This window comes from Ornithodoros turicata, chromosome 10 (assembly GCF_037126465.1).
Source record: "Ornithodoros turicata isolate Travis chromosome 10, ASM3712646v1, whole genome shotgun sequence".
Classification (NCBI taxonomy): Eukaryota; Metazoa; Arthropoda; class Arachnida; order Ixodida; family Argasidae; genus Ornithodoros; species Ornithodoros turicata.
The window spans coordinates 26,476,284-26,620,462 of NC_088210.1; the positions used below are offsets into that span (position 1 = coordinate 26,476,284).

Here is a 144,179-nt window from a genome sequence, read left to right on the forward strand (position 1 = left end):
TCCACACTTTAGCGCACGATGCAATCTATCGTACGCGGGTCTCCCTTGGACCTCAGTGTCGATACTCTGAAGCGAAGCTTATTTAGTGACTTTAATTCTAGCCTCGCGGCAAACTAAATGCATTAAACGGAATGGCAGTAACTTCACCTCCTAACCAACCATAATCTCCAATGACATCGTTCTCCGCCCTGATTTGTTGAAAACAGAAGGCGTACGCCTTTTTTGTGACAGCATAATTGTAACAGAAAGGGCGTACGCCTCCTTTGTTTTCGACAAATTTTGTGACAATTATGCGGGACATAATTTAACAGAAAAGGCGTACGCCTCCTGTTTTCAACAACTAACTAAATTCTGCGCCCAAAACCCCGCGGACTTCTCCAACTGAGAAGCCCTCCTCATTTTCTTTTTCTTTTTCCCTGCGAGGGCACTCAGGGTACTGCGAAGATAAGCACGATGTTGATCTGCGGGGAGCGTGGAAACAAGGAGACTCGCGATAATAATTCGGGGTGCGCGACAATTGTGACTAAGACATGCGAGTACAGCAGTTTGTACTCCTGTACTCACTACACGAGGTTCACTACTTAATTAATATTAATTAATTAATCGCCTTGACGTACCTGCTCAGGACGTGGTCTGTTTGCCGTTCAAATCTCATAACGGCGTCTCTCCGTTTCTTGAAAAACGCACACTGAATCCGAGTCACACTTCATCGCACAACCATCTCAAACCACTACACCACACAACGAGGGAGACAAAGCTCACTGTAAACTCCCCGATATCTGTCTCACCACACTTCACTTCGTACCACAAAAACTGACGCGTCGTGAAGACCCGCTGAGAAATAATCACTATCACTAGCCTATCGCGCCACTGGCTTACACGCGCAACGTCACGCGTGGCTGCACTGAGCATCGGCACCTATCAGCCAGCACCACGAGATAGTAAGGAGATAAGAAGCAGCCGGCCGGAACATTTTCTTCGATGACAAAAAGTATGGCATGAGGGAATTGCTGGGACGCCGTCAGCGCGACAGCGTCTGAAAGCAACGGCATCGAAACAGCGCATAGCGGGGTTGTTTTCTTTTTAATGTAGGTTACATTCTTCGTCTTGCCATGCTTTAGCGTTCATGCCGATATGTACAACCGCAAACTCGTTAATGCGATAAACTTTGCAGTTTGACGTAGGCGCACGAAAATGTATACATTTAATTCCTTGGTACACTGATTGTAAATGACGCTCCCGCGTGTTTGGCACCCATCGATATTCGGTTATTGATAATCGGTGGCTTTTCGTCGCGAGACAACGAATGACGAATTCGGGCGGCCATTTCCGGGCAACTTTTTTTGCCAGATCCCGCCTGTTCTCGCCAGTGTCGCCAGATCTCGCATGTCCGCGTGGCGCTTTCAGAGCGGCAGGAACTTGCCAGCTAGCACTTTTTTCGCCCGGCCTCTATACAAACGGGCAGCGGGTTGCCCTACTATATCCGGTGTCGTCACATCCGCACTGTGACGGTGGCGAGGGCCCGCATTGCCCCGCGCACGTCGAAGTTCACAGCAGACGACGAAACCCGAAGACGAGTGACTGCGATGATCCACGCGGCTAAAACCGCTAGATTCTTGGCACTCGTGTTCGTGGGCATCGGTCACGTGATCCAGCGCGTCCGAGCGCTAGGCCTTGTTGCCATGAAATGACCACCCGAATTCGCCATAAGATCGTCAAGGACGCCATAGTGGATTAATGGCGAATTCGGGTGGTCATTTCATGGCAACACGGCCTAGCGCTCGGAAATTGCTAGGTCGGCGTCCGTGCTGGATCACGTGACCGTTGCCACACGAGCATGAGTGTCAGGATCACGCTAGGGGCATCGCGGTCGCCCGTCTTCGGGTTCCGTCGTCTGCTAAACCACGTGAACTTCGACGTGCGGGCCAATGAGAGCATTCGTCACCGTTGCAGCGCGGATGTGACACCGGATATAGTTGGACAACCCGCTGCTCGGTCGTTTCGAGACCGGGCGAAAAAAGTGCTCGTCTATTGTGAAGCGCAACGTTAAAGGTCCAGTAAAGTCCGAAAATTTGTATGCTTTCCTTTTCCCTCTCTTTCTGAAGAGGTGCTTCACAATGCGGAGAGGCCTCTGATTGGTCTCCTCTAACCATCTCTAGCGATGATTGGACAAAATCGTTTCAGGAGACCAATGAGAGCCCGCTCCACATTGATCACCCTCTTGAGAAGGAGAGGGAGATTGTAAATTGCTATTTACTTCGCTCATTCACAAATCACCAACGTAATTTTTGTACTTTGACGCCCCATTACTGTTTCTATTCACTTTTATTTTTTTATTTTTAGTGTGTGTGTACTTCTGTGGCATCCCGAAAGTTACAACCACGGGAATAGGGAAAGAATGGGTCAGCTGCCGCTAGGCGTAAACTGCGACACCAGAATCCCTATAAAGCATATGGCAGAATGCCAATGAATTTTTTCGTCATCGAGTTTCTCCACCAGCTATCCCGCACTTATGTCATTTTGTCACCACGTCGCAACGCACGCTACGAAACAACCCGTGCGTATCATTAGGAAACAGCTTCGGTGAGCAGTTTCACTCCACTGACAATGAAATGCGTTCACGGTGTAGTTCCTCTCAAAAGCGTCGATAAAAAGCAACACATATCGCCGTCTAGCTCTGAAACATGTGTGTCCATCGCTACAACAGTGTCTCCCAACATAGCAATTACCACGTACGGTGCATCAACGCGCCTCCATAGTAATTAGTAAGACTACATGTACTTACGTCGAGCACTCGACGCAACCATTGCTGATCACATGCGGAACACTATACGCACTTCGCCCGTAACATTTTGCCAGCCCTTCCTGACAAATGCAATCGATAAGTTTGCGTCTTTGCGTAAATGAACATCGCGATGCGGCACGACGATAATTGTCTTTGGCACGACAAAATGTGCCGCTGTTAGTTGGTCCCGGGCAGTTATCGAACAGTTTTAATTGCATTATTGGTTGTGGAGGAGAGTCGATCTCGCTTGTTGCCCGCACCGCAAGTGTGTTTTATTTAATTTTGCTCACATGGGATGCTTCGTAAAGGAATAGCTCTCTCTCTCTCCAAGCATTAATTGGTAGGTTTTTCTTTGCAGGCCTATGCAAAAGTCAGCGGCGTAGTCAGAAAAATATTTCGGGAGGGGTTCCATAGGGACAGTACATGGGAGAGGAGGATTCCCCTCGTTTCCCTCTCCCAATGCACCACTTCGAGGGGCTGAACACCCAGTACCTGCCCCCCCCCCCCCTTCTGACTACATCAGTGGCCTAAGTTATCACTTTTCGCCGATATGGGCGGTACCGTTTATTATGTGCAATCGCACGCGGTTCGGAATTCCCGCGCGGAGATACGTATGCGCGACGTCATTTTGACGTCATTGTGACGACACGAGGGTGTTGCTTTCTAGTCATTTTCGCGTGACATCAAGTGTGCGGTGCGGATGATTTGCTTTGGATAACACGTGAGGAGGTGTGAGAGCGACATTTCACACGTGACCATCTCGGCAGAACGTCACGCGAGCTGCTGAGGAGATTCTCCCGCGTGCCCTTCCCCATGGGTGCGGATCCGCTGCCAGTTCTCAAATAATAATAATAATAACAAAAGTAATAAACGTAGAACTCCGAAGATACGTCGATTTGGAACGAAGGGACTCACAGGCGAGTTGTTTGGACGCAAACGCTCCTGCCAGACATATTTATTTCAATAACGTATTGCCTTTAAGATCTCCCTCTGCGTAACGTTCCTTGCGGAAGGAGGAGCGCTTACGCAATTAGTCTGGAGTTGAACCCGCAACATTGAGGTCGGTCCGACGTTAGCGCGCTAACTATTGAGCGCGCGTTTGCTTTCGCGCGCGTTTTGCGAGTGCTTCCACTTCTCCGGTTCCCTTGGCGACGCCCGACGCAGCGTCGTGAGCGGGCGGCGGAAGTAGAGGCGCATTTCCGCCGCCCCGTCACGGCGCGCACGATTTTCATGTTCCCACCACAATGGCATTCCGTCGTCCAAAGAAGACGAAAAGTCAGGAAGCGTGGCCTTTCTGTGTCACCTAATTGGTCGCCAGCTGTCGTTCTCGGCAGCTCTCGCCGACGTCGTGAAAGAAGTTCGGTATGGCAGTTTTTTTTGCTCGACGTCTCTCCTCTCCAGACTCCGGAAATGCGCGTCTATTTCCGCCGCACGCTCACGACGCCGCCAAGTGAGAACTGGCGCTAGCTTTGTGCTTTACCCAATGATTCCTGTATTCATTTTGTATGAATGAGCAGGAACAGTGAGCAAGATTTGAATTATGCCAGCTGTCATTTCTATATTTCTTGGAACACACTACATCACATACTGAATGGTGATGCAGGGGCAGCCCACCTTGTGCTCATGCTTTCTCCAAAAGTTTTCCTTTCAGTTCAAATAAAATTCAATGTTGAACACCACACATCTGCAAACAATTTATATTTTATTCACTATTCTCTTTCACATTCACTCCTGTACAAGCACCTTTAAAAACATTTTGCTTTATCTACAGTTGGAATAAATTCCAGAGACAAAAAGTATAAAAGTACTTTGGAAAGCTGCTTTGTGGAAGCAGATCACATTTTTCTCCCAGACACTTCAAATCAGACCACACAGTGCAGCATAGGGATGGAAACAGGTTACGCGGAGGAGTGTTCTTCGAAACGTTGCCCTCTCAGCAGGACACGTACAAGGACTGGTATGCAATTTTTTTCTACAATACAAGCAGTGCGTAATGATGCCGCAAGATTGACTGGTACATCCCCCTGCAACGTTAACTTGAACGCCACGGCGACGACTGACGGAGCGATTGGAGAGCCACCCTATCTCTGCTATGTAGAACTACAGGGAGAGAGCGTTGTGGGCTATCCCACTCATGTTTGGGGGGTACTTGTTGAGAAGCCTCCTCCGCGCATTCGGAGCAGAGCGTCTGCATCTCGACAAACACCCCCCAAAGCACGAGTGGGATAGCCCACATCGCTCTTTCCCCGTATCTCTACGTAGCGCCGACAGGGTGGCTCTCCAACTGCTCCGCCAGTCGTAACAGTATTCAAGTTAATGTTGCAGGGAGCTGTACATTTGTGTATTTGGTCGCGCATCACCCATGTCGAGCTTTCCCTCGCAAGACCCACATTCAGCAGGTGCTATAATAAAGTCTGTTCACAGATGCAGTCCCAATAAGCCTTTGTAATAAATATATCAACACCAATGCAAGCCTTCCTGAGGGGGTGGGGGGTGGGGTGGGGGGTACTAGACAATTTCACTTCCATAGAGACACATTTTGAGACACAAAGTTTTAGCAACGACTCCTGTTGTGCACAAGTGTCCTGCTTCCTTGGAAACTTGAAAACATGAACAAATGGCATACAGAACAATTACTTCACAAATTGATGCATGATGTATCACAGAAGGAATGAGTTCTTATGTACAAAAAGGCATATGGGTTCATACATATTCAGACTATGCTGTGGCATCCTTGTCGCCGACCACAATCGCAAGAACCAAGTCAAAACAAGCTGGCTTAACCTCTGCAATTAATGATCGTGTGTCGTGAGTTTCTCCTGTTCCTCCTCAACGTGCCATTAAAAAATAAGATGAGTTTAATGTGGTAAATTTGTGACTATAATCCTTCAATGACTACTTACTACTGCACATTTCCATCAGACATTCTACAGAGTACCCTACACAAAGTACCGGTATCATGGGGTGACACACTCTCTAGCTCCACACATTCTATTACACTTCTATCATACCAGTATACATCCACAGGCACACAAATAAAATAGTAACAAGCACAACACTACAAATGCATTCTATGAAATGTCAGGACAACAGTTGGAGAGCTTTGGGCTTGCTTGTTCTTCTCCAGCAATGACGGAAGACAGACAAGTGCTAAGTACAAATCAGAGAGTGCGCTTCACAGCTAAGTGCCCATTTTCTATGTGTGGTAGCAGGGGGTGGTGCGCTGCATTTGGAACGTGCCCCAAGTTCATGTTGATGCTAGACCTGTAATAAGGCAGCAACACAGACCAACATCAGACACACAGGACAACAAAGCAACAAGGCAAAGCACACTTGCGAGAAAATGTCTGCCAGCAGTGAAAATCGGTTTTGTGAAACTGATAGAAGCAAGAATTATTGTGTGTTCACAGAGGACTGGCTGACCAAACTGGCCATCTTGCAAGATGGGCAGTATCTACTAATGAATTTAAGCTTGCAAAGGAGGCAATAACGGACATATCAGCCATTGTGCTCAGAAAAAACGGTGAAGCATTGATGTTTTGTTCCATTCAGCAACGTTTGACCACGGTTACTTTCTCCTCGGATCACTGCAAGTTTTTTGTGGTCTGTCACAGACGTGTTTGCATCCTGTACCCCTAACTACAGCTGTCTCAAGATATCCCGTTTCTTTGTCTTCTAGATGCAAATGGAGCCAGATGTATTTTATACAACACATTAACAAAGCCAATACATCATAAATCATATGTCATATGACCATTACAACCAATTTTCACTGCATGATCACATGGCACAACAGTGGCTGACATTTTCACAGCATTTCACACTTAGCTACAGGCACTGACTAATGACAACAAACTACACAAACACATTATCTACAATGTAGTTAAGCATGCAATACGGGGACATACTGTAAAAGTAGAAACTTTCGCGAGGGCTTAATTTTCGCGAATTTTGCTACAAACCTTTTTTTGCGGAATTAAGGTTCCAATATAAGTAGCGGGGTTGAAAAAGTATGAAGATATAAGCTCCACAATCTCCCGATCTCCCCGATCCCGCGATTTCCACTTCCGTCGACTTCCACACAAATTCGCAAATTATTAAGACCGCAAAATTAACCACTTTTACGGTAACAAAAAAGTAGGGGAGTGATGCTGAAGTGAGTGCACTTTCAATTAAAAAAAAAATAGGAGTCTGTAACAGCCCATCAACTCAGAAGAAATATGCAAGTACTACACGCAAATGAAGGACAAGCACATTCCTGTGAACAGCAAAAAGGACAAATGGGCTGTCTTGTGGCAGTCAGACTGGATTCAGAGAGTGGTTGGTGTGGGTGCGTATGTCCCAGCCAATTCAATTTCGGAGATCTACGCATGGGTCATTGTGGGGAGGCATATGCACTGTAACTAGAGCATGAAGTTTTCTGGAAAATTTTTTTCCCCCATATTCGGGGGGTAAAAATCGGGGAAATAAACATATGCTCTAAATTCGTGTGAATTTGGGTGGGAGAACTTCCAGTGTGCTAAATTTGGGGAGAAATCAGGCTCCATTGCTTTAATGAACTGTTCGGGTTTGGTAAAAATGGTGATGTAATTGCTTGTTTGCTGCCAAACAAGCCAGTGTGTGTTGCTACAGACGTTAATTGGGTTTCACCCTAAAGAGGCAAGCTTCAATTCGAGGTACAAATTTGGGGAAGAATAGGGGTAAACCCTAAAACTTCAGGCTCTAATTGTAACTAACTGGGTGCTGCACACCCCGACAAAGTGCACTCGCAGCATTTACTCATCGGCATTCTTGTCTTAAGCTTTCTTGTCAGCGAGATGTCCCTACGGCTGCATATGGTGGGAAGTGCGTTACGAATTTCTCTAGCACGAAGCAGGGCAAGTGCGCAAAGAAAAGGTCCTGTGTTGCAGCGTGGCTCACATGAACCAGTGTTCACTTTCATGATATAGGAAGTCTTAAGTCACCCAAGATGAAAGTTGACAGCACGTGATGCTGCAAAAACATTCTCTATGATGGATTTTTTGGCAAATGTAGCAGAGACAATTCCTTGTGGCCAGCTATGCAGCACGTCCCACACGATGTGGCAAATTTTGTAATCTACTAACGTGAAAGACAAGGAAAATGGCCAGTGAGCTTGCCGGAATGACGCTTTCGCAAATCTGCGGCAGCCTATGACTGTGCAACTAAGGCCATATCAGTATTTTGACCAATGGGAAAGTTAACTAGTACAAAAACGTGTTCCCTCATGTGCACCACAGAGATTACATAAAATGCATCGACCAGGTGTTTCTTCTTAAGAACAAGAATGCCGAGTGGATTCGTTCTCAAGCAATGGCTACGGCTACGGCTACGACTACAGGATAATTTAGCACTGCCGACATACGTACCCCCTGAGATACTCCCAGACAGTGCAAGCATGGCAAAATGAGTGTCACAAAAGTATCTTCAATCGCATATCACTTTCTCTAAGCTTCAAAGCAAAGAGCTGAAATGCTCAATATGTACACACTGAATTAAGAAACAGAGATCAGCATGGCAAACTGATACTGCTGTAGCTAACCACATGCGTCCCATGCACCGCAGAGCAAAGCAGCTTAAAAGAACTGACGGCTTCATTATTATCTGCGAAATAGTGCTATTTCTCTCACTATACTCAGCTGCTGAGCAGATATGACATTGGTGATATCCTAGCAGTGTTGTTATGATCACAGGGTCTCTGTCAGCAAGTCAGAAGAGGTGACATTGGGCTGGTATATTTGAAATAAATACGACCAACACATGTAAGGAGCCCAGGGTAAAAATAGGAGAGGCAACATGCAAGAGCACAGCTTTCTTTTTGCATGGGCCTTGATAGGAATATTGTGTACCGTAACTTCAAAGAAGCGGGAAATTCAACTGAGACCTTGTGAGACACATGTGATATTGTTCACAGTTTGATCGTAAATATACTTGCAGAAGTTTACAATCATCTTGCCATAAGTGAGCCTTAAGCTGCATTAACGGGTATTGGTATGGGATTTGAAGTGCTATAATTTATTTTTTCTACAGATTCAGTAACCACACATTTTTCGAAACTGTTTCCAAACTGTGGACATGCAGTGCTTTTTACTATGGCATGGATCCCCTGTAACATGAAAGCAGATACTCCCAGTTATATATCGTACAAATTCTGCCATTAAAGGGACTGTCGCATCCGTAAACCTATCTATTAAACAGATACCACTATGTTCCGTACCACACAGCAAAATCATTCCATAGTGCCATAATCCGTACAATCCACTACAATGTTGCCACTATAAATTTTGCCATTAAAGGGACTGTTGCATCCTGAAACCTATCCGTAAAACCGACACCGACACCTTTCACACCGACGATCTACCTGGCTAATTTTCTCGTTCGAAAAGTGCTTAGATATTAAATAAACAAATTTTAAAGATCAGTGTTGCTTCCGCAGCTGCGGGGGCTCAGGTGGCATGACGTCGCTCCCTAAGCAGAGGAGTTAGAGGGCGGCACTCGGAAGAGAAAGGCGCCGTCCATCCAGATGCTCCGTAACTCTACGGCCGTGGCATTCCTTTTCTCAAGGTCGTGCCCTCATTAGTTCTTAGGGAGTGACGTTTTCTCGTTTTTCCAGAGAGGGAATTCCGGCATACTCACAACATCCGACGTCTGCTTCTTGTTGTGCATTCCATCAAATGACACACAAACTACGCTGCTCTTTCGCGTGGGATTGGGATAAAATGACACTACAGTTTCGAAATCGACTGGAACGGACACGACCGTCCCTTTAAGAGCCGTGCTGATCACGAGCGCAGATTCAAGCTTCCTACACCAACCTGTTGTGCCTCATGTGAGACTTGACTAGATGTCCAGCAGCCAATGCAGAAAGCAAGGAAAGTTCACCAGCTAGCACTGTGCCACATACGACACGTGCCAAAGTGCATGCATTGTTGCCAGGCTTTTCCGTTGATGCACCTTTCACACCAAGGAGCTGCATAAAACGAAAAAAAAAAGATAAGTCCAGTTGTGATTCCTAAAGGAACACACAAAAACTTTTGGACAAATGATCAAAGCAACATCTGCTTCATTCTACATGCACCGAATTGCTACATGTCCCACTCGTTTGATGGACCGAACGAAAATGACAATGCTGCAACAAATGACGATACTGCACAATAGCAGTATGCCAATATTAGCAATTTGAAATACATACTGTAAAACCCATATTGTTCACATGGCTATAATTCTGGTGAATTTCGAAAAATTTTCAATTTGCAAAATTCATGCAAAAATTTTGAGCAAACACTGACAGTTCCAAAACAGTGGTACACTTGGTTGGTAGTAAGCATTTGAACTGCTTTACAGCACAAGCATGCGCAATACCACCTTAATTAAATATGATAAGGGCAATCTAAGGTGTACCACAAAGTTAGGGAACCAAGCCACAAGCTTCAGCACCTAGATCTTGTGAAAGTTAGTAGCCGCAAATATCTGCCCTGTGCCCGATTCGCGAAAAATTTGTGTAGCGAAATTAAAGGGCTTTACAGTACCGGGTGAATATTTCTGCTATCTTACTCATATTCAGTTCCAATTTCACTTTTTCATGAGGTATTTCTCCAGTTTCTTCAGTGCCACCACACAGCAGTTGTTACTCTCTTTTCCATCTTTGCGTGTTACTTTAAGCCACCTCAAGTTTCACAGACTTTTATTATTTTGTTCTTACTGTGCTAATCAACACAAATCAAACGTTGTAGGCAGTTAATGCCAGTTCCACCAACCACTTAAACATACTCTTCTCACGTCACATGTGGAAATCGATGTGGAAGAGGTAGCATATGGCAAAATGTCTGTTGCACTAACTACTTCCTAAGTAATTGACCAGCTGATGGATGACCTTTCGGTATATTGATGTCACAAAAAGTGGGAAGCAGAACGTTGGATTTTGGATGTCAATCTAAAAATCTCCAAAATAAATCTATTGCTCACATCAAGCATGGAGCCCTGTGGCTGAAGAACGGTACCACCGCCCACAGTGCCAATCTCGATCGATGGCATAGTGCAACTGATGTAGAGGTCTTCTCCAGTCTCCCCTGCTGCCTCAACTATCGTCAGGCAGTTGGAGCTTGTCACATTCTGAGCGGGATCCTGTTCATAGTTCATGACATAGTCTCAGTACATAGTAAAATAACAATAGAGTACTACTTGCTTAGTCTGCCACAAGCTAAATAATGACATAACAAGACAATATAACACGTTGCATATAACATAAGGCATAACATATGACATAATAAGGCAAGCTTCGACGTCCAAAGGGTAACGTTACACTCACCTGCCCAGTTGCAATGAATATGGCAGTGACGATGTTTGCTGCTTGTGCATTGAAGCCTCCCACGCTACCTGCCATTGCTGAGCCAATCAGGTTTTTACTGATGTTCACATCGACCAGAGACTGGACATCAGTCTTCAGCACCTGAAAACGTTTACGAAGTTTTTTACATTTACACCTTTGACTGACATTTATGAAATTTCACATTTGCATCTTTGAATTTACATCTCTGACACAAGCTGCCACGCTCGCACAATTGCTAAAGACTGCCATTAAAAAGATGCTTCAAGATTTCCAAGCCACAGAAGTGACAGCAATGGCAATGTCACCATTTACACTAAAGGTGCGTATCACATAAGCGATAATGCTACAGCACTACTAAGCAACAGTATACTACACAGTAGTCCAGGAAATGTTTGCGAAAAATGCAAAATAGCTATTAATACTGCTTCAACTCATCCTACCTCTCTAACAACCTTGGCTGATATTGTGGCTTCACAGACAACAGACTTTCCACGGCCTTCAATCCTGTACAGAACAAACTTATGATCCTATAACAGCTCAAAAGACGCAATACTAAACTAAATTTACGCTAAGGCACAATAGTAGCATGCACAAGCTGCATGACACAAGCTTCATTTTGATCGCTAACAGTTAGCATGCAAGATTCTCACTAGATGGACAAAGTGGCGTGAATTTTTTGTTATGCCACTGCAGCTAGCGTTCAAACAAGTCAAAAGACAGGTGTATCCCCACACAGCGGGAGAGAGTAAAATATGGCCTTGTACAATTGGGTAAAAATTGGGTAAATAAACATGTGCTCTAAATTCATGCGAGTACGGATAGAAAAAGCTTCCAGTACGATAAATTCTGAGAAAAAACTCAAACTAACTGTACTTGTTTGGTACAAACCCTGATGTAACTGCTTTGGCTGCCAAACAAGCTAGTGTGCCTTCCTACAGACATCTCAGTGAGTGCAATTTGCGGGTAAGAATCCGGTTTAACCCGAAAGAAGCATACTTCAATTCGGGGTGCAAATTCGGAGAAGAATAGGGTTAAACCCTAAAACTTCTGGCTCTATGTATGATAAATAAAGTAAAAATATTTCCCAATTTGTACTCCCGAATTGGAAAAAGACATGAGACCTGAAAACACAAGGGTACAAGTGGAAACTGGTGATGGCAAGTCTGACAGAATTCAAGAAGGGCAAGTTCTAGCACTTACCAGTTTATTGCTGCTGGTTTCTTGTCTGTGCAGTAATTTCCACTTACACTCACAACCTCCAAGGCTGGGAACACTTCCTGTAGTTTCTTTAGTGCAATCTCAGCACCCTAGAGAAGGCAATCGAAAGAAAGGAACCTGATGTCATCTGTCCCATATGATGTGGCACTAATTTGTGCTCGAAGAACAGAAAGAAATGATGAGGATGACGCTAAGACGCGACTCACTTTTGAAAGCATGTTCATGCCCATTGCATCCCCTGTGACAGAGACAAAACGGATGAAGAGGTACTTTGCTGCTATTGTTGTGTGCAATTTCTGCAATCTTGCGAACCGACTCGTTGCATCAAATGCTGCCTTGATAATTGCAAAGTTGTCATCGTCTTGTAGCCACACCATGACCTCTCTGTTAGAAGGAAGAAACCAACTGTGAGAAACAGGCTGGAGGGAACATCAGGATTTTAGAGCTAAATAATAATTCAACTCTCTCAACCATTTCAAAACTTTGCCACGTCAGCATGCTATTCGTGACGTGCTTCATAACAAAGCCATATGTGTACCAGTGATCAGATGTACTTGAGGTACCAAGTACGCAAGTACTACTTTAGGTACATTTCTGTGTACTTGTACTTTATGTTAAGTACATTTGCCGTCAAGTACCCAACTTGATATGCAATGGCAAGAAACGGAAGATATGTAGTTCGTTTTGTGTCTAGAAGCTGTATTTGTGAGCAAGAAAATGGGATTGCTGTCTGTTTTCATAGAAAACCAAGAGACGCACGGATGAATAAATCGAGAAATAAAAACATTTTCCTCCAGCACAGAGATGTAAATGGGAGTTATGCCATCTGTTATACTACTATATATTCGTGAGTAAGCACTAACTAGCTGGGCTTCAGACCTAGTATTTGATAATACTGGTTTTACTTTTAATTGTAATGGTAATGTAATGGTAATTTAAATTGTAATGGTAATGGTAATTATAATTTAAATGTAATGGTAATTTGGTAATACTGCATAGCTATTCGAAATAACATAAAAAAAACACTCGAGTATTCCGACAAGTCCGCTCAGCAATAAGAAATGCTCAGCATGTACGGGAAAACAATACGTTAAAATGTGAGATTTGAGAGTACGGCTATCGAACAATGCATAATAAAATCACTTACGCTGCTTGTTGAGCCGTGGGAAGCCGAACTACAGGGCCCCGTGTCATTCCGTCATGCACCACGCTACTGAATGCACCTCCTGACATCTGCAAATGATGAAAAATATTAAGACAAAATCCTATTAGTACATACGAACCGCGCGTTCGTTTATATACACTCATACATATTTGTGCCGAGAGACGCCCGGCGTTAGAGGAAAGGAGACTTACAGCAATTGCTCTACAGCCCCTATTCGTGCTGGCTACCAGACAGCCCTCCGTGGTTGCCATCGGGACGTGGTAGTTTTGGCTGTCCAGGAGAAGTGGACCGGCCACACCAACAGGGACGGGAAGGTAGCCAATGACGTTCTCGCAGCACGCTCCCATTACCTAGAAGAAAGAGGACAATGCGCACGGGTAAGCACCGCACACCCTTCGCCCTCGAAGGAAGCCGCGGGAGAGACTCACGGTGCCGTAGTCGTAACCCATGTATGGAAGTCCACTGAAGTTTCTGCCAGACTGCTTCGTGAGGAGTTTCCTTCGCACTGCTACACCCCTCTCGGGGTCGCCAAGCACAGCCTCCAGCTTGTAGGACTGGACGCGTCTAGTCTCCACAAGCTGAACGACCTCTTCGTCCGTTAATTGCAGAGGCCCTCCCTGGATACGTGAAACACATCCCTAACATTAGCATACCAGAAGAAAGTTTCAAATCCTGACACAACTCTAGCCGAGAAAAGAGAAGTCTCACCTCAGTGTTAAGTATTGCCGCGCATTCCTCTACGCTACGAGGCTCAGCAGCTGCCGCGTCTAATGCCTGTGGCCCCGCGGAGTACTTCGCAGGTTCTATCTTTGCAGGAGCAAATTCCACTGGATCAGTCTGAACTTCCTTGTCGGCAGACTCCCAGTCGTCTGCTCCGAGCATAAATTCGACATGCTCATCCGTTGGGCACAGTGACACAGGGGCGGTAGACGGAGTGCTGGGTCGCGAGTGGTCATCTAAACATAGATATTGTGCACCTCGTCAGCCCTTTACAAAAGACATGCAATCTTTTTTTTTTTTAATGCGTTAGCATTAGGAGTGCCAAAACGGAAAAGGCTGTATGTATGTGTGTGTGTGTGTGTGTGTGTCCGTGTGTGAGATGGTAAAGCCTCACCGAGGCAGAGGTATAAGTCGACATATAGGGGGGATATATGAGGGTAAATGTAAATGGAGGTAAATCATTTCAAATTGAAGTAGTCGAAGGTAAATAAGAGTAAGAGGTAAGAGTAACTGAAGGTAATTAGATGTAATTAAAGGTAATTAAAGCAAGAAAGTTGAGTTTGAAGGTAATGAATGTAAGCTATTATGTAATTAAGAGAAAGATTAAATGAAATTAAGGACTACTGAAGGTAACCGCAGGTTATCGGAGGTGATTAAATGTAATTAAAGGTAAATTAATTCAATTAAAGGAGAACTGGGAATGATTAAAGCAAGTAAACGTAATTAAAGGGAATTATAAATGATATTCAAGATTACCTCAGGTAACCTGCAGTTACCTTCGGAATTACAGGGTAATTACAGGCTAATTGAAAGTAATTGTGGCTAATTAAAGGTTAATCAAATGGACTTGCATATAGCAACTGAAAGTGTTGAACCCGAAGTCAAGTATAGACTGGGGGTAGAAAACCGGAAGTCTGGTTTAGCCGGAAGTGGACAACCAGCAATTGGCAATACCTCTAAGCTCCTCCTCTGCCTGCATGATGCTAATGCTTGGAACAGCGGCAGTGTCCAGCTTGAGTTGATGGGGCTTCTGCATTTTTTCTTCCGCGATGTTCTCCTTGTTGGCAAGGTCTGCCGCGTGTGATGCTGCAACACTAGCCAAGTGCTGTCTGAGCTCTTCTCGATTTTCAAAGAAGATGTACTTTACTGCAAGCGCACACGCCAGCACTAGCATAACCAGCTGTTCCGGGCTTACGGCAAACCACCTAAAGGTAACACATATCATGGTGTTAGTCATTTTTACGCTAAACCTCGTAGTTACGAGCCTTGACCCTGTATAGAACGGGTTCTCAAACTGTGTTCTGCGAAGTCTCACTAGGTGTTTCTGTTGCAGGTCATTCAACATTGTACGGAATGCATATGTTAACCGTATAATGCACCTTCATACTCAAGCGATCGCAAACACGGCCATGTGACGGAAGCTCCGTACCGCCACCGGGCGGTCACATCCAACTTCAGAGTAGGGAAACAGTTTGGAATTGTTTGGGAAAACTGCTCGGGAAAGAATGCTTTTCCTTTCTCTGTTTCCTGTCACATGCTGTACAAGGCACACTTTAACATGATGTATCGTCATGTGTCTTACCGTTTACACTGCGAAGAGTACATTAGATACATTAGATACGGACTTATGCTTCATGCAAAGAACCCACAATGCACTGTTTCCAGTGAAGTTTTAGCAAATAGCTGTAGAAATATGTGCAGAACCCTTCATTTTGCAAAATGTTCAATGGAGTACAAGTTTTAGCATGTTGTCCTCTGCGAGTACAATGAAGGTTGGGGAGGAGGGGGTTCCTTGACATCACAGAGTTTGAAAAACCCTGGTATAAAGGATATGTTGCTTTTATTTACACAGCTTATTCAATCCTAGGTGAAAAATATCTACAACAACTTTACTGCGAGATGATGAATGGGGAGTTTCATCGCCAGGGGCGATACGACAATTCCAAAGGGGCGATATAGCAATTTCCTTACAAAAAGGTTCAAAGTGACTTCGAGTAGAAATCGTTTTTTAAAAAAAACTTGCAATTGCGAACATTTTTCACCCGAGATCGGAATATTTGACAAATAAATATTTGAACTTTAGGAAACTAACCTCACTGACCTCTCAAAGTAATGCCCCCAGGCAGATCCGTTAGATGTGGTATATATCCTAGACGTTGGGTTAAGAGGATTACCACGACTGCCGGCAAGGTTGCTGCTCTCTTGCGTTCCGGGCCACCGACTGTGGGTGTGGACCACCATAAGACCGGCTGACTGGAAGGGATAAAGTTGGTTCACACACACACGGCACTGTGACATTCAACCTGGGTTGCAGAAGTCCCGAAACATTCTCAGAGCATACCATAATCATTTTGACCCTCTGTAACACCGGATTAGGCTTCTGTTCCTCTTCTTGCTGCAGCACTTTAGTGAGCGAACTGAGCTGCCAGACAGGCCGCCCTTCCTCGCGGTCACGTGACAACTGCGAGGGTAATGACCAATGCTATGACTGTTGCAGAGATGTCTTGTACAGATGCAAGGTTATTGAGCAAGCTAGCAAGCTGCCATATAATGGCAGTCAAAATGCACTTCATACATTCAAACATTACAGTGTGGGACCAGGGACACATGTAGCAGCAATATGGGTACCTTGGAACGTCCCTGTTGAGACATGTTTGCCACGAGGTATCACACGTCAAACTACTGGGGGGGGCAGCTTAAACTTTTGAACCACTGCAAAGTTAAGTGCTACGGTTATTCGGAACCACTAATCTGCTCCGCTGCCCCAGGAAAAAGACTTGCCTCCAATCATTCAAGAAACTGAAGATTAATCTTTATGAGTTGCTCGATGATATACTACTCACATATTCCAACGTATAACTCGTAGCAAACAAGTTAACAAATACCCCTCCCCCTTTTTTTTGCAGAGAGAGAAAGAGACGGTACGTTACCTCAAGCACTAAGGAAAGGCAGGCAGGAAAGAATGTCATGAACACAACATAGTTGACCATTGCTGACATGCAGGCAAAGCAGCACAGCTCTTCTAGTCGCTTCACCCCTGCGAGAATACAAAGTAATTGTAAGCTGACATGTTTACTATACAGACATGGTAGATGACAGAAAGAACAGATGTAAATAAAATTTTCAGGATTCCATACCTGAAAGAGTTCCAACGCCTATGACAAGTGTCTCAACAATAGTGTCTAGAGTGATAGTGGGACCTAAGATTGCCATACCACGTGCTATATTTTCTCGTACTTCGTTCTGAAACAAAAGGGCATCAACTGTAGGAGAGTGCCTCCAGGTTCAGGACAAACAGCACACCGCGTCGAACAAACGGCTGCACAGCACAATAACACATAGCAGGACACACACAACAATACAGAGTGGGAGAGCAAACACGCCACTATTTACCTGAGATGATGAGCTAAGGGCAAACTGTGCTAAGAGGCCGGCCTTGGATAGGTCAATTAGAAGTAAGAAAAATGGCAGAGCTTCCCTGAAATTAAGCAATACACTTGTGAGTTTCTTCATTCAATCCTTAGTTTTTCACAACAGCAAAAGTCATCAACACCAAAAGCTCGATGCGTTCTAAGAAACATGTTCAACAAATTAGAGCTTATGCTTACTTCGGTATCAGCTATTCATACTCTAAAGTATATTGACAGCACTGTAAGCACACAACTCTGCTGGAAGATGGAGAATGAACTTACTTAAGCTCAGAGAAATTTCCTTCCAGGAGATTTAAAACACTGCTGCTGAAGACGAAACTAGAAAATATGGTGAAGATGATAGCAATACCTGCGAGGAAAGAAAATGCATTAGGTGACACATGTTTCTTGCAATCTATGGTCAAACTGCTCTTACCTATTAAATACTTTGACCCTAGTTTGTACAGCATACGAAATTGATGGTAGATGTACAGGAGTGCCATGCAGCGCGTCACCGTCATGACAACAATGTCCATGCCTTTGTCTTCCTATAGAACGAAAGAAGGTTTATTATAAAAAAAATTGTGATACAGTCGCAGTCACTCTAGCAAAATCCCACTTTTCCAGCGGCCCAATAAAAATCGGACGTGCAACTCCTAGGTATGCCTAGTATGCTCATACAGCATACTTCTTAGTTGTGTATTTGAAAACTTCGTGGAGAACATGTTTCAGGAACGAATAATGAAAATATTTTTATTAAAAAAAGGTGAACCAGAACGACAACACTCAAGGTATACTGGTACAGCCTTATGCAGCCACAAATTTTACCTGTCACTCTATCCCACCAGTTCCACTTGCTTAGTTCCACCCAGTTCCACCTCATGTTCATTTGTTTGTACACCTTCTATTAGCATGAATCTGAATTTTAATTTTTTTTATTTTGAATTTTAATATTTGAATTTTTTAAGTGCAACGGCGATGCCATAGAGCGTTCCTTTCCTTCCTTTCAAAACAATTTTTTTTTTCTTATAAGTGTACACTCAACCCTTTAACACTGAGGAGAGGCACTACCCTTGAGCTGCATGACACTTACATTCAAGCACAAACAGTTTTAACCTCGTACCGCTTACAGTGCTTACTTATAGTGTAAAACAAAGATGCCAGCTCACCTCTCGCATCTGGCACTGGTAACTCCATCCGCAGAGCCTGCTGCTCCCCAGGAAAGTTGCCCCCATGGAAAGCATGCAGATGGTGAGGGTGAGGAAGCCGACGATCACTTCCCATGGGTGGGAGGCACAAACCTTCCCGTGTGCGTAGAACAGCTTTGGCAACATACGGCCTGGGTAGTGGCGTGCCCTGCAAACCACAAGAGGGAAACCAAAACTGAGCACACACTGTATATTCCTCTGTCACACCTGTTTCGAACCAAACTGTACAATACATGGTAGAATAGCAAGATACACGATTTGCATTATGCGAGGTCCAAACAAAAGGCTATGATGATGTCCACATGATGGGCAAAAACGACATCAATAAGGTGACAGTACTGAGGACCTAAGTGCGACAGAGAGACAAGGTCATATCTCACATTGAAATGGTTTCGGAGATTCCGCTTCCTTTAGATAGCGTAACAAACAGTGTTATTCTATATGCAATACCATACATGCCATCTTTTCCCGATATAAATGTACAGCTTATGATCTCTGGAAGTCCCCCTTCTCAGTTGTCTTGCAACATAAACCCCCAATTATAATTATATGGAAGTCCCCCCAAATATTGTGTAAAGGGTCCCAAGACCTCTGTGGTCTCACATAATCTCAAACCCTTACCCGGGGCAGCTGATATGTAGTTCAACCAGACCGGGCATCAGCTTAACAACAAAGATACCCAGAAGCCAAGGCAACCAGGGATGTTTGCTCTCATGCACCTCACAGGACCTCTGTTTTGGCATTTGTACCCATGTGCTACTCAACTCAAACTAGTCCCCAGAGTTTGTGCTGCATAGGTGCAGCTGAAGCACAGAAAGGTAAGCAACATTGGCAGCGACATTTTTCACGTACACACATACCTACAGAAAAATGGATATACACTGTGTGGGCCTGATCACGACCACAAAAAAGATGCCAAAGATAAGCGCTAGTTTCTACTGCCTTCGCGATATTTTCGCAGTCCAACAGAACGACCTTTTGGCTCCAAGTCAACACTATCACGTCTCCAACACCGCCTCCCAGTGCCGCCGATTTCTCAGCGACAATCCGCCGCTCCTTTCATTATTCTCAAGCGCTATGGCACAATCGTCCTGATATTCTCATGGCGCAATATTCCAAACAGAAGTCAATTAGGTTGGTGTATCGTTTTGCGCAAAAGCTTGACACTCAAAAATCTATCGTTCGCCGAATGACGACCCCCCACTTCGAAAACTTCATTCACGACACCCATCACCCCTGTGCCATCTACAGGTCAACGCGCTTCATGACGTGCTTCTGAATCGTGCTTATCTATTATCGTAAGGACGACCACGACGACGCGGTGGTCTGTCTGTGAATTAATCTTATCCGCTTCAGGGATCTTTAAAGTGCGCTGAAATCTCAGGAGGCGGTACCCCGTATTTAATGTCCCTGGCGTGATATGGCGCTTAGTGGCTTGAGCGAATGTAAAAAGAAAAGAAAATAAAGGAAAAAACGACGGGAAAAAAGACAACGCAGAGACCGCGTTCAGTACAACGCCGCAGCTGACACTGCGGAGAAAATGGGATCAAAAGAGCATTGCCACAGGTGAATGAAGGCGGGGGCGTTGGAAGCAAGGAAAATGTGCATCGCAGCAGCAAAGCAATATGTACAACAGTTGCAGCGTAATATGTGTATATCCACCAGCTAGCCCGCATTTACGCCATTCTGGCAATATGTGTAGGCATCGTAAACACCGACATTTACGTCAATTAAACGTATATATATTCAAACTTAGACTCATCAATTAAGAAAAGAGAGAATGCAAAACATCACCGCAAACAGCATCAACGCCACAGCTCAAATACGTATATGTGACGTCGCAGAATATTCGCTTTTATTGCGCTCATAGCAACAATTAGAAGGACGAATGCAAACAGAGAGTGAGAAAACAGAACAATAGTCCTTAATACTTTTCGTGTGTTCGCAAAGGACTATATATACGCGGTCACATTCTGGCCTTCCTACGCCTTTTGAAACATCACTCCATGCCCTCGACAACTCCACAACAAGAATGGACTCTCCTTGCTCCAGTTGAAAACTACCAAATCCATATAACACAGGGCAGCCAGAGAGTATGCTAAGCCATAATGACAACGCTAAATGGGTCCCCTAGCAATGAGACCATCGAAGCACCCCATGCTTCAGAGCCTCCCAGAGTGTGGTTCACCAGGATTTTACCATTCACGCAAGCGGGGCAAGATCTCAGAAGAACGTTTATATCTCTAAAGATTGCAATCATTATTCTCGGTTTAGATCCTATTTATAGGCTGAGAACAACGTTCTCCCCGAAGCAACAATGCGGAAAGTGGGTCAGACGTTCCTTATCACCGGGGGACCGTGAATCAGTCTGGGAACAGCACCATTCCACACACGACGAGAGATTCTTCCAACGTCGCACGTTTAGCGGGACGAACAACCAACAGGGTCAAGGACACCCCTGCACTTCGAACTTTGTTCGACTTCACACAGATTACTTAGATTACTGTACTCGCACGTGCATTCCTCGTATGTGCCGCGGAGAGAGAACTTCGCGGATAACGAAGGATTTCATAATATTGACCCCAACAATGCCGAATATCCTCTGGATGTCCGAATAACGTCCTAACTGTTTCGTACGTCCGGAAGGATATCTGAGGGATATCCAACGAATTCGTTAGGACATTATTCGAACATTCAGAGGATATTCGGTGTTGTCGGGGGAGTTTTGGCTTCCGTGGTAAAATATCTTGGGAACAGTGACGGCATGTGGTACATAGAGTACTTCCCTGTAAGAATAGTTAGCGCTGCTGCGAACGGTTATCGTGAATCATTGCCTTAGCATACAGTAAGAAATGTCCCAAGGAGATCGATTCGAACAAACGCATCGCAATTGTGCTTTGAACGACGGCTTTGGAAAGCTGTCATCATCAAAGTCAACAAGTACTTACTAGAGTAATTTAATGACTCTAGTGGTTACAACAAGCCCAGCTTAAGTTTAATATCACCCGATTGCACACATGCATCTATAGAATTCACGCAATCATCTGTCACGATTCATCAACGTAACACCTGGTCAGTGGAAGTGATGAATGAATTATGGGAGCAGTGCAGTAATTCCACACGATCACTTCGCAGAGTAATCTTTGATAACGATAACACAGGACCATTTTTGCACTACGATGATTACGATTTCTAACGACCATTGTTACGTGTTGGATACTGTGGTCGCCTTTGACCTAATAGCGGCATCTCAGGAGATGAATGAGAACCTTGTAATATATTGTTTTTAACATTGAACTACGAACATAACTTGCCAAACGTAAGTACGACCTGAAGAAATTGTACACTCAACGTTTCAAACACTGTGCTGTCCTCTCGTGGTGAAATATAAGGGGAAAAAAGGGGCACTGCAATGCCGTCTATAACTCCTCCTGTATTAATCGGCAAAGTTCCTCTCAAGAAGTGCGAGCTCTTCCTTCAGAGAGGACCACGTTTCCGGGGGCAACCTTGCCGACTGCAATCATACGGGAACGATATTTTTTGAAACCCATTCTTCTCGTATCAGATATGATTGTCCGGTCACTCTCAGAGCACTAGGGCGGCACCTGTCTTGATTGACTCGTATCATCAAGCTGCGGACCGGAGCAACGGGCATCGTAACGTTATCGTGCGAACGATGAGCAACATCCTTGGCAGAAGTGTAACTATACGTACGATAAGATACCGACGAGGGCACGCGGTGCACTATCATCGGAACGCAATACATGCTAATCAAACACTCATGATTCTCGTTTTAGCTCATCGTAACAACCTTGGCTCGGTGCTTCCACTAAGCCCTCCAAGTCCGTCCCACCTGTAATACCGCAGTGCCTCATCCAATAAGAGCTGGCCGATTTTCTCGAATTTCTCCAGGTACGTCGACGGAGGCGGCGGAGGGTCGTCACTCCTCTTCGTCTCTTCCATTATGCAACACATGTGGACACCCGGACGATATCTGGACGAGTAATCCACTGGCGGCGAAAATCCTTCGGACTCACAAGCACACGACAGACACTCTTGACTCGCAGCAGGCACAACAACACCGAGTCCGACAGCCTTGTATATACCGACTTCCTTCAGAACAGCCACTGACGGAAAAACGTACGAGTCCACACCGAGGAGTCCATGCCTGGATGATCGGCGAAGGATATGCGCGTCAGCGGCCCCTTATTGCGACAGGTAGAGACAGCACACGAGGAGGACGTAGAACAGAAAGATGAATGAGAAGAGAGAAGAGAACAGGAAGAAGGCTAGTATCGGCGAAATGACTGAGCTGACCAGATTTAGTTCCCCGGGAGTGATTAAAAAAGAGCGCGAACTGGACACTTTCTACGGGTTACGTAGAAGGAACAGTCACACCTCACTTGGCTGCGTCTACGAATAAAAACGGCGCAATCAACTACTTCGGATATACCCCGAGTATATCGGTAAAGAATGCTATGCACAGGTAGAAGGAAGGGTGGGGTGGGGAAAAGAGAACGGTGGTGGAGATGAAGCGGTAGGAGAGGAAGGCTTTACCGTGGACCCACGGCGGACGTCGGAGAGGCGGAAGCGGACAGCATGGGGCGAGTACGGAGAGGGGGGCGCACACGCTGGTAGTGAGGCAGCGGCAGCCACGTGCGGTAGCGCTCCAAACAACACTCGCGTACAACTGAACGACAACGCGCTGTTTTCGCTTCCTTCTCGCGCTCCTTTCTTTGCTTTTCGTCGTCGTCTTTTCTTTTTTCGGCACTTCCCGAGAGCCGGAGGGAGAAGAGAAGCTTCCTATCTCTCCTCCTTTCCGATGGTAGAAAGGGAGAGGAGGAAAGGGCCAGGACGATCGACCGACAGACCCAAAGAAGAAACCGGTCATCGGCAAATGTTTACTGGCCAGCACACTCCCGTTGTACAATTTTTGTCCAAACACCTCCTCCTCCTCGCACTTCCTCGCATTCCTGTCATTCTATTGAAAAACCCGAAAGTTCCTTCACGAGGAAGAAAGAAGAAGAATTGGGGCAAGTTCGGGGAATTTTCAAATTCTTTGAACAGTTCGGTCGGGATAACTTAGATGGCTGCCGGCCCACCCGAGCAGCAAAGTGGACGGAAAGCCAGTAACGAGGACAGATGGACATAGTTTTCTCAATCCCAACCCTGCACTTTATATTTCTTTATTTTATTTATTTATTTATTTATTGTACGGCACGTTGCTAGAAAGAGAGCGCTCTTCCCGTGTTTTACAGAGCCTGCCCAAGCAGCCCAATCTTGGGCCGACATTGCCAATATTGGGCAAATATGTTGCGCTGCTTGGGTGCAAAGATAACATGCGGCTCACATAACGTGGAATCGTGAGACGGTTGTCATATGTGCATGTGTCGGAATGCCGGCGGTACACAGCCAAGTAGAGAGCTCATCCGTCTACATTAGACATCAGGGCTGACTCATTTGTGTTTTCTCTTTTAACGGAGTGCTTTTTTTTTTTCGTGTTCTTCTTCAGCAGCATGTGTAAAAAAAAAAACACACACACGTGGTGCAGCATGTGCAGACCACTTATCTACAAGTACGCAAATGTGAGTACGGGTTCAATTCCCGTTGTTGCCCAGAAGTCTATTGGGAAATCGAAATCACTTTCCGTAAAACAAATCTGGTCGACGCGTAGTCAGTAGTATTTCCTCAGAAATCGACCTCAGAGGGGTACCGAGCTTCCAAGGGGGTATATATGTATTGGTAGCCGAGATGTATCGAGGAATCTCAGAAATCTAAGGAGGAGGGTATTGTAAGAAACCAGGGGGATGTAGGGAAATCGTGGTGAAACGACAACAAGAAGTAAGACAACTATGTAGATGAGACCGCCGCCTAGCAGACAACCAAATTAACTAATTAACAAAGAAAAAAAAAGGAAGTCAACCAAACAATTAAGTGAAATTTCAGCAGATAGCCTATCGATCTTATATGAGACATATAATTGATACATAAATTGCTTGACTGATTTTAAAATAATATATTAATAATCAGATATATATATAGTGAAACCTCCCTATGTTGGACACCCGCGGTGCAGCCGAGGGTGTCCGAGTTACAGAATATGAGGGAAACAAAAAGTTGAAAAGATCACAGCTGTGTTGCCAGAAATGTCCCCCTTCTTCAATTCATGGTCTTTAGTGGTACCTGGTGGTGGTGCCTGGTGGTAGTGGTACTTCTACCCACTCTTCACTGATAATTATTACTGATTTTGGTAGATTCAATTCTGTTCAGATTCCACTCAATGGCATTATCTCTGGAGCTTTTCGAGCGGCGAGGACTTGTCTATGAAGCGTCAGCCCGCTTTTCATTGCTTTGGTGCAGTGCGCATTCAAAGGCTATAGACAAAACGAAGACAAGTGCTCACACAGAGAATTACAATGTAAACTGACAGCACTTGTTTTTGGACTCGAAAAACTAAAACAACAAAGTGCTGAGACCAGTATAGGGGGGAAAAGGTGGGCGAAAGTCAAGGGCACTGGCTCACTTTGGGTCTTTTTGGTGCAAAGATGGGCCGAGACTGAGGTAATTTGGCCAGGGTTGTATCCGACATAGCAGGGAAAACCCTGTCCTACTTCCGGGATAGGGAGGTGTCCGACATAGAGAATTTCGTCCCCATGTAGTTTCAGTGGGAGCCTGCCGGTGCAATGAAATCTTGTCCGACATGGGGAGTTGTCCGAGGTAGGGAGGTGCCCGACTTTGGAGGTTTTACTGTATATACTATGTTACTGTCGAGCATGACGCTAGCACTACTCACTGGTGTTTAAACTGCAATTATACTTACAGTCACCTAACCTTTGTACAGAACATGAAATATGCATTTAGATTATAGATCCTGTACTTTTGCTAATTAATCATAATTGCACGTGCACTATATTCCTTCGGTGTTGTAAGTATTGTACCACTGCATGTTTGAGTGAAACTAAATTCATGTTGATCGTGTCTCGTTTGTATCTGGCTCCTCCACGTGAAACGCCTCACTGGGGCCCTTGAGGTACCTCCATAAATGAATGAATGAATAAATATCAGAGAGGCCCTGGCATTGATTACCGAAACAGCGATAAAAACGACGCATTCCCTACTTTCCGGCTTCACGGCGAAACAATGCAACTGCAATCATCGGAAAAACGCTACCGTTCGCCGACTTATCGCCGCAAACCTCTCAGCGAAGAAATGAGCCGCGTGCAATCAGGAAAAAAAAAAAAAAGAAAAAGAAGCTCTTTGCTCCCCCTCGTATAAAAAAAAAAGCGGGCCAATCAACCGTATCAAAAAGCGAAGGTAAAGACAACCAGTTTTTCGTCGGCGATCTTGAAAGGCGACGCCGTATCCGTTCTTCTTTAGAACGCAAAAAAATGTCCGGGCAGGCAGCAGAGACAGCTTCACGCGAATCTCATCAACCCCCATACGTCTCTCTGGGGGGATGAAGTGAACGAGAATAGTCGGCGGCAGTGGGTGTACGCGCTCGGCGAAATACGGAAGACAAAAACGTCGGAGCCAACCACCCGCCGGAGCCCATCACGGCGGCTGCGGTGGAGGCAGAGTGAACGACCTTTCTTTCAGGATCAAGGAAAGAAGAAATATCTAGGCCATGGTTGCCAGCCCTGACATTCCGTCTCCTTTCCCTCCTCCTCCTCCTCTGCACGTGAAGGAAAATAATAAAGCAAAAGGAAGCGAAAAAAAGAATGGAGAGATGTTTGGCGTTCCCGTGTCGGTCACGGGGTCTTTGGGTCGAGTGGCGCGTGGTCGTGGTGTGGATAGCAGATTGCGTCGAGTTGCCTTGCTCAGCCTTCCACTCGTTTTGGTGCGCTTTGAGTTTTGGGGGAACGTGCTCGGGATGGCGTCCACAACAAACGCTCGGAGAATGCATTAATCGCGGCGTCCTCTGCTCTCTACCAATGACATCTTTCTTTTTTTTTTCTTTTTTTACGCGTGGTCGCATCATTTTTCGCGCTACGCGAAATATAGGCCAAGACCTGGAGAAGCCAAAGTACGACAACCCACGAATTAAACCGCATATTATAACATCCGTTAAAATGTCATAAATGCGGGCCAGTTGGTGGGTCAAACGTGGAAAAGTACCAACACGACACGGACGACTCAAACCAACAACAAAGAAACAAAATTTAAAAAATAGTCGTCCGTGTTCTCCGTGTTTTTCGTGCGCTCACACGCATGCTCTTTTTATTGTAGATCATAACATCCGTATTCGTGTGACTGCCATGTACAGCTGTACGCACATAATTACCTTAGTCAGAAAAACAATAACGTACGTTCTCTCTCTCCCTCTCTTTTCTATTTTGAGTTAAATGCGTTCTATCTCAGAATCGCAGCTGTTCTTTGTTCTGTTTCTCGCAGTCACAAAAATCAATTACCGCCAGCAGTAAAAGAAAAGTCAACGTTCCGAAAAGTGCTGTGTGTCGACGTCAGCTGTAATATATATCGTTTTCAATTTCGCAAAATATGTTTCTTTCATTTTCTTTTTTTTTTTTTAACGCGTACCGCAATCTGAGAGGCCGTACCGACGAGTGAAATATGCCCCACCCCAAATGAACTGCACTTTCACGTTCATTACAAGCAACGACAACGAAGCACGCGAGAGCTCGTGAAAAAGAACTTTATTCGCAAAGCAGCCCTCGACGAACGCAGCATTACGCGCCAGAACATTTGCTGAGATGCAAATGTCTGTAGTTACCGCTTTCTCTCACTGTTCCGAGCATCTTGTGATGAATGACCACAACGTCGGCATGCAACCGGAAAGGCGACACTAGCACGAGGAAGTAGTGAACATTTTCCTCTTAGTGATGTACACGCGCTGCGCAGGAGGTATTATTCGTTTTTCCGAGCTTTTCTTTACGCTTGTGTACAGACCGCAAGACGAACCTAAAAGTCACTATGACGCACTTCGAGTCACCAAATAAGCTTATTTAGTGGCTCTAGACGCACTAAATGTGTGCCGTAAATTTTCGTGCTTGCGTATCGCGCGTCCGAAACCAGCTTCGATGTAGATTTAAACGAAGCTGATATTTGGTAAAATAACTTTCCGACCACGTGCACGCTATTTTGTGCGCACTTCCTCCGAGGGTAAATTTAGCGGTCAAGAGTAAGAAAAGCGTTCTGTCAAGCTCAAGGGGACAGGCAAGACGATTATGCGTCGCGACTCGATACGTGCCATAGGCTTCAGAGCGTACCTGGCCAAGCAGCACTACATCTTGAACCAATATTGGGCTGGCATTGCCAATGTTGGGCCGATATTGGACCGGTATTGCCAAAGTTGGACCAATATTGGGCCGGTATTGCCAAAGTTGGACCAATATTGGGCCGGTATTGCCAAAGTTGGACCAATATTGGGCCGGTATTGCCAAAGTTGGACCAATATTGGGCCGGTATTGCCAATGTTTGACCAATATTGGGCCGGTATTGCCAATGTTTGACCAATATTGGGCCGGTATTGCCAATATTGGACGAACATTGGGCCAAGATGTTGTGCTGCTTGGGTGTACCCGACTTCCACATAAGAACGACATGAAATGTAGTCTGTCAACACTAACACTGTAGTGTAACAGAGCTACTACACAGCAGAAAGTATACCGCGGCGTCATCACGTTCCGCCTATGGTGTCTCCATAGTTTCCTATTGCCCTATGTCCTGAAGTCCTATTCCCATATACTTTCGGTGCAGCCTATTGGGTGGTCCACTGACAACTATCAAAAGTAATGGAACCCCCATAGGCCGCGCACGTGGAGGTATAGCCAAGGCCGTGCTGAAGACTGGGAGGTGGTGAGTTCGAATCCTACCACCGGCTGTGATGTATGAGGCTTTCCTTGGGTTTTCCGAAGACTCTCCAGGCGAACGTCGGCATAGTTCCCCCTGAAGTCGGCCCGGGACGCGTACTAACCCTGCTGCTACTCCTTCCTGCTATTCTCCCTCCATCTGTCCCCGTCTGTAGGCCGCTTATAGCCACAGTTGCTTCGCGGCGCAGACACGTGGTGGCGCTGCAGTATAATTTCTCCGGACGGACTACACCTCGGTGGCTATAGGTTGAATGCAACTACAGAGTTTATTCCCTGACCTCATCCCTCCAGAGGGCGCTAACCTCGAAAAGGCGAAGTCGCCGCTATCATGCATAGGTCACTCGAAATTTGGTTTGGGTTTTCGTTCGCTGCCATATTTTACGTAGAGGAATTATTAACGTTGAAAACACGGAAATTACATGGATTGTGGTACAAATAATATTCACACAGTACGGTAACTCCAAATGTATACTGTGAATGCGATGTGGGTGAAGGTTTGGACCTGTCAGAACCCTGAGGACGCCTATATCATGGCGGCAAATCTGCAAGCGACAGTGGCGCACTCCTGCGGATGACGTCATGCGAATAAACGCTATACGAAAGCGGGGAATCCGACGGCTCTTACGGTTTCACTCGTACGGCAAACTAATGCGAACGTTTGGCTCGCTCGGAATCTTCGCTTTAGCGACGGGCCGCACGAGTCGAACAAAGGATATCGATTGCGCGCATTCTCTTTGAGAAAAAAAGAAAAAGAAAGAAACAGAAAGCGCTGGCGTGCGGTTTGGTACAGGAAGAAGTATGCCTGTGCCATGCCATTTGAACGACCATTTGTTCGATAGACGTATAGGCTCACATTCCCGATGTGCGATTCTAAATTAAAGTGTCCGCGTGCCCTACTATTTCCTTTGTTCTTTTTCAGGCACATACAAGAGAGGTATGTGAGTAAGGGACCATGAAAGGGGCAATCTTCCAGAGCGTAGTAGCGTGGTCGAGCTCGGAGCTCGAAGATTGAAAAGCAAGTAGCATAAAGTATACTTGGCGGGTCAAGTATAAAAAGTGTCGTATTCTAAAGTAAAGTAAAGTATCAAGTATTCTGTCGAACGTTTAGACATTGTTAAATGAGGAAGCGTTTTAATCAGGGCCATATTCAGATCGACGGTCAGATAGCACGAACGTTAAGAGGAGATACCTCAGTGGTTTCTTCAGTAGTCCTCAGTAGTCTTTCGTGCACGCCCCAAATACAGTCCTCGACGTTGCAGTAAAGCGTTGGCAAAGCTACTGAGGACGTCACTGAGAACTTTCCTCAATGTTCATGCAAGTGGACCTCAACGCTGCACGTGAGTGAAAAGCTTTTGAAAGCTTTTGAGAAGCGGACACTGGGTCCGCTTGCAAGAAATCAGTTATCAACCCCCCAACAACACCGAATATCCTCTGGATGTACGAATAATGTCCTAAGGGATTCGTATGTCCTATGGATATTCTGAGGATATCCATAGGACATACGGATTCGTTATGACATTATTCGTACATCCAGAGGATATTCGGTGTTGATGGGGCCCCTCAGATATCCTCAGTAGCTTCGGTAACTTCCTCTACGTTCGTGCAAGCGGACTATGACTTTCGGGCGTCCGCACTCGCTTCGGTGCCATTGGAACTTCTTCCTTCATCTCTCTCCACAGCTGTTACTGACGGACCTACACGGGGGCTGTCGATGTTGGTTGGCCCCATAAGGATGTCGCTTCAACAAAACGTCTACACATTTGACGCGACTGCTTCCTCTATACACCTGACCCGAAGGAACTATACCAGATTCCACGCCACCTTTTGCCAACCTTCCTCCACAATAGCGCATACGTTATCGTTACCAACAGAGCACGGAAGCTATCCAGCGTGAACCCAACGCGGGCTGCAACACAGTATCACATGAAACGCCCACCGTCCACAGACACAAGGTCCCGGTCAGACGGGTAAATAGAGCGTCCAATGGGTGCTCAACCTTGAAGTTGTACTCATTGGCGGTCGCCACTAAAAATACTCTCCACTAAATATAACGGCGTGTACGTGAGAGACAAACCCTTTCTGTCCTCACATGGAAGGGGATCGATGTAGGTCAGCGGCCGGCCTTCCAGCACTTTCCCTGTTCCTCTTTTTGAAGAGGATCGCTTTGTGTGTGCGTGTCTGTTTCTTCTTTCTTTTTTATTTTCTTATTTTTATATCACGGGCCGGATAAATAGCTGCTCTCGGGTGCAGAAATAGTAAAAGCGACAGGACGAAAAAGAGCCGCTGCTGCCACTACCGTTTCCAGGTGTTATACTTTGAAAATCGCTCGAGGAAACAGCCGCGCGCGCTCCACGGATGCCCTGCAGTCTGCGCGGCGGACCCGGTGGGTTGTCCTGGCTTCTGTGCAGTGATATATACGTGTTCGACTTTGTCGTTTGCCAGAAGATGAGTGTTAGCGACGATGGGGGTAAGATACAATCCGTCGATCCGGAAGAGGTTGGCTGTATAGATGCTATAAATAACGGAAGCCATAACTAGAAGCCTATACAACTAATGCTCGTTTCCAAGGGATCATGTAGCCTGATCAACCAGAACGAGGTAGCGCCCCGAAGTCCTCTAAGGTGCAGATCAGTCTACCACGATGCAGAGAAGTCTACTAAGGTGCAGAGAAGTCTATTAATGCGCACAGAGACCCTGCTAAAGTTCAGAGAGACGCCCCCCCCCCCCCCACACACACACACACAAAGTGAAAGCTAATTCATTGGAAACGTTTCAACACTGCTTGCTATAGCGAAACGCATCACTTTGCTCAAACTACGGAAATTTCCTTCAGAGCACTCGAAATTTCGCTTTCTGTTCGTTAGGTTACTCACACAAAATGAAATAGCAAAACAGAACTCCAAGTCACAGTGAAGAACACGTCGCGTCTGGACCACGATTACTGACGACAGCAAGCAACATTCCTGGGCTAGCTCAACGCATAACTTGAACTTCGAAAACACAACGTCGACATTGCTGAGACGGGGCAAACAAAACGAAACAGGAAACTTACCACCTGCTCGCAGTCACGAAGGGCAGCACATCCAGTGGGACAAGCACGCTGCTGCCCATAAGGGGAGACACTTCCGCGAAGAACGAAAACATTGTGCTCTATGTGGGCTACAGCCTTCCATATAGACACGCACACAGGTCGCGCGACGTGCAGCTTTCCACGTGTCTCGTACACAGGATGAAGCGTCAAGAACCTTCGGTGTGTGACGTCAGACCCAAACAAGACTCCACGATACCGCAACGTGCGATATCACAAGACGACGCACGAAGCGACAGCGAAAAGCTTTTGTGCCGGCGCTATATGACACTTGAAGAACACTTTTGCTTCTTAGATATGTCGTTGTTGTTGTTGTTCTCTTCAAAGTATAGGGTGCGTGCCTAAGTCGCGTTTGCACACGAAACTCATTGCCTACTTTCACAGACGACTTTCCGTAGGCGCACGACGACGCATTTATTTATTTATTTACGCACCCCAAAGGCCCTTACAGGGCGTTACATTATGTGAGTTAAGCCTGTAGAAAACTCGTCGACATTAAACTTTGCACAACAAAATATAGTGTAAAAGCCTGGGGTGTGGGCACACAGAGGGACGACACACAACACACGTTCAGTTCAGTTCAGCTCAGTTCACCCACCAGCTGGCCTGCACCTACGCCATTTTGTCAACAAAAGATAGCGACGAAACCCGGACTTCTGTACAAAGGAATATGCTATACTGATATCAACATGGCCGTCTCCGGAGTTATGTGCAGGTACCGCTAGGGGCGCTACCGGTGCAGAAATGACATGAAGCCCCACATGGATGTTCATTTCTATTGTTTTAGTTTCTGCGCCATTGGCGTCCCTGGCGGAACCTACGTGTAAGTCTCCGGAGGCCAGTTTTCGGTCCCCAGGTTTCGTCGCTATATTTTACGAGGCAGAGTTTAATTTCAACGAGTTTTCTGTACGCTTTCGTGTTCGCTCCGTTTTCGCGCGTCACCCGAAACTCGTCCGATAGGTAGGCCACCATTTATGTGTGCTAATGCGACTTCGGCTTGTCTGTGCACACCTTGTGTGTACGGAGTCGACTGTCTCTGTTCGAAATGTCTAGCATTCCGCATTGCTGACCGTCGTCGTGATCTTGCCACTTTGTGCCACCAAAATGCTCTTTGAGACCTTCAAAACTCCGCCGAAGCTGTGTTGGGCCAGGACATTCGGAGACCGTGGATGGTTGCGACCGCCCTATAGGAGCTGAGTAAGTACGGGACGTTCGTTACCATGCTCAAACAAAACTCTGTTGGTTAACATCCATCGGCGTTTCCGGTGAATTGCAGGTTGCGGGTCAGTACGCATAGGAGCTCGCAACAGGTTTCGTTGTTGACGGTGCTGCTTCTCCACATAATGCTCAAGCATGAGCATCACTTTTCCAGAGGACGGTTTTGTCCGAAGCTTCCTTGGTCTCCACGATACGGAGTGTCGCCATTCTTTGCTTGGCTACTTCGTCTCTGGTGATGGTGGACCCATCTCACATCCCGAATCACGAGTCATCACGACACGAGTCAAAAGATCTCTCCTCTGACCTCGTAAGGCAGTAGTAACTCTAGTAGTAACTCCTGGCACGTGGCCACTCGCCACCCTAGCGGTTCTAGTGTCAGGTGACCACATAACGTTCCTGCGGTTTCACATCTTCCGAATCTGATGACAGAAAGTGCCTCTTCTTTCGCGTGCACATTTTCAAATGAGCAGCCATGTTGCCATCAAAAATGCCGATTTCCGGAGACTGCATGGTGCAGAAGAATCCGCACCAAACGCGAAGTAACCAAATAGAGCACAGTATTCGATGTACTGCAAGTTAAACGTCTTCTGATGATGTACGTATAGTTCGTACCTTACTGACTACTTTCCCAATCGATTACGGCTATAAGTATCCCTCCTTATTTGTGATTAGTAATGCATTGCCACAAATCATGCGTCAGACTATACGCACATCTGTAACTGAACAGGATAGTCGATACTGGACCGTCGCAGTCCATTCGTTTATGCTCGCACAGCGTTCAGAATTCAGTCAATATTCAGAAGTCAGTTTTGCAAAGAAGTAGTCAGTAGAAGAAGTCAGTTTGCAGAAGTAGTGTAGTCAGTTTTGCTGAGGTGACGTTTCGTCCTACAATAAGGTACGAATCGCAATGGGAAAAAAGAACGCCCCATAAAAAGAGAGCTTGTTGAAGTGCACTGCAACCGAATCAAAAACAGACAAAGAAATAAACAACGTGAAAAGATTGTGAGTCTAGCCAATGCGGAACTTGGGAATACTCCGCAGGATAAGAAACAACAGAAGGAAAGTCACTTCTGCGTCCAACTAGGAAGAAGAGTTAGGAGCACGTGATAGGAAATGTGCTGCATGTTTGGCGATATCAGAGTGGAAGAAAAAAGATACCCGCCATGACGGTGATAGCCATCTTATCCCGGTACCTCCTGCACTGTTGGACATCGAAATAGCTACCGGAAATGAACTTCCTCAACCCTAAAGTCGGCATCCCCGGGCGGCAACGACGATGAGCTGCATAGGAAACAGACAGTTGCGCCAGTTGAGATAAGTATATATCTCCGACGGTTCTCACCGTTCCCGCTTGATAAGGCCAGACGAAAGCAGATGTTACGCAAACAGATAAGGAACTGCAGGTACAGCTAGAAACTAGCACAGTACGTAAATCCGACTAGCATCCCCTTTCAAACAAAAAGCGCGTTATCGGGTTACTCAAGCCAGGCATCGTTGATCCTGCAAGTAGGAGAGATCTGGGCCCGCTGCTCCGATCGTTGAGGGAATCCATCAGTGCCATCCCAGTAACTTTACCGGTGCTCTTAGGATCAGTGTTGAAACACTACGGAATCTACTGATGACACCACTGAAGAATTTCCTGGATGTTCGTTGCAAGCGGGGCCTGATTTAGCTTGGCAGTGAAGCAGAATACTAGGCACAGCGAAAATACAGCGACCACTGAGACTGAAAACATTGAGGCACACAACGTCGAGTTTGCACAACCATCGCTTCAGCATAGAGAAAGACACTGCTGGTTGGCAGAGGAACACTGTGAGTACGGACACGATCTGTTACTGCAGATAGTAAGGTCGCGGCATAAAGTGGATGGAATATATATGTACTGCTGTCATCTGAGGAGTTTTCAGTATGGACACAAGACAAAATCAGGGCGAATGGTGTCAGATTTGTACCACGCTAGTATCGTTGTCTGAGCTTGATGTCGGTATAGCAGTGGGAAGGCAGACCTGTCTACAAAGAATAAATGCGCGAACCCGAGTCAAAACAGCACGTCGACACCTTCAATACAAGGTATACTATTTAGTTACAAGAACGATATGCCGAAGCTAAGCGAATACCTGGGAGACAGTCTTCGCGGAATCACTTCGCGAGAGTTCGCTTTAGTGGAACTTTCCTTCTCCGATGCACGTGAACACTGTGCGTGTGAGTGTGTGAGTGTTCTGTTTGTGTCTGACCGCCTTCATAAACGTTGAGAGTTCCGTCTTGCTTTTCAAGGACCAAGATACGGTATAGCTGAGTGTTACTCAAACGTCTGTGTTTCAACTGTGACGTATCCTATCTAAAGGAGACAAATAAACCTGTAACGATCTTAAGTGTTTCCAATGATATCGACAGATATTGACGGTGGCATATACACATACTCGCACCAGTGTCGTAAAAACAGTATCAAGGCAGCCGCACTGAGCACGTGGACCCGGCATGGAAAAGGAGTGAAGTGTGCGGCGAATGACCCAATATTAACCAAATGTATTGACGTGTGAATTGGGTTGTATCTGCGTTAACGGCTGATTCGACATCTGTCCGTCCCTTCGTCTTCGTGAGACAACAAAGGGATAAAAACGGAATCAGTTTTCGGCCATAATATATCTGGTGACATAGAAAACAAAATGAGAAGGCGACTGGTAAGCTTCATCTATGGACTTGCAACAAGGCATCGTGTTCTAAGATGTTGTATGTTAGGAGACAAAATTGTCATTGTCTCCCCCTGCTTGCTTGCTTGATTGATTGATTGAAAAATAAAAAAAATATGGAGATGTGAGACCGATCGGGTCAGGCTACTCCAGAAGACGCGAATAGAAATGAAAGTAGAAAAACCAAACCCAAGATGACCAAGATGTCTCCTATATGCAGCGAGTTAATTTGAATTGATTTTTTTTTTATTCACAGCATGCAATCAGTAGACTGAGGAATTCCTCAACAAAAGGCTATGTAGCCGATACATCCATCATCTTGCAGTTACAGCAGTGCATTCGGTGCACAAGGAATCTTACATGAGCCTATAGACATACAAAATTTTAGGAGGAACAATAACAACGCAGAGCGCACGATGTACGTATCCTCCATTCGACATAAACGAAACGTTCTAGGGGTTCAACTTTACGAGGTGGCGACGCTGTTCCTCCTTACCAATAACAGAGTTGCAGGAATTTAACGAATTACAGAAATACACCCGTCACTTCCAGTTTGAGAGAGAAACTAAAAGTGTGAGACGTCAACAATTTCACGGTCGTTTTTACACTGGGTATCCTTTGCCGTATGCTGCAGCCGTTCGGCAATTTCCCACATACCTTCTCGCATCGTCGCGTTGCTCTCGAACCGACAGACTCGTTTTCTCGGCGTACTTATATATGTGGGCCTTATATTAGCCTCGTTCCCAGCGACGACTCATTCGGTCCAGCTGCCAAAAGCAGCGTTTTTGTACTGCGCTGGCCCACTCTGCAAATCTCTCTCAACATTCCTCCAGACGGAAACGATATTTTAAGTCGTTTCGCTCGATGACCAAATGTCACATCAAGGCAGAAAGATTGCTCAATTACATGTAACGGCCTCCGACCGTTACATGCGCAAATGTCCGTGTGCTTAATCTGCACACACCCCGTGCACGAAGATTCAGTATACGTCGTGCTACTTGGGCAACGCTCGCTACCTATCTTTTTTTCAGTACTGAGTCGAAGGCAGTCGGGCTATAGTAACAAGCGAATGTAGACAATTGGCATATATGATTTAGCTGATTCATGAACAGTCGACTTCTCCGAATCCCACATTGAAAAGAGAAAAAAGAAAGAAAGAAAAAAAAGAAAATATAAGCAGCTTTTCCCCTCGGACATCAGCATCTTCCTTAAAGGAACTGCTGCATGTTTGCAGGAAAAAAGAAAGAAAGCACTGTCATTTTCCTTGGTGTGGCCACGAGACAAAACGTCTCCGACTTCATATCCTTGAAGCCGTCCAACTCAATGCCGCATCAGGGAAAAAGAGGACGCTATATCGCTGCGCTTCAGCTTCAGCTGCAAACGCAGGCCCTGAAACACCATCTCTCAGTATGGGGGACCACAAAAAAGCGTTCCAGCTATTTACGCAGCAAAGCTATTTTCCGCACGCTATGTGCTCACGGACAGTGATGGCCAGTAGTTAACTACATGTAGTTAAACTACCTGAATGTAGTTAAAAAGTAGTTATCAACTACTTGCAGAAATGTAGTGTGCAACTACTAGTTAAACTACTATTTTGAGTAGTTAACTACAGTATAGTTAGATTACTGCAGGCGCCAACTACTTCCGATTTTTACCTTGAGCTACTTGTTTGATGAGAACGGAGGTGCAGAGCAATCGTGCCGTGCATGTATACTAAATCTTCACTTTTAGCGCTGCTTGTAATTCGTATTTAGGTGTCCAAGAACGCTATAGAATGGGATTGGTGTTGATGGACAACGTTAAGTAGTTAGAGATGTAGTTAAAATACATTGCAGTAGTTAAAGAAGTAGCTTTAACTACCTCCCCTGAAAAGTAGTTGAACTACTAGTTAAACTACTCCATCGCGAAGTAGTTAGTAGTTATAGTTAAACTACTGTAGAAGTAGTTAGTGGACATCACTGCTCACGAATGCCTCTTACAAACGAGCATATCACTTTCCTTTTTTTTCCTCTCGCACAGCACTCGTCGTATAGCCGTGAATCGTGATAACACTCGTCCGTGAAGGTTAGTCCTGTACCTATCACACCCCTTCCCCCATTTTACTAACCAGTGCGTCTTGGGAGTAGTGAGCCGCAAGTTCTGCGATACATTTCGCCCACATAGCCACAGTTGCTTCGCGGCGCTAACACAGAACTTCGCCCGCAAGTTATACCAGATAAGTGTGAAAGCCCATGTCTTTTACATCAGTGTGAAACTGCATTCGAAATTTTACAGAGCAAAAAAAAAAAAAAAGGAGGAGCGGACGCGCAGAAAATCGCCGTCGCGAATTTCCGCAATCGCTGCAGGCGTCGCCTCCACAGAGGCAGTGCGGCCGGGAGAGGTCACTTGCCTACAAGAACGAATGGGAATTGCCGTAGCCGTCGCATACTCTGACGTCAGAGCTAGATGCGAGTGTGTTTCCAATAGCACCTCGCCTAGTATGGCAGGTAAAAAAAATATATATATTTTCTCTCCTATTATTACTATGGATCAATACATCAGTACATCAATCAATACATCATGCAGTGAACCACATATACCAAAGTGTCAAAATCCCTTCATACATGTATCTGCTTGGAGTATTCGCTGCGAGATCGACCAATGGGGGGCGACACCGTCACCTTTCTAGTGTGGATAACACGCCGGCCGATGTTCGGAGTTGATGGTTCTTTTCCGTAATTCTTGTTCGTATTCACCTGAAGATCACTTGTGGCGCGATGGTACGATACTGTTCGGTTGCCCAATGCTCCACCTACTGCACTGAACGCGGAAGATAAACGTTTAAAAGCAGACGACGCGAGGAAGCTACCCACACACTACGGTAGTTCATCGCTTCGCCGCAGCGCGCAGACACCGTTCGATCTCGGAGCGTATACAGTCCGGAATATAATGCTATTGACTTGCAGTTGCTGTACGTGCATCCATGTCGTTTTTGTTCACAGCGCGTCCCGCCTAAAGAGGAGAACTCACAAGCAAAAGTATTCGTAACAGGGGCAACTTGTAAGGGCATGAAAACATGTCTTTCGCAAGTGACCTTTTGGAACATGATATGTGTCGAGAACAAGAGACATGCGGAGCAGTCCCGACTTTTTAGTTTGGGCATGACTGTACGCCTTGAGGCACGCGTGTAAACGGGACCTTTTCTCAAATATAGTAGGTCTTCCTGAGACGTTCTTCTGAAAGCGAACATCTTTTGAATCCTCAATGAGTAGGAGTTATCCACGATAAAACCCTTTCGCAAGCACTTTTCTCGTCTGGCAATGTATGCTGACCTCTTCAGCGGTGCCACAAGATTCTTCGAGGACTTTATACAATGCAGATCTCATGCAGACGATGTCAACGACGATTTCATTGAACTCTTGAAGAATAATACGCATATTATACTTCTCCGTCGCGAGGGATAAGGTGGCTTCGCAAAAAAAAAAAAAAAAAGACAGATAAAAAAAAAAGACGCATGCATTGACAATGACTCAACCTTGTGTTTGTCCTGTACAAATATCGATAAATGTTGACTGCAGGCACTGGAATGCTGTATAGCTTCGTGTAATAACGGGACGGACTAGAGCTAAACACATACTCTTTCATCTTGTCTCGTATTACCAGAACTCACATTGGAGAGCCACCAGGAAATTTATAGTTTGGTATATCATGAATCCATCGATAGTCATTATTTCGCGTAGATATTCCCTTCGTATATGTTGCGTACAGTTTCCGTCAGTGTAAAGGAGTCTACCGCCATAGGTAGTTCTCGTACTTGATGACAAAAGACACACGTATTGACAGCAGGACTCCCTTCGAAATACGCGTACTAATCTTACGCCGGGGAGGAGGACCTTCACAATGAGCAGCTGCTCTTCGTTTTTAGGGCAGCAATATTTTTGTAGCGCGACGTGGTCAAGCATTGCAACCTTCCCCACCCTCCACGTTGCAATAAAAGGTTACCTCCATAGTCCTATCATCAAGTCTTCAATGGAAGACTACCTCCACAGGTAGTTCTCTTGCTTGATGACAATATACACACGCAGGTGGGTAAGCTCTGCGATTTGTCCAGTCCTCCAGGTAGCAATAAAAGGCTACCTCCATAGTTGCATCCTCCAGTCTTGAATTAGTGACTACCTCCATAGTTGCATCCTCCAGTCTTGAATTAGTGACTACCTCCACAGGTAGTTCTCTTGCTCGGTGACAGTACACACGCAGGTGGCTAAGCATTGCGACTTGCCCCGTCCTCCAGCCAGCAACAAAAAAACTACTGCCATGGGTAGTTCTCTTACTTGAGGACAATTGTCCTTCGTCGTCCAAGCATCCTCCAAGTAGCAATAAGAGTCTACCTCCACAGTCCCATCCTCCAGTCTTCAAGAAAAGACTACCATCCAGAGGTAGTTCTCTTACTTGGTGACAGCACACACGAAGGTGGCTAAGCATTGCGACTTGCCCCGTCCTCCAGCTAGCAATAAGAGGCTACCTCCACAGTCCCATCCTCCAGTCTTCAAGAAAAGACTACCCTCCAGAGGTAGTTCTCTCGCTTGGTGACAGTACATGCGCAGGTGGCTAAGCATTGCGACTTGCCCCGTCCTCCAGCTAGCAATAAGACTTCCGTCATAGTCCCATCAACCAGTCACCCATAAGAGACTACCTCCATAGGCAGTTATCTTGCTTGATGACAATATACATATGGAAATGTCGACTTGTACCGTCCTCCGGCTAGTAATGAAAGAGTACCCCCGTGGTGCCATTCCCTAGTCATTATTAGTACCTCCGCACATAGTTCTCTTACTTGATGACAGTACACACGCAGGTGGCCAAACATTACGACATGTCCCATCCTTGCCGGTAGCAACAAGAAGAGAATACCTCTACGCTCCCATCCTCCAGTCTTCAATAAAAGACTACCTTTACAGGGAGTTACCATATGCGTTTGTAGCAATAAAATATAGCTTCAAACTGGCTAGATTACTGGCTTCAGGCTTCATTTATCCAGTCGCTTGCGTCAGAGCCTCGAACTGACACATAGCCCTATACGCATAAAGACGTTTCGCAATTCCGTAACTTCTCCCAATTAACGTAACTTTCTAACAAACGCAACACTCTGAAGCTAGAGCTGTGCAGCAGCTGTGCAGCATAAACATTCATGCATTTAGTCCCGAAAGAGAGTAATGGACAACGCACTTGATTCCCCAATAGACTAAAATTACTACAATCGTCGGTGGGTAAAACCCACGGGGGTCGGCGGGTCGAGGGGTGGGATTTTCCGCACTTCGACAGCAGAAGGATGCCATCTCCAAAGGGGGCCGCACCGTCAGCGTCTGGCCGACTCGTTTTACGGGGGCAGGCACAAGTAAGACAGCAGTGACGTAGAGTCACGGCATCACGAAGATTTTCTGACGTTTCTGCGAAATGTCATTAAGCCTAGAAAAAGATATTGGCGGTATTGCATGTATACTTATTGGCTACCTGCCACTAGATGGTCGATGAACAACCATAACGACGCCCAACCAGGAAAAATGTGTGTCTTCGGACATAAACGAAAGAAACGAGAAAGAGAGGTAGAGAGAAAAACAGCCTCGTTGGAAAAAAAGGAATCCGGCGAATACGCGGTTGCCTACGAGAAGAGTTGGTATATCAAACACATTGCCTGCTTGTATACACATGCTCGTTCAATGCGGTCATTGGGCCGGGTAATTTTGTGCAGCGCGACTAGTTACTTTTGCTACATAATAATACGTAATAATAATAGTGTGGCTTAACAACACTGTGAGATTTTCAATGCATAACAACACTAATCTAGCATCGATAGAAAGCACTTTACGAGCCGCTGGCACACAAACGTACAGCAACATGATCGCGGGACATCATCACAAAATTACCGTGTGATATTTATCTTAATCGCTTTCGTTCTCAGCTTTATTTCACATCTTCATTTTTATGCGCCACAATAATGCCATTACTACGCCATTACCCATTATCATATGCACTGATATTGTAGCCTGACGCATTAATTGCCGTCCGAATTGCATTCATCATCTTACTGGCACAAATGGGTTCTCGCCGTGCTCAAACTCAAGCTCGCTACCGAACCTTCCAGCCAATGCAATATTCGCAACGTTGTGGACACAATCAATACGACCTATCTAATTAGCCAAAGGCACTTACAGATCCCCGCCCATGGGCGTGGACACGGATAGATGAAGAAGCCGGGTTCCAGACCCACGAAGCAAAAATTCTTTCTCTGTCCTACACATGACGCGCGCTATCCTGGCCCAATTAGGAAGGCAAGTCAGGACAGCAGCGAAAAACCTACGGACCCCAGTCAAGCCCGGACACAAGTACCTTTACGATGAAAGCCCTGCGTCTTCGGACTCGAAACGTCCGGAACGGTCACATGCACTAAACTGGCCTCTGCTTGCGCTGGACAGCTAACGGAATACATTTCTCTCCGGCACCGGATACCAGAATCACAAATCTCGATCGTTATCATCGCCCCGTTATCACGTGTATAGCATGACGTCACACTTACCGCGCTGAGCCGATAGATTGGCTCTCTACGTCAACGATTTGTATCTATATACGGCTCTGAATCCATTCACCTGCAGAAGCGCGGAAGTGGAGCACGTATTTGCGTATGCGCCGGCCGCATCCGGTGGTGCGGATTAGCTCGCGTTACATCCGCGAGATGGGCGGAGTGCGAACGAACGAGCATGCAGCTCTGCGGGCGGCAGACAGGATCTGGCAGGATTTCCCATCCGCGGGTCTTTGCACTTTGACGTAACGCCCGCCCGACCGTCCGCGAAATCAGTGGATCCATTGCCCTAGTTTCTGCCGGCGCCCGGGATTCCCACGACGTTCTGATGTAGTGTATAACGACTCCGAAGCTAGCAGGACACGGTTCATCATCATTACTCGGGTTTGTTGCAGGCGAATTCCGAGAATGTTTGTGCGATCAGGAGTTCGTTAAGTTTAGTGCACACGTAAAATGCAATCATCTCGCAAATGAACAGCGCCCAAGCAATGTGTTCAGAGAGCACTGTGCGAAAGAGACGATGTCGTCTGCTACAGTAATCAGTTCCTACCCGAAGCATACCGATAATGCGATAATTCGTGTGTTTACGTCGCCACACAATTACGGTCGTGACGGACGCCACAGTGGTCGGCTTGATTTACCTGAGTGGTTCTTTAGCGAAACCTCAGAACACGGAACACAGTATTTAACGTTCCTCGCGGAAGGCGCCGTGTCAAGCAACTTGTTAACTGCCACCAAGTTGCTAGGGTCGAATTAACCCGTTATTCGAATTAACCCGGCCGGGATCGAATTAACCCGTAACCGTGGGACTAGTAGGGCGACCCACTGAGACAGACACTGCTCTCCGAATGCATTCAGGACACCAAACAGACTTCACAAATTTCCAGTATAAGCACCACCGATTCCCATCATATGACGTTATAATCGGCTGATCCTCCATAAACGAACACCACGGCGAAACCGTACCGTCCGCGACATCCTTCCCGCAACTCCGCGCATGATGCACCAGTATACATGTATCCCTGGCCACCGTATACATCACTCAAACCGAGAGCAACCATCAGAGGACTCACCTGCAACGGAGACACCTCGTCGAAAAGAAGAGAACACGCTCGCTCTGCTTATCCGCGGTTGCAGCGTCGCGACCAAACCGTCTGTTCACTCAACTGTGATGTCTCATCCTTTCCAACGAAAAGTCGCAAAGATGGCACAGGAACACCTGAAAAGGCACTACACACGCGCGAGCGCAACGGCTGTCCAATGATGCCACACGAACGGAGCGCGACCTGCCATCCGGCTTTGTAAACTGGACCAGTCCTCATACAGGCTCTTTTCTTTTTCCTTTCCTCTTTCCCCTCCGCCTTCGTCACCCATATATGACCGCTCTCAGCGTCAGGCTCATTACACCCCTATACCGCTGGCCACAACTCCGAATACCTGGCACGGAGGCTCCCCATCATTGATTGAGAGAGACCGCCCGCGGTATCCCATATGCCGCGCACTCGAGGGTGGGTGGCGCCCACATAAAACGGACATCTTGACGGCCCTAAAACCCCGTAAAATTCGCTGTCGTAAAAAATGCTAATCTCGCAGTGTGTGTGTGTCCGCGCGTGTTTGTCTTGCGGTCATAGGCGTTGCCGAAAACCTTGCCTCGAGGCGGTTTCCGTAAACGAAGCCTCATATAGCAAAGTGACCTTGCGCGGAATGTACGTACATATAATCTTGGATAACAACTGCCGTTAACTTTCCCTAAGCACGCCTAAAGGAGGAGACGTATTTAAGAAACATTAGCTGCATATTTTGCCATTGTGGTAAACGCGTTCACATACGTACTGTGTATTACAGACATACAGACGGTACATTTTTTTTTAATGTTTGAAGTAACATTTCCATTCAAAGTATTTCAATGCACCCTTACTGCGTTAGTACTACAGTTACATTAGAAAGTTTTAGTACATCGTACGCTATCGTCTTTGCTTACGTAAGGGACAGCGTTGGTGGTTGTGCGCACAGCGCGAAGCTCTCTTTTTGTTATGGGCGTGCGCAGAACCTTCAACGCTATCCCATACGTACGTAAACGCGATAGCGTACTATCCACTAAAACTACATTGTTACTGTGCGTTATTTCAGCGTACCGTAAACGCAGTATATCACTTGGTTTCGGCACCTGACAGCTAGGTCACGTGGCTTTAAAGCCACGAACGCTCCTGAGCGGTGGTTGAACCTGTAAAGCTTTCGCTTTAAAATTTACAAAGCCTCACCAACGTTGCCGACCTTTACCAAGCCCTTGCAGAACAATGCCGGCGAACTACATGAGACGAGAAATGTGGATCTAATAATTTTCGTCTTCCCCATGAAAAGCGACTAAGCCAAAAAAAAAAAAAAAAAAAGAAAGAAAGACACCTCGCGAAAATGTTCAGTTCAGTGTCCAATTCTGGAAAAGCGCACCCGCAGATAAGCTCAGGCTGACAGCTTAAATCCCTCCGAAAACCTCAAGTTACGAGCGCTCTAGGAGGGGCTTAAGAGACCCTCCATCTTCCAACTTTATCACTCCTTCCCTGTCTTTACGCATTGCTAAGAAGTCCCGACAATAGGCGAATGAAGCCTAAGCCGCGCCGGTCTCCAGATCCGTCTGTCCGTCCGTCCGTTATACCCTAAAGGGAAAGGTAATAAAATACATCTCCGGTATATCCTCCCACGCAATATATGGAAGACGGGGGTTAAAAATACCTTCTCCCGTGGAGGACGGTACAGTGTGCGTCTTCCCACCCACCTTCGTCGCCTGACACAATCTCGCCGCACAATCGATTGCGGCTGCTGTTCTCGTTGCTCATTTCTTGCATGATTAGCGCCCGCCGAGGCTAACGACCTTCTGTAAACTTCCGACCAGTGCAGTAGTCAAGGGAGATAAGATCGTTTCCGTTAACTTCCGTCTCTCTCCCTCTCTCTCTTTCTCTTCAGCAACGTAGTTTTGATCAATTTCTCTCCTCGCTCGTTTTGCTTTTCGCTCAAACCTGATTTCATTGTCCAGCCATTCATTAATACTTCCTTCTTTCATCGGGGACAACCGCACACCGGTTTGCGTCGGAGAAGCTCGGCAGCTGATTTCCGCGCGTTTCCTCCCCGGTGTAAGTTTTCTTTCTTTTTTTTCTTTTTTTTGCGTGCTGCAAGGGTGCTCGGTGATTGGCATCGCCCGACAGAAAGTGGTATTACGACACCAAGACGACAGATAATCATTTCGTGCGATACGAAGTTGCAGAGTGTTGGAAAACGAAGTCTTGGTTGGCATGGGAATCAGGTGCAAGCCATGACCATAAAACGGTCTCTAGGGTGATTCTATATAATCGAAAGTCTTAGTTGCAGCGTACGCGAGTAACTAGGTTGTTCACACCGCGCACATCCCATACTTCACACGTCACGTTCTGCGCATGCGGACTGCGCACGCGCTAGTTCCTTGCGTACGCAAAGTGATTACATGCGAAATTTATAGTAGGATCTCGTGAAAAAAGAATAACTTCCTGTAAATATTAGAAATTCTCGAGCGACTAGCAAAAAAGGGGGGTTTGTAGAGACATTTTAAAGCGGCAGATCGATACGGCCCATCAACATCGACATCCGCGTAGGTCCGTCCGTAACAGTTGTGGAGAGAGAAGAGAAGAAGAAAAAAAAAGTTGCAGTGGCAGCGTGCGCCCGAGATCAGGATCGGAAGATAACGTTATCGCATTTAAACGCAGAATGCCAAACGGTGCAGCCAATTTATTTTTTAATGATATTTTCATGTTATTTTGATGCATTTTCTTTATTTTAATTACATATCGCTCCATATCAAAAGTTATTAAATACGTACACCTCCCTTGCATATAGCACAAATTGAAGCACCGAAATCTTGAAATGGTCAGCCAAAAAGATATAATTCAGTTTACAACTCAGTTTACAGCTCAGTTTACAGCTGCCGCGCGGCATGTGTACGAAAACATGCCCACTACGTTCTTGTTACAGCAAGATATATGAGGGGGAGGGGCTATTTCTATATCCATTAGGGAAAAGAAATCAATATCGCTAATTAACTACCCGCCACGAATAACGCTTTTGTCCAGGGCCCCCTGGCGAGGGTGCTTCTGCCACAATTTGGCAACGGTATAGTAGTTGCTTCCCTATTCATCCTATGTAGGTGAGCTATAGATATCGATCCGGGAATGGGCTGGTTGATAAATAGCGTATTTTGAACGTAACTTTTTCTTTCCTTTTTTTTTTTTTTTTTTGCATGGAGTGCTTAGCGATCGAAGTTGTGGTGGGTCCTTCCGTCGGTAGATGCTCCTGAAATTTTAGTCCTTCTCGGGACTAGAAGCCCCATATCCATTAGTCCCTTTCGGGAGTATAAACCCCAACAACACCGAATGTCCTCTGGATGTACGAATAATGTCCTAACGGATTCGTACGTCCGATGGTTATTCTGAGGATATCCATCGGACGTACGAATTCGTTAGGACATTATTCGTACATCCAGTGGATATTCGGTGTTGTTGGGAGATGCACTGGAGTTTACAGTCTATTTAATGTGGGGCGGTAAATTTCTTTGTCGGGGGATGTCTGTGTGTGTCTGCTCTCCTCGCCCCTATATAGTCTCTGCTCTGCGTATTTAAGACGACATACCAGCTCTCTGTCCCCGTGCATTTTCTATGGAGCACTATTTAAGTTTTTTTTTCTCTCGAAAACCAATCCACAGATGTTAACACTGGTAGTCTCACTGGAAAGAGGAAGCCGAAATGGGCTGTATCTGAAGTCCAGAACGTCGAAGTTTATTTCATTTTTATTTTTTTATGATGGTCTAGTAATGATAAAAAAAAAAAGAGAAGAAAGAGACGCGCATCCTTTTCGTGGCCGCTCTTTCAAGACGTGCTGTTTTTTCCATTTTTTTCCATTTCTACCGCGAGCAGGGAAGAACCGCTGGCCAACAGCAACGCAAAAAATGCTTCAGGAAACTATACAGACACCGAAATGGCGTAACTACGACTTTCTTCTTTCGAGCAAAAACGTAAAAGCAAGGTCCGAATAGCGTTTGAAACGTTGCGCATGTAAATTATTCGGGTCACACATACGTTTGACAAAGATTATTTTCATAGTTAAATGTAATAAGAATATATTATAAAGTTAATCTTTGGTAGCCCAGATGCCGTCCTGAGGTGGTACACCGCTGTAGGATATGTATAATTACTCCCTACTTTACTCATAAACACAGACACTAAGAAAGAGTAATTTTAGTCCATTTCAGGAGTAAATGCATCGAACATTTTGAGATGTTGAGAGACTATATTTGAAGTGACGTGGAGTAAATTTCAGGGTCAATGGACTAAAATGGGGAGTAATTGCAAACGGGGGGGGGGGGGACTAGAAGTTGTAATTACTCCTCATTTTACTTAAGTAATAAGCATAGTTGCGAGAAACACTTCACGAAGAAATGCAGTTTGTATCGAAGCCCGTGAAGAGATGAAGAAGCGGTGAACCTGTTTCAGGTTGCTGGTGGTAGGTAATATGGGTGGGGGTACTTCTGCTAGGTGGGTATACTGTTTAAGTTGTGGAAACACAGGTAAACATTTTTCTTCTCTCTGTACACGGTCGCACTAAGCGGTACGGTGGAGTCCATTGGATCGCGGAAAAAAACGTGTATGCATTTTGTAACCGTTAGGATCATATTCGATGCTGAATAATGGCAACTTCCCGAGCAGCTGAAAAACAGACACCGCTTTTATGATTTTGACAGCGCAAACTACAAGCGGATCATTATCGTGATAATGGAGGCTGTTTTTAAAAAATAAAAACAAAAATAAAAATAAAAAGAAAACTCCAGGGCTTAGTACCTTTATACTGCAGCTGTAAACCACGAGCTGTATAGAGAACGGGTACCCTCTGCAGGTTCACCTGCACGTACAGAAACTGCGATGCGTAGTGCGCATTCATATAATATAACTCAGAGGGTGACGCAAGCATTGACCGCAGACCTTTCCAACATACGCAGGTGTTGTCGCACCGCATATACCATGGTCTCTAGCTTACTTCGCAGCGCCCGTAACTCCGAGAACGTTCCCTAATTTTGTGAAAAACGCTTTGCACTAGATTGAACTGCACGAGTTTGCCCTTAGAAAAAAAAAAAAAAAACGTTGGCGGCGAGAAAAAAAAAACATTTATTTCCTGTATATGTTGTTGAAAATTGTAGCGTGTTCCCTGATTGCGTGCGGTTATGCACCGACATATCGCAAACGGTTCCGGGACATTTGATCGAACGCCGTTTGGTCGAAAGCCGTTTGATCGAACGCAGGACATTTGGTCGAAAGCCATTTGATCGAACGCCGTTTGATCGAAACGGCAGCGGTCGTTTGATCGATTTTTTTAATTGGTTCACTTGGAGTGTCGAAAATGACAAAAAAAGACAAGGAAAAAAAAGCTGCAGTTCTAAATGCAGTTATCCTAAGGAACATTTAACTTTGTGTAATCTGCTTCCCCGTAAACACATTCCTCATGCTAACCCACTTTTTAGTGTCCAAAAAGCAGTACAAGGGCCAGGGTTGTTCACCGTTAACCCGTTGGACAACCGAATAGGTTTTCCCGCTCTGACACATGGTGACTAAACATGCTGTACTTGTTAATCCCCAACCCTTTGTGAAATAATAATAGACGTCAAGTATTAAACATTTTGGCAAATGAATTAAAAATAAGTAAATGAAATTTTTGATGTTTATTCCCGTCGAATGTGAACAAATTTTAACAGTGGATTATTGTTTGTAATCAACTGACCACTGTATAGGAGAAAGAGCGGTTTCAGTTTATTTACTTTTCGCCTATGTGCAAGTGAACCTAAATTTAGTTCTTGCAACAGACATGTAACCGAAGAAGTCCTTCGAAACTTAGACAAGATTATAAGGCAGCAGATCTTTGTACTTTCTCTATTTCGGATATCGTGCATGTGTAGTGATTCGAGGCTGCAGATGCATACTCTAAGGTCGAACTAAGCTTTTACATGCTGTTAATTTAATATCTCTCGTTGCACCATGGCGAAATTTCGTTCTTAGCACCCACAGACTTCGAGTGGCTTTGCACATATGACTATCCCGTTTCAGACCGTTCCCTTTAAATATGTCGCCAGCAATAAGAAGGGTGCCCAGAACAAGGACAGACTATCGGCTGCTCTCAACCTGGGACAGCTTTCTTCAATATGTGTCCTACTGATTGGTAAATGACAAACGCCTGCAGCTAACCAGTGGTCTCCCCTCTTCGGCTGCAAAAAGCAAAAAAAAAAAAAAAGAAAGAAAGAAGAAATAAAAAAGCAGAGGACACTGATTGCCTGCTCCGTATGCTAGAGTCAAAAGTTACAGAAAAAGTGGAGAAGTTACAGAAACAACACAGTGCATGCAGCTTTGAATTCCCTTCGAGCAAACGTCTTTCGAACAAACGGCGTCGATCAACCGGCTTTCGATCAAACGGCTTTCGACCAAGCGGCGTTCGATCAAACGCCTTCGATCAAACGGCGTTCGACCAAACGGCGTTCGACCAAATGGGCGGACACCATCGCAAACACTTCAGTGAGCAAGCATTCGTAGCTCCTATCCCGTTGATCACTTCCTTGATGTCCAATCACATATTTGGGAACCGGTCTTGGAGACAGTACTTTCTCACGCACGATATTTTATCAATGTGTCGCAACCTACTGACACGCGATCGAAAGAAAAAAACGAAAATATATAGACATAAGGCCTACTTGTGCACAGCGACAGCACCTGATTGTAGATTAACGTGATAAGCTCACCATTCCTACTCAAGAGCTCACATTATACCGAAGCATTATACTGAACACATACATCGTGCTGTAACTGAAAAAAACGAAAAAAAGAAAAGCATGCAATCTGCATTTTGAAGCATTGTGCCAAACGCGTATAAATGCTGTGATGCTTGCACAATTCCAGCGACCACGTGGTGCTGGCAACGTCACGTGGCCCACAAGAGCTATACGGACGCACCTGCATGATGTCAGTGTTGTACCCGCTACCCGAAAAAGGTAGCGCAATACCGATACGCGCTACCTGAGCAAAAAGTAACGAAATCCCGATATCGTTACACGTACCTAAAAGTAGCGGAATACCGCTACCGTTACCCTTAAAAGAAACGCGATACTTCATGCGCTACTGTTTAGGAAATAAACAAACAGCATCGTTGATGACGTACTTCAAACGTCTTAAAATAATAAAACGACGTCCAATGGAGGTTACACGTAGGTTGCCTGAAGGCTAAAATTTTGAAAACCGTTTTTTTACAGATTTACTAAAGCCTACTCGGTATCCTGCATATCTTTTTCTCTTCCTCTAAAGCAAATAAAGCACAAAGCAAGTCTACCGATAAAAGGCTCAACAGCTTTGTCACAAAAAGAACTCGGATTGCCCGGAACGAGATTTTAGTAAACATACCATGGTGTGCTTTTTCAAATTGGACGTTGACTTCCTTGACGCACAGATAAAGCTTTCCCACCCAGGCGCATAGTAGACATCTGAACACCACCCTAGTGTTTTGTACTGTAATGGCCATGGTCCCTCCATTGCAGCGGACAAGAAATTGCAACTGTCAAGCACCTGAGCGTACGTGGTGCAATGTCATGTGGAATGTCAGACTCATAGCTAGCGAGGACGGCTCCAGAATGGAGTGACGTCAGTTTGCAGACAACTCCGACAATGCACCAAATATTCAAGAAGGTTCATCCCAGATAGGGAACACGTGGATGACACATCCTCTTTGCAAGATAACGGCCTCTGTGCCCTCCTTTCGGCTATTTGCCCGGTCTTCCCAGAATGAGTTGTGATATCGGGCAGCTTGATCGAAGGCAGGCAGAGTGGAGGTTTGATAATAGGTCGAAGTCGAGTTGTCGCGAACCCCAGCTCGGAAAGTAGCGGTAGCGCTCAAAGATTGCGCTACCACAAATTTGTAGCGGAAGTACTTCTTTCGTTATCAGTTTAAAAAAGTAGCGCGATCTCTACTCCGCTACCGAAAAAAGTAACGGATACGGTAGCGCCGCTACTAGCAACGGCGCTACGTACAACACTGATGGTGATTGATCCTATAAAGCTATCGGGTACGTCCCCATCACACTCGGTGACGGCTCGCTGGTGAGCTACAGGAAAAATAAATAAATTAATTAATAAAACCGCTCTGATACAGTAACAATAATCCGTGGCATTACGTCGCGAGGAAACTCTGATCATTAATTTTCCCCATCCGGGGAGTCCTTAACGTGCGCTGATGTCCGCTTGAATAGCCACAGTTGCTTCGCGGCGCTAGCACTGAATTAAATAAATAAATATCCGCTTGAACAGAACCGCGAAGACTTTTTTTTTTGTTGCCTATTTTCTTTTCTTTCGGCATGAAATTTCGCAAGTGGTCGCACACAATCCTTTTTCTTTTTTACTTTCCTAATTGTTTCCTGGCAGTGATCCATTCGAGTGTCCCAATTGGCATTATCTGGCAGTGAGCGCGCGCTTTCGAAACCCCTCGATACAACATTACCTGTACAGATACCACTGTACGGGTCATAACAAAAACTATAATATCAGCGATTCCACTATACTGAGAATAAAAATGAGCTTTATCCTCGCACGTGTCCAAAACTCCACTGCACGCACACTGACCATTCAAAACAACGATCATTTTCTGCAGCACAGAGGAACTCATTCCGCATGGCCTACCGCAAAGCGCATAACACCGGCCGACTACTACGTAACAGTAAGCTAACGAAGTGTGACAGCTAACGCGGTTCGACAGTGCCGTCACGTCAGACGGGGCAAGCCAAGCCGAGCGAGAACTGACCCCAAAAGGCGATGTTTTTGCCATCGTTTGACTGGACCCGTGCCATTGTTCCTCTCCTTTTCCCCCCTTTCTGCTTCCGGATCAACCGGAGAACATTGTGCCGATTTTATGCATGTCATCATTCTCGGGCGCTTATTTTACATAGGCTGCTCCCCTCTTGCCCGCGTCTTTCGCCGACGCAGCGGTGTGCGCCGGCCCGACGAGTAGTTTACCCTGATTCCATTCTGATGTAACCGAGCCGGTCGGTATACCAAACCGATTGCGTAACAATACCGTCCGCGTTTCCTGGAGCGCTCAGCTGCGATGTGTGGGCACGCGGTCACACGTTATCCAAATCCACCGCATTTATAGCGTTAAAGAAGCACTAAAATGTAAAAAAAAAGATTATCTCAAATAAAAATCCGCGTTTCAATTAGTACAATTCAAACAAAATTAGTTCACAAAACTCTACCGTTTTAGAAGAAAAACGCAATGAAAACGGAGCCGTCTTTGGCTGCAACGAATGGTATCTCCAAGAGGCAAAGATTTGCGGCATCCAATGAGAATGCAGGAAACGCGCGCGCATACCTATCATGTGCGTGTGTGGATTTGGAACGAGTCCGATCGTAGTGCTCAGTATGCGCGCCGTATGATGTACACTGCTGCATTTTTCAATACCGATTCACTGTATTGTAGCCCACAACAGTTCACGCGGATGTTCCTCTGACAACATTTATCTTGACGTCCTTAGGACAGCGACGCCAGTCCTCTTTGCAACGCGCACTAGGTTTTTAACCGGCAACCATAATTGAGCCACGATTTTTAGCACCGAGAATTCGCTAAATTCAGTGGACGCGAATACTAGGTGACCGATTAGCCAAGAAATAAGGACCCCACAATAGAAAGGTTTTGTAGTGCACCTTAGCAGTTATTTTCGTTTTCTTTTGCTTCGTTGAAGCTGCAGAACGAAAGACAGTGAGACTTCTCACGACAGACACTCCATTGCTGCAGCCAGCTGGATTTTCCGCTGGCGGACAAGATGAACTCCGGCCCCGTAGGTGTCCGTATACCATATAGAGGTTTCACTGTAGTTGCCTTGGAATGCTTAAACATCATTTTCGAATAGTCAGACTTGACGCCACTTACAAACAATGTTCGTCTGGTAGAAGGGATATCAACGAGAGTTCAATAAAAAGCAAAAGGGTTATACGTAAGAGGTATATAGCGCTTATTCAATCCATCGTGTTGCGCAGCCTAAAAAGAAAGTGACGGCGTATCAAGGAACACGACAATTTGGTATTTCTGCTTTGCGTAGCCGCCAGGTATAATCTGCCTATAGACTTTCCGTGCGTCTTGAAAGTCAGCGGGAAACAACACGTGGCGAAGACACGTAGGATGGCAATATGCAATGCAAGTACAATTATATAGGTGTAACTTGTTATGAAACTATGTCTTGTATAGACGCAACCCCACACTAATTTCTTTCGCACCTTTGAGCGTGTACAAGCGTGTATTACGTAAATGAACACCTTTTTTTTATTCAGCAGCCTCAAATAAAAGGTGTAATAACAGAGTTGAAAAAGAGTATTAGAAAAAAAAAAAAAAAAAAAACATCTGAAGCAGCGTTTGTATCACGTTTCCCGCTAATGCCGTTTTCTGAGGAATATGCCCTCTGAAATGGTGCCACAGAAAAGGCGTGTTGCCACAGGACAAGGCATTTACACCCGAAGAGTGTAAAAAATACTGCGTTGTGAAGTAACTGCACCTACGCAGGTGTAGTGTCGGAATTCTCTCCCTTCATGCACGAATAACGTCTGTCTCGCATATTCCTATAAATGCCTGTCACATGTGACCTTGTCGTAAGAAAAGGCAAACATTATTCGTAGGGGGCAACACGTTGAGGCCACGAACAGCAAAGGGAAACAGCAAACATATTTGCAGACGCTCCATTCGGCGACAGTAGCAGCCGTAAGGTACTTCAAGGGCAACACACACACACACACGCAAACCCCATACAGCACAGTGCATTTACACATCCACGCCATTAAACGTGGTTCAGGGAGCTCGTGACGTAAGCCAAAGAGAACTGCAATGCATCTGAGGGGAGAAAGCCACAGTATAATCCATAGGCACGAGTGGTAGGAGACTTCCCCGTACGGATGAAACGGTTATACCGGGTCATTTATTACCCCGAATGACAGGATGCAATGATGCAAACAGGTGCTTGAATAAAAACACAAGAGATGTGGACGTACGATTATTGCGAGAAGAAAATGGGCCATTTTTCTCTTTTTTTTTTCTTTTTTCTTTTCTTTGTGGGTGACGGGGTTGATGGGAAGCATGAGTGGAAGGAAAGCACCAATGGGATAATAGACGGAAAACGACAGTTCGATTAAGAACTTCGACAGTGCGACTCCGTCCGTTCTCGGGCTAGCCGTGAAAAAGTGGAAAAAAAAGGAAAAAAAAAACGCACTGAAAAAGTAACAGCACAAACGAATTTTCGCATGCTCGCAGTGGGATCGACGAGGAAAGTAATTAATTAATAAACTGAGTTAGAGCACGGGTTAAAAAGCAAGCGAGCTGGTGGCGTAGGTCCATATAGCGAAAAAATCGCGACTATAATAAGGATGAAAAAAAAAAAAAAATCGCGCACGAACATGTCTCGAACACTGTATAATGTGCAAAACAAACTTGTCACCTGTGTTCGAGATCCTTGTTCGTGTCCTTTGTTCTTGTCACTGTCGTATATAAGTCTCGGGTTCATTTTCTACTTTTCCGCCTTTTTGGTTATGGAAGTCGACTTAGACCGTCGAAAACTTTTCTAACTCGAGAAATGCGCTTCCGTGCAGCATCGTAAACTGTCGAACACATCGCTCTGTTGTTTTTTCTTTCTTTTTTGTATCAACTTTTCTTTTTTATATTTGATATTCTATGCATGAAATGTAATTCTCGAAAGCAAGTGTGGAACACCTGGTTTCTTTTTCGTTTCTTGTCACTCTTTCTTACTGACCATTCACCATGGAGCCTTGCAGCGCCTTTCAGGCATTTCAGGTTTAATAAATGAAATGAAATGGAGTATAGCGCTGGTTTCGACAGAATTTAGAAGGCACTGCAGCCCTATCGCTTGCGCTCGAGGACACACAACAGCGTTTACTATGGGAGCGTGCAGCAAGGAACACAGTTCGACAATCAGACCTCAAGCTTAGGACTACAGCTACAGCGTATGTCATGCGTAAGAGAGATTTCTTATATCTAAGGCACCCACGTTAGAGTACACACCTCTGTATATGCAATGCAAACTGTATACTTCATGAGACTCGTAACTCCAACATGCATCGAAGGCACCATAAACATCGTTCAACAAAAAGAGCAAACTATGAGGCTGGGTTGCTGGCCGCACGTTCGGCAAGTAGTTCACGTGACCCGATCTCTTACGAAGAACTTCGTCGAGTGTTAGTACACCGCTCAGCCGTTGATAATCTCCACTAACCTGATACTGACGATGCACATCCACTTCACGGTTCTCCACGTCCTACTCCCGATGCCCATTTCGGCGCAAACTCGTCACAAAAAAAATGTTCAAAAGAAACTGTCCTACCACGGCGATCCCAACTATACTGCAATGCTGGGCTCTCGACACCTTATCAACCCCACTCCTCGTGCCCCAACCTTTCCCGTTTCAGCTACCGGTGAGAAAAGCAGCAGCTCAGGATGCGCTCAGACATTTTTCTCTCCGCGCCGTCTTTTTAAAATGAAACGTACGTGATTGGCCCTCGTCTAGCTGACGTCACGACCACTCGCTTTCCCGTTGGCGCGCATGGACACACGCGCGCGCGCGCGTCGCGTCCACACGCGCAAGTTTCGCGCAATATGGTCGGACGCGTGACATTTCTCTGCCGTCACGTCTTTTCTTTGTCCTCCGTACATGGAGGGGCCCGTAGGTGCGCTCGACAAAAAAGTCCACGAGGAAAATTGTGCTGCTCAATTCTCGGGTCACGGAAACTAATATATTGTCGTGTATATATATATGTTCCTTTTTCCTTGAGTAAACATATACGTCCTGAGAAGCGTCATTCAGGATGTTTGACGAGTAATACCTCGAAACTACAATGGCTACAAAACACCAACAACGGCTTAGTGAATGCTCATGAAATTATACACCTCTTCTCCTTCATGCGTATTTATTATTATTTTTTTACATAATAAATGATTTCTCTGTAACTGCGAAAGGGTTTTTTTATGACGTTGTCGTGACGTCAAAACATCGTGAACGTTCAACCGTGCACGTCTTAAAGGCCCTTGGCGAAAACGCATGCTTCGAAGAACTGCCCATCACTACAAGTGCACGCATAAAGACACACTGATGAGATTGGCACGTGAACACAGACAAATTCCAGACGACAGGCACGGAATTCGTGACAACGTAACGTAACGTAACGTTTCCGAACTACGTATGAAATATGACTCCTTTTCACTGCAAAACTGTTCACGTAAGCGATATTTCTATATGGGGTCATCTCCGTATTTCAAACAAAAGTGTCACCCAAAGTATCGCGTTACTTTTCTTTAGTAACGGTAGCGGTACTCCGTTACTTTAAAAAATAAGTATCAATATCGGTATTTCGATACTTTTTACTCAAGTAACGAGTATCGGTATCGCGATACCATATTTCGGTAACGGGTACAACACTGCAGGGATGGCCATAAATACACTTTTCGGGTATTTAAATATAAATACAAAATACTACATGCTTTCACGAATTTAAATACTGTAACTACTTCCGTAAATACTTTGAGCAGTCCAGGCACATTATTCATTTAAATTATTGTGTAAATAGAGCCACCTGTGGATGCACATCTGCTGCACACAGTGCCCACATATTCTTTATTTTATCGTGGTGCAGTGTAATGATTTCAGCATTCTGCGTGAACCGGCTTTCCATTGAACGGAAACATCTCCTTGAACATGAGAGAACTGATGAAAGGAAGACAGGACAGAGAGGGGGGGCAAGAACCGATGACGGCAACTCAAGACCACCAAATGAACTTGTTATCGCTTCTTCCACTTTCTCAATGTGGAATAAAGTGTTCATTTGCTGCTTTTGAGTCGTCGTTGTCGGTTCTTCTCCCCTGTCTGTCCTGTCTAGTCCTCCCCACCCCCCACCCCCACGCTGTTCCTCGGACTCCAGGAGATCTTTCCGTTCAGTCACATACACCAGCTTGCTTGCCTCCTCTACTTATGTTCATCGACTTTCCATCTTCAGCAACGACAGTGAAAAACTCCTCGTCAAAAATTGTCTGACGCGCTGCAGCCACTGCCCGGAGTTCCCAATGAATGACTGAGTAGAATTGTCGCTAACGGTTGCATTTTAAGGGTTCCCTTTAGACGGCAAGCTTTGTCAAGTATCACAAGAGGGTCGCGAATCACATTTTTCCCAAACTGGTGTTCTTATTTCTCTCCTCCCTTCCAGGACTGAAGCAACGGGGGCGACAATGCCCTCATTCGCGCATCGTACAGTTTTCGTAGAAAGACGGAAATCCCCGAACACGTGGGGATGAGTGACCTGTAGACTCTAACAAGATACCCTTCATCACGAGAGGCTAATAATGTGGAGAAGCCCACAAATACGGGAGGATGAGATATGTGTATTTAACTGTATGTTAAATATAAATACGTCTAAAATGGTATTTTAATATAAATATAAATTCCTTTTTTTTGCCTGTAGTTAAATACGTATTTTAAATACATGTATTTATATTTTAAATACTATTTAAATACAATGTATTTATATTTTAAATACTATTTAAATACAATGTATTTATATTTTAAATACTATTTAAATACAATGTATTTATATTTTAAATACTATTTAAATACAATGTATTTAAATACTGCCCATCCCTGCAACACTGTTTAAAAATCCAACTTCGCAAAATCAAACTCGTCGAAATAAATAAATCTTTCAAAATCCATCCTTTCTGATTGGTGGACAGCCGAAACTTTCTATACGTCCTCTTCGGAAAATAGTACCGTCTTCAATGAAATGAGCGTTCATCTGAGAACGACAATTTCGCTCTACTGGAAGTGGGTTGTGTGCAAATTTTCCGTGACTTATATTTTTATTTCTACTCTAAAGGAGAACAGTAAGGAGGAGGGATTCGAAGCGTCATCTAGCTTGAACCCCTTGCTATGACTACGTAGGCAGCATACCCCATATGGGAAAAACAAGGGAACGAATAAATGAAGGTAACAACACTAATCCCTTTATGCCATGAGGCCTTCCAGCGTATACATATAAGAACGGCATTGTTCCACTAGCTCAGCTCAGGAATGTGTGTTATTTTTGTATTCATACGCGTCGTCGTCTAACCCTCAAACTGGATATTTCGATTTCCTCAACTATTCTAGGGAGAAACATAGTTAATTATGGAACAGATATGCATAGAGAACGTCAATATTGCGGATTTCGTTGAACGCAACACTGTGCAGCCCATAGACAAACGTACGGCAGAGTTCTCCGCTAGGCCTAACTACGATTTATTTTGTCAGTGCGGATTTTAAGAGCGTGGATTCTTAAATGGTTTATTTCAGCAGAGGGATTTTGACGGGTGGAATTTTAAGCGTGGATTTTTTAAAGTTTTATTTTTAAGCGTCTATTTCAGCATACATCAAGACTTGCGCGCGCACGCGTGCGCGTGTGTGTGTGCGTGAGAAATAAGAGACGGGCGGATAATTGCAACTATCCCGCAATACTTTACGCAGCAATATAAATTTATCTCATTACAAAAATGGCGAGGAGCGCCTTTCCAACGTAACTTGCGTTTGTGCGAGGACTCGCATCCGTTTGACGCTCCTATAACTCGGTGCTCTCTTACTTGCGCTGTGCCAGAAAAAAACAAACGATTCTGTGTATATATAAAGAACATTGATAGGACCACATACGTGCAAAATTTCAAGAACAATACTGGTTTTCCAGCAACAAGAGCTCAAAAAACGCCATTTTCTGACAGGTGAAGTAGCCTACATTTCACGTAACTGAATCGTACATCAGCACGTATAGGTCATTCTTTTCTGTACACGTTGATATCCCTTACGCGTCGCTGGCCCGACCAGAAGCCTTGTGACAGCGTCCGAGGAAGTGCAAGCGAAAACTGTCGTGAACGCCGAGTTTGCTCATTCTTATCTGCCAAACAAAAATACGCACCACGATTCCATTCAACTACGATAGAAGCCTATATACCTGACATCTTGGAGAAAAAAACGTGAGAGTGTTGCCTGGAAGCGTTGACGAGAAATAAAATCTTAAAATCGCCGTTGCTGAAAATGTAGCGCTTCTCAGCGCCACACTCAACATTTTCTCGATTTTTGTTCACGTCATCCATGGCACGTAGAAAAAAAAAATAAAAAAATACTGTTCCGTTCTGGAGCTGGTGGCAGGCTACAGCATATATTTTTTTCAGAGAAAATCGTCGATGACGTCCCGACGACCCTGCCTGAGTTGGGATGAAATCCACACCGTGTCGGTGCAAATAACATCCCTAACGGAGGAACGCTGGTCGCACTTCCTCGATAATTATAACGTTAAAAAAACAAAAACAGTTACCGTACACAGGAAGGCACGTAAGCAATCAAAATGTCATCCCAGTCATCATTAAGACTATACCGAGCCTGTCACCACGAACATTTCCCCGTAAGTTTCACCATACATTCCTCATAGCGCCCAGTTATTCGCTGAGCTTCTTCGGATTTGGTTAGCTCTTTTTCCGCGGTGGGCCTATCACACTTGTAGTATACAACTTAACAATCCATTGCAAACTATTTCCTCGAACAGATATGCACAACCTTCAACAGACGATGCAAGGTCGCACACCGTATACCCTTCGCGAGCGAGCGGAGGAAAAACCGAAACCGAAAATGATGCCTCGCTCAAGCGCGAGCTCGCGTGCACGCATGCCCAGGAGGGCAGCCCCACGGGGGACGTCAGGGAAAACGGCGAACGCGACACCTTGAAGATGCGTGGAAACGATCGCCCAGAAGGAAACAACTCGCGAGACTAATGCGAGACTAGGTAGCATATATTTGGCAGCAGAGTGAGCGCTTGCTGCCAGTTTAAGACAAACGATTGATTATTGGCTTGCCATTTTTATCTCGCGCTCGCCTGTTGTTCTCGGAACCTGAGCGTCGTTCGCTGTGCAAAGCTCGCGGGTCTTGAAAAAAAAAAAGAAAAAAAAAAAGAAGAAAGTTGGACAATAATAAATAGAACTAGTATACAGGGTGTTTCGCCTAGAGTGATAAAAAATTCTAACTGTCGACGTACTCGTCGGATTGTGGGACTTTCGGCAATTACCTTCTGGAAACTCTTGTCGCCATTGAGGAAGGCATTGGACAATTTTTAATTTCTATTTCCATTTATTTTCCTTTTGCGCTACAGCACAATTGGAGGAGGTACGCCAAAAGGCAGCAAACGCTGCTTGACTAGGGCAGTACCCCCTTGCATTTGGCGTCCGCAGCAGCAAGTCAAAGAAATTGCATTAAGTTTCGGCATTAATTGAGGGAAATTTATTTTTTTCAATTGAACTTTGAAAATTGCCAAGCGAACCTCACTTTTTATTTACAGAAACATGAAGTCCTCCACGGATAACCTCAGACCCAACAAAAACTATGCACAGTATCGCAACAGAAATAGTCTTTAAAAAATAGTAAAAATTCCACTTTAGCCCCGCCGGCTTGATTGTCGCAAAGAAGAGCGCACGGAAGGTGCGTGCAGAGGAAGAAGGGTTCCCGCATCTTGTTTTACCTTTCTTTCCCCCGCTTCGACCTTGATGCTGGTGACAACCGTCTTATCGCAAAGAAGGCAAACCACTTCCGAGACACTTCCTCCTATAGACGCACATTTCGCGCGCGCTTGTTTGCGAAAATCAGGCAGGCGGGGCTAAAGCGTAATTTTTAATAACTTTTTCGACTATTTCTGTTGCGATACTGTGCATAGTTTTTGTTGGGTCTGCGGTTATCCGTAGAGGACTTCATATTTCTTTAAAAAAAAGTGAGGTTCGCCTGGCAATTTTCAAAGTTCAAGTGAAAATAAATAAATTTTCCGCAATTAAAAACTGTCCAAAGCCTTCCCCAATGGTGGCAAAAGTTTCCAGAAGGTAATTGCCGAAAGTCCCACAATCCTCCGAGGAGTACGTCACTAGTTAGAATTTTTTATCACTTTAGCTGAAATACCCTGTATACACTTCCAGCTGGAGTGTCGCGTGTCATCAGGTGACAAAAATTTTCCGTTATTGGATACTCTACCGTCCATGTTAACTTCCAACTTGCCGGCTGCATCGCGATGTTACCCACGTTTGTCGGCGTCCGTATCCTAATTTTGCTATACACCCCGTTCAACAGCCAGGCTGATAAGACCCCAAGGTAAAGCGTGACGCAATCTCCCGGCTAACACATCAACCCTGGAATCAATCGAGACTGATGATGCTCAGTTGGTTAGGCAACACATACTCGCCTAGGAACACTGTTCCACGGCTAAGAGAAAAGAGAAGACAGAGAAGAATAAACAAAAATATAAGACAAATGCAAATAAGCAAAAGGCTTTTAAATGCCTAGAAAGCTTCAGCTAATAAGAGCAACGCCCTCCACAGCTGGCGGGCCAATGACGATGTACAAACGATTAATTTTTTTCCCCCGTGCTAGCGCCGCGAAGCAACTGTGGCTATGAGCGGCGTACAGATGTGGACAGATGGAGAGAGGACAGCAGGAAGGAGTGGGGGTTAGTATGCGTCCTGGGCAGACTTCATGGGGAACTGTGCCGAAATTCGTCTGGAAAGTCTTCGAAAATTCCAGGGAAAACCTCAGACAGCACAGCCAGTGGTAGGATTCGAACCCACTACCTCCCAGTCTTCAGCACGACCTTGGCTACCACATTACGAGAGATTAATGTTCCAACCGCGAGGCCATGTTCTTATGCGCATACATTACACTGACCGTCAACCGTGCGTTTTCCTGCGATTATTCCGTGTTTAACGGGCACATCAAGATAGGTCTCTCTACTGATCGGCACTACGCGGGGGACCAACTCCAACACCTCCGTTCAGAACAATACAGGAGGAGCCTTTTAATTCGTTCCATTCCTGTGCTTCCAAAATTAATGAAGCTTGCGGTATGCCGTCAGTCCTGTCGAACTAGTCAGCTTATCCTATATACGGGAAGGTTTTTGAAATACCACGTACTGTCTGTTGTTTCGCAGCGGCTGTGTATGGTCACATTATGACAATAAAATTGGAAGCCATTGCTGTTAAAACATACATATCGTCGTGTCCAACCTAAAAAGCATACTGGCCTCCCCCACACTCATAGTGGAAATAAAATCGCTATATCAATATGAATAAGAAATGCACCCTACGCGTGTTCCTATTGGCTGCAGCTGTTATAGCCGCATCACTCTATGTCGCGACAAGTAGTGCGCCGACACCGAAACTACAGGAGCTCTACAGGCGACACCTGGTGGCGCCGCACTAAAATTTATTCAGCGGAGCAACACTGTGTGGGGTAGACGAACTTCATTTCCTGCCGTTCATAGACTGAACACAGCTAAAGATCCGTTTCCACAGTTCAAGTAGGCTGTACCAGTCGTGCTCTGCCGCCGACTAACGTTTCACTACGGGCCAAACCTCGAGCTCTCCTGCGACTCAACAAATAGTCCGTACCCTATATAAAACAGGCCTTTTCCCCCCACGTACCTCTACCCCCGACGTGAGCATCCTCGTACGTGACACTCACGCGAAAGGGAAGAACGGGAGCAGACGACACTATATTCGTTCAGCGTGTCAGCACCACGATCTACTAGATTATAACGACCATGTCAGGCGCACCCCTTCTATGCGCCGCATTTTTGGAAGGTAGCGGTGGCGCTTCTGATCGTCCCAGTTATTGCTTCCTCAACTTCTACAATACTTTGTACTTCAGCTTACCTTAGTCTTTCTGTACAAGCGGTGGACGTTCCACAGATGTTTCATTCTGAGGTTGATTATCATCATCATTCTACGCGTTTTCATAGGGGCTATCGCTGTCGTCTGCTACGGTAGTCGTACACACGCTTCTGCGCGTTCAGAATTCAAATTTCCATCGTCCAATCATGTTGTGTCGATCAGTAGCGCCCCTGGCGGATCGTGCGGACAGGCTCCTCATAGGGTTTCCTGATTGTGACATGGTCGTTGTAATCTAGCAGGTCGTGGTCAGCACACAGACGCTTCTTGTGCAGAGTGTTCTCGTTGTTCAGAAAGCAGTTATAAACGTGATACAGGAAGGTAAGTATACTCAGCATCTGTCGCAATGGTATCAACTGCAAAGAGTTAACAAACTCTACAAAGCAAATTTCCGTTGCCGCGATGCGGAGAAGCTCAGCGGCTCAGTGGTTTTGCCCACTCCCCGATCCCGGGAGAGGACGCTAGTGATTTCCTGGCAGAGCCTAGCCCTGCATAGTACAGGTTGCCTAGACACGTTGTCCTAAGCAAGGAATGTTAAACAGGGTGCGCGGCTTGCGTCGAGTATTAATATACGACCCAGTCACGCATTACGATTGTTCTCTCGAACGTAAAAACGGGAACAGTTGTGTGTGCTGCGTGTGTCACCCTGAGGAGCATCGTTCATGCGCTACATGTAGCGCACAGTGCATCCCGCAACCAGAGTTTGCAAGCTTAATGATCCCTAAACAAACACATTTGTGCATTTGGGAGAGGGAAACGAGGGGATACACTCCTCTCCCGTGCAAAGCACCCAATAGAAACCTTGTCGAAATATATATATATATAAGCAAAATAATAAGATGTGGACGACAGATTACAGGAAAATTAACAAAAACTAGTTTATTTAGTGGGTAATCTAACAGAAAGATTATAATATACTATGAAACGTCGACCGTGCTTTTAAACGTTTCATAGTATATTATAATCTTTCTGTTAGATTACCCACGAAATAAACTAGTTTTTGTTAACTTTCCTCTAATCTGTCGTCTACGTCTTATTATAGTACTTTTGCTGAACTTCGCAGCCGTCTGACATACCAACCTTTTTAACCTATATATATATAGTATATAGATACTCATGCAACGATGCGACAGCACAGCTTTTTCTCTCTCATTATATATATATATATATTTGTTTTCTGGCAACTGGTTCGTTCTATTAGTATACCTTTTCTCTACTCACGATTTCTTGCACTTCCATTTCTTTGTTCTCGTTAAAGGTAATTCGTTATAACGCGATGCAATAAATTTCCTTTAAAAAAGAAAAGACTGAGAATCGCGCAGTACGCGAAGCTGCAGCCCGATCTTGTCCTAACAATTCGTTCGCTACGCAACCACGCTACGCGGACCACGAATGCTCCTGCCCCGGCCGCTTCGTCCGAGCCAGCCCGCCGGGTCGGCTGACGTCACGCCCCGGATCACCTGATTGGTACCTGCTTCGTCAGCCACGGTGTGACGTCAGCCTTACTCATACGGACGGTGCGCCAGGTATTCAAGGCCATGTGCTGATTAAAAAAAGGCTCGGATCACCCAGGCTAACCTAAATTCAATTTAAAGGGTCAACTTAAATTCGAGTACATCATCGGTAAATGTAAACGAACACAGAAGGAAACTAACAATATATGCAAGCTGGTAGGACGTGTTTTATCTTGCAAAGGAAATCACTCTATAGCAATGTGCCTAAGATATCCAGCAATAAACATGCTGGGCCAATGTGCCCATGTAGTGATGATGGTACTGAACACATCTGTACAAGCTTAGGCCAATTTGAACTCTGACACAAAAGATGTAATAACATCACACAAGAATGGAAATGTGTGATTTCTGCAGATACCAATACTTCTCGTGAGCCGCCTCTGATAACGACCATGCAAGGGTGCAACTCACAAAATTTAAAGGCAACAGAAAATGCAAAAAAGAAATAAAAGTGTCCAGAAAGACCCCGCAACATCTGAGTGCGTAATGATTCCTTGCATTGCTGTGCCATTACAATATCATGAACACAGTAAGCTTTTACAGACACAGTTGACCGAGTGCGCTTGTTAAGTGTATCGGTACTTGGACAGGTTAATTAAAAGTCAAAGTATGCACGGGGTCCAAATAAAACGCAGTCTCAACTTAGCAGTAAATCCTTAGTGCAGTCTCTTTTGACGTGCTTAGTTAAGCCCTCCGAACGCAGTGCCACAAGAAATGACAATTCATTATTACCGTACTGAGCGAGCGATGAAGGAATTTTAAAATGCCTCCAGCGCAGAGTCATTTGATGGATTAGCTATGTACCTAGATCCTATTTGCGCACTTGGGTACACAAACATTCGGTTCTGAAAAAAATGTTGTGATAAGCGATAGTCAAGCATAAAACTGAGAATGCTAAGCTTGTGCATAACTTTCTGCCTGTACGTTTAAGTTGTCATACACAGGGATTTTCCTAGCACCCCCCCCCCCCCCAAAAAAAAAATATATATATATATATATATTGCAAGCCTCCTCCCAAAAATACCGACCAGAAAGGCAAAAAAAAAAAAAAAGTCACAAACGCAGCAGATATGGGCGTCACGCCCCCCCCCCCCCTTATCTTGAGATGAAGATCCCAGAATTATGCCTGGTCATATAGTATCTTGCAGTATAGATTGGGTTGGACGAGATTAGATGTCACTGTGTGAGGGGCGAAGTCCTACTTTATTTTCAAATGACTGAATCAGGGGGTAAAAATATAGGTGGATGAATTTGCTAAGGTTGCATGTCAACCGGTAATTTGAAATGGCACACATGGCAACCTCTGAAAAGGCAAGATCCTTGTCATGGTTCATGACTTCATATAAAATAACATTGCACCTCCATACGTTTAGCACCGAATACGTTTGGAACAACAGCTCATACTCAGCAAGCTTTGCTGAGTATGAGCATTACAAGCCGCGCGTAAAAACCCTTTTCTTGGAACGAATGCAAAGCATGTTTATGCATCGTAGAAATCGTGCTATTGTTGGCGATGTTTCTAGACAAGTTACACAAAAGTAATTGCAGAAGACAGCTATGTCGCGAGCAACCTTCGGGTGAGGGGTCGCCCATCGTGGACGCAGAGGTCACCAAGTAATCTGCCCAAGCCGGTTACTATTTTACGCTGCAGTAGAAGAGCACAGTTCATATTTATTCTTGACATAAGTCATGTCACGTTGTGACGCAACTGCTTTCAATTTATTGCCTAGCCATGAACTTTGGGCAATGCTTACTGCGGTCGCAACACGCGTGCTACCACGCCGGTTTCTTTATTACGACTTAAATTGTATAGTTTGCTCCTGTGGCCCACTGGGAAAGGCTTGTATTATAACGTTGATCGCACGTGTGCTGGCAGAAAATTCATTCATTACGTATAGCAGATGTACACGTACAGGTGGATCCACTAACCTGAATCTGTCGAAACACTTGTGTCAATGACGTTGAATGCCTGTCGAAACGTCGCTTTTCACTGGAAGTTGCTGTTCTCCACTCAAGTTTTGGTCTCTGTTTCGCACTATGCCGGTCACAAACAAGCACAACGCGCATAACTGCAGTTACAGGTCACATCTATTTCGTGGACTCATAGCGGTCTCTTCGAGTGAAGTGTCGTAACAAGCAAAGTCAAATGCTTTCCAGGAACAACTAATATATACAATAACTGTTTGCAACGCTTGAAAGCCTTAGGAAACAGCTATAACTACGAACTTTTTTGCAGACGTTAGAACATGTTATAAACATACGCCGCCATTAGCGGCCACCCCCAACAGCGATGACGATGCAGATGAAGCTGTCCGAGTTTACGTAAGTTTTTGTGGAAATACTAAAAAAGAATCAACAAATAAAACGCACGGTTTTCTTGCTCTTGAACGCGGAAAAATATATCAAGAAAAAGCGTGCTTTGCTTGAACTGAGAGCAACATCGCAGAGGGCATCATTCACCAAATCCCAAAGTACACAGAAGTTACTTTTACGTCTTATATACTGTCCCTACTGCTTCATCAATTTTTTTATTGCATGCTTCTTTTCCATTTTCTCAATTCCCACCTTCGTAAAATGGGCACACCTACTTGATGCACTTCACCAGTGTCAGTTCACCCTATATTACATATCAGTGGCACCAGCCATGGCAGTAGGGAGTTCCAACAAAATCGACCTTTGGTAGAGCATTTGTTGAGGAGGAGGAGAGGGCGAAACCACCTCCTCTCGTGACTACGCTGCAGGAAGAAATCACATACTCCACAGATGTTATAGGGCATATCCCAATGAAGAATGAAGTACCCACCTTTCGAGGTGGGTAGTTCTGCAGGAGTACCCGAATCCCAAAGCAAGGACTGGATACTCCTCCCACTCCTGTACTACCACATCTCCCAATGGTGCCAGAGCCACCAACCCAGAGCAGACTCCCGCACCCAGCCAGGTAGTCACCAACCCAAAACAATACATTGCAAGTTACCATTTCGTTGCCCACTGACTAAATACCCTACCACACACAAAAGGAGAAGTGAGGCGCACTCAAGAGAAACATCGAACCACATTGAGCAACCATGCCATTTTAATGATTAATCACAGCACATTTCATAATATACAAGACATGATGCAGGGGAATGAGGGGATGTTTTAAAATGTATCTGCCACATCTGGGAATGACAAATGAAGGTTGTGAGATGTAAAATACAACAAAGTAAGGAGACATGCAGTAGATGGTCCTTAGTATGGTCTTGGTCTTCTGTCACCCCTTTCGCCTCTGCAAGGAAAATTTAACCCATTAGCACAGGAGTAGCACACACCGAAAACCCTTCTGTTTCAATCTAATTACCCTTCTGTTTTGATCGCTTCAGAAACAGAAGCGTAATTAGTGCAATGAAACAGGGCAAGGAAAGCCACAGATTGTCCAAAATGGTTGCAAACAAATACAGAATCTCAATGAACAAAGTACGATTAGGCAAGCTGCCTGGTGTACAGGTGAATAAGAAATCATTCCCTCGGGTATGAGGAAGCACAACGAAACTGATGGCGCAACGATGTCGGTCCCATCCACTTAGTTGCGTTACCAGACTAATTGTGCTTCCTCAAACTCAAGGAAATAATGCCACGTTAAAATGTTACAGGGTAACTGTTCTTTGTATTTCAACTCATTTGGAGCCCATTATACAGGGCGCGTCACCCAAGACTAACCAGAATTTCGTTACGTTCGAAATTTGTTGGTCTTTCGGGAAAGTCGTTGAATATATCCTCTTCCCGATGGGGCCTGCTTAAGGGTGGTGGAGTATCGGTAATTAGTAGAGCTGTTAATTAAATTGCATAATTAGTCTTCATAATTAGTGAATAGGTGGACCACGTAATTGCAAAGTTGTAGAGAACAACCCTCTGAGGAGTCCAGTCCGCTAGAATCCAAACTGTAGTGCCTTTCTGTGGCCTAGTAAGAAACATGCGAAAATGCACTAGTTTCGAGAGTTCTGTGGCCGCCTTTTTCTGTCGCTCTCTCGCTGTCACCTTTTCTCAACTGACACCAGGCTGTTCCTCAAAGCACCCCCCCCCCTCATGCACATGGGGGGCACAAGAACGTTTTTTTTTTTTTTTGCCGGGGGTTAATCCCAACCATAATCCACGGTACAATCCCTTCCGATGACAAATCCGCCAATGCCGCGAAGCGCACACCAGTTCAGCAAAAAACGTGACTTAGCGGGTCAGACGAGCGCAAGAATAAACATTCCCACAGGTTGAAGCGAGTATTTACGTGCACACTGCATTCCAGCAAATGCACCAAAGTTCAGGAAATTGCACATCAACACCTTCCAAGAACAGAACGTAAAAACCAACCCTGGGCCACCCCGCATCGGGCCTCCACGGCCTGGTCCACCGCGGCCGCCAAACCCTCCACGGCCACCCATGGGTCCGCCCATGCCACGACCCATCGGGCCACCACCGCGGCCTCCTCTGTCACCCCCTCGTCCTCCACGGGGGCCGCCTCTCATGCCTCCTCGCCCACCCATGGGGGGGCCGCCAGGTCCTCCGTCACCGCCACCTTCGCGTGGTCCGCCGCACCGATTGCAACTGGTTCGCCACGAAAAGTTGTTATTCCCACAGGACCTGCATGAAAAGTGGTTAGAGATCAGCCAGATGCAATACAACAAGGACCTGTCTATTGAAACAATACTATCATACTTAGAGCATAAAGTCTTAGGGTTTAATCCATTTCTTTCCCCGAATATTGAATGTTGCCACTTTTTACCCAGCACATTGCCCGCATTGAAATGTCCGTAGGAATGCACACTAGCTTGTTTGACAGCAAACGCAATTACAGCACCGTTTGCACCAAACCAGTACAGCTTGTTTGGGTAATAGAGCCAGATTCGTCCCAGAATTTGGCATACTAGAAGTTTTTTCCACCCGAATTCGCATTAATTTAGAGCACATGTTGATTTTCTTGACTTTTACCCACCGAATTTGGTAGGGGGGGAAATATATATGTACACACACACACACAGACAGAAGAAATAAGTTCACACAGAGAACCACCAAAGGAAATTTCCCCAAAGGAATATTTTGAGAGGACTTCATTTAATTCATTACAAAGACAACGTTTCAAACGGTGTGTGTGTGTGTGTATATATATACATATATATATATATCCCAAAAACTTCATGCTGTAATCATACAAGGCATCTGATTAAGCCTCCCCAGCTGAATAGTGAATTTAGATATAGCTTTAGATATTGATAGCTGCACCATACTAAAGGTTTTAACATACTTGTAATACTTCCCAAACTTGCCAGTACAGAGGCTATACAATACTCACGGGTTCATGCACTTCCAGTCACCTTCCCGACCGCCGCCGCCTCCGTCGGGTCCTCCCCCACGGCCTCCGCCTCCGCCGCCGGGGCCTCCACCTCCACGGGGACCACCACGACCACCCCGAGGTGCACCTCTTCCACCTCCTGGACCACCAAAGCCTCCGAAAGGAACCTTCCTTTGGGCAAGTTCCACGTTAATCTTGTGTCCCATGAATTCTTTGCCTGAAAAAAATAGGTTTCACTTAAACTTTAAGATGTCAAAGCTCCCGTTGGCTCAATTCCAAGACGTTGCACAATCCTTGGGACCCTGAAGACGACACCCACCGTTGAACCAGGTGATGGCAGAGTTAGCAGTCGGGGGGTCGTCGTAGGTAACTGTCGCTTCGCCTTTGCCCTTGCCTGTCATTTTGTCTCTGTAGATCCAGATCTTGTTTTTGCCAGTTTTTTTGTCCAGCTACAAGAGGAGAAATTAACAAAACCATATACAAAAAGAAAATGCAAAGAAAGAAAGAAGTGGCAAAAGAAAATGCCTACCACACATGTAGGACCAGTCTGCCTCACCCACATACCTTAATCAAACCAATTGAGCCAAAGTGCTCCGACAGTTGACTTTCAGCCACGTCTTCAGGTAGATTGGACACAAATATTGTGTCGGTCATTTCCTCAGGTCCTGCGAGCAGGGCATGCACGGTCAACAATAAATAACAATAAAAAACAATAACAAATATGACTCCCAATCTGAAACTTCCAAGCTGAGCCAAAAGCTTACACAATTTGACAGCACACGTCTACAGAGCACGCAATGCATTTACCTGTACAAAATCACTGCCTTACCACAATGGGTACGATTTGGATGCTAAAAACCATAAATTTAGAGAGTCCCGACCAGCATACAACAGTGAACTCAGAACGGCACCATAAGCCTATGAGTAGAGCCAACGGCCAACTGTATTTTCTCCACATCATATTCCAACATGCCTGGCACCAGTAGACTCCACAAAAAAAGAAGAAAAAAACTGACACCTCTGCTTGTGCAGGTGTTGTCAAACTGTCAACAATAAAAAGTTGTATATGAGAGACCATGCTCAACCAGAGCTAATAATACATGCACATTTTTCATGTGCATGGATAACCGGGGGAACACTGTCCTTTCATGGAACAGGCAATGAAAGGACACGCAATAAAACTGCTGTTAAAATGTGGTGCATACTGGTATAGCACTATATTTTATGGCACGGGACAAAGTTACAGTATGACCTCGGAAGACGTCGGCAGACAAACGTGCCGCGGTTGTGTTATCAACTGACCAACTGCGAGAGGCTGCGCATGACTTGATAAGATGAGGGATCTTTGACTGCAGAGTATCTACGAACACCCAGTGACAAGCCTCTGATGTGTAACAACAAGAGGTGCAGAAACCAATACTTAACGAGGAGATTGACACTACGTGATGAACACTGTTCATGAACAAGTTACTCGTGATGGAATAGACCAATATTGGATGCATCTCAGCCCGTGAGGATCTTACGATATTCTTTCACACTTAAGTTGTGATATGCGAATGACCATCTACCTAGGTTTTGCTGAAAAAAAAAAAAAAAAGAAAGAAAGAAAAGAGTGGAAAAGAAAGCTGAGAAAATTGACTATGCAAAGCAATGCAGGAAGCAGAGCTGCTTCTCAAATGAGTGTAGTATGATGTTGAAATATGTTAATTGGGTTTCGACTGATAAAAATAATGAACATTTGTGGTATTACAGTGAACAAGACACTCCTGCAACTCCATGTGTCTCAGCTCCACATGGTCTGTACCTAGAGCCTTGTGTTTTGAGGCAAAACAGACTACGATCAAGTTTTACCATCAAGCACTATGAACTCTGGAATGCAAGATGCACTTCTTTTTAACTTCCACCCAACACATCCAAAGTTTACAGCTCCTCAGATAAAACCAGACTTTTGAGACATTTTTAAAGACAAACAACCCCCAACCCCCTCAAAACACAAGGTTCTACTTGTACCTCAAGTGGGGGGCGCAAAATAGACAACTTCAGAAAATCGTGCTTTGCACTGTGCTGCCTTTCTTTAGTACTTGGCATGCAAGGAATTGCATGGCACTTCGTCTTCATTGACTGATCAAGGGGAATATGTGAATCAAAGTAAATCTTTTTTTTTTTGTCCATTTGAACCCCACTGTGGCAGTACAGCCCCAAACAGTTTTTTTGAAGTCATCTATGTACCAGTGTCACAAAGACTGTTTTAACATTAGGGTTTGCACTTGAATTGCATAGCACTTCTGGGGAAACACACAAGTGACAAACATGAAAAGTCAGGCAAAAAATAGGCAATTATGGGGATGATGATTCTGATCAGATGTATTGATACGAATGAGTGTGTTTTACTCTTCTTAGGCAGCTATACCTTTGCTGCCAAATCTGGCATGGAAAATGTTGAACAAGGCACTTCAATACCATATTCTTTCCATCACACAACCACTCTCACACAATGCTTGCAACAGCAAGGATGCAGTACATTTCTACTTAACACTTCTGTTCTATTCACCAGAGCAGTGCCACAGAAATTACCACAGAGTCAATAAATGCACCCAACTCGTGAACACCAGTTTCTGTCAATGCCAGAGTGGAAAAGCAACCACTGCACTGCCCAACCACACACTGAGCCAGAACTTATACCACAGCACAAGGACCAATGATGTGATATGCACGGGAAGATTCTGCCATAGCTTTGTTGTACTTTGTACATTTTGCAGAACTCAAGTCAGACTTTCTGGAGTTCAGCATCGTAGTACTTACAAACACCACATGTTTTGCAGACTGGCCTGTGCATGCAAGTTGCATGACAAGTAGTAGCAGGTTCCCCAAAACTGTAACCGGAAACAAGCAACACCTCCAAGACCTTGTATTGTAACATGGTGAACGAGTACCAGTATGCAGTTTACAACCTGTTGTTGAAATGCCCTGGCACTGCTAACCACACAGGATTGGTTTGCCTGTAGTCTGCGGAGTGCATTGGCATAACGATGAGACAGAAGCGAGAAATTGTTCACCCGTACAAAATTAGTTTTGCTTTGAGAGCTCAATCACATTTTAAAATATGTACAATAGCTGTAACTGAACATGCTGTGCACTACACATACATCTAACTAGAAAACACCCTTTTGTGACGAATGCTGTTTCTGTACTTCCACCACAGCATACTAAAGGGTACTTGGTACATTGACAGTGCCATACATCGTGACAACTGATAAAAATAAAAAACTCTGCAAGCACACTACCCCACACGATTACAACTGGACGGAACATGAGAGAACACCATGCTTTCTAAACCGAGCTCATCAGGTAGTAACTTCTCAGATTTTACTGGAACATGAGAGACTATGTTTATTCCTTTCCTAAATGTTAAATGTTGTGCCACTCTGCACAAACATGTATTTTGCACGACGAACAGGGTTGTCTGTGGGAGCCGAAATTGTCAGCAATCACTCTAGGATGACACAAATTTGTAGGGCAAATGTGATATGTGAAACCTCCAAAGTCCATGTTTAAACCAACAAAAATATCTCCTGCGGAATATTACAGCCATCGGGTGTCTATAGAAAAAACCTCGTGCCATACACAAAAACCACATTCGGACATCGTTGCCAAGGTCATGGTTTTTCTTGTACCTTGCAGAGTAGTGTGCCCAGTTTCCACTATCACTGTGCTCTTCACACAGTTGTTGCAGATACTAATATTTGCAGCGGTCACACGCTGCAAAATAGTTTGCTGTATGCTTTGGTAAAAAAAAAAGTTGTCTCACATTTCTCGGTACATTATACACACCTCCACTACGACAGCAACGACCAGAGAGAGGTAAGAAAAAACCTTAATACATAAAAAAAGTCTAACCATGGCAGCATTGCCAAGCTCAGCAATTCTGTTCAATGCAGGTGGGGCATTGTGCTGTCCACATGTAAAGATCGCTGTGAGCTGCTCTGCAATACCAGTCACTTGAGTGTTGTTCATCCGCGAAGCACTGTCCCAATTGCTGTTCATAACACTGCCATCTTGATTGTCTCAAACACAGGATTTGTATGATTTGCGTTACTTCATGCTCCAATGCTCAATCACTTTGAAATTTACAAGGATTGGATCTCCTTCAAAGCTTTACATATAGATGATACTATGTTCCACCTGCAGCGATTGCCTCTAATTGCCGAGCATGGCAGACGGGGTAGCCTTTCAAAGGGTAACAGTATATAGGGCTGTTTATACTTCGTCGACGAGCGAGCGCAACGAGGTTGACTGCCATCGGAGTGTTTATACTCGAGAACGTGCAACGTCAATCAACGCGCTCTGGCAGCGATGGGCACACTTCATGCTGTCGTTGCGAAACGTTCCCCGTAGGGTTGCCACCTTTCATAGGGAAAAATACCGGCTGAGGGAGAGGAGGTGGAATAGACGGAAAGGAGGAAATGTTCGCGGGAAAGAGAAAGTGGGTGAGGGGTGAGAGTATACAGAGAGAGAGAGAGAAAGAAAGAAAGAACGCGTGTACTAAGCTACGAAGCTACATTGTCTGCTGTTGGAAGTATAAACAGTCCTCCGCACCATGCATATATATGCACACACGTACACAGAAAACTGGAGTTACTAAATAAGCCAACGCTTCAGAGTATCGACACTGAGTTCCAAGAGCGAGCGTGCGCCATCTTGTTTCCGCGACATGCTCACTTTTTGACATCCCCGGGACGCTCTGGTGGACAATAGAGGGATTATCGCGCAACAATTATACACGCTTCTCTATCCCACAGCGAGCATTACGTCAGCAGTCTTTGATCCTCAACTCGGGATGGTACCTGTGTGGTGCAGAAACAAGATGGCGCTCCTGCTCTCCCTTGGACCTCAGTATCGATACTCTGAAGCGAAGCGAAGCTTATGACTCTACGGAAAACCACTGCGGAAGAAATCAGCCACGCCGTCACGGGTTTCACCACGTTATTGGTCCTCAACGTAGGTTATTCGAGGGAACCAGCAATCATGCCAGCCCAGCTTCGAGGAACCTAATAGTATACAATGATTAAAGCCCCTAAGCTTTCTGCTGTAAAGTGGGATTTATAAATCTGAGGAATTCTGCATGTAAGGGAAAACAAGCAAAAAAAAAAAAAATGTTGCAGGCTTCTTCCTTACACACCCATCCCTAGTGCTTCTCCAACCTTTCAAAACTTTTCAGCGCGCTAGGAAAATTAGACCTAACTCTAACAATTTCGCTCCTAGATTTGAATTTTCTTTCGTCGCGGCGTGCTCAGACAGACATGTAAGCGCCAGCAGTATCAGTCATGACTGATGGGGTTTAGCCCATGAGAATGTTGCGAATCCTTACATAATTCTGTCATATATCGAATATATCGCGAAAAAGATTCCAAGTAAAACAGCAGTCTCCGCTAGACATGGTCAATTCTTCAAAACTTCGCGGAAAGCTAGGGGCTCTAAAATGATAGATAGGAGTAGCTTCTGGCTCTACTCTTTACAACGAGCCTCATCCAAGGAAATGTGGCCTGGCAATGCCAATGAGATGTCTGGCACAGCGACATACAAGACTGGTTTAGGAGCAAGCTTTGGTACCTACTCCAGACTCTCAGAACCACAGAACAAGGTATGCAGAACACCAGCTGACAACCACTGCAAGACGTGCCTTAGCATTGCATGTTGAGCAAGGTGAGAACTCGCAGGCAAACGAGTTATTGTAAAAAGTGGTATGTAACAAAACAACTATCTTATTGATGGGGGTTTAATCACCATGGAACAGCATTAACTTCAATGCCTTTGGTCCTGCTTTTCGAAATTGAAGGAACTGCTACATTCACCTTAAAGCAGCAACAAAGACAATGACATACAAAGATGACGACTGCTTTTGCCTTCTGTTGCTGTCTGTGTTGCTGCTTCAAGATGAATGTATGTTATCACCTACCCCACCTCACTGGTTTACCGAACTGCTACAGTCGCACACTGAATGTTCATCCAAAAACACAGTCACACAAACACGAAGAACACGGGTATATGAAGTGCCTTGTGAAAATTAGACCAGTACCCAAACACCTTTTTAAAACATTAAGTACATGAATGTGGCCAAAAGCAGAAAGAGACTGCAAAATAAATGTGAAGATTTTGTTTCCAGTCATAACTGCCTTGGATGGCAAAAAAAAAAAAAAAAAAGAAACAAACGGCACAATTGCCTTTTTGCAAAGAGTACACCGAAAAGAGTAGACTCAAAGCGACCACCATTAGCGGTGAGGTCGTTACCTTTGCTGTAACCTCCCCTTCCACCAGGGCCACCTTGACTACTAGAGTGGAGCAGACACATCGGTTTTTGTTAGCTTCGCCTCACACACTTGTTTCCTGGCTGCCCTAAAAGCTTTGAGAAACGCTGGCCCTTCCACTCCTTTTCCCCTTACAAGTGGGGGAAGAGAATCACTGGGTTTAAATGCACACAAACACTGTTTTCCCTTCCCACAACAGTGGGAGGCGTTAAAACCTTCACACTCAGCATGTGCTGCACCAGAGTAGTGTTCACCCAAAAAAAAGTTGGAAGAGAACCTCTAGATAACCCAATCTGCACACGACTGATCCCACGTGAAGGAACAGCATATTTTTAAGTGGTACCACCTTCACATACACCACTGGTGCATGTCAGCTTCCCAACCTCTAACATGTATCGAAGATGTTTAGGCATTAGCAATGTACTGTCTAAAAGCCATGCTTGGCTCACAAAAACACTCTTGCCATATTTACGCCTGTTAACCATCTTCAGAACCCAACAGTAGGCTACCTGTAGTATGACACAAGATCTCCCCGGGGGAGACAAGGGCGGATACACCCAGTATATAACATGCACACTCCGGCTTAAAAAATTGGACCAAGCAAGCGAAAAAACTAATTGACGCTACATGCTAATTACTCGTCTAAAATAATGTTCGACGACGCGCCAACATCGTAAACGGTACGTACTTGTAACCACCACGTCCTCCCCGATCTCCGTACATCCCGGGGCCACCTGTGGAATAAGCACGGTTTCAATTAATCGATGTCCTACCGTGCGCAGAGTAATGGCGAGCATTCTCACCGACTCATTGGATTGGAATTTACTGGAGCAAAGATAAAAAAAAAGATCGAGCTACGCTGCACTATTTTTGTTAGGTTTAGTCTTAACGTAAATCAGGTTCACTGTTTCTTGGGAACTGCACCCATATTCCTAGAGAGTAACTACTCTGTGTAACGAAGAGATATCACGGCAAGCCATTTGTACACATTGTTTCAGTTTCTCGGGTAGAGGTTTATTGGGACCAGGAGCATTAGGAGTGATCGCGGGTACCCCACCAGGGGAAGGAGTCGCCAATATAATATCCACCTGTTGAAATTACGATGGTACCCCCGGTGAAGCGATCACCAAGCCCCGGACACTCTGGGGGTTCCAGAAAGCCCCAAGTGAGGGAGTCGCCAATCATCCTCTATCCTTCAGGACTCTGAGGCATATCCATTAACAGCAAATGTGTACTGCAAAGACTGGCAACACTCAGCAAGCATGCGTACCTTGTCCGCCTCCGTAACCACCAGATGGAGCACCACCATAGCCACCAGAAGGCGGTCCACCGCCATAGCTTCCTCCACCACCAGGACCCTGATGAGATGGAGGACCAGAAGAGCCGCCAAGAGGGCCTCCTGACCCACCTCTATTGTACTCGCTTCCACCACCATAGGAATTGGGAGGCACCATGGCAGGTGCCTGACCACCGGGAGTTTGTTGGGGTGGTCCTCCAGCACCGTATGAACCCTGCCGGTCAAATCAAATGAACTATGTACACAAGCAATTTCGCAGAAGTACCGTTTACACGGTTCTATTTAGCAACAACTCTTGCACAGAGACACTAAGTAAGCTATGGCATGTATTAAACACAGGCTAATTGAGGAGAGCACTTGCATAATTGTGTTAAACCTAACAATGGGATGTTTAGGTCCCAACCCATGCTTGTTCCTATTGGCTGCAAAGACACGGGCACCTATTTTGCCCATGTCAAAAACTACAGGAACCCATGGGCAGCTTCTTGTGGCACAGCAGTACAATTCTGACGGTGGAATGACTACGTCAGATCAAATTTGGTGCCACTCTTGCGTTCAAAACATGTACAGCTCTAACTTGAACGCGGCGATGCTGGCAGGCGAAATGACTATTGAGAGAGAGTGTTGTGGGCTATCCCACTCCTGTTTGGGGGTGTTTTTCGAGAAGCCTTTTCCTCCTCACGATAACTCTCTTCCGTGCATTCGGAGCGGAGCGTCTGCTCGTCGACAAACACCCACAACGCTCTCTCCCAAAAGTTCTACTTAGCGCCGATAGGGTGGCTCTCCAACTGCTCCGCCAGCAGTCGCTGTGTTCAAGTTAACATTGCAGAGAGCTGTACAGACCAAAACACGTTCGAAAGACACTACAGAATTTCGAGGCAAGCCTAAGCACGTGGATACAGAGAAACCGCAATGATATCACCTTGGACTTTACGAACTGTTCATTGGTCATGCAATGTGGCCTACCCCCCCAAGAAGAAGGAGTAATCCCTTGCACTGTTAAATATGAACTTCGCAACATAGCACGCTCCTAGCCAACCATCATCTCGAATGATATCGTTATCTGACCAAATTTGTTGAAAACGGGAGGCGTACGCCCTCTTCTGTGACACTTACGCCGTTCATAATTGTCACAAGAAAGGAGTACGCCTCCCATTTTCAACAAATCGGGGCGGATGACGTCACTCGAGATTATGGTTGGCTAGGAGTGTGCTATGCGGTGAACTTCATTTTTAAGAGACATTTCATGACTTATATTTAGAGCCTGAAGTTTTCGGGAAATATTTTTTTTCTAAATTCGGGGGGTAAAAATCGGGTAAATAAACATGCGCACTAAATTCATGTGAATTCGGGTGAAAGAACTTCTAGTATGCGAAATTCGAGGTGAAATCGGGCTCAGTTACTCAACTAACTGTAGTGGTATGGTACAAATGGTGACACAACTGAATTTTTCTGCCAAACAAGTAAATTAATGCATTCCTACAGACATCCCCGTGAGGGCAATTTGCCAGGTAAAAATCGGGTTTCACCCTAAAGAGGCAACCTTCAATTCAGGGTGCAAATTCGGGGAAGAATCGGGTAAAACCCTAAAACTTCAGGCTCTACTTATATTTCCTGCCTGAAAGAACACAAAATGTCTTCTTTACCTGGCTGGGAGGTGGCGCCTGCGGCTGGCCGTAAGGCGGGGCTGCACCACCACCGTACGAGCTGTAAGGAGGAGCTGCAGATCCTCCGCCGGCTGCCGCGGGATACTGATGAGAGGCCCCCGACTGCGGAGCACTGTAGGCACTGTTCCCGTATGCACCTTGTGCTGGAGGCTGCTGGGCCCCGTAAGAGCCTGCGGGCTGTGCCTGCACCTGGGCTGCTGCAGCATACGCACTCGCGCTTGGTGGGTATGTGGCCGCCCCACTGCCAGTCTGTGGTGCTTGAGCACCGGCGCTGTAGCCAGAGTAGGAATTTGTCTGTCCTGCGGACAGAAATCGCGCTGCCTTAGCGTCTGCAGACAAGCTGAAGACATTTCGTTGCGATAAGAAGATATCGGGGCTTTATATTTTCGTATCTTACTGGTAGAGGTAATGAAAGAACGGCTAAAAGCGCAAGCGAGCTGGTTATTAAAAGTCATGAAACTACCCCCCATCCCCACAGACTAGGGAACTACGAAAAGACAGACTCTATCGGGCTGTTTTCGTAATCCCCTAGAGTTCGTGTAGGTGCAGGGGCATCGGGCAAAGAGGTACGACTGCCAAGGAAAATAACCAGCCGCAGCTTCGGACTGGTTTTGCAATCCCTTTGCACCATGCGTAGGTTGGAAACGAAATGAGGAGACAAGAACTAGACTATTAGCCTCACTTTGAAAGGCGCGTCTAGTTTACACACATGCACACACACAGAAAACAATAAAGCAGGGACCAATATGCTTTACCAATGCAAAAATAAGATATCACACTGAGCGTCATAGTTAGGGTTGCCACCTTTCCTAGTGAAAAATACCGGCTGAGGGAGAGGAGGTGGAATAGAGGGAAAGGAGGAAAGGCTCGTGGGAAAGGGAAGAGGGGTGGAAGAGTACACACAGAGGACAAGAGAGAGAGAGCTCAAGACAATACGAGGAGACGTGTTCCTGCGTGTAATAATAATACTGAGTAACTAAAAAAACAACTGGTGACTGCGCGGAGTTGGGTCTGTGCTCCAGATTTATTCAAGCTGTAGTGGAATGTTGAAGGGAAAAGCTCACAAAAGCCCCTATGAAAGGTCTTGAGCCACAAATACTGGCAAAAGGCTGCCGGTATCACCTTCCTACCGGCAACCGGCAGAGCGAGCAAATAACCGGCCGTGCCGGTATAATACTGGCCTGGTGACAACCCTAGTCATAGTACCACGGATACTTGTCACCTATCTCATAAACTCTGAATATTTCAAAATGGATGCGCTAGCTTCCCACTAACTACTATGCGAAGATGTTAGGCAAGTCACCAGTTCTTGCAGCTTTGCGGCAGAAAGATTAATTTGGGTCCGACATAGCAGCAGTATTGTCTTCTGAACCCACACATTCTACAAGCTATTGCAGAATCTGTTTAATATGAAACAGTACAAAAATGTTATCGTATATCATACCATTGATTTGATCACACCAGCTGATTTGACACTCAAAACCATTACAGCCCTCATTTATGAATGACTAAAAAGCAAAGATAGTGTGTTTCTACATATCATTCACTACACTTTCCTTTCCAAAAAGTCAATTTACCTTGTGAGTACGCGTTCGGTTGCTGCCCATAGTTGTACGTTTGTCCCTGTTGCCCGTACTGTTCCTGGCTGTATGTACTACCAGCGGGTGCAGCTGAAGAGTTTGCTGAACCATCCCAACCTGCAGGTTGTTGTTGTGGCTGCTGCTGTGGCTGTTGCTGCTATGATAGATGCATTCGCATGAGACTCACTACACACGGGCAGGGAATAGGCTGCCACACACAGGACTGTGCAGTTTTCTCAGATATACAAAAAACACGCTTACCGGATATCCTGTGGTAGACTGCGTGTAGCCACCCTGACCATAGGTCTGGCCTACACCACCATAACTTCCATAGTTGCCATACCTGATAAAGAAACACGAATCACACCAAATCCAACATGCAAAACGCAAGCTTCCTCCCGTGTCCTGCGACAGGGCTGTAGGCAACAGCTTAATGTAGTTTGATACTTACCCAGCTGGGGTAGGCTGTGTGCTCCCATAACCGCCATATTCTGCAAATATGATTGAGTGTGAACTAGTCGATATAATTGAAGTGACCGCAAAGCTTAGCTAGGTGTTGGCATTTATGACAATGTACAAAGACACAACATATAGCAGGAAGAAAAATGGGGCATTCTTTCATTTATTTTGAACCCTCACCATATCCCCACTATGCTGGAAGGTTCTTGCAGGGCTATGTTATTCCAGATCGTTTAGTGTCGAAGATCTCTGAGGCTGCCTTTCGACTGAGGTGGTTCAAACATGAAAACTTCGTGATTTCTGCTTCAAGATGTGCCAAGGAAACTGCTTAGTTACTATACTGTGGCAAATGTGTGTACATATAAATTTCCAATCGAAGTGACGCATTTTAATTCTCAATCTGCTACCCAGAATTAGCAAACGAATAGGCCACAGCAACGTGAAAGATAACTGCTTTTAACGGAACACAGTGAATAGAAATATTAGTGAAACACTATTCCTACGCAATCTATTCGTGTGCCTGGAGTAAATCATTACGATACCCATGTCCATTTAGGTGACACGTGGACTACATCGTGAATAGAAGCTGCCGACGTGGAGCTTGACGTACACGACTTCGATTTCATATCCGGCGAATTACGCATCTTGCTCGAACGAACAATGGCGGTGGCAGATATGCGCGTATGTGCAAAGGCTATGTGACGCGGAATGCTCAGTTTGGCCGCACAGATTGGCCAAGTCTGCAAACCACCAGTTTTAGAATGCCTCTCCTTTTACTTCGATGCATACAACGGCGCAATCAGACATTAGGGACCAAGAACAGTAAAGTTCACAAAGGACTAACAATGACGCCGGCTAGGCCTAATACCGGCAAATGGAGATACGACCGCCAAACACTTATAATGCGAAGTCTGATTTGCTTCCCGCATATGTTGTTGTTGTAAATAAAGCACAACTTACGTGCGGCATCTGCCATTGTCAAAGCTGTAGGTTAGAAACGATGATTGAGAAGCGATTGACTGAAAACAGCGATTGAAAAAAGCACACAAAACCAGCCCTAACCAACGTCGTCGAAAGAGAAAAGATGGCGACGTGACGTCAAATCACGTGATACGACGACCAAACGAAAAAATTTGGCGCTAGAATCGCTAGAATTATTTGACGTGGTTTGACGCACACGATCACGTGATGGTTCAGGTAGTTTTGGTTTCGTATTCAGTTTGAACAATGAAGAACTGAACAGGAATTATGAACATGCATTATGAACAGAAATTGTTCGTGGGGATCTCAAATATGGCTTTATAGATACGAGATATGTTCGAGACAACATTCACGTTGCGGTCGTGTCCTTTCTTGCAACCGCCTAGTGCCTTCCTGATCTTATCATCTGGAGTTTTATGTAGCTACACAAGTCTACATTTCAATAAACACATGATGACTAACATAAAATGAAAGGGATGTAGTAAAAAAACTTCTAGTCCACAGAATTTTATAATTCTTACATTTTTAGATTCAGTATATGATCTTCTTCCACTTCTATGCAATATTTACTTTCCTAACCGTTTCAGTAATTTTTAAAAACGAGTGGTCCCGATACGGAACTACACCCAATGAAAGAGTGCATTGTTATGAAGCTGATACGAAAGTTCACCTGTCGTTTGAAGCATTACTGCTGCCATAATTAACAGGAACTACACATTTCCAGAAGCCTCTTCTCGGGCAGAAGCTGGACTTTATCTTTCTCCAAAATACGTTGCTGCGTAGTAGTGATGCAATAACCTCATCCAAATCCTCGTGTTTGGCAAACTGTACCCCAACAATGTTGACGCAATACGATTATTCCTCGTGCTAACGTAGAAATACAGACGGTCTTTCTTTCCATCTCACACTGTATCTGTGATGACTATAAAGTTGATTAGGAGCGCTTTTTCGAAGTACACCGGCAAATAGATGATGAGGGCAAGAAGCATTACCATAGCTTGCTCGAATATGTTACGAGTTACATGGAGACATAAGATCTGATAGCTGCGAGTGAAGACCTTCAAGACCTACGTACCGCAAAGCACATGAATGATGCAGGACCAGGACGAGGAGGAGGAGAAAGAAGAAGAAGAAGGTGAGCGCGCGCCATTCTCCGCGGGACGAAGAAGAAGGAGAGGAAGATTCCTAAGCGTGGACTTCCGAACAAGCGGTCATTTTGGGTCCTGCTCAGTGGGTGCTTTCGTATTACGTGGCGGCACAACTACATTCCTCGCTTGACTGCCAAAACTGTACATGTGGGACGCACTATGTCTGTGTCTGTGCAGACGGCCCCTGAGCAGAAAAGTAATGCTCCGGAAGCAGATTCCAAGAAATCGAAGGCGATACCATCCACAGCGAAGAGACGTGAGCCACAAGACTTGGATTCAATTGTGCGAGACTATACTATGAGCTTGTTCCGCTTGCAGGTCTTAGGGGAACATACACCGAGCTTTTGCTTCCTGTCTATTTGTCTCCTCTGCTCCTATTCGGAAAAGTAAGTCACTGAACAGTGGTGCCATAAGAGATGTATCCTGATGTCCCCGGGAAATTAAGTAAACTGATAGTATCCTGATTTTACAGGAAAGCGCGTGCATATATTGTATATCTGTTACCTTGGTGTTTCTTTCCGGAGATTTGCTTCCTTCAACTTTGGCCGCGTTCTTGCCCATCGTGCTGCTACCAGTGACGGGGATTATGGAACCGAACGAATTGGCGGCGCCGTACATGAATGTGAGTTCCCTTCTAAAGCGGTATCCCATGGCCACTTCAGTTTTAGAGCTGCTGCTGCAGTTTATAATATTGGTGCAGCCGCATGAGTAGCTTTGCAGTGGTCCTGAAGACTGCTGTGGCATGCTGTAGCTTTCGTATTTGCGTCGCTTTTATTTCATGTATATGAATGAAAGAAAATAGTATGACTATTGTCCGATAGACCTATCCCTGTTTGTAAAGAAATGACGTCCGTGTTCGACAGCGCCACCAATTTGGTACAGAGTTAAACAACATTCGAAGCTAAGGGCGAACACCCGAAAGCCGCGGTCTTAAAGGATTTACGATGGTCGTTGAAGGGGACACGACCTTCGGTCATACTTTTCGTGGGAATCAGCGCTCCCCTTCCGATTTGTTTCGGTGTCAGTCTGTCTGTCGGTTTCAGTTTGTCTACCAACGTCATGATGACGTTTCTCGGGTAGAGGTCTATTAGTCCTTCCTTAGTACGCTGCAGTCAGTGATTTATCCAGACCCCTTTATATCCCCCAACGCCCAGTGTTTGGTGACACTCCCTAACTTTTTTCCCTGTGCCCCTACAAGAGGGAGATAGCGACGATTTTGCGACTCCCCCGCCCTCCCTGTGCTTGCGATTCTGGATGAACCACTGGCTGTAGTTCACTGTCACGCTGCCAGATATAGCCGCATTCACCTTAACAGGGGTACGTTCAGGTCCCCTCCCTAGGCATAGTCCACTGGCTGCATGCAGGCTCATTGAACGCTGCGTAGCTCTGCGTTGCGACAATAAGCAGTGCACCGACAGCACATCTATGTGAACCTGATGGCGTTGCGGTATTTTTCCGGCGGAACAACTGTTAGGGATGGCGGACTGCATTCCGTGCCGTTCTCATGTCCATCACTGGGGTAGTTGCTCTATAGTCCTGGACAATGGCCATAAGTCACCATGTTAATCAACCACAACGCCACAGCGCATAATATCCCCTGTTTTCGTGCAGGCAACAGTGCTGTCAGTCACATTCTTCTTCATACTTGGAATCATTGGAGACGAAACGGCTGCAATGGAAAAGGTGTGTCTGCAAGCACTTGCCAGCGTTGCTCTGAGACCGCGCGCTGTACTACTCTACCTGCAGCTTAGTGCGCTGGTATTGGCAGCGGTTGCCCCGTCGGACGTCGTCGCTATCTTCACGACAGTGGTCGTGGAACGTCTGACCGCTCTCATCGAGGAAGAATTCGGCGACGATCGCGCCTTGTCTCGTCCGAGGTAAGCACTGGGATCAACTCTTAAGCCACTGCGGCATGGCAACCGTACAAACAGAGGCAACTACACAAGCATGGTTACGTTTCCTTGTAGAACAAGTCGTTCTTCAGATACGATATCTGACGAAGGGTGGCTAAGACGCCAGAGGGCGTCGAGATTCAACTCCAGCACATCTCCGCTCGCGGACGTAGCAATACCAGACGCAACAGTTGATCACAGCCATGATCACAGCGAACTATCATGCACCATCTCTCTGGTACGGCAGTACAAGATGCATCCGGATGCCCACAACGATGAAACTACGATTGATGTAAGTTTCAAAAACAACTTGTAGAGTGCGAAGATTTATGCTTCCAGCGGCGCAGCCAGAAAAAAAAATATTTCGGGAGGGGTTGTACAGGGACTTTACGTGGCTTCGTTTCCCTCTCCCAAATGCACTACCAGAGGCACCATTTCGGGGCGGGGGGGGGGGGGTTGAACACCCAGAATAATCCCGTCCCCCCTCACCTGGCTACCTCGCATACTGGCGATCACGGTTCACTGAGTGACAGTAATCCCACGACACCCCTCTTCAGACGATGGCATCGCGGTAACGCGAATTACCACTTCTGTTTTGTTGATTACTTGTCAGTAATTCCCAAACTAGCAAAAAGAAAAAGAAAGAAAAACAAGGTCAATTGAATGGATAGTGGCAAAATCTAGAAAACTCTGGAAATATTGGCGACCAGCATCTGGCTGACAATCAAGCCCTCGCTGAGCCATTCGTTCGTCAACTTGCTTTGTAATCCGTGGCTTTATGGCGCGAGATGACCATAAAACAAGGGCGACACGGACACAAGCGTTAACGGACATGTGCGCTTTTATCGCTTTTAATCTAAATTTATAACAACAATCCCAATCTTAAATGCAGTACCAGACTGCGACCTTGCGCCGCTGACGCTACACTGTCCGCTCTGATTGGATCAGAGTATCGTCTGCTAGCTAGCTGTTCAGGTATCTGAAGAAGCATTGCCACAGGAAAACTCCGGCTGGAGAATGAAATCTTCGATGCCCGCTGGTCACACTTTCAATTCCTAATCCCCCATGATCGGGAACAGGTCTACCGACTGCAAAAGAAAGCCCTAACGCACAAAAAGAGACAAGCACTGACCTCGACTGACTGCGTAGACTTTATGACGTCATAGGTCGTCCTTCTCATTCTTGTTACACCCCGGGGGCGAGTCGAGGGTTAAGGAGCGCGGCTGTGTTTGTGTACGTTGTTTCCGAAAAAAGAAACAGCATGCATCAAAACCTTTTGTGCTGTTCGGCAAATTGACGCTTACGCTTTCATCAGATTTGGATGGCCCTCTGTACTCCTTTACAACTTGGGCAGGTTGGTACAAACTCGTACAACTGAGCGTTTTACCGATTTCAAAACTGAATTCTGAACTGAAATTTCAGAAGCCGAAGTCTCCACGCAAAACATCGTTCGATCCCTTCGAGCGCGGCTCTGAATCCGGGGTATGGACTCCGTCGCTTCCAGCTCGCCGCATTCACTCCCACGGTATAGAAACGGACACGAAACCAGTACCCATTCTGAAGTCTCCGCAGCTGTCGCCAAAACCAGCAACGTCAGACACAGCATCGGTTTGCCTGCCAGACGGCACGATGTCCCCGACATCGTTTGGGCTTGTCAGTCCACCACGCTCGGCATCCATCTCACCTTCAGTGCACATATCATCAATCGACGAACCATGCGCAACGGGCAAGACATACGGCACTTCATTGGTCCTACGATCCCAGAGCTACCGTCGGAGCCTAACTCTGTCGCGGGGATCACGAATGACACTTATCACGCCGCACCGTCGACAAGGGTCGGCTGGTAACCTAGACAGACCGCAAGCCGCGCTCTCCGCCGCCACGTCCCTCAGAGGCGCGCACCACACGGAAGAGTCAGTAGGCAGTATCGACTCGAGAACCATGGCCGAAACGTCGGACACTTTGCAAGGGAGTCAGCCGCAGAACAACAGACGGTTTCTGCACTTGAATATACGCCGGGGATACAAGCTGCTACGTCTCATACAACACGAGCAAGAACGTATCCTTGGTGACAGGCCTGACAAAAATGAAAGGTCTCAAATGACCGACGACGACGTTCGCCACCATTCGAAGCAGACCACGAACCATCGAAAACATCGCGGGTACGCGCTTCTGGCAAGAAAGATCTTTATGGCTTCACGTACACCAGTGCGATCGCTGCTATCTGGGGGTAAGGCACACGATGACTGCAGGTGCATCTCTAAAGGTGAGAATCTGCGTCGCTGCAGGCAGTGCGCGCCAGGCTCTCAGAGCCTTTTTGTTTTCGTTCCAGGGATCACTGAACACCAGCCAGCGTCCACAAAAGGACAGAAAGTAATCGCGTAAGCTATTGCCACATGTGCTTTATTGCTTTTCAGTGATCTTTTTTTTTTTTTCTTTCTTGTAACACCACGCAGTCTGTCTCGAAGCGTAAGACCAGCATTCATCATGGGCGCTGCGTTCGCAACGGTTTGTGGGAGTTTGGCAAACTTTTCGGATGTCCCCTCCAGGAACGCTGTTCTCAACAATTTGATGGAGTAAGTGTGTCAAAGAGAGAGTGCTAGATTGAACTGCTCTGACGTCATTATGTTGTACAGATCAAAACCCGCGGTAAATGTAACCGCAATGTCTTGGATAGCTGTGGCAATACCTGTTGTGATTGGTGGATTCCTCCCATGCTGGGCCTACGTGTACTGGCACCATCTTCAACCATAGTAAGAGTACATCACAACGCAGTGTCATAACCCTGATGTGAAGCATCGGAGCAAGCTGAATGAACGCGATTACCTATATGACACGGATATGCTTGACGCCTATTTTTCTAGCAATCAAGTTCTCGATGAGTGCGTACAACAGCAGATATCCAAGTGCGCAAAGGTTCGACTACGGGACTGCGTCAACCGCAGGTACGTGCGCAGACGTAATGAGCAATACGTACATCATTCTCTTTCCACCCTTGACCTTTATGGTTACGCATGTTTCGTCCGCTTTGTTCCCTGTGTTGGTTCAGAAGTAAGCAGTCAGTAAGCAATATTCTCTGTATGTAGCTCGGTTCGAGATATCACTCCCTTAAAAATTCAGTTTCCGTTTTTGCATTATAATTGTTGGGTAGCACTGAAGATACGATCAGGTCCCAAGCGTAAAGGTGATTCCAGGGACAACAGAATGTTATGAGGTCCTTGCTGAGAGACCTGCACCGTCCATCTCATTGGAAAGGTGCAAGCCTTGAAGTCCTCTACTTTTGAGTATCTGTACCACAAGCGATGATCATGTATCTTATGATGCATATGATGCGTAAACGCAGGTTGGAAGAAATAGTCATCATGTACTGGATGCTATGGTTTCCGTTCTCGTACACAGTCTACGCCGTTCGGAGCACACACTTACAGTTGAGTGACCTCGTACCTCCGTTGAGGGGCCAACAGCGTCATGTAAACGAATTTGCCCAGATACGTGGAATGGATGCTGCTACTGCTGACCGTGTTGGCGATGAGCATCATCCCGAAGAACAACTGGAAGTTCGTCAGCAGGTATCGCGTGCTTTCATGGGAGGTCGTCAAGTTAAGGCTGCCGTGGAATGTAATCTTCTCCCTTGGCTCTGCGTCTTTGCTCGCCCACTTGGCAGAGGTAATGGAATTGGCGTTCCTGGTCAACGAGTGCAGGAATAACGGCGTTTGCTGCTATCCCAGAGTGCTTAGCGTCGCTTTGAACTGTCCCTACCGGTCCATTGTCCACGACGTGTCAAGGTCAGCGAAAGCGAAATGTGAAGGATTATTCTTAGTTCCCCCGCTCAGCAAGCGCCCAGAATGCAATGCGTGCGCAAAGAGCACTGGGATTTTCCGAACTCGTCTATTGGTAGTACGGGTCTCGAGTAAAATCGCTGACTCATTTGCAACAGGTAGTTACCAAGCATTATCGGGCTATTGTCCACTTCCGTTGGTCTCACCATAAATGAGGCTAGGAGTTACCGCACTCCTTAGCGACGCGGCCAGGCTGGTACTGCCATCTTTGCATGACTATAAATCTGTTAGGATACACGCAACACTGGTCCTAATAGACGATTTCAGGAAATCCCAGTGCTCCTTGCGCACGCGTTGGGACCTGGGAGATTACTGTCACGAGGGAGGGAGAACAGTCGTTCACGTTTCGTTGTCGCTCACCTTGACTCCTCGTGGACAATAGGGCGGGAGAGGAGAAATCGAAAGTTTGGAGACCTTCCTCACCATTGTTGTAAGCAAGTTCCCATAGTTCAAAGCGGCGCTAAGCTCTCTGGGATTTTCTGAAGTCGTCTAGTCGTACTATACTCCGAGACAACGTAAGAGCTGCGTTGAGAATGAGGCATAAGAGAAGATGGCAGACGTCACGTATAGACTGGGAAGCAGACTCACGTTTTGTTAACGTGAATATTTTGCGCGTTTGCTTTCAAAGGATGCAAATTTGCTCTAAGTAATTAATCACCGGCAACAGTTCGAAGCATGCGAGCGCACTACGTTGTAACACGGAGGCGTCATGCGCCCTCTCATAGATGTCTCTGTGGAAAGAGTTCACCTCTAGGAGTTGATTTGTCCCGAAGTACAGTGTCCGTATTCTGACAGAAATACAAGTTGGTGCAAAAACTCTTCAACAAGATCAGTAAGACCATCTGGCTCCACAAAAGCCCCTACCTTGGTCAGGCCTTATTGACGACCATAGCTGCTTGTTTGGCCGAAGTGATCAGCAGTAACAGTCTGGCTGAACTACTCGTCCCATCAGCGATTGAAGCAGTAAGTCCGCTCGCCATGCTAGTATTTAGGCGCCTATATTTCTGTATTTCTATATTTCTTACAGGCCACATTGTCGCAAGTCCACCCCGTTGTCTACGTTGTGCCTGTAGGGCTGGCATCGTGCACCAACGTCCTTATGCCCGTGACACTGCCCCTCTTGATTCTGCGGGAATACATACACCTGCCATGGATACACGTGGTGAGTACACGTCGTTATAGCACTCTACAATCATGAATCTGTATGCAGTGTTTTTTGGGGACACCTTCAAAGTGCCCTCATTGATCCAGTCAGAAAATACGCCTCAGAAAGACGTACGCCTCCCGTTTTCAACAAACCAGGAAAGTGAAAGATATCATTCTGCATGGTGGCTGGTTCCGAGCGTCCTTAGTCGCGGGACGACCAGAAATCTTCGTGGCACCGGCAGTTGTGGCGGGTTGCATTTATGTTTACCCGAAAATGTCATGTACACTCGGCTTGCATACGTCACGTAATGTGTCACGTGCCCGTCTTTTTGAATTTCCCGCCACTCGTTAGCTCGTAACGACCGTAACGACGATGAAGCGATTAAGGCCCCCTGATTTGTTGAAAACGGGGGAGTACGCCTTTTTTGTAACACTAATGCTGTTCGTAGTTGTCACAAAAAGGCGTACGCCTCGCGTTTTCCAATAAATCAAGGCAGATAACGATATATCATTCGAGATGATGGTTGGCTAGGAGCGTGCTATGCGGTGAGTTCATTTCTAAGAGTATGATTCTGAACAGACGAGATTTAGTCCGTGGTAGCACTCGCACTAAAATAATGTTCCATTTTCTTTCTAGCTCTGCTATGGGTTGCTGCTGAAGCTGATCATAATCTCACTCATAGTCATATCAATGGACACGATAGGAATGCTCGTCTTTCACGTTGACATGACGCAGAAGAAATCCGAGGACCATTACCTCAATATCACGCTTGTATGACGCTGATGAACGTTGTGGAGCCACGAATTACCTAAGCGATTGACGGTTCTTTTGTGGTCTGCAATGGAAACGCAGGAAGTCTTTGAATATTGTCGGCAGCTAAACATGCTCGTTAGTATGTACATGTGGGCAGCCATCGCGTCTTGTCCCATCCTATACAGTTGACAATACAATCCAGACTACCCGTCTTAGTTTCCAAAGCAGTTCTTGTATAGTCCCGATGCTGATTTCTCCCGCGAATAGACCTCTACCCTAAAAACGTCATTATGACGTTGGTAGACAGACTGAAAGCGAAATAATCGGAAGGCGAGGGCTGGGTTCCACGAATGGACACTTGTTCGCCGCCTCCTATTGAAGGAAAAGTAGGACCGAAAGTCGCGTCCCTTTCAAGGACCATCCCAATCCCCTCAAGACCACGGCTTTCGTGCGCTGTGTTGTTCGCTCCCCCCAGCTTCGAGCATAGTTCAACTCTATACTATTGATGGCGCTGTCGAACCCTATGACGTCATTTGTTTACAAACAGGGAGAGGTCTATTCCGTGTCCTAATGTTCGCATGGAAGTGGGACAGCACAGTGAGCCTGCTCTTCGCTTCAGGGCGAAGACAGTTTTATTTCTGAAAGGCGATGTGGTCGGCATCGCACATTGGTCCATCCTCTAGCCTTCAATGCAGTCAGTACCATGCTCCGCCAAGCTCAGGTTAGAACCATCGGTCTTGGTGTATAGAGCCGCTAGAGACTCACTGAAAAGTTTGTCAGTTGAGTTGTTCGTTCCTTCGACAGATGGCGAAAGGCGCACACGGAGTTACGGAGCTTTGCCGACTTCGACTGGGAGCACGGTTAGAGGGAAGGTCTGTGGATGAATGGTGCAACTTGCGGTATACGCAATGACGCGAGAGCTCCCGTCAAGCAAAATTAATTTGTCTTGATTAGCTTATCACGAATTTCAAAAAGCAAAGAATCCCGAGACAAAGCAGAGAGCGTGTGAGAAAGAAACAAGCGTGCGATATTTGTACTTCAACGAAGGGTATACCGAAACCTGTACGGGTAACGACAGTAATGCTCAGTTTGTGGCATGTGCGGATTAGGTGGAAGGGTACAAGTTGCTCAGACGCGCAGTCTTCCGCGAGGGACGTTAAAACCCTACTCTACGAAAATCACAGGGCTAGTTCTATTTTCGTGCTACAGGTCATGTGGGAACTAGACCTCTCGAATGTTGCTCCAAGAGATTTTCGCGACTTAGTGGCGCTCAATCAAGTGATCCCTCCATTCGTGAACAAGAGCAAAATCATGGAACGGCAAAACTGCCATGCACTTTTTCGCATCGCATCTGTTATACGATAACAGCGCCACCGACAAGGGAGCTTCAAATAATAGGGCCCGCTGTTCGTACCGGAAGTAATAGTACACATTTCCAAACATGTAAAATTGCTTTTATACATGGTAATGGGAGCTGCCAGACATGTTTCAGAAGTTCAAAGCTTTGCGAACCAAAGCAGACTATACAGTATGTGCGTGAGCTAGACTTTCGCAGACCACACTTCCAGTCGTTTCGTGCGTGTGGGTGGGGTAGTTATGAAATACTTTTGATGGGAATGCTGTTGCGTACTGTGCTTGCAAACATGTAAGAAGAAAAACGCTAAGAACTTTTCGACGTATCCACATTACGCAACGGCCGGTGTCTACTGCGTCCCAGCTGGGATGTTTCCCTTGGCAAGTATATTTCTTTTCAGTAATAATTTTTGTATTCCATATTGAAGACGCTTCCCAGCAGACGTTTAAACTACGTTGCGATCACATTTAATCTGTAGGGGAGTTGCTATGTTTATTTATAGTGTCGTCTGCTATGCCCATGCTCTGTTTCGTCGTTGTCAAGATGGCGTACGGTTGTGTTGCTGGCAAGGAGCTTTCCGACGTCTTCGTGCATCATCCCTCGATCGTTTTTCGACGGCTTTTTTTTTGCACTACTTTCACACGAAATAACATGCCGCGTTCATGTAGTGTTCATATTTCGCATTCTTTCTACTTATGAGGCAGCCAATTGGTAAAACGTGCCGCACCTTCGCAGGAGCTACAGAAATCGAGCACGGTCTTGGACCTAGCTTAGTGAGAAATAACTTCAGCTATCAGTATCATCTCTGAACCAGGGTTACGGAGCTGCCATTCTGGAAATGGAATGATTCCAGAATCATTCCGGATTTAGCAGAGCCCGGAATGGAATTGGGATGGAATGGCGGAAACTGTCCTAGGAATGGGAACGGAATGGTCTGGGTTTCCCGGTGGCAGTTTTGGTTTCAACGTGCTGGTTTCTGCCCTCGCATCCTTTGCACCACACCTGCACACGGTCAAGAGTGAAATAACCTTGTCTCTGTGCTTTTTCCGTGTTTGGTAATGTCAATCTCCTCTAGCACTGCTGGACTTGCCGGTATGGTTACCGGTCGTTTTCTTTTATTGAGGGAATTAACGGAATGGAATTGGGTTGCCAAGCCATTCCAGGAGTGGGAACTGACCATACCTTTTCATTCCGAGGAATTGAAAGTAATGGAATTATCGCAAATCTCCATTCCTCCATTCTCCCATTCCCCCCCGACCTCCGGCCTCCCATTCTGTTCCAATTCCATTCCTCGGAATGGAATTGGAACGGAATGGGTGACCCCATTCCGCAACCCTGCTCTGAACACAATACGCCTGTTACATGCATGGATGCATTTAGGCAAAAGTCTTAGTATGACTTTCGCCTACGCGTGTGTGAATATATTTTATATCTTGTAAAAAAAAAAAATGTGTATTTTGTATAGCTCGGTGCGGCCATTTGTGTGGTCGTTTCGTGTTTGTGTGTAGTAAAGTATGTTCATAACGCAGATGTTGGTTGTTTGAGAAATGATGAACAGGGTGTTGTGGGGTGGGTGCGAAATGCACGTTTATTTAATAAAAAAAAACATCATGTTCGTCCACTTTTATCATAGGTACCAACATATCGAGAGCAGTGATACAGAATCTAAATTTTCTCGAAAGCATGGGTCAAAATAGAGCGTAGCGCCTCGGATAACTATAAGGTAGAGAAATGGGGTAGTTCGTCAGTCATACTTAAAATTTAAATTTTTCTTTCTGTCCTTCTCTCTTTGCTGTGTTAAACTAAGCATCTCAGGTAACCCTGCAGAGTGTTGTCCGTTAGGTATACTAAAGAGGGCACCAGGAAGGTGTGGGGAACAGGGGGGGTCAGTATGCGTCCTGGGCCGACTTCAGGGTGAACTGTGCCAACATTCGTCTGGAAAGACTTCGGAAAACCCAGGGAAAACCTCACAGTACAGCCGGTGACAGGATTCGAACCCGTGTCGCTTCCCAGTCTCGGCGTGGAAAGCGATCACCCTACACTCTTAGAAATGAACTTCACCACATAGCGCGCTCCTAGCCAACCATCACCTCGAATGATACCGTTATCTGCCCCGATTTGTTGAAAACGGGGGGCGTACGCCTTTTCTGTGACACTTATGCAGTTCATAATTGTCACAAAAAGGCGTACGCCCCCCGTTTTCAACAAATCAGAGCAGATAACGACGTCATTCGAGATGATGGTTGGCTAGCAGCGTGCTATGTGGTGAAGTTCATTTTTAAGAGTGTAACCACTATGTAACCCTAAGGTACCCTAAGGTACCTAAGGTAAGGTACCTAAGGCAACCTAAGGTACGTAAGAGGTAAAATTTGTTTTCGTACTTGATAACAACAGTGAACAAGGACATATTCCAGAAGTTTCGAAAACAGAAGCAGAAGAACGTGTGTGTCTGCAAAGCGGGGCGTTAGCAGACGACAGTTTCCAAAGCGCCCTCAGGTTTTCTTCGCGCGTATAAACCTGCTTCGAAGAGTTATTATAAAATATTACAGCTTTTGAAGGCAAAACTATTTCATACCGTGTTTTCAGGTATGTAAAGAAGCGTGACATGTAGTATATTCCAAGAAAAATGTAAAAAAATTCCTCGGCACCTATATCCGTAGGTGCTGGTACCAGGGGGCGTACGGACTGGAACCCTGTGCTCGGCAAATATCCTTACTTTTGAATACTATTCTTCCTAGTTCATATTGAATAAATGTGAAAAAAAAAGAAAAAGAAAGAGTTGTGATGTTGATCTACGGTATTAGGAATACGCGAGTAGCGCTTGCTGCGCAACCCAGACTTCGTCATGTCAAGATAACAAATTTATCTCTCCCAGACATGCAGCTTCTTGCTATCTTCGTGCTTCGTGCTCGCTATCTTCCTGCGACGTCGTCGCGCCGGAATTATTCAAAGAGGCTTTTTATTGTTTAACATCTAATAACATGTAGCGTTCATATTGTTCTCATATTTTAGAATCCTAGGCTTATGCTGTCTAAGTACCACGGGAGAATCCGACTCATGCAAATGAACCTCTATACGGTCGGCAGTCTTTGTCTTATACTGCCGGTTTCTGCTCAGACTCCATTCTCTAAGCAAAAAATAGGAGAGCGTTCTGATTGGTTCTGATTGGCTTTGGTATGCTGGCTTTGCTCTGTTGTTGTATTGCGATCTACTCAGTTCTTTCATGTTGACTGCGTCTCATTTAGGGCGGCGGTGAGTATTGTTATGGGTCCCCGCTCAGCAAGCGCCCATGATGCAATGCGTGCCCAAAGAGCACTGAGATTTTCTAAACTCGTCTATTCAGGTGAGGGTGAGTGTTGTCATGGGTTAGGCAAATTTTAAGAAGAGAATTCTCATTGGCATTCATTTAATCTGCTGGCTTTGCTCTGTTGTTGTGTTGTGATTGTTTCATACAAACTAAAGTCCTTCTCAGGTGTATGTGTGCGTGTGCGTGCGGGAGGGGGGGTATTCTCATGTGTTAGGCAAATTTTAGGGCTTTTACTCAAATTTGAAGGCGTGCAGGTCACTCCAGAAACTGACACACTTGTCAGAGTGTCAGAAACCAAACTCAATTTGCACCTGGCAAGGCAAGACCACCCCTGTAACCTCAAGTCGTGGAAAACAGCAAATGCATGGCGCGGTTCCACTGTCAAGCGAGGACGACGTAGAACACACACGCACGTTCCAGAAGTCACGAGTCGAAGGTAAACACAATTCTTAAAGCGTCACGTTAGCCTTGTCAACTTTCTCAATAATCGAGCACATATAGAAGCACGTGCAAAGGCCTGCGGTAATTGAACAACATGTTAGACAAGCTACATCTTAATACGCTACATTTTAGATGCATTTTAATGATACGCTACCCAAGTACAGGAAGCTTAAAAAAACATGAGGAAAGAAAAAGAGAAGAAGCAAACTCGGAGTCAGAAATGCGGTTAAAGACAATTTGCCCGTCAGGCAAGCAGCACTTTCATAATGATTCCTTAATGGCCGTCCTTTAAAAGAGGGCAGGAGAAAATTATAAGTTCGTCTGGAGGTGGCACCAGGAAAGGGAAAAACAAATTAGGCAGATTGGCATTTGTTTTACGCACAAAAAACGAACAGAGGTAAAATGAAAGGAGGAGAGAGGGAGGGAGAGGGGGAAAAAACTGCTGGCGCAGCTGAAGCTCTTCACGTCCGTTCAGGACTGTGAAGAGTTTTAGCAGAATAACTTATAACTACCGTAATTCGTGCTCTGTTTGGGCTTCCTTCTGAGTCTATCGGTTAAGATTGCCACAATCTGCGGGTTGTATGTGCTGGGATAAGTCGTGTAATGAGAGTATAGTCGACATTACTTAGAAGCAAAGCCTCGTCAATTTTATCAACGTGACGTAGTCGTTAAGAGTGCGCCAATCACGACGCGATTTTTGCGGTCGTAGCTATATGGAGACGAGTCGCCAAAAGCCGCTTAGGCAGCCACTGGTAGCTACAGAAAGCCTGTGTTTGAAATCGTCTGCGGCGATTGGCTGACAGCCGTCCACGTGCGAAGGAGTGAGAGGAGGCATTAAGCAGGCCTTTTACATCTAGGTGGCGTTGTTATAGTTCAGGAATGCGGTCGATATTATTCTTATTTTCATTTTCTCGTGTTCATGTGAACTGTTGGTGAGAAGAATACGGTCTTACTAAACCCATTGAAATATGGCAGTCGTCGAAAGAGCACTTGTGCTCACTTGCTCACTAAATAACATGAGCTCTTGCGAAGAAACGACGAGCGCAGCTGCTCTACACCACTCTCAAAACCCCCCACTCTTTCAAAGAGCGTGTAAGTGAGAGAGGGAAGTCGACGTCACGGCGTGACGTTCGCAGTCCCGATGTGAGGGCCGATCAGGTGACTTGTGACGTAGCCCGGCGCGTAGAGGTAGCAATAGCCGACGAATTATCAGTAGCCAATGAGAGCTTACGGCTTCTCCTCGCGCAGGCCTGATGCCATGCACTGGTCTGGTGACGTTACACGAGGAGACCGGGCCGGGCTCATGCCTGCTTTCTCCGCGCGTTTTTGTAACCTTGATCGCGCAGTTACGATACAGCGTGTCGCGAAAATATTTTGCATAGTGTCTCCTTACAGCCTGCTTCATGTATAACAACAGGGTTTTGAGCCAGGTTAAATGACACTTCGTTGCTGCTTTAAACTGAGCTGTTTACTTGCACGAAAGCTGCTGAAATACATTTCAGGACCACAGCGCCGAACGTCAGACTTTCCGCGTCCACGGAAGCGGAAGCTATAGAGTAACATCAAAAGCGCCTTGCGTCGGAGCGTATATCGTACCCGCACATTTTCAGAGTTATCTCCAAACGCCGTCAACACTGAACGCAAAGAAGAGAATTGTTGCGGCGCATCGCCTTGTTTGGCAAGGACACATTCCCGAATGATACCAGGGTGACACACACGTGAGTTAGGCTTTTGACAGCGCATTCATGCGTTACATATAGCATTCACGACGTGCAGAGAGTTCCGTCTAGCATAACATAATAAGACAGGTATACCTATATGCAAGTTACTGCGCGAGGCGGAACTTTCAGGGCGTATGTGATTTGTAATGCAACCGTCGCCCTTGACAATGGGCCGGCTAAAAACGGCCAGAGCGGCGGAGTTATCGCTATAAACCGAGACACGCAGGTCGAACTTCCTACCTGTTGTAAAACGATGGAAACTGATGTTCTGAGGCTGGAACACAGAAGAGAGGATAAACACACAAAGCCACAACCTCTTTTCGTAAAACGTAATTGTACAAACAAAACTACACTACAAGAAGAAAAGGGAGTACTTTTACCCGTTTTAGGGAGTAGATGTATTGGCGCAACTATCTCCTTCGAGGCTAAATGCACGGAGCTTTATGGGAAGTTGAGGGACTATTTGTAGTACTTGAGGAGTAAGTTTCTGGGTCACGGGAATAAAAAGGGGATTATAATTGCAAACTAGGGGACAAGAAGCAGTAATTGCTCCCTAATTTACGGCTTTTTTATTGCAGCGTAGCAGCACCGCAAAAATGGATGGCGGGCGACGCCATCTTGTCTTTTCCCTGCGTACCTGTCCAGCGTGACTGTCGCTTATGTAATGAGCTTCACTGTCTTTCTTGCCTCATCCTTGATGGAATTTATTATCAACGTACGTTTCTTTTCATTTCGTTTTTTTTTCTGGCTTCAAAAGCTTTCTTTTGTTTTTTTTCAGCAATTAATAAGATTTATGTACGGGTTTATAAAAAAATCCGGAAATGAAGAAGTAGCTTTGCTAGTTTCTCCAACCCCACAACAGTGAGGCTACGACGAATCTCCCGTGCGTCCCTATCGTCTGTATGCAACACTTCCAGAAAGTGTCGCCTCTTTTTACGTGCGAGTAGGCGGTATCGTGCTGAAGGGATGAGGGTGGGATGATTTGTGGGACATATATAGATCGTGATTCTTCTGAACCGCTTACAGTGCGTGCCTCCCTCCCTAGGCTGTATACGGACCAGCTATACGCGTCTTCCGTCCTTTTTGTCGAGGGTCGCCTAACCAGTTGCAAATCTTCCACGGCTGCGTTGCTGGAGGCAAGCAGCGGCAGCCGGAAGGATTTCGTATAAGCTCTGGACGAATCAATTTTTACTCTGTCCGGGAGAAATATACTGCGGCTTTGTTTTCCGGAAACAATTTCCGCTCGCAGAAAATGAAAACTCTTACTTTTATTAATTAATTAACACCCTATTTTATTCTTTTCGTTTCTTTTGTGCGGTCTTGGGCGGCTATAATCCTTGTGAGCTTGGAGGGTCTCTCTGCGAAATAATTATATGGCTGTACGATTTTGTTCCTCCTGTGCTTGCGCCGAGACCGACCTCATAATCTGTTCTCCTGCGGCGATGACCATTGTTAAATATTCCGGAGATACACATAAGCTTTTTCTCGATAATTAAATATTCGACGTCCATGTCTTTCGCAATGTGCCGATTGCACAGAACAAACTGAGAACTGGATTAGGAGAAGAAAGAAAGAGTACGCGACAATGGAAACAAAGAAAACTATTTAAACAAACCGAGGAAAAATGTTCATGCGTTAGACGGACTAAGCGTACACTCTTAAAAATGAGTTTCACCGCATAGCACGCTCCTAGCCAATCATCATCTCGAATGATATCGTTATCTGACCTGATTCGCCGAAAACGGGGGGTGTACTCCTTTTTTTGTGACAATTATGACCAGCATAAGAGTCACAAAAAAGGCGTATGCCTCCCGTTTTCAATAAATCCGGGCAGATAACGATATCATTCGAGATGATGATTGGCTAGGAGCATGCTATGCGGTGAAACTTATTTTTAAGAGTGTACTATAATTCCGCCAGTATCATCGCCTCTTTCCACACCTTACTACACCAAAGGCTACATTCCAAGCAGCACAAAGTGCTGAAGTCGCGCCCAGCTCAGCCCTGCCACCACGTTACTGGAGTCCTCGGTGAGATTCGAACCCGTGACCTCGTGATCCGTAGCAGACACGCCGTCAACAGGCATTGAAGAGAGCGGCGCTAGTAAAAAAGTATAATGCCGCAATCATCTCTCCCCCTCCTTTTTCCTTCCTTTTTGCCCAAGTACCCACTCTTACCCTTCACGTATTTCGAAAGTGCTGTTTCTAGCCATCTTATACCCCTTGGTTAAAAGGCAAGGTTTCATCGACTTTTTCTCTGCGTCGAGACCTTCCAGATTTCTAACTTTCGAGTGGATTTCGGATTCGTTTCGCGAAACGAAAGCAACAGTCGAATGCCTTCCACAAGCGCGCACACAAACAGAATGGCGGGTTATCGTTTAACGTATATCCCATTTCAGACAGCCGTGAAGTCAAACGAAACTATACAATTTCTCCTAAAAGTTACGCCGTTTTATATTACGTTCGTTCTTTTTGGAACTGCCGTCTTTTCGTCTGCGACCAACGTTCTCGGTCATCGCGTAGATGGGAATTTCACGCACCCACGACATTTCAAGAAACAGAATGCTTCGAAAGAATCCGTGTGTATATCTGGGCTGGGTTGAAAAAGCACCCAACTGTGACATCAGAAATATGCGTTTCGAGACGCGAAAACGGTTTCGTAAACTCGGCTCATGCCGCACTTTTTCAACTTCCATAAACCCAAAGTGATTCCGCACCGAGTGGTGCTTAGCTTTCCCGATGGCCACAGCATTTCGCGTCGATTTGGGTACGCCCGCGCAGAGCTTAGTGTTCTTCGCTAAAATGGTTTCCCGAGCCTTATCTGCAACGAAGCAGGAATTGAAGCACGAAGAAACAGCTATGAGCGCTGCCCGGCCCGGTCTCCTTGCGTGACGTAATCATATGTCCGTGGGACATAGCATAAGTGTGGATACCATGCAGTCACGAGGCCTCATTTCGCACTGAATATTCGTTAGCAGTCGTTAGCAGCCGGGCTGTCTGAAGGATTTGAGGGGTTTCTTGAAAGTGTGCATACCAAAAATTCCAAAAACGAAGAGTGTATGGAGGGCGCTTTCACTACTCCTTTAAGATAGCAGATGACACTTCGTTGACAGAACACCACAATGTTATGTCGTACAGTTACTACAGAGCAACCAGCCGGACCTCTCATGTTCCTGTAGAAGCCGCAAAATCTCCAAGTACAGCAATTTAGGTACAATGTACACAAACAGTTCCCTTTCATGTGGTTGCCGAAGGCCGAAGAGGGTGGAGCCGTTGATAAAACTCCCCCGTTCGATATCCCCAGGGCGTATAGCAGCTGAGGAATCCGAAATCGGGTGCTGACACAACCAGAACGTTAAAGTGCAAAATGTACGAAACTCCAATGTAAATACCGTAGCAACCGACAAAGTGGCTGAGACAAGGTAAATGTGGAGATGAGATTGTATTTGTTATTGTAAATGTGGATGCCTGAGAAGTTTCTTTTTTTTTTCTTCTTCTTCATTGCTTATCGAGGCCGAGAAGACAACGAAAGGAAAAGTTCTTTAGCGCCGTCAGTCACTTTCTTTCAAATTTACCAGGACTACACAGGAAATTTCCTTCTCTTGCCACACTATAGATTGTTTGTGTTGTGGTTGGTTTTCCTGTTAAAAAAAACAACAACAATAAAACAACAATTGCGCATTCCGCAATTACTCTGCACGCCACATCGAACAGGGAAGTCTTTTCGAAGGAACCAGCGTGCACGTAAAAATGTAAGCGCAGGCGGCACTGAAAATACACGAAGGACGAGTGCGAATCTCGAACCTTAGCGCATAAGCACACCTGTCATGTTAATCCTGTGGGATTAGGATTCCAGCGCCTTAGCAATAACAGTAACGAAATGCGCTCCTATGACCTTCCTACGCAGTTCATTACGTTTGATGTGCGCTAAGCATGAACGGATGACGTCGCGACACTTTATGAGCGTACTGTCACGTATATAGTGAAGCCGCTTAAAAATAAACGCCCTTCAACGTCAGGGCTTCACGCTTTTCACTGCAGAAATTCCGTCTAGAAACTGTCGTAAACAAATTTCACATCACAGTGCTTCGCTGACTGTTTATTCCGAATTTGTCGTGTTCTCCTCATCGTAGGTAATAAACGAAGGCGCCTCGCTCTAAAACATTTAAACGCGCCTCTAATAATAATGGTAATAATAATAATAATAGGAATAAAATTACCCTCTTTGCGACGCTACAGAAGTACACCCTTTCCTTCTTTATTTATTTACAACATGTGAAAGGCACCCTACAGGGGTATTACAAGACGGACTGGTGCAAGTTAGTTTACTACATGCCATCAAAACCCTACACACTACGGAAGAACCACTAACAACAATATTAATATAATAACTACAATCACAATCAACACATTAACTGGTGACGTGGACTGTAAATGATCACAACACAGGGGTAACAAGAAAACACAATCAGCACCGTAACCTGTATAAAGTGAACTATGCATACACATTTTGCAAGAGACAAAAAGAGGGGGAAAAGTGAAGTGACAGAGGCACCCAGAAATCAGTTATTCCCCTGTTTAAATGATTTTTTTACTGCGCCAGCTGTTAACGGGAAGATGTCTGGAGATCGCAATGCCACAAAACCAACTGTGGCACACAAACACGCATGCTCACACACACACACACTCACGCTCGCGCACACACTCAGATATACACACACGCGCACCATACACACAAACATACACACCCGGTCACATACACACACACACGTACACACATGAGCGCGCGCACGCACCTATTCCCTTACCTAACATATTAACTATTTTTTATATATTTGTCTGATTGAATTTAGTGCGTTCTTTATATCAGTACGATTGCTGGGCACGATGGGGTGCACAAATAATACATACTTTGTTGGGGTCTATAAAAAGGCTTTTATAGGACTTTGCCTATAAAAGCAAAGGCTGCTATATATAAAAAGGACACGTCATCAGACAACAAGGGCGCTTTTAGACGAATAATTCGACATATGCGACCTACAGTAAGAATTATGAATCGTCTACTCAAAGAACCCCAATTCGGCACGGAAGGCTTTCGAAAGAATAACCGATACATTTGTGAAGGTATGAGCCGCACCTGTCTACCGACTGTCTATATATAGGCGCACAGATGCATGCGCAGAAGTCAATGAAGGAGGAACTTAGGTTAATATGGTAGCTTAATATGTACGCGGGGAAACGTCTTAATCCTTTCCAAGCGCGACGGCGACACGAAACGAGGTATCCTAAGAGACCTGGCGGTTTCAGAAAGCGTCTGTACACATTAGGCGGACGGCTATGGAAACGTAAACGACCCTGCATGGGCATGTTGCTTATATCCTAAGCTGGGAAGTTCGTACGAGGAGGTCCTCGTAGAAAGCCGGATGATATTGTCAGACATGGCTGATCCATACTAAGTATATCATGGCGCGAAGGGTATGAAAGACTTTGCAAAAGTTGAGAATTAAAACTGCGTATGTATAGAAAGCACGCCTTCGAAGTTAAGCAGTACAGACATTAAGCTCAAAAGTGCAGCTAGGGAGGTATGATAAAGACAACGAAATAATGTACGTCTCATACTCGGTTTCGGGTCATGTTACTGATTATGATAGATTATGACCATTATTTCAGGAACTGGTCGTAGTCCATTAATTTCAGCCACCCGGGAACGCAAATGCAGAAAAAGTGTGTTATTGAAAATATTGACTCGATAAAACGGCTGCCTCAAAAACATTTTTGTGCTGCACCAGTCCGCCATCAACAAAAACGACAGAAGAGAAATGAGAAGACGTGATATGTAGAAAATGGAGAAAAAGCGTAAGCTTACACAATATTTCGCATGTGCCAGCATCAAAGGATCAACTGTTAAATAAAAATTAGAATTAAAAAAAAGGAATCATACCCCCCCCCCCCCCCCCCCCCCTCATGTACCTGCACAAATACCTATTAGCACACGAGGCAAGAGGCAACAAAGGAAGCTGCGTTGCAATATAAATGTTATCCTTCCCTTCATGCCTGGCTTCATGCTGGAAGAGATAAACACAAACAAACCAGAATCACGCTTTAACTTTCCCTACATAACTCTCTAGCGTGTTCTGTATGGCGAAAAGAAGCCGGAGTTTGCAGGCGCGTGGGATGTATATTATGCGTGCTCATTGATCCGAACTGCACTGCGCTTTATGCCTCTTTTTTTCCCCCTCATTTGCTGTTTGAATATCCCTTCAAGTTATTTTGTAACGCTATAGCTAGTCGTATACAATGGAAACTTCGTATTGACCGTTCACATATTTTTACGTGTCTCTGTGTGTGTGTGTCTGCGTTGAGCTTGTGACGTTCAAAAACGCAGTGTATACGTGGGGTTCCGCTTTTTCCGCGAAAAACATCTAATACAGAGGGACATTCCAGGAACTATAGCAGAGATAAGTTGCTGCACATGCCCAGCAAGTTGTTGATGCAGACCATACACAGAAATACGATGGTCGTGAAAAATGTCCCTTCACTTTTTCGTTAACCGTATATAAAAACGCAACTGCAGCGAACAACGCCACACTCTTAGAAATGAAACTTCACCGCATAGCACGCTCCTAGCCAACCACTGTCTTGAATGATATCGTTATCTGACCTGATTTGTTGAAAACGGGGGGCGTACGCCTTTTTTTGTGACAATTATGAACAGCATAAGTGTCACAAAAAAGGCGTACGCCTCCCATTTTCAACAAATCAGAGCAGATAACGATATCATCCAAGATGATGGTTGGCTAGGAGCGTGCTATGCGGTGAAGTTCATTTTTAAGAGTGCACGTTGAACAAGTGTCGTGCGGGAACTACATTGTGATTTCTATTCGCCGATAACTGCCGCGTAAACCATGTACACGCCAGGAAAAACATCGAAAAACGCCGATTTCGCGAAAATAAATAAATATCGAAAAACATACGCTGAATCCGCCGAAAAATAAAAACCGAGACCGCGGAACCTATGAAAAGTTAAAAACAAAAAGGCGTTGTTCATCAGGTGCATTAATACGTGCGTCACACGGACACGAAAAATGACATTATCGTTTAATGTCATTCCAATCGCGAATGGCATTAATTGCGAAGCTAGAGCCACATGTTCCGTTTTAATACATTAAACGTTAAATGCGTGCTAGCTATACTCTTAAAAATGAACTTCACCGCATAGCAATCTCCTAGCCAACCATCATCTTGAATGATATCGTTATCTGCCCTGATTTGTTGAAAACGGAAGGCGTACGCCTTTTCTGTGACAATTATGAACCGCATAAGTGTCACACAAAAGGCGTACGCCTCCCGTTTTCAACAAATCAGGGCAGATAACGATATCATTCAAGATGATGGTTGGCTAGGAGCGTGCTATGCGGTGAAGTTCATTTTTAAGAGTGTAGGAACAAGTGTAGTGCAGGGCTCAAACGCTCCACTTACAGGATGAACACGACTATAAGAGCGCTTATGTGTTCGTAAGTGAATTTACCCAACCTACAAAAAAAAATGTTTACCCATGCCAGTAGTTTCTTTTCTGAGTGAATAGAAGCGCTATTTTTTCAAGGTAGGAAGTAGGTACAGCACTGCATTTAACGAGCCTCGTTTGCATCCACTAAAAAAAAAAACGGACGAATCGCATAGTGTGCGCCAAAAACACAAAGCAAACGCAACGATAAAGATTCGCGAATACTTTCCCCATTTTCTTTCAACACAGGGACTACAAGGAACGGAGAAAAGTGAATCCTCCGCCAAAGAACGGCGAAAGGAAGGGCGCAGAACTGAATGCAAAGTAGCTGCCCCTGCCACGCTGTGTATTCTGCTACGGGAGCGGGTCTGATTTGCACAGGAAACAGTGCCCCACTCACGCCGAGAAGCTCTACCCGGGCTTATTGAGCGCTCAGTTTTTTTTTTCTTCTTCCTTCTACGGCAAGCTTTGAGAGTTGTCAGGGAATCAAAGTAGGATCTTTCACCTCAGGTTTATGATCCTCTTAAATATTTAGAAAGGTACCCATCTCTCTCTCCCTCTCTTTCAAAGACTGAATGCAGAAGCAGCTTTGGTCGAAACCGAACTCTCGAGCTCGGATTCCGTGCTTTGCTTTGCTTCGGCGATTGCTCTCTTTTCTGTTACAGTACCGCTGCATGCAGTTGAGCCCGTCGCTATGGAAATGCGCTTTCTTCGTTTCTTTCAGTGCATTCTACGGCTCAACGTGTCTGTCACTACGTTCGATTTTCAAAGGGGTACGATAGATACGGCATCTAGACAGATACAGCTGACTACATAATGCTCGCATTGTACGGCAGTATTGAGGAAAAAATAACTATTTTTCTACCTGTCGTGCTTAGTGTGATAGAAACCCGCCACAGCAGCGAGTGCCTATTGGTGCTCGTAAGCACGTGATCTTCCCCGCAGACCCTCAGTTGCGGAGTTGCTCGGCGTGATGTCGCCATCGAATCAGCTTCGGCATTCGCGGTACCGATTTTCTTTTTTTTTCTTTTCTTTTTTACGCGTCCGTTACTTCCTTTGGAGTGAAACTTGGAATGGAGGTTCACGACGATGCAAATAACGAGCGTTTACATTCGTCCGGCTAGGACTTGGGACGACATTTTCGTAAGTGCGCTGGATGCTCGCACCTAATGCTGCGTAATATGTGGATATAAAAGCTCGTAGTCTTTACACTGAGTCTCGCAATCCTTCGGTTGCAATAAGGGATAAATGCTACGCACTGTCCTTCAGGAGCGATAAAATACACAGACCAACGATATTCGTTTCCCGACTCCGTTCTAAAACTGGTTTCCTTCGGTTTTGCTGAACTATGGAACTTCTACAAAGCCGGTCCCAGACTCCCAAACCTCTAATAAAAAAATAAATAAAAAAATAAAGGACCGCCACGCAAACAGGAATACAGGCAATATGCGCCAGTACAATGTACTTGTATATAGGCGTATGTTCCACATGTTTCTTTGGATGTGAGAACAACCTCTCAGCTTGGTTAAGAATGGGGAAAAAATACATCTGCAGCGCACTCTTGCGAGTCCGCATAGCAGTTACTTCATTATCAAAGCAGGTATTACGCAAAAGACGATAATGATAATGAAAAGATGGCTAAGAAGCGAGCGAGCTGGTGTAGTTGATGCGCAATGCAAAACCCCCGAGACTATATAGGGAACACGAAGGGAATGTGTGTGTCTGTCCCTTCGTGTTCCCTACTCTCGGGGTTTTACATTATGCACGATAATGATGTGGGTGATGATGGTAGAAGAAAAAATATGGCGATCTGAGCCCGCAAAAGACGAATTATACAGCATGATAATAAACTATTTACTGACGATACGGTCCCGTAGGCGATACTGCGGAAGGTAGACGGCAGTGCGGCATTCCTATTGCAGTATTCCACTCTATATGCGCAAGTATTGGTGCGTGCCCTATGCTGTTAGGGAGCAGGATATCTCGCGTGTAAAGCTGGCAAACAGCTAGTGGCCCTAATAAATTATATTATACTCCAATAACGCTGTGTTGATGAGTATGTCCGCGCAAAAAAAAAAAAAAAAATGAAAAGGCAAATGGCTTTAAATGCGATAGCTTTTACAGCGACATCGTTATGGCGGTAAATTTCTGGCGAAACTTTATTTTTTGAAACATTACTCATTTTTATCGAAAACCTTTTAACGTTTTATGAAATCATCCAATTTCGTTGCATCCTTACTGTGGTGGCTACACTATTCCAGCATATCGCAAGCACAGTCAGCGATCACGTAGTGACACGTATCCCTATAAAGTGACGGACGGGCCTACAAACCTACAATTCTACAAATATACGACTCTGGTTTAGTTTAACCTTTACATCACAGTTTGAAACGTGGAGTCGCGAAAGCACCCGGATTTCACGAGCTATTAACTAAGAAAACTTTAAATTACGCACAGTGTATTATAATAGACCATTCTTTCTCTCACATTTACAAAACGCGCAACATCCTATACTCCTCCATCTCCATCGACCTTACCACTACGTCACAAAGACAGCATTCTGCCTTCGCCTCACCTCCACATGTCTGCACACATATTCTCCCTTAGGCAGCCGTCTGTGATGTGATTACTTTGGTTCTGTCACCGCCGTCTTCATCACTCAGCAATAAGGAAGATTAATATAAACGACCTTCCAGCTACACATCGCCCATGTCTTCATAACTAGAAATATGGGGTTCAATATTTGATGACGTGTCTAACCGTGTGCGTCGTATATGTCGGAAATATAATCTGAAGAGATGTACTTCGCATTTGTGGATTTATTATCATACTAGTCTTAAAAAGCTCCGATGGATCAGTGGCGAAGATGATAACCTTTTTCCCACGTCGATACTTGGTGACCTGGGTTCGAATCCCGCTATCGGTCCTGTAGGTCTAGGAGTGAATCTAGTCGGTGTCTAGGAGTTTTCGCTCGATATTTCTCGGAATTTCGGCACACTTCCCTGTGAAGACGGCCTAGGACGCAAAATTCCTCCCCCACTCGAGCAGCATGACGCCATATCGACACGCACACCACTCGGTAATAAAACGCCATCAAACACTCAACCATGCCTCCGTAATAGCAACATTCAAGTCGTCTTGCCTCCTGCAATACAATACAATACAATACAATGCAATACAATGTTTATTACTAAAACAAAAGTTATACAAACAACCTTCTAAGAGACCGCTTTGCAATATTCCTTCCGCGATATTCCTTCTGCAATATTCCTTCCATCCTGAACCCGCGTATATCTTGACCCCTTCCTGTTCATTGGAAACGCTTTTATCGTTATTTTTCCTTTTTTCCCCCATCGGATGTGAATGTATGTCAGTCTTCGCGATACAACAGACATGTTCCTTTCCTAGGGCATTACGTGCGAGGCAGCATCATATACTGCTTGTTCGTGTCTATCCTTTGCGAATGCCTTCAGATAGGGTATCCTGCATGAAATTCTCGTTCAGTCGTGCGTGTATGTGTGGTCGTGCGTACGCATTTGATGCTTCTATCCCGTGACTGCGCTGGTACTGCCTGGTTCTGTTTCGTTTCCCACCCTCCTCTTATTGCCTTGTACCCTGTAGTTTTACTTAACATCTGGATAGTGCTCTATTGATATCTAGGTACTTTTCACGAAGGAACCTTTAACCGAGATTTTTCCCTTTGGTTCCTTCAGTTCTGTATCATTTGTCGAATGTACTATATGAATGAATTGAAATAAAAATGAGTGATTGATTGTACTCTGGAGAGTGTTTTGATGCAGTCTAGTTTTTTTTTATTCCGGGTTAGCGCCGCGAAGCAACTGTGTCTATGAGCGGCGTACAGATGTGACAGATGAATGGGGGAGGGAGGTTAGTAAGCGTCCTGGGCCGGCTTCAGGAGGAACTGTGCCGATATTCGTCTGGAAAGTCTTCGGAAAACCCGGGAAAACCCTCAGACAGTATAGCCGGTGGTAGGGTTCGGACCCACCACCCCCAGTCTTCGGCCAGCTCTGGGAAGAAGTCATACTTGTACGTAACGCGTTACAAGTAATTGCGTTACGTGTAATTAATTAGTTTTTGAGTAATTTTTCGAGTAATCAATTACATTTTTGAACAAGTAATTTTTCAAGTAATTCGATTACAATTTTGAGTAATCAATTACTTTTGAAGTATAGAGTCTGACTACAAAAAACAATGCTCCGTGACAAATTTCGTGTGTTCTTATGCGGCTATTATACTGTAGTAAGCGGGAAAAAATATTATAGCTACTTCTCACTTGGGAGCTGGTTTTCTTTTCTTTTCTTTTTTTTTTTTCTTTTCGAAGCACACAGGGGTGGAAATTTTTGCATGAATTAACGCGTTAGCCGCCCGAGTAACGCGTTACCCTTACACTCGTTACTCAATTACATTTTGAGTCGAGTAATTTGTAACGGTAATCAATAACTTTTGCTAGAAGAGTAACGGTAACGGTAATCAATTACTTTTTTGGAGTAACGGGCACAAGTCTGGGAAGAAGTAAAACCTGCGTGTAACAGCTCTTTTCCTACACAGGAGCAGCTGTCTTCCAGCACCCTGCCAGGATGTACTGAAAAACAAAAAAGAGCACCAGCTACGTATCTGAAAAGATGCAGTTCTTGGGTGCGAAGATGCCTTATGTGGTGTTTTTGTGTACGATTTCGATGGGACGTGTAATGGATAAGAGTGTCGGCCGGGTACCTGTGCAGCGCCCAGCACGTTTCTGTATCTCACGTGAAATATCAATGCATCATCCATATGGCGCTTCCTTAACAACAAAATTTACTTCGTTATTAATTTAATAGAAGGCTGGCTATGTCGTTTATGCTTGCCGCTCTTTTCTCTGCCGGCTTTTCGACAGGTTATGTGGACGTCCTTGAAAACAGCGAACCATAGGAAGTATTACTGTCCTTTATGATCTGAACCCTGCCCACAGCTCGATTTTCTCATTGTTAGCGTTATTGTGTAATCAACGTTAACCAACGATATGCTCATGCTAACATTAATGTTAGTGTCCCTAGCATGCGGTGCAAGGACAAAATAGGAAAAACTTCCTAGAACAACGTTCAAAGACAATATCCTGTCGCTTTTTGCGAAGTACACTGGAGGTTCTGCAAACCATCGCTTTTCACCTCTTCTTTCAATTTTTTTTCCTTTCTTTGTTTCGCTGTTCACATTTTTCCATCGACACCAAACGTGCTCTGCGTGTGACAGAGTAAATACATAGCGAACCATTGAGGAACTGCTTCAGCCTCTAATACATGGTAATCTTCCATTCAAGCACAGGCTGCTCTCAAGGGCCGCTTTGAAAAGACAGATAAGGGGGGCTACAAAGTCAACCGAAAATAGGAAAAAGTCACTCCGGAAATATCGTCATGCATCGCTGTCTCTTGCTTTTTTTTTTTTTTTTGTAAAAAAGAACCGAAGCAGAGACAATTTTTTTTATGGACATATACATCCTTGTTCTACATATGGGTTGCCTTTACTGTGGCATTTATTGCAACCTTCCAGTGTGATCTTTTATTGCGCCTTATTTCACTGCGGTACCGTATAGAAAAGGAAAAGTAATGGCGGTCGCTCCAAGCTGTCTGATGCGGGCGCTGGATCTGTTTCGATATGTGGGACATGTCTCAGGTCGCAGCGACACACTGGGGATTTTTTTTTATAGGCAAGTTCCAGAGTGAGGTCGTACACAGGAATTCTAATGGAATGAACTCCAGTGTTTGTATTTTGCGTAACTGCAGAATCTCAGGCTCAGGAGTTTAAATGAATATTTGCAGTCTCAATATTGAACTTGGAAATGAAAATGAGGAAAGCGATGCGTGTCATAAAAAAAAGAATAAAGAAATGCGCATAGCACCCACTAGGAAGCGAGAGTGAACATGGAAGGCAAAAAGAGTGTTATGAAGCAAATAAGTACTTTAAAGGGGTGCCCCCCTGCGGTGCCTCTCCATTTTATTGTATTTCTTTGACTGCGCCGTGTTGTCCTCTTCATATTGTAGTGTTCCTCAAACTCAAGGAAATGTTACCTCTTTCTACAGTACACTAGCTCGCTTGCACCATTCTAATTTGCTAATGAACGTATGTATAACGTGAGCTCTTGCAAAGAAATGACGAGCCCAGCTGATCTGCACACCCTCTCGAAACCCTCCACTCCTTCAAAGAGCGCGTAAGTGAAAGAGAGAAGTCGAAGTCACGTCATGACGTACGTGGTCCCGATGGGAGGGCCTATCAGGGACTCGTGACTGCGCTGGCAAACCGCAATAGTAGTAGCAATAGTAGTAGCGGTAGCAGACGAATTTTCGGTGACCAATGAGAGGTCACGGCTGCACCTCACGCAAGCGTGATGCCACGCTGGTCTGGTGACGTCACACCAGGAGATGGGGCCGAGCTCCTTTCTTTTCTTTTTATACACTTGGTTGCGTAGTGACAATATATCGATCAATCAATCGATCGATCAATCAATCAATCAATCAATCAGAATTAGAACTAGAATCAAATAGAAGTATCAAATAGAGCATTAAATGCCACTTTTCCTTTAAATAAGTACTCGAAATACATGGTACATGCGCATGCTATTTTTCAAAGGGTATTTACCTCCCCAACCTCCCTCTCTCCGTCGATAGTACGTTTGATGATCATCGCCAGCTTCAGGCCTTCTGAGAAAAATTACGTCGATATAGGGAAGCACGGCGTGAGCGCGACGCTCATTTGTCAGCGACGCAGCGATAGGTATGCGACAGAGACTGCAGATTCTCTGAACAAACTGGAGTGTACCGGGATGGACGTGGAGGCTATACATCACACGCTATCTGAACTGCAAGATCGATAGTACGTGCCAAGTCAACTTCCCGTCGAATGTCTTAGTTAGCAGTTGAGGGAGAACGGAGTTCATGAAGCTGTCGATCGGAATTAATTAGTGAGTCCTTCATGCTACGGTGCGGGTACCTCAACATTTTCGGAGTGGCAAACCTTATAGGGGTGCTCCATACTTGGAGATTTCTCTCTGTGAGTCTACCTGTTCTCTTTTTGCCGCTTCACAGTGGACCCTGTAAGGTGCAGCGCCACGATGAGCCAGTCACGCTTTGGTTGGACTCTCGTTCCCTACACCGTAGGAGAAAAAAAGAATAATTTTAGACCCTTTTTTTGGAATAGATGCATTGGTACAACCATTAGCCCCTAATTTGAAACAGGATGACCCCCCCCCCCCCCCCCCAGTGATCGAGGAATGAAGAAGGACGGCCGACATGGTCCTTGTCGTCTGTCCTTCGTTCCCCGAGCACGAGGGGTTGTCCTATTTTTAATTATGTTCGACCAAACAGCCCAGTTCCTCACTTTATTAGTCTCTAATGGTAGCATTTCGCCCCCTTTTAGCGAATAAATGGTGAATGACAAAAAAAGTGTATATTGGGGAACAAAAACGGTCGCCCTAGTCAACATTTAGTCCCTTTGGGCACTAACTGCCCAGAAGTTTATGGGAAGTTTGGGAACCATTTGCAGCCTTGGGGAGTAAATTTGAAGGTCGGAGTTGAAATGGGAATTAATTACAATCTGGGGGACTAGAAGCTGTAAGTCCCCAATTTGGTCTTTGTTTCCCTCTTAGACTGTTGTTCCCTTTGAACTTAAAATGTAGAGGAGGTAGTGTTCCTCTACATGAGTCATGACCGGCGATGATGGAATGTCCCAGCGGGCAGATGCGCGTGCCCACAAGGACGGTGCCTGTAGAACTGGCTGCCAGGTGCAGTAGTGCGCGGCAGCAGAGGCGCGTCGTCGTCTTCCACGGGCCGCCACATCACTCCCCCCTCGTACGCGAAGCACCACCGTATTTCAGACCTCCTTAACGCGACAGCAACTTCACGGAGGTCCCGTAGTTCTCTTTATCGTTCGTTATCGGTTTATTTGTCTATTTATTCCCGTCGGATCTTTGACTTGAATTGAATTGAATTTGCTGTTTATTTCGATAGTGAACAGTGGTATAAATACCGAACACGTGCAGACCCATAGCAGTCTACTACAATGATTTACATAAGCAATTTCACGTGCAAGAGCATGAAAAACTCAAGTACGGCGAAGCATCTAAAAAGAAGAAGACTCAAGAACATAGAATCAACTAAAAAGAAGACTCAACAGCGGAACAACTAAAAATCAATACGGACAACACATTTATACACTCTTATGAAGAGTACATAACCTGATTAGGACACAGCTGTTGTAGACATTCGAAACAGAACCTAATGAGAGCGGGTTTAAAGTTACGCGCTCTTTCGTTAGATGCCAGCGTTTCCGCCTTCGTTTTGAGCCGTTCAGCCAATGTGTTCACGGCTCAATTCCCTTAAATCTCTTTCATCAAGGACAAGCTAGAACTTTAAAAAAAACAACAGAAACGCCGTTATTTACTTTAATCTCAAAGTTTAAGCATACTGTCAAGGCATTTTCATAATGTGGTTCTGGCGTTTCTTCGTAGTTAGGATCTCGCCTCCAGGATCAAATAACTCAAGGCATACGCGGCGGTCGTACACCGAGCAATTACATTAATAGCTTACTTTACTTTGACGGGTAATTATGCTAAAATTCTCTTCCGTTGGCTGTCTCGAACGATGCCCGGCTTGTAATGACCTGGCCAGTATTTAGTCTCGGAATTTCTGCTCTATAGCCTTCTTGTTTGCATTCCGTTATATTTTAAGGAAGTCGCAGGAAGAGAGTAATAGCTCTATTAAAGAGTGTCTTCAGCGAGAATTTAGATACTTCGTCGGTCGCACTTCGCTATCTCGCAACCCAATAATGTGTTAATTAATTATTTTCGGTATTCTGCTGCACGCACCCGGCAGTGTTCATGTAAACTGTAGGATATTGACTTCAGTGTAACAAATAGTCTTGTCTTCTGGCGCTAATAATGTTACGGAGCAGTTTCAACGTCTAAGGAGAGGTTTCAACGTTTGCGTAGATTTTATTTGTATGTCAATACTGCTAGGTGGTGCACTGCGCCGTGACTACCACACTGCCTATACGATAATGACATTTGAAAGCAGCGACGGTCACATCGTCGTAACTCACATCACCATTTTATTTTTTGTCATTATCGCATCGCCATCACCATCACGAGCGACGAGTACCCCATTGAATCGCGTTCCCCTTTCCAACCAATTTCGCCATCACCCCCATCAGCTTGTTCTTACTGTTGATAGTGTTGACGATATCGCTAGACAATCGCTTCTGGCTTTTGCGACTACAGAGCTGGCTAACTGTACAGAGTAGCTCTGCGAATTTATTACTCTGCTGCTAAAACAGCAGAACGAGAGAAAGAGAAAGAGAGAGGGAGAGACAAAAAAAGAGCGCATTTGTTCCTGGTGAGAACTTTCCTTACAGGTTGCGCTTTCTTGCCTAATTGTTTTTGTATTTCACTCGCTCACGTTTGCCGCAAGCTGTTCAAACTGTTTTCCCGACGTTTTATTGTGATCACTAAGTATGCAGATTGCGCCTTGCTGCAGTTAAATGCAATTCACTCGCTTCACAGAAGGGGCCACCAGCAAAACGAGCTTCATACATATTCATTACAAAGGATCCGTAATTAAGTGTCCCTGGAGAATTTTATCACCAGAAGTCTTCCATTAGCCTTGCCGGTGCGCATCTTATTTGCCGCATGGTACCGTTGTCTTATTAGTACTTATTAGTCAAACAAATCAAGCAGCTCGCGGTTCTGCACCACCGAGGTAAGATGTGAACAAAGACAAATTAAGAGAGCTTAACTTTCCAGGCCGTTGGAATGACTGGGAATGCCTCGGGAACGGTCCTGCTTCACGTTTGAGTGCTGCACGATAGATAAAGACATTGCATCTTCCGTGAATTAAAGGCTGGCTGTCATGTTGTCCTACATCACCAAGCGCAAATAGATCAGGTTAGCAACGTTCACAGTTACGTTCAAAAGTAAATAGCGCAAAAAAAAAGAGAAAGTAGGCATCGCAAATCGAAAAACATTGCAACAACAAGAATGTTGATGTTTTCGTTGATGTTGAAAAAATTAAATGAAAGGGTTATGAATTTTTATGCCATGGGGTGTTCCCTTGCTTATAGGCTCCAGGACCTCGCCCCAGTGCACATGCGGCAATATGATTTGACGAGTGAGCTTGACACGCACACGAAGGTATCGGGACAACAGCTTAGAGTTGGTCCTGTAACCCGATGGCTGCTAGAAAAGCCGTAAGCGATCTTTCCCTCTTCTCTCTTCCCTCTTCCCTTTCCCTCTTATTTTTTTATATATAATAAACATATACCGTGTTTACGCCAGCGTACATTTCAGTAGAGCGTGCAAAACGCCCGCATCGATGTCTTCGACGAAGACGAGCTATGACAGGACGAAAGAGCGAAACCATGTCAAGCAGAAAATGCAAATTTGGATGTGACGATGGACGAAGCCGTGTGGTGTATGATCACGGGTTTATGAGATGGAACGGCATAAATTAAGAAGATGATTTTATCCTCAGATGAGCTACATGCGGGAAGATGCAAGTTTCGAGGGAAAATGCAAGTTACCAGCGAGTTCCGAAACATTCTTTAGTGCTCTATATCTTCGTGTACTGCAACTGCAACCCATATTACGGTACATTCCGCGGTGCGCTAGTGCTTTACAACGACGCGACTTTTTTTTTTTCATATAAGCACCACATTTTTTAAGTTTGCAATAGCTAATAAGCTCTCAGGAAGGTTTTATGTTGCTGAGCATAAAAATGTGATGCATGTGGTAATAGCCTGCACATTGTATGGAGTACCGAGTAATCATTTTATGCGTAGCATAGCGGGTTTATTGGATAGTAGCTTATGGCATGCATATTATAATGGCTTATTGAAATACTGTAGGGATGTATTAACTCACGAGAAAAAGGCGGAGGACGTCGTGTCTTCGCTACTGAATTCTCTGGTCGCGCATTGATGATCAAGTTGGCACGTCGCCATTTTCGCGGAAGTAATTGATTGATTGATTGGATGTTAAATAAAAAATGTAGGGACGTTGATCATGCCCAGCCCAGATTGCCGCCATAGTATCTCCAAGAGACTGAAAGAAAAAGAAGGGAGAGGAAACATAGGTGTGAGAGCTTATCGTTATACGATACGAAAACTGCGCTTAGCCTGCACGGTACTGCCTATCGTTTACGTTACAGTGCTATTATGAACCGTGACACGGTAAATGAAGATTAATAGCTTCGTAATATTAATTACCATTAGTGTATATGCGAATATACACACTATGAAGAATTGGTCTCAAAATGTTCGGGTGACCGCATTCTAGAAAAAAAAAAAGTGTGTTGATAACAAATCAAAGACGACAAGCAAGCCAATATTCTGATCACTGTTGTCTCGGACTGGAGATGTTATAGTAGTTAGTGTGCAGGACGCATTCGACTATAACAAATTTTTTATTTCGAATTGCAGAAACATCTTCTTTTTTCAACAAATCAAAGTAGAGCAGAAAGCGTATACGCTTCATTTCAGCAGAGAATGTGCCCCCGTGTTGGCAAAGCAATTTTTTTTAAATTTCGTGTTAGCGCCGCGAAGCAACTGTGGCTAAAGGGCGGCGTACAGATGTAGACAGATGAAGAGAGCACGGCAGGAAGCAGTGGGGGACAGAGGGGGGTTAGTGTGCGTCCTGGGCTGACTTCAGGTGGAACAGTGACGATGACATTCGTCTAGAAAATCTTCGGAAAATCCAGGAAAACCCTCAGACAGCACAGTCGGTGGTAGGATTCGAACCCACCACCTCCCAGTGTTCAGCACGACCTTGGCTCATGTCTACTGCCGTACTGAAAACCTTTGAAAAAATTTCATTTTGCCTGCAATACGTCTACGCTTAGAAAACTTTTCTTGCACTTCTACATATATTGGGTGAAGAAATGTACTTTGGAAAGCGACGCACGTGCATAGTCAATAATGCCATCCGGTATGCAAAGAGAAAAAATAACTAGACATCCCCGCACAATGCATTTTTAGTTCAGCAATCCATTTCCGTCCTTGTTCACCCTTACTTATGCTTCGACCTACCAAGCGTAGAGGGTTTCGCTGCAAGTTCTGTTCTATGTCTAAGATATTCCCTCTGATGTCGTTCCTGTGGTGCGTCCCATATCTTTGACTTCGACTCGGCGAGTCAATGAATAATTCAGCACCCAGAAAGGGTGGTTTAGTCCTATTCGATGATCCGTCGGCCCCCGAACTTCACTGAAGGAATTTCTTGTTAAAAATACAGGAATGGGGCTAATGACAGGCCACGCATAACATTAGAGTTTTGAGTTAAACGAACAGCGAATTGATTGGGTATCGACTTGAACGGACTACGCGTTCCTTGAGACCCGTACAAGAAAAAGCAATATTGACTTGAGTATATATTGTTAATGTACCCTTTATTCAACTGCACCCCGCATCAACGGACGCAGCATAAACAGTAAAGCAGGGTTTGATTTAGCCATACGTGCAATGACCTCCCAGTGATGCATGTTGCATTGCGTGATTCGATTTTTATCAGATTCCGACATTGTAAAAGCGACGCTAGTAGATCCCTTTGATGCGACGAAACGCGATACGGCGAAACTAAGATGTGGTTGGTATGGTGATATGATGACAGTTAGAAAGGTGACGGTGACTTCGGTGACTTCTTTCAAGGACATGTGTGTCAGTAGCTGTCAGGTTCATCAAGTCCATGGGGATGGCGTCGTTCCTGCGTTCAGTTCAATCTAGTTCAACCCAGTTGACCGTTCCGTCTAATCCCTTTGATTCCTCTAAAACTCGAGATCCGCATAGCTGCAGACGTGGCATCCTGTGATGGAAAGAATTACGCTGGAGAGAGAACGACCAGATAGGTTTTCAAGGGACAAACTGAAAGGTGCATTTTGAGGCAATGCACTCAGAAAGCATTGCAGTCGGTAAGAATTCAAGATGCTAACATCGCGAGATAATTATCACCAGGAGGGACGTCGAGTTAATGGATGACGTCGAATTAACTTGGACCAGCTGTACTTCCTGCTTCAACCGTTACAATAGATTACTCGTTGTGATGTGGGGATTAAAAAAAACCTGGTTTCTGAAGTATAACAATCTATTGTCCAACGAAGCGGCAATTATTATCCTACAAGTTCACATAAAGTCCCTAGCGGTGATAATTATCTCCAGTCGTTCTTCTTCCTTCGGCTCTTTAGACTGCTTTTACATTTACATAGAAGCAATGAAATATTTTATGCGCATAAAGTTTTTCGTGCAAATCAAATCAATGACGGTTATTACGCTAGCGTCTGTCAATCAGAAACGTCAGAGGTTCCCACCAGATATATTATTAAAAGCAAGAAGCCCCAAGGCGTAATAACAGCCTAGATCGTGTCACAAAATGCTGGTTAGAGGTATATTTCGCGTACTGCAGCGTTCCAATGTCAGGTAATTACATTCCCAAAGAATAGGTAGCAAGAGATAAGAGTATATAGCATGCCTGTCGGTAAATTGCAACCGTAGTTATATAAATACACGCACCCATGCATACACCCATACACGTTGTGCTCGCGAGCGTATATAGTCCGTGTTTCTTCTTTCCTCTCCGTGTAACCGACTTCCCGTGTTTCTTTCTGTTTGCCGTCTCGCTTGCTTTTCTTCGTCGTGCTTCATTTTGAGTCGCATTGCATTACTGTTATTCCAAGGAGTGGATCAAACACACCAGAAGAGCCTGCTTCACTGTCATCACATTCCATTACAATAGCGAAGTAACATTACGTGTACTAGCTCAGAGGTCCGCGGAGAGAGATACTGCTTGGTGGCTTCTCCTGCGTACACTACGCTAATGCAGTCAAAGCACGCTTTACAGGAGATGGCAACGGACGGATGTTTGAGCCTTGTCTGGTGCTGTTCGTTTCGTGGTTTGTCTGTTTGTCTTCTGCCCCAAGCTCAGGGACATGTCGCCAACGCATGTTTATCCCTTGTCCCTTTTCCATGGATGTTTACACACTTTCTCTCACGTCACCCCTTAATTCTACAATGTATTCTGCATAACTCAATTACCTATAGCGCTACGTTTCGCAGTGTATTGCTGCGTTACAGCGGTCCTGTCTCTTCCATACAGGCTTCACAGGTTTCAGCTTATAGCTGCCGAAGCGAATAAGCGCTAACGGAGGTTTCATGTGTGTCTTGGCGGATTGCACATGCGACGTGCAATTGCGATAAGCAGCAGCAACAAGTGTGGGTAACTTAGCCGCAACCACTGCTTTGGGTCTTTTCGGAAGTCTGCCTTTCAGTGAGTTCCGCCTAGCAGCTACCTCACCCGTCGGAACACCGTCAGGAAATTGCGCACTCGAAGCGTTGCGAACGCCGCGCGCGGCAGACGCGTCTCCGATGGTGCGCGCGTGAAGGTACTCTCGCCGACAGGGAGCAGCGCAACATTCGAGAGACTTGTTGATTGAGGAGAGGGACCAAGTGCGCTTCAAATAAAGGACCAGTGGAGCGTAGTGGACTTGGGAGTGGCGTACGTCAAGTATATGGGTTTCATCTATTGACAGTCGAGGGAACAACCTTATCCGCATTACTTGAAGAAATGTCGTTTTGGCTGCGGGGGATCCTATGCTGTTCTATGAGAGTTTAACTATAAAAGGACTCAGTCGTTGGTACCCTTTTCGATGCTTCGAAGAAGCTACACGATATGGGAGCAGATAAATTAAGACATATATTACACACGCACACACATACATTGGATGGATACATTGAGTGGGGAATGGAGATCTTCGAACGACTCAGCATGTTCACGAACATAAAAAACAACAACAACAACTGAAGCTTTCTATGTTTATTCTATACGAGCTTTAGGGCCACGCTTCTTCAGCGTATACAATCGCGTATAGAATCGCGTATATAATTCGCGTTTTTCTCGTAAACTTAGAAAGCTTCAGTGTTGTTTTTCAATGTTCGTGAAGCCATCCCAGCACTTGACTATTTCCACTCACTTCCTCTTCTACTTAGCATCGTCGCAGTTGAATGAAAAAACCTTTAACAGTTATGTTTAGTTCGGAGTGAGTTATGGTCGGCAGAGTGAGTGAAAGGCACTTCGCTGTACGAAATGGGAAACGATTTGAAGGGCTTAGCCTTTTATCCTATAGTCTATCCCACTAAAACTTCTTCTAGAAATCAATCTACAGTTCCATCTGACCAAGGCGGTCAAGCAAGAGGAAGATTGTAGGCTTACGTAGCAAAGAGCAACAGAAAGAAAACTTCGACGGAGTTCAGAAAACTTGCCTGCCGTTGCTATAGCGCATTAAAGAACAGGAGCTTTATAAATGGTCTCCAAGCCGAGACAGCGCCGACCTCAGCGGCAGGAAAGTCGTATCTCAGCAATACAATAGAAATGAGTTTGGCTCTCCAAGGTGAGTTATGTGTTTCGACCAGCGCGTGAATGTTTCATCTGGTATGTTTACTTCCTTCGTAATAAAACCATCTGCCCGAGGGTGCATCGGAAGACTTCTATATTCCGATATCGATTTCATGTCTTGCGAAAAGTGTTGTCGGCATAAATATTGACATGGTGCAGCAAAGACAGGAATATTTATTGTAATATCCTGAGATAAGTATCGGAGGAAACGATACCGATGTGGTCTCAGTTTCAATGGAGCTGTATTGGCAATGGTGATGCTATATCGCGAATAAGGAGTAAGAACTCCTATCTGCACGTATTTAATTAAGGTGTAATATTGTTCTTCAACGCTTTGTAATTCTATTTACAATGTATTGTTCAATACTTCTCCTTCATAACATGTGCAGCATTAATACAAAAACGCACTTTTTCTTTCGGATAGGGGCGAGTAAACGTACCGCCATCCAGATACCTCTATCCATTGTTACGTCATTTGAAACACGACAACAGAATTACGTTCTTTCTACTGCAACTCGTTTGCTGTACCTTTTAATCGGAAACGGGAAACTACCATTTGTATGACGCTGGAAGCAACTCGATGAGTAAATATTGTACACAATCACATTTCACATAGACCCTATTTATCGCGTCGCTGGCAAAAATTTACGACAGGATGTTCCCACTGTGTTTCGTTTATCTAAATTACGCTTCACGGCAAGAGAAGCTAAAGTGCTTATGTATTCGTATGGGTGCCACGGAATGTGCGCGACGATTTCATTTTTCCTACCATCGGTTTGTGCGGTCACAGAGATGTAACGGAGCGGCGCAGAGATAAGAAATGGGATGGCCGACGCTTGTTTCTACTTTTGATTTTCACGTACGAAGAAAAGAACCGGAAATTGTGGTCTCACGCGACAAAGGAAGCACGCCGTGTGTGTGTGTGTTTCGAATATTTTTTAGGAAGGCAGAAAATGTTCGGAAGCTAAAGTTAAGCAGTAAGTATAGGCAGAACCAGTAACATTGTAAGAGAACATGGGAAGCAACAGAACGTAGAAAATACAGCGCGTTGTTGCGTAAAGCGCGCGCTACCTAGGAGCACTACGGAATAAGTCACGCGGCTTCAGAATCTTGATTATGTTATCTTCTTTATCTGTCATCTTGATTAACGTATATGTTATTGAAATCTACGCGTCTCACATTGTATTGTCCCGAAATATTGTTTCTCCATGTGGCGCGGAAGCACCATAAAATTAATTTCCAGTTTTGAGAGGCATGACGTCACAATGTCTAAGATCTGTCATCCGCCTGGTGGCAACACTGATTCGATACGTTCGCTTTCCGTCCCGTCACCAGAGCTTCTGGCAGTTTTCGAACGTGGGGCGGAGAGCGGAGAATGGGAGAGTGCGCGCGCGCGCTGCTGCTACGAGATAAATGGCAGTGCCGATGATGGCGTCATTTATATCTTGCCTACCGAGTCGTTGAGCTAGGCTCATTTATAACACAATTAAAATAAATATTGCAATAAAAAATAAATAGAAACAAAAATAAACGATGAAGACAAAAATAAAACAAAGTAATAAAAATAGCAATAGATAATAAAAATAATGAATGAAGCAAATAAAAAAAATAAAAAAATAGCAATAAATAATAGAACATAATATACAAATGAAATCTTTTTTTTTTTAGTCGGGAGTGGTACTTTAAGACAAAAGGCGCGACGTCACTAATGACGTCAAACATGCAGCACCTGCGCTGTTACCTCCCAGTACAAGAGTGTGTCTTCTGGTTGATGAATGCTACCCCAACAACACCGAATATCCTCTGGATGTACAAATAATGGCCTAACGAATTCGTACATCCAGAGGATATTCGGTGCTGTTGGGGTAGTTAGCAATTATTTCACAGGGTATAATTGAGCGTTATTCCGTTGGCAGCACATTATTGGTGGTGGGCAGTTTTTCTTGACGTGTTCAAGACAGCGCACTATGACTACACACGCTTCGTTCTTTCTGCACCCTGTTCCCTGATTCATACCGTCCACTTGCTTCGTTCTATTAGCTTTGCTTTTACATTTTTCTCCTCTTTACGTCTCGCACGTCTGACGAATCCTGTAACGCAAATGAACTTGCCTCGTATGGGACAATAGCTGCAACCCGTCAGGAAGGAACAGGGAGGCACATAGCTCCCTATAATTCAAAGAAGGGAAACGAAGAAAAAATGAGAGCAAGAGATGAGGAGCAACACAAGCGTAAGGACTATACGCTCACTCTGCGAGCGCTTGCTTCCGGTCTCTCTACCCCACATTTCCTGTTATTCTTCCTTTTGAAGCAGCCAATCAGGGACCGATTGCTCATAACGAAGCAAGGCGGCTCACCTTATCTTTCTTTCTTTCTTTAATGTGGGCGGTGATCCGGATTGTATTTTACTTCTTGATATGTGTTGCGCTACTAGTGGAGTACAGTTTTCTTGGTGGCCACAGTGGGAGTGAGCTAAAGTATGAATGAGTGGCTGCGTGTGCTCTGCCATTACGTTAAACGCGTTACGTTAAAATGGAATTATGGTGGGTGTAACCTCTAAAGACAAGCCTCTCTTCAGCCTCTCTGCTTAGGCGGGCCTATTGTGTTCTGTATGTTTTTTAGTTTGGCAATTATTAATTAATATTGTTAAAACTAGGTCTCATTTCACACAAATAGATAACTGATCGATACATCTTACATAGAGATATATTCAGTGGGGAGATTTTAAACATGTTGTTGATTTTCCGTAACGCGGCCACCTCAAAGATTTTTAAATAATTATCATTTCATTACTTCAATTTCTGTTTTTTATTTGTGTTGCAGTTCTGTTCCATCCAATAGAAACACAGTCGCCAACCTGAGGGTGTGACGTCACAAGTGTTGCTCTACTACATGCCCGGTTTTGCCTCGTTTCGCACGAACAAGTTCAGAACCGAACTTCCGAAGAACCGAAAGTTCAGAACTAGTTCTTGAACCGAAATTCATGCTGTGCACTCGGCTTCGCTACGTTCTGTCTTTCCTGACGTGAAAACTGTGGATTGTGAACTGTGGATAATGATTTTTCAAGTCTTTCTTGCAATGTTGTGCTCTATTAACATTTTTTTTTACAATGTCGTGTTTTTAATTGAATAGACCTCTCCCTGTTTACAGACAGATGACATCAGATGGTACAACAGCGTCACCGACTTCGTAGACTGGAACTGCACTCTTAAAAACGAACTTCAACACGTATTGCGCTCCTAGCCAACCATCATCGCGAATGATATCGTTCTCTCCCCTGATTTGCTGAAAACGGAAGGCGTACGCCCTTTTGTGACACTTATGCAGAAATGTTAATTGTCACAAAAAGGCGTAGGCCCCGCGCCTTCCACAAAAGAAGAGTGATAGAGGTATCACTGTGTACAATGGTTAGCCTTCAGTGTGCTACGTAGTGAAGCTTTGTTTTAAGAGTGATACTATAGTAGAAAAATGACTAGACAAGAAAAGTGACAAGAAAGCCACAACAAATGTATCATTCGAATTTCTTTGAATTTTGTGTAATTTCTTACATACTATTAGTTGTATGGTTTTGTTCTGCTCCAGCCTACACTCTTAAAAATGAACTTCACCGCATAGCGCGCTCTTAGCCAATCATAATCTCGAATGATATCGTTATCTGCCCTGATTTGTTGAAAACGGGAGGCGTACGCCTTTTTGTGGCAATTATGAACAGCATAAGTGTCACAAAGAAGGCTTACGCCTCCCGTTTTGCAACAAATCAGGGCAGATAACGATATCATTCGAGATTATGGTGGTTGGCTAGGAGTGTGCTATGCGGTGAAGTTCATTTTTAAGAGTGTAGCGGTAGGCAGGGCTACCTCATTTTAAAGATGGCTACCGGGCTCCATGCTCCAGGGCTTCATGAGCACGCGTTTCCCTCGGGGTTCGCCTGGTATTTCTCTACAAAGCGAGCGCGAACTAAGCCGTACTAACAACCACATTCCGCATCGGATTACGACATTGACTTTCGAGGCGATGCAACCCTTTCGTGGAGCCTTCTTTTCTTTCCGCAGTGGACAGGGAAAGCGAAGCGCATGTTTGTGACGACACCGAAGCGACCGAAAACGACCTCATTTGTGTGTACCATTAATACGAAGGAGCGACTCGGGAGTCGTGACATTCGTGAAGGAATGCGGCTTAACGACACGGCGGCGTTCTCCGTCCGGGTTGTTTCGGTTTCCATACTAAGACAAGCGCGTCTAACGAAGGGACGAATACAGGACGGCACACACACAGCGCATGCTTTCAACAACAGCCGGTTTTTATAGAACTTGTCGCGTCACTCTCAAAACCACCAGACTCCGTGCGTTCCTTAGCCTCGTTCCCAGCGACGACACAACAGGGGTGGACTGCCAAAATCGCTCTTCCCATTGGAATGAATACTGGTGGCCGCCGTCTTTAATGAGTATGACTGACGATAACGTAACATTCCATATAACTAGTCATCCGGTAACCATCTGCCTAGCGTATCAACGTTCGAAAGATGAAGATTGCTTATTTCCGCGTGCGATATGCACACTTGTTTACGTGAGGAGTGCTGGCCGATGCGTTATCTTTTCTAAACCGGTTCCCGAGAAGGAGAAAATGATCGGGCACGAAAAGGACACGAACGGACACGAAGATGAAGGAACTCGGCAAAGGGCAGTCCACACGTGCACAGTTCCTGTGACTATCACGGGGTGGCAGCACCAATAGAGGTGCTTATTCCTTGAATCGCGTTTTTGTGTATACAGGTAGGAACAACATTTCCTTGCCACTCAGGCCTATGGATGCCATGCTGACACACGAGTCTTCCTTTTGCTGAATAAAGAATGACTCATGCCCCTCCCTTTCAATTATTTTGCCTGAGCGTAATTTAATCTGTGTTCCCTTTAGCCCTGCATTGCAACGACATTACTTTACATGGGGGCCAAGGTTGCCAATTAAAACCCTTTAAATTTTGTTTAGACGAACACTAACACATATACACAGCCTGTGGAACACTCAACAAACCTGTCAATGTGTTTTATCACACATTGATCAACCTGCCGCTCCGGATTGTCCATCTTGGACGGTAGCCCGGAAAATTTATTCCTGCCTCCACGCGCCACCATTATGTGGAAATCATGGCCATCTTGATTACATGGTGCGAGAGTTCATGCACATACGGAATTACGATTGTAGCCTTCTTCAGTCTTGAGCCTTCATTGGCCATACAGTTCCTATAACACTTTTCTGCAGACACTCCTTAACACCTCCTGATGGTATCTGGCTCACAAAAGTCTATCTATGTGTATGCGAAAACTCTCCTGCGTACAGTGCCAGTGCGTACAATACAGGATACGCACAGGCCATATCGTGCTCATGCCTCTCGTGAAATCTGCCACAGTATTTGAACCGCAGAGACCACGGATTCTCTTAAGTCAAACATGGACTTCACAGAGCCTTCAACTTGCAGCAATCTAAAGGGGTCAAAATTACGTCAATAAGGCTGTCTTCCCCCTACCAAGCTCCGAACCGTCGAGATTGAAGTGGGAAAGATTCGATCTTGTGAGGCGACTGTTCCCGTGCGTCCATCCCCATGGCAACCCGACCTCAGCGAACGTTAATAATACGGGACACGAAAGAAAAAAGTACACAAATGATGATGATCTCTTTGTTTTCAGTTGTTTTATCGCTTAGTCAGCAAAGGATCCCTCCGACTGATAAATGCTCCACTCGTGTAAACTTTACCGTGATTGAATGAGAACGCACTAAAGTGTGGCAGGAGATAAATAAGAAGGAACGTAATTGAGGATTGACGTTCTACGTACGACGTGATTTGATCGTTTTGCATGGCAACGTTGTGGTGTAATCAGTGCTCTGCTATTACGTATTGTTAGTTACTATCACGTTACGAGATGTTGATACGTCAAAGCATGTCGCGCGCAAGGTACCTTCGGGTCCGGTGAGATAAGATGGCACAGAAAAGTTTCCTCGATAGTTTAAGGGATCGACAGTTCACTCCCTACCGTAATCAAAATAAACGTGTCAGTCAGGAGTATTTCACAACAGGCAACCCCGCTGCGAGCCCTTCCGGTCGAAATCGGCATATATCTGGAGTTATATCTTATCGTGAAAGCCGGGCAGCGGACCCCTGTCCAACGGGAGGAGCAAGCAGGATAATCTCCTTATCAGCTTGCTTAACGCTTCCGTGACGTTCTCACCAGCATCCTCTCCCACACGTCCTCTTCATCTCACATATTCTCGCAATGCAATCTGCAGATGCCGCCCGGGAACATCCCCACGACAAGGTTCGTTCAGTTAACACCAGGGGGCGACTCCCAAATTTCTCGGCGCCAATATAATAAGAAAGAAAGCTGGCTTCTTTCGGTAGAAGCTGGATCCACGTAAACGTGACATCACATCCCTTTCTCACACTAGCTGTTCCAGAATACATACTCTTATCTCATTGCTTATCTCACATTTCTACTGGGAGGGGGAGGAGAGTGACGTACCTTTGAAAGGCATGCCCGCGGTGGCGCTAATAAAATCATCAGGAGGTATAGTCATTTTATTGCCTATCGCGTCGGCTTGGGATCCCAGAAGGATGAAAAATTAAGTCGCGATGCTCCAGGGCCCATCTGCGTTTAATTAGTTCCCGCGATTTAATGAAGCAATTAGGCCGCTAATTGGATCGCACGAAAAAACACCAGGTGCGTTCGGTATAAAAATAAAATAAAGAGCACGGATCGTACGCGCGTTGAACCCGGGTTAATGCCCAGGAAGGAATATATCGGGGACTGAGTATTTGCGGAGCAAGAAGTTCCGTTAGCGTTAGCCATTCTTTTTCCCCGCTCTGCCATAGAAATACGTCCTTTGGCATTACAAGAACGCTAAACGTATTATGTAACGTCAAGTTCGCAGTGGAATCGTACTATACGCTGCCCTTGCAAAGAAGAGTATGTTGCATAAGGTGTACGTGTTCATAGTTACAGACGGGAAGAACACCATTCAAATTCAAATTTTTATTTTATGTGCACTATGAACAGCGGTAGCCTTATGGCATGCTATCATGGCATCTACTATGGCATAGTAGAGACGTGGCAAGGACGGGTGGGGGGGTGGGGGGATTTATTGGCAGAAAAAAAAAAGGAAAAGGAAAGATAAAAGGGGAAATGTCAGTCATGCAGCACGCCGGCTTACTATTCTCTAAACAAAAAAATAAAACATAAATAGAAATAAACTAAAAAATAAAAAAGAAACCCGGCTCACAGGGAGCCCAGGAGGCCCGTATCAGTCAGAAAGCGGAGCACGACGGAGCGGAGTAAGGACGGGGAAATGTTACGCCACATCAGCGAATGAGGTTAAGTGTAGAGTCTATAGACACGCACGGCAAATATGCACAACTGCGCGCTTGTCACGCAGAAGAAATGTAGGAGAAAAAGCTAATGGCGTTCATATTGTTGCTGCACGCGATGTTGACATACGAGGAGCGCAGGAGGAGGCTACGAAGATGCACGACATCAACAACATAAGTTTCTACGTCTGCGCTCAAAATTTTCCACTTCTCGTATGGCTACGCGGCATTGCTGCTTGCTCTTCGCATTGCTATACGCGGCACCATTGCATTGCCTTGCTGTTCGACATTGTTTCGCCTACACGTTATGTCTATATACCTCTGCTCTGTGACATGGCAATGTCTTCACGGACCTCTGGAGGCTGTAAAAATATTGTCCTTCTTTGTGCGTGCCTTTCTTTTCTACGCCTCTTTGAGGATTCTTCTGCCGGGTCATATTTCATATACCACGTTTTGTCGTTTGTTGCTGCAGATTTTATTGATCTTATTTCTGCGCTGTGTACGCTTTGCACTTTCTTCGAACTACTTTTGTGTAACGCTTTGCTGAATATGAGAAGCTGAATTTTCTATGAAACCCGACAGCTGCATCCAAGCACCAGCCGTATTTTTCGCGACGATATACCATTATTGTTGGGCTTGCCGCTTGCATTCCATAAAAGTTTTAATAGAAAGGTTAAGAACGGGAACGGGGTATAGGCGGCATGAAGAGCAAAACGCACTGCATCGATATCCAGTTAGCGTGAGAAGAACTTTGCCTCTCAAGTGAAAGAGGGACGTGTGCACGGGAATATCATGATGCATTCGAGCCCTTTCAACACATTACACTGCCTCACTTCCAACCGACAAAGACGACTGGGACCTGACCAGAAAAACAAGTGGACCGAATTAGATCTCGGTCGACTTACATCTCGGCATATCCCGGTTGTGAGGAGGAAACTTGACATGAAATGGCACAATATTTGGACCTTGTCGTTGATGTAACTGATCTCTCCTAGTATAGCCATGGCCAAAACCAGAAATTGGTAAGTCTGCCCATCACCCTACTCCACTACTAGAGTGGACTATATCCCACTTCATCGTCAGAATATAATTATTGCTGTTGTTGTGTTGAGTGCAGAAGTCACCTGCGCGCCGCAATCGCTGAATGGGGGGGGGGGGATATGTTTATTAAGAAAGAAAGAAAGGAAAGGTTAGCCAGGCAGAGAGCCGGCTTGCTATTCCGAAAAAAAGAGGAATAAAAGGGGGGAAGGGGAAAACGAAAAAGAAAAGGAAGGAGAAAGAAAAAAACAAAAAGGGGAATCCATAAAGAAAAAGAAGGAAAAAGAAAAAGGGGGAATCGAAACAAAGGAAGGAAAGAAAAGCTGAATGGCTTTGGTGCCCAAACAACAACAACTTCATTGTGAGATGATGAATGGGGAGTTTCATCGCCAGGGGTGACACGAATGCCAATACTCCATGTATCTACTGTAACACGATGTGTTGTCACTTTCGCAGCGCACACCTGCGTGCATGGGGGATACCCAGGGGGGAAACGGTGTCCCATATTCGTACACTGCCTACGCAACGAAGTGCATGCCGGTCTTCTGCCATGCATTGAATTTAATGACTTCAACGGAATATGAACACCTCAGGAAGGACACGTCGTAATCTTCATCAAGGATAGCGAGACGGTCCCCATTAAGGGGCGGGGACTTTCCGTGATGGGATGGGACAGTATTCCACTGTAACGAGTCCACTTGTTGTACGGAGGTGTTCGTAGTCCTGGTTTGTAGTTTTATTCCGCAGCGATGGCGAAATGTTCTTGATGGCCGGACGTCCTAGAGACGTCCTGGATGCTGAAATGTTCTTCATGGCCGGACGTCCTGGAGAACCTCTCTGCGCTTGACATCTCCAGTACTGAAGTGCGGGTCATCATCCACGGGCGGGAGCGTGTTGTTTTGTGTACAAGTAGACTATCGAAGTCCGTGTGGACCGCGGGAATATGCATTTTTATAAAATATACATCCACATACCCTGTTATTTTGCGCTCATACTTCTCGTCAACTACTTCGCAAGCTGGAATACTCTAACCACTAAGGCCAGTGTTAATAACGCTGCAGTTAAGAATGGTAGTGTATTCGCTACAAGTGTGAAAAGGGTCTTGCGATTCAAAAGTATCAAGCCGTGTTGTAGGTCATTATCGTGATGCATCCTCGCACGTTTAGAAAGCTCTGTGCTGAAGTGATGACGAGTTTTTTTAAAGAATAGTCCAAATGCCGGGGATTGACCGGCGATTGATACCGGGGATCTTGCTGGTGTATATACCCATTAGATATGACGATGCGCAAAATATACTTTTTGATATATTGACAGACATTTCGACAGATAGTGTCTGAAATTTTCGCATTGAGTATCGATCTTTTATTCGATATCCTCTCTCATGAGTTAGGGGACTTCATGAATGGCAGAGAGGGCTAGCGAGGGCTTCAGACCTTGGCTCGACTCAAGAGATGAGAACGGATAACCCTTTTCCCAATGCCGCATCATACAGAATAGAAGTGAAATATCAGAAACACCATGTCTCTCTTTTTAGCTACTTTCAATGCGCAGTTAACTGCTCTGGAGTGCCATCTCATCATCGTCTCTTTATGTGTGTGTGCGGAGTAGCCTGTCCCGTTTTAAGTAGGGCCTGCATCTACATTCTTCCTGTTCTGAAATTATCATAATCAACAACAGCAGAGATGCATCACGATGCCGGTCCTCAGACGAGCGTGACAGCTTGTATCTGCAGTTATTTGTCTTCCTGCAGCTAACCTATCCAAACGTTGTATACTACCACCATTATTCGAAGGACTAGAAGATGTGGGCATCGCATTTCTTAAGGCACACAACTCAAATGTCTTCCATCACGATTTTTGAGATTGTTTAGTATGACACTTATGTTCGTATGTACTCGGGCATGAAAGAGAATAAAGAAAAATAAAATATTGCAGTCATCACACTAGGAGCGAGGCAGCTATAGTTTCATTGCTGTCTGTTACAGTATCAGTTTTCATACTTGTATGGTTGGTCAAGCACGTGCACCAGTCATATAGCTGCCGCCGAACCAATTTCCCATTTATTTCTGTTCGTACAGGGGTCGCGGCCTAAAGAGAAAATATAGCAATTCTCTCAGGCATGTTTCTCACTGTCAGCCCGCTGTCTTGAGTGAGTAATAGCTCGTCTTATCGGAAAGCGACACTTTTGCGATAGGATGATTTGTCATGGTTAAGCAGATTGATGGAGAACCGACAGCGCTTGATGTCCTCTGTGGGCAGGTGATACGCTGAGTACAGATCATCTAGATATATAGTGAAACATCACCGGAACCAGACGTCGGGGGTTGCCCTTACGAAGCATTTGACGTCGATTTCCAATGGTTAAAGTTTGAGGTATGTTTGCGAGTGGCGTCGCAAATCTACCTCGCGTCGTGATATACGTATATAAGCGGCGTTGTCGTGTTCAAAGAGCAACATCTGGTTGGTGATAGAGAGAAGGGGAAATAAGTAAAAAAAAAAAAACATTATGCAGAAAAGTTTGGTCACAAAAAATTCATACCTGCTTCTCTACATTGATGGACTAGCTGTTCGCAGATGAACCAGGCGCTACTAATATGAAAGCAGGGGCGTCCAGTTGGTGTGGTATACCGAAATGCACTGCACCAGTTGACATGATACGTCGAGAGGCTGGTCCTGTATGCCATATCTAGGGAAATGTCCAAGAGCTTCGATGGTCAACTGCTGAAACGATGGGTAGTTCCAAGCACCAAGTAGGGCTCTCAATCTCAAAGGAGTTGCTGTGACATTGCTTTTTTCTTACATCTTTTTTTCATTCTATTAAACATACCCCCCCCCCCCCCCCCCCACACACACACACACACACACCAACCATCATTTCGAGTGACATCGTTCTCTGCCCTGATTTGTTGAAAACAGGAGATGTACACTTTTTTTTTGTGTGTAGCAATTATGAACTGCATAATTGTCACAAAAAAGCTGTACACCTCCAATTCTCAACAAATCAGGGCATTAGAAATGCATGGCATGTCATTAAAAACGGCAAATGGCAAATGTCATGTCATTAGAAATGGTGGTTGGGCTACAGGTGAAGTTACGGCCGTTCCGCTAACGGCCTTAAGTTTGCCGTCTGACTAGTGTATACGTCCGCTTAAATTCTTGCACTTCCTTTCCAAAATTTAACATCTCATGACGTGCGACGTATCTGTGACCGTAAACCGGGAAATAGGGTAACTTGTAATAAATAAACGATTGAATCCAATGGAAGAGGAATAGTTTACACAAGTAACACACTTCACTGCATTCACTGTATACTCGCCAGTATAGGAGCATCAATGCCGGAGGACGTAACAGAGTTGTGCCGTCTACGAACGCGTCCATGTATCAGCTCGCGCTCAATCGAAGGCTGAGCCATTGCACGTGGTTCACTAATGAGGTGTGCTAATGAGCACATCTGTTCGAATCTCAACGCAGGATAAGCTTTGTTTGTCATTGAATGGATGAGTGGATGATTAAGAGACAAAGCGCGGGTGTTAGTCTCCGCAGACAGTCAACTGCTACTCTTATACAGAACTCCACCACACTCTTAAAAATGAACTTCACCGCATAGCATGCTCCTAGCCAACCGTCATCTCGAATGATACCGTTATCTGGCCTGATTTGTTGAAAACGGGAGGCGTACGCCTTTTTTGTGACACTTATGCTGTTCATAATTGTCACAGAAAAGGCGTACGCCCCCATTTTCAACAAATCAGGGCAGATAACGGTGTCATTCGAGATGATTGTTGGCTAGGAGCGTGCTACGCGGTGAAGTTTATTTTTAAGAGTGCTCCACCATGCTCATCATCACCATCATTATCACCACCATCCCCCTCCTCCTCTTCATTTTATTATCACCACAGGAGTTTTCCACCAAAGTACCTTGTGCAAGTGGCGTGCGCATTCTTGTGTGTCCTAACCGTTGAGCAAGTGGAGCTATTCGAATAAGCGAGAGCCGTCTGGATTTCAAGAAGCGAAGAAAGGGACGGACAGACAACAGTTCTGGTCTAAGCTGTTGTGTGTTTGCCCGTTCTTCGTTCGGCTTCCTTCATCATGAATTTCGTCCACGAGCTAGCCCGTGTTTAATCGTCTAAGCTCACCTATTCCCCCCCTCCCCCCCTGCCGTTGAGCTATTTTAATTTTGCGACAGTCTACTTTGTATGCTCATGGAAAAATACGCGATTTTTTTTTTTCAGTTACCGTTCAATTTCGTTGTCATATTTGGTTCACTGCTTCTACGCAAGGACAACGGTCGACCATTCACTTTTTGAACCAATCACTCATTGTAACTCCTCTTCCCCCTTCTCTCTCTCTTTAAGGTTTTCTATTTTGAGTGCATGTCCTCAATTTGCTACCGGAAATTCTTTTCAGCCGCGTACCTTTTCTATCTGCCCCGAAAATATTGTACTAAAGTTAGAAAAAGAGAGATTTATTAGAATATATTGCAGAAAAAAAAAAAATCAATATTCGACTTTTGTCGTCGGCTCCGGAAGCCCTCATACTTTGTGCACTGATCCAGCCCTTCGGATTACGCAGCGTCCTAATTCCGCATCTCTAATGAACTATTTATTTCGCAGACGGGATGAGAATGGGGAAGAGGGGGGGGGGGGGGAGAGAATGGAATCAGTGCAACAGCCCTGAGCAACCTGGAATCCGTCTTCATTGTAAGCTCCGGCATTCGCCAGGTTCGTTAAACAACGATCGAGCGCGACAGCGACTTCTCAATACCAAATAATGATATGAGAACTGGAAATGACAGTTAATTATCATACGGGCTCATTGGTTGCGCTTTTCATTTCCTGGTAGTTCCTGATGGCACTCCCCTGAGGGTGCTCGTTAAGATAGTGACTGAGACCCGTATCTCGGCTTCTCTTGAAGTAAGCTCAAGTTACATACGTCTGTCGCCCTACGTATGTCCCTCCATTGCGAGCTGTGTTGGCAGATATCGAGCATGGTGATCATGAACTGTGGTCTGTATTGTAATGCAAGAGAGATTGATTTCACGTGACCGGGCGAACAACGTCACTGAGGCACCGTCCACTGTGGCATCAGCGTTGGGTCCCTGGCTCAATGTCATGCAGTACCGTCAAGCGAAGTTTTCATTCCTGGACTTTCTAAGGGACACTGGTCTCTTCACACGCTTTAGCTGCCGTCCGCCCATTTCATCGAACGTCGTTTCATCGACGCCTGACCAAGGTTAGGCCAGGAGAGCTTTTTACGTACTTCACACGTTAGGGAGAGTGACCAGGGTTAGGTCAGGAGAGCCTTTGACGTATTTCACACGCTGCCGCAATAAAAAGCGGCGGCCACCCAAGCGATGAAACGTCGTTCGATGGATCAGCGTTCGATGAAACGTCCATTTTTCGACGAAATGGCGTTCGATGACATGTCACGGAACTACTTTAGCTGAACTCAGCTCATATTGTGACTTTTACGCCTTCCGCACTGACATTACCTGGTCATGGGGGGATCATTCAGTGACTGTTACGTTTGTGCTATGGAGGTTGAGGGGCGTACGTCGCTTTATGTCATACCGAGGACTCGGATCACAATTCACCCATCAGCTCACGCATCATTTATGTCACCACTAGAGAGCGGATTTCTGGGAACGAACAGGTGGCGCTCTTCGTCGCATAAATCGTTGTAGACCAACCAGCCTTCAGAATCGTAACGTTTTATCTTCCGATTGGAAGGAAAATTGATACGTAAAAAGGTGTGCGCCCCATCTCTCAGCTTATCGGGAGACAGAGCGATATCATCCGCGATGATGATTGGCATACTGCGTGCTATGCGGTGAAGAGCGCCTCCTGTTAGTGGCTAAAAATAAACTCAGTAATCATCACACTCTTACAAATGAACTTCACCGCATAGCACGCTCCTAGCCAACCATAACCTCGACAACAACAACAACAACAAGATGAAGGATAAGTGATGATGATATGGGATGTTTCCCCGTGGTAGCCACAGGACCCTACCCCACTTCACAGAGGTTAATATGAGAGGATGAATTATGATGAACGCGAAGGTCGGAGTCCTGTTTAGAGCTCTTCGAGGAGTCCAGTGGCTTGCACGGAAGCAAAAAGGAACGAAGAGCCCGGCACTGATGCGCAGGAGAGCTCCATGGGCCAGGTACTTTGGACAAGCTGAATGGTCTTTGGTCAAGGAGCTCAAGTTGGCGTCGAAACACCCGGCGTTCAGTGGTGTACCGGTCGCAGTCCTCAATTGTATGGAGGATCGTAGCTGGGGTGTAACAAGCTGGGCACAGCGCTGTGTTACTGTAACCCAGCTTAACACAGGGGTGAAGGCGACGTTGAGTCGTAGACGCCATCACCTCGAATGATATCGCTACCTGACCTGATTTGGTGAAAACGGGAGGCGTACGCCTTTTTTGTGACAATTATGAGCATAAGTGTCACACAGAAAAAAAGGCGTACGGCTCCCGTTTTCAACAACTCACGGCAGATAGCGATATCGTTCGAGATTATGGTTGGCTAGGAGCGTGCCATGCGGTGAAGTTCACTTTTAAGAGTGCTCATACTGATCAGCCCCCCTGTCCTCCAGTCCTTCCTGCTGTCCTCTCTAATAGCCACAGTTGCTTCGCGGAGCTAAAAAAAAAACAAATCAACAAACAAACTGATCAACATGCCCTTGGGGGTATAGTGAGCCACACTCTAAAAACAGAACTTCACCACATAGCACGGTGAAGGCCAATCACTGCACAGAATGATACCTTTATCACTCGCGATTTGTGCAAAGCGCGGGGCATACGCCTTTTTTGGAACTGAATAAGTGTTCCAAAAGGGCGTACGCCCCCGTTTTCAACCAATCAGGGGGCAGAACGATGTCATTCGGGATGATGGTTGGCTAAGAGAGTGCTATGTGGTGAAGTTCTGTTTTTAGTGCAAGCCCTATCACCACCACCACCACCACCACCACCATCTGTTTTTAGAGTGTACGAATTAGGTGGCAAACGTCCTCATTTATCGCTACTTCATGTATTTGTTGTTGTTGTTGTTGCATAGCGTGCTGCGTTTTTCATACAGGAGCCTCATAATTAAAGGGGGAAGGAATCAGCAAAGCTATACAGTGGTCATTCGCGCTCTACAAGCCACTTATTCGCCACGCGTGCGCTATTGCACCCAATTCTTTCAGCTTGCAGGTGCACACCGGAACAAGATTGTCAGTTTCCCAAATCTTCTTTTCCACCTCACGTGCGGGTCAATTTTTCTCCTGGCAACCTGATCAGTGGAGCAGCAAAAGGTTACAGAGGATCTCGCCCAAGTGGCTCACTTAGCTCAACTCCTTCCCAGACTTCTTGTTTTGTTTGGGGGGGGGGGGGGGGAGGGGGGCGCGAGAAGCGCTATCACATAAACTATTTATTTTGCTGCGTAGCCTTTCCTGATACTTGCCGGGAAAGATGGTATGTGAAGATACAAGAAGCGTATATCATCAGGGAACATTGGTTTGTGCGCAGTTTTTTTTCTTCTCCTACTTGCGATATTTAGACATCTGTTGGGTTGGTTCCGCAGTATTTTCTGCACTACGATTGTAGTAAGTCGAATGCGGTTAGCTTGTATTATTGATTTTTTTTCTTGTTCTGTTTCGCCGTTTCAGGCTAAGAAATGTCTGCTTTAAGAAAGATGGCACGCAGAAAGGATAAGGCTGCTTAGGACTATATGTATGGTATTGCGTTTGGGCAATTTGAGGCAAAGGCATGCAAACGTAAGTGGAAGAAGGCAGCAACAACCTATATAAATGACTAAAATACAGGTAACCCACTTCATTGGCGAACGGTGCTTCTGCTCTTGTCTATCTCCGGAAAAAAGGCAACCGTGTTGCATGAAGGGATGGTATACGGAAATAGGGAAAGTTATAACAGAAAGTCATATTTGAGTTTGAGAGTGCTACTTTGTCCTTGGGTCAACTAAATCTTTGCAACGTCCTGCCTTGGAGGATCCTGGACATTTCCCTACGGATACAGGGCAAGCATCCCGTTTTGAAACGTAATGCTCCTTCTAGCTACCAGCTAACAACCCATGAATGCAGAGTAATAGGTATACTGTTTGACCAACCTCTTAACTTTTTCTTAATATATATATATATATATATATATATATATATATATATCCACCCCCTTTTTAATGTTCTGCTCCAATAATCGACATTTGTACACACGTGAAAGCTAGAAAGCTACTACCGCTCACATTTACTGCATCTACGTGACTGGATAATCATTATTCTCCCTTGTCTTTCGCACGGAGTACCAAGGCGTGAATAACATAGCATGCCACAACTTGGTTGACCCTTGGAGTCAATATGAACTTCTACGAACTATTATGCATCTTAGCACTAGACAAGGCTTCAGCCTTTCATGGAAATCGCTAAGTGCTGCTATTGTACTGAACAGACGTGTTACTGCCTTGTGGAGACCCGGTTGGTGGCGGCGTGGTATTACCGAGCTGTCTGCTAGCCGGTGTGACGCCATGTTCCGTGTGTGTATCTCTGCAATGACGCATATTAGGGGATGTCCCGGCATTTCACTGCTATACTGTCGTGACGATACTTACTGAAGATCTAAGTGCGATGAATAAATAAATGGTTTCTGTTTCAAAAGTGTTGTTATAGCATGTCCAGCGCTTTCGTAACTATACTTTGATACACCGTAAAAGCTATACAGTCAGAGAGGTATATTCCCGCCCACGGAGAACGCAATTCGCATATTTAGTGGGCGTGCTTTGTTATCGCAAATATTTTCTGTGCTGCCCTTAAAAACATGCAAATATGATATAGGTACACTCTTAAGAATGAGCTTCACCGCATAACACGCTCCCAGCCAACCATAATCACGAATGATATCGTTATCTGCCCTGATTTGTTGAAAACAGGAGGCGTACGCCTTTTTTTGTGACACTTATGCCGTTCATAATTGTCACAAAAAAAGCGCAGCGTCACGTTTTAACAGATCAGGACAGATAACGGTATCATTCGAGGTCATGTTCTGCTACACCCTTAGAAATGAATTTCACCGCATAGCGCGCTCCTAGCCAACCATCATCTCGAATGATATCGTTAGCTGCCCTGATTTGTTGAAGACGGGAGGCGTACGCCTTTTCTGTGACAATTATGAACAGCATAAGTGTCACTAAAAAGGCGTACGCCTCCTGTTCTCAACAATCAGGGCAGATAACGATATAATTCGAGATGATGGTCGGCTAGGAGGGGGCAATGCGCTGAAGTTCATTTTTAAGAGCGTATAAGCGTGCTATGCGATGAAGTTCATTTCTAAGGGTGTACGCAGTCTCCGACCAGTGTTTTCACAACACACTCTTAAAAATGAACTTCACCGCATAGCTTGCTCCTAGCCAACGATCAACTCGAATGATATCGCTATGTGCCCTGATTTGTTCAAAACGGTAGGCGTACGCCTTTTTTGTGACACTTATGCTGTTCATAATTGTCACAAAAATGGCGTACGCCCCCAGTTTTCAGCAAATCAGCGCAGATAACGATATCATTCGAGATGATAGTTGGCTAGGAGCGTGCTATTGGGTGAAGTTCATTTTTAAGAGTGCATGATGAGCGTTCCAAGCAATACTTCCGCCGATGCACTGCGTTGTGACTCGGAGACGTTATGCGCCGGCCTAAGCCAATCAGAGACGTCTTTATATTTGTGGGCGGAGCTGACCGATAGTATAGCTAACTTGTCCCGAAGCACACAGTTTTCTTGGGATTTGTGCTTACGTGCTAGCACACGTACAAAATCGTAATTTTATATGTGCGATATAACTTATTCTTACGCATTCATTTTTGGATGGCTCCTCGTAGCTCTATTGCATCATACCGTACCCGCAACATCCGTCTACTTTCCCAACTGGTCATCGATCATGTCGTCCGTATTCATGCCCCTTGGCTTTCCTTTACATGGTTGCTTTGCTTGGGAAGTTGAAAATATTCCTCATTTTCTGCGTAGTACATCCATCGCGCACGGCGAGATACTAAGAGCTGGAGCCAAATTATCTACGTGTATACGTGGTTTGGGGCAACGGCAGCCTCGGAACGGGAAGAAATAACGGCAATTTCCGCACAAGACCGCCACTCCCAGAAGATGGATCACCATTTGATAAAACTTGCCAACAGAAAACTCTTGCGGCTCTTCAAGCTTTTGATTGACTACCTCTTACGTTTTAGGCCGTTACATTAAACGTAACATATTATACCGACGGCCTCTAGGGGTAGGTACATTTCGAGGGTGCTTAGTAAGTCATGCCGCGTGATATTTTAATATTTAAGAAAAAATATATATATAAGAATTATATATATATAAGATATTATATATATATTAGGATATAATATTATAATATATATATATATAAGAATAATTATATCTATGAAAAAAGAAGAAAAAAAAAGGGAAAGCAGTCTACCTATTACTCTCTATATCTTTACGTTAGGAACTCTATGATATGAGAGAACTGATGTTCTGAGGCTGGAACAACATAGAAGGGACAATTACATACAAGGCTTCAAGTTGCCTAAGAAATTAACGATGAAAGATGAAAGTCACTGAAAAGGTTAGCCAGCTGTAGGACTCGAACCCATATCTTCTGGATTACCGGTCCAGAGAGTCGAGGACAGATGCTCTCATCCTTTCCCGCTTCGCTCCCATCAGGCACCCACGGTAACTGGTCTGTGTCCTACTTCATTCATCCGCAGAACAAAGTTTAGTGTAAAACACAGTGCCAACGCCTGCAGTGTCTCCTGCCAAGTGCTACAGGTCAGCGATCGTCATTTCTTGCCTAGCAGAGTGTCTTCTTCGGTCAGTGATGCCGAAGAAACAGACGGCGACCTTATCCTCGTGCCCAAAAGTAGACTGGATTCTTAATCTTGCACCGCATCTGCATTTCTCCGCATGAAAAATGCCATCGAAACCCTTCTCTCTCTCTAGTGTGTGTGCGTGTAGACGTCCCCGGCTATTAAAAAGGAGCGGAGAAAGGAACAGAAGATGTTTTGCGCTGGCGCGTTATTGAAAATTTCGAAAACTGTTTAGGGCGTTTAGCCTAGACAATTCTTAAGGAGTCTTCACTTGCAACAGCGCACTCTTGGATATTGTTTTTGTGCGATCGAACACGGGCGTGATCAGAAGATGAAGAAAGGAATTAAAAAAAAAACACTATATGCGTTATTCTGAGGTAGTTTATAATGGTCTCTCTTTTCATAATAAGCAGGCTCGAAAAGCAGGAAAAGATTGGACGGTTTGGCAGAAAAACTAGGCGGCGCCACCAGTGTAATCAGCAGATTAGATGGAGTTTGAACGTTTCAGGCGATGCTGGAGGATGGTGAAAGTGCGCACGAAGTGCTAACGAGTCGACAACATCTCATTGGTCGAGGGCATGCGTGAGATGGCCAATCTCAAGTACCTGTTGGTACCCGGGAGGTACTGGGAGGTACCCGGGTTCGAATCCCGGTGCCGGCTGTGCTGTCTGGGGTTTTTCCTGGGTTTTCCTCAGACGCTTTCAGACATATGTCGGCACAGTTCCCTTAGAAGTTGGCCCAGGACGCACATTCCCCCAGGGCGTGAGTCGTGACGTTGCCCACATACGTGAGGCCGACAACGGCAAGCCCTATCGCCATCACCACCACCACCACCACCACCAAGTACCTGTTGTCGATTCTCTTTGCTCCGTCTTGCGGTTATAGTGGTCGAACATGTTTTTTTTTTTCTAGTGTGCGGTCATGGGGACTGGCGACGTAACATGGGTTACACGCTGATGATTGTTTTGTAACGCGATAGCTGCATTAGGCCTAACAACGTCGACAGCGGTGCAGGTCTGTGTGTATCGCCTGTGGAGAGAAAAGAGAAGAAGACGACGAAAGAAGAAGAAGGAGAAGGAGAATAAGAATAGGAATAAGAATAAGAAGAGTGCCGACGCGCGAAGATCAAGATCCGAACATGACGGCTTTTCAGATCATTTAAATGAGTTTGGCAGAATGCCAAAATCTGCAGCTAATTTTTTATTGCCTTGGTTTTCGGTTGTAGACAACCGAGCAACAAAAACAAGGGAAGACAGCTTGACGCGAAGAACTTTTTTTTTCCCTTCACTCTCCGGTGTCGCTTGTGCAAGGTTATAAGCATTTCGTCACTTCCACGTGTTCAATAGAGAACACGATGCCTTTTTCCGGAGATGTCTGGTATTAAAACCCCCTACCCGTACAGCCTTGGAATGCAGGCGGAGACGTACCTGTTGAAATATTATTCGCAAGGAGAAAGAAATACCGTCTTAGGCGCTGATATTACGAGCACGTTGTGAAGATGACGCATTTTAGACACAAAGAAAGAGATGTCAGACGAACAAGAAGAAGAAGAAGGAAGTAATGGGCCGTCGTCGACGAATGTGTTCGGCAGACGTAATCTTGGACTTTGTTCTCGTAATTAGGAAACGTTGATCCGCGAAACGTTCTTCAAATGAACCCTGACGGCTGCTGAAAACACTTTTGACAAATGATAAAGAAAACTCTTCAGCCGTGCTCAAATGTGTGTTCCGAGCCGTGCTCGGAAATTGTCGGAAGACCCGAAAAAGGAATCATAGCGCTAAAAAATCATCCGCGAGTTCAGTTCTCTCGCTGTTACTGCCGCAGATCGAGGGCACAGGCGACTTACTTGGAGTCTACCAAGCGTTACCGTTAGGCACCTGTCACCAGTTCTTGTGGTTTTCTTCCTTTTTTTTTGCGTATGTTCTAACGAAGGGAAAGGACGATTTGCGTTGGTATTCTCTGATATGTTATCAATGTTGGAAATTGTCTTGCGCATGTAGCGTGCTGGCGGTGATGGTGATGTGATAAAGCCACGTTCCTGCACTCTATCGGTATTAGTGTCTAAGAAGAAGCTGCTGTCAGGAAAAGGGGTGTGTAGAGTAAGAAAAGGGGTCCAGGGTTGTCTGCAAGCAATGCCGTTCCACGAACCTTTTCTGTCCACGACAACGAAGTACACATAGGTGCCGGTAGATGCTCGATGTAACAAGGCCGTATACATTATCCAATTTATCGCACTCTCTCTCTTTCTCGATATGTATGGACCGTGCGGCATCGTGCTCGGGGGCGTGGGGATGATTGTATGTCCCGGACAGACTTCGTGGGCAGCTGTGCCGATATTTGCTTTAAACGTGAGAAGACAACCAGATAGTACACACTCTTTAATAATAAAAAAAAGGGTTTGAAAAGGTGGTAACCGGCTCTCTTACAACCCCGGCTGCAGCATCCCCTTGCGGAAAGGTATAACGAGACTTTTTACCTCCACGATTGCGGCGCCATCTTTCGATCGACAACATACGCAGGGTAGTAACCCAGCGCACTTACCATCTAGGGTTCACAAGTTTATTACATGCCAAAACGATAATTTCTCGAAGAAACGGTATCGTCGTATTTGAGGAGTAATTTAAGTAGAAAGCATAGCAACACGGTTGTATTTTAATCCGAAATGTTGTCACTTATGGCGGCAGGCTTTCCGTTACTACAATGAGGAAATTTTCGAACCCTCACTTGCAAAGCCGCTTATCAGACGGAGAGGGGATTAGAATTTGCAGACTATTAACAGTACCTGTTCTCCGGCAAATTGCTCCCGCGTTTGTGATTATATGGCGGGAATCTGCACCACGATCTTTCCTCTTCGTCTGCACTTCGTTTCTAGGGCGAGGGCAGAACTATTTTTGAAACGTGATGTGGGCAAGACTTGCGCTTGTCCTATCCTACTGTTGGCAACACGGGACCTTTCAGCCTAACCATTTAAAGGTGGACCCTCGTTCCAAAGAGGCCCACCAGGGGTGCCCCTACACTCAATCCATCCATCCACATGTGCTTTGCGCATGCGCCCTTGCGCGCGAAGTTTGCATGTTTGTGAGAGCGGTTAGTTTTTCTTTGCGTCTTCCCCTTGGTGATCCGTCGATGAAGATAACTGTAATAAATCACCCTTTTTTGCTTCCCCTACCTTCGTTGTTTGCCTTTCATTATTCGATAACTATTTATATATATATATGTGTTTGTAACAGCGTTGCCTCTCAGTTTGCCATAGTTACAGCGTTGGCAGGTTGGGCGCAACGCAATTTTCTACTCCTAGGAATTGAATTCCCAGGAGACGCCGGCTGAAATTCGATGCGGCTACATCCCATTTCAAATACGACGAGGAAATCGAACTTGCTTCTGTGAAGGCCGACAGCATCACAGGACCGAAACGTTGGCGTCCATGTTTACACCATGGAAATAGTACGATGTTTCGCTTTGAGCGTTATGATCAGACGGAGCTCTCGCACACGCTTCTCAAAAGAACTACTCTTAGTTTGTGCTTGTTCTTGGACTCAGTGTTAAAGCAACTGGTGATCGATATAAAATCCTCTTTCCTTCGCAGCGATGGGCAGAGGTCGCTAAAGCCAGGCTCTGGTACGATTAGTGCAAATTGGATCCAATGTTTTAATAGAAACACTGTAGCTTCCAATATATGCTGCTTCTCATATTTAAGAAGAACGCTGAACGTGTGCAAAAAGCATAAAAAAAAAAGGCATTGAAAATGACAGAGGGCGACATTTGTGTGACTTTCACTGTGATGATGGGTTCCGTTCTTTAGTGACATTTACTGGAACATAAACAGCAATTCAAAATAATTGTCTAGTTTTCTCAATAACCTGACAGGCCTTTTTGTCAGACGAAATTCTCTGGAGCAACAACGTACACAGCATTGCTGAAGCTGATTGGAGCGCAGGATATGTGCAGTCGCACAATATTTAAGGTTGTGCACCGCACGGCTTGAGCAGAAGAACTGCGGAAGGCCAGGAAGAGCGCATTGGAAGCATGACACATCGGGGCATGTCAGAAAGTCACGCGTTGCACGAGCCGCACTGAAGCGACCTGTACCTCTGCCCTGTGCGTGATTGCTCTAAGCCATCTTTTAAGTCAGGCAGTCGATACTTTCAAGCAGTTTGTCCGGCAATGTTATCAGGAACCATGGATTGTTGCTATGATGTACCATCTACGACCACGTCGCCGTGTTTGTGTACTTTGTTTAGCGCCTTTT

General features: G+C 45.3%; 3 protein-coding genes across 13 annotated transcripts; 1 reads left to right on the forward strand and 2 right to left on the reverse strand.

Annotated features, from left to right (window-relative positions):
• Positions 1-4,468: 4,468 nt before the first annotated feature.
• On the reverse strand, positions 4,469-66,840 carry LOC135371277 (3-hydroxy-3-methylglutaryl-coenzyme A reductase-like). 6 transcript variants are annotated; one of them, XM_064605377.1, is made up of 21 exons: positions 66,487-66,840; positions 18,815-19,001; positions 18,082-18,193; positions 17,928-18,015; positions 17,629-17,713; positions 17,373-17,478; positions 17,166-17,272; positions 16,577-16,696; positions 16,337-16,488; positions 15,190-15,440; positions 14,224-14,471; positions 13,944-14,132; positions 13,707-13,865; positions 13,498-13,583; positions 12,557-12,734; positions 12,333-12,439; positions 11,573-11,636; positions 11,112-11,252; positions 10,769-10,927; positions 9,619-9,773; positions 4,469-6,049 (listed from the first exon to the last, which is right to left on the reverse strand). In XM_064605377.1, exons 2-21 carry the CDS (start codon positions 18,977-18,979, stop codon positions 5,947-5,949), a joined length of 2,775 nt encoding a protein of 924 aa, XP_064461447.1. In that variant the 5' UTR covers positions 18,980-19,001; positions 66,487-66,840; the 3' UTR covers positions 4,469-5,946. The 6 variants fall into 6 exon arrangements, with proteins under 6 accessions (XP_064461447.1, XP_064461444.1, XP_064461443.1 ...); XM_064605374.1 differs by having other exon boundaries at positions 16,328-16,488; XM_064605373.1 differs by lacking the exon at positions 66,487-66,840 and adding an exon at positions 31,733-31,839 and having other exon boundaries at positions 16,328-16,488.
• A 772-nt stretch (positions 66,841-67,612) lies between these two features.
• On the reverse strand, positions 67,613-82,283 carry LOC135371278 (RNA-binding protein cabeza-like). Of its 4 annotated transcripts, none has more exons than XM_064605379.1 (13): positions 82,146-82,283; positions 81,178-81,217; positions 80,988-81,069; positions 80,724-80,880; positions 79,126-79,445; positions 77,453-77,693; positions 76,871-76,916; positions 76,166-76,206; positions 70,442-70,542; positions 70,197-70,326; positions 69,878-70,094; positions 68,899-69,168; positions 67,613-67,822 (listed from the first exon to the last, which is right to left on the reverse strand). In XM_064605379.1, exons 1-13 carry the CDS (start codon positions 82,159-82,161, stop codon positions 67,786-67,788), a joined length of 1,698 nt encoding a protein of 565 aa, XP_064461449.1. In that variant the 5' UTR covers positions 82,162-82,283; the 3' UTR covers positions 67,613-67,785. The 4 variants fall into 4 exon arrangements, with proteins under 4 accessions (XP_064461449.1, XP_064461448.1, XP_064461451.1 ...); XM_064605378.1 differs by having other exon boundaries at positions 80,724-80,883; XM_064605381.1 differs by lacking the exon at positions 76,166-76,206 and having other exon boundaries at positions 82,146-82,237.
• Positions 82,284-83,352: 1,069 nt separating this feature from the next.
• LOC135370381 (uncharacterized) lies at positions 83,353-91,156 on the forward strand. Of its 3 annotated transcripts, XM_064604117.1 has the most exons (16): positions 83,353-83,570; positions 83,633-83,700; positions 83,787-83,936; positions 84,926-84,997; positions 85,061-85,191; positions 85,282-85,498; positions 86,629-87,472; positions 87,539-87,587; positions 87,663-87,782; positions 87,843-87,959; positions 88,071-88,151; positions 88,550-88,633; positions 88,695-88,872; positions 89,841-90,008; positions 90,073-90,207; positions 90,829-91,156. In XM_064604117.1, exons 1-16 carry the CDS (start codon positions 83,474-83,476, stop codon positions 90,967-90,969), a joined length of 2,652 nt encoding a protein of 883 aa, XP_064460187.1. In that variant the 5' UTR covers positions 83,353-83,473; the 3' UTR covers positions 90,970-91,156. The 3 variants fall into 3 exon arrangements, with proteins under 3 accessions (XP_064460187.1, XP_064460186.1, XP_064460188.1); XM_064604116.1 differs by having other exon boundaries at positions 84,926-85,191; XM_064604118.1 differs by lacking the exons at positions 90,073-90,207; positions 90,829-91,156 and having other exon boundaries at positions 84,926-85,191; positions 89,713-89,931.
• The last annotated feature ends 53,023 nt before the right edge of the window (positions 91,157-144,179 follow it).

Bases quoted from the DNA above. Each gene is read 5' to 3' on its own strand.
- LOC135371277 (XM_064605371.1), bottom strand. From the start codon at position 22,828: ATGTGTTGCATAATGGAAGAGACGAAGAGGAGTGACGACCCTCCGCCG. The intron at 18,194-18,814 runs GTGAGCTGGCAT...TTCGTTCTATAG, and splicing joins ACCAGTGCCAGATGCGAGAG to GAAGACAAAGGCATGGACAT. The intron at 10,928-11,111 runs GTGAGTGTAACG...AACTATGAACAG, and splicing joins TATTCATTGCAACTGGGCAG to GATCCCGCTCAGAATGTGAC.
- LOC135371278 (XM_064605378.1), bottom strand. The intron at 79,446-80,723 runs GTAAATTGACTT...TTCTGTCCGCAG, and splicing joins ACCGAACGCGTACTCACAAG to GACAGACAAATTCCTACTCT. The intron at 77,694-79,125 runs GTAAAGAAGACA...TTTGACCGGCAG, and splicing joins AGGCGCCACCTCCCAGCCAG to GGTTCATACGGTGCTGGAGG.
- LOC135370381 (XM_064604116.1), top strand. From the start codon at position 83,474: ATGTCTGTGTCTGTGCAGACGGCCCCTGAGCAGAAAAGTAATGCTCCG. The intron at 87,960-88,070 runs GTAAGAGTACAT...CTATTTTTCTAG, and splicing joins TGGCACCATCTTCAACCATA to CAATCAAGTTCTCGATGAGT. The intron at 88,634-88,694 runs GTTGAGTGACCT...GAATTTGCCCAG, and splicing joins GTTCGGAGCACACACTTACA to ATACGTGGAATGGATGCTGC.